Source organism: Rhinolophus sinicus, linkage group LG13 (assembly GCF_036562045.2).
Source record: "Rhinolophus sinicus isolate RSC01 linkage group LG13, ASM3656204v1, whole genome shotgun sequence".
Taxonomy (NCBI): domain Eukaryota; kingdom Metazoa; phylum Chordata; class Mammalia; order Chiroptera; family Rhinolophidae; genus Rhinolophus; species Rhinolophus sinicus.
In genome coordinates this window covers 44,144,584-44,288,762 of record NC_133762.1, presented here as the reverse complement: position 1 = coordinate 44,288,762, position 144,179 = coordinate 44,144,584, and positions in this window count along the sequence as shown.

The following is a 144,179-nucleotide window of genomic DNA, read 5'->3' as shown; positions in this document are numbered from 1 at the left end:
GAGTAGTTACAACTACTAAACATCTCAAGAGAGTTTCCGGAAATATTTACGTCAAACTAGGGCTTCAATCTTTAAAACAAATAAGATTTGCAATGCAAACATGGCCAGCAAGGACCATTCTTAAAAGTAAGTTTCACAAAGAGCATTATTAGAGGAATGTTACTTGAGTCTCAATTACGGGAAGGTATGTGTAGATGTTACTATGCTGAGCATACATTTTCCTGCATCTTCATAGGTGGTAGAATTCTGTCAGTCTCTCACACTGATGGAGATTTTCAGCTTAGAAAAAAAAAAGAATCCTAATCCAATTAAAATTACTTTCAACAAAGTAATCAGCAGACATTTCAAAAGCTACTATGCTGCTTTTCAAAATGTTATTCAGTGTAGTATATCCCTCATGCTGTTATACCACAAGCTGGGTGACTTAAATAACAGAAATGTATTCTCTCACCGTTATAGAGCTAGAAGTCCAAAATCAAGAGGTTGGCATGGTTGTGCTCACTCTGAACACTGTTCCTCCCTAACATCCGGTAGCTGCCATCAGTCCTTGGCTTGTAGCGACAGCACTTTAATCTCTGCCTCTGTCATCACATGGTATTCTGTCTTTGTGTGTCTCTTCTCTTCTTGCAAGGACACAAGTCATATTGGAGTAAGGGCTAATGTCACTTTAGTATGACTTCATCTTAACCTAACTACATCGGCAAAGACACTATTTCTAAATAAGGTCACATGCTGAGGTGTTGGGGATTAGGATTTCAACATAACTTTTTAGGGCACACAATTCAAATGATAGCATTCAGATACTTGAAAATACCTATTCATCAGGTAAAATAATGCTGAGCACAGTTGCAAGGAATTGGAGAAGCAAGACAAGTAAATGGTGGATATACTAGCTCACATTTCATATGATGATCATAAAACTATACAATTTATACTTTAAAGGGAAAGTAAGGATCTATTGGCTTGACTTTTTATCCAGTGCATCTACTTTTCCCCAGCATATTTGCTGTGTGGTCATTTAGATTCTGCTTGAAACTTCAATGGTTGTTTCATGAAGGCCACCATTCCATTGTCGAACTTTCTAGGCTGTAGAAGATTATTTTATTAATTGAGCAAAAATCTGCTGCCTAGAATCATCTAGCTACCATCAGGAATCTTGCTCTCTAGACTAACCCACAGTATAGAGGTGTCCCCCCACCACCCTGTGACAACCTCCCTAATATTTGATGGGAGTAAGGAGTGCTGTGTAATGTGCTCTCAGTTTCTTGTCTTCTGGTCCATGCAACTTAGCTGCTGTGGGACTTAGTGTCCAAAACCATTCTAAGCAATTTCCTATGAGTGTCACCCTAAACCTAGATTAGCCAAGAATAACCTGACCAGAAATCTGTACAGAAATGGGCTCAGCATAGGTAATACATCCTTCTCTCAAATGCCTCCACTTTCCTCCTCATAGTCACATGGTGTTTCCATTTTCATTGGCATCTTCAGTATTAGACAATGTATCCACCTCCCTTGGGATGGTGTTTTCCTCTGATTTGTATTCTAACTGATTATTCTCATTCTCCTCTTTACCTCTCCGACTGCCTTTAAGCTACTTTCCTTCTTCTTTGGTTTCCCTTTCCCCTCCAACTAAAAATTGAAGGCATGATCTGATCTACAGACATCATCCCAAATATTCCCACTGTGTGCTAGAGTGCATTGCTTATATATTATTCTCTCCTATGCCCTTGCCATGCTTCGCCACACCACTGACTTCAGGCTTCGCCATGTGACTTGCTTTGGCAATGGAATTATATGAGGTCTGACAATTACATTTGCGAACTTGTTGCAATAATGTTGGTAAATTTTCTTGATATCAGAGGGATTATTCATTATGAATAATCCAGTAATAGTACAAACTTGACAAACAGTTAACCATGTTGACTATTTGGAAGTGCTGAAAAGGCTGTGTGAAAAAGTTAGACGACCTGAACTTTTTGCCAACAATTCATGGCTCTTGCATCGCGACAATGCACAAGCTCACAGGGCACTGTCTGTGAGGGAGTTTTTAGCTGGTCAACAAATAACTGTATTGGAACACCCTCCCTACTCACCTGATCTGGCCCCCAATGACTTCTTTCTGAACCCAAAGATAAAGGAAATATTGAAAGGAAGACATTTTGATGACATTGAGGACATCAGGGGTAATATGATGACAGCTCTAATGGCCATTACAGAAAAAGTTCCAAAATTGCTTTGAAGGGTGGACTAGGCACTGGCATCGGTGCATAGATTCCCAAGGAGAGTACTTCGAAGGTGACCGTAGTGATATTCAGCAATGAGGTATATAGCACTTTTTCTAGGATGAGTTTGCGAACTTAATGGTCAGACCTTGTGCGTGCGCGTGTTATATCTGAGTATCAGCTTTAAATGTGCTTGTGTGGTTGGCTCTCTGTCCCCTCTTGCTCTGACCTTTCACTTGAGACAGTGTGTAGCAAATCCACACGTGACCTGGACCAAAGTAGCATAACCATAGAGCTGCAGCTGGCTTATAGGTGACATATTAGGGGATTATCAATAGGATTTTGTTGTTATAAGCCACTGAGACTCGGGGGATATTTATTATGCAGCACAATCTAGTAAAATATGACAAACACAACAATTCTCAACTCTACCATAGTGTCTTTCTAATACCACACAGGCCATACTTGTAACTGTATGTTTTGTTGGCATCTCAAACCTAGTTTGTTTAAAAATTAACTCATCAAGATTTTGCTTTTATTTTCTTTTCCCTCAAAGAAGGGCCTCCTTCTGACTTCCCTCTTTCTATAAATATGACCTTGATCCTTGCAGTAACTTGGACTTTACACCTTGAAACTAGCTTTCAACTTCTCTGTTTCTCATTACTTCCACATTTAGTTAACTTCCAATCCTGTTCATTTTTTTTTCCTTTCTTTCAATAAATATCGATGAAAACCTACAGTGGATCTAGCAGGGTCTTTGTCTCTGTGGGATTTAAAGATGAACAAGACCCAGACTCTGCTTTCAAGAGGTCTTTCGTCTGGTATGGGAGTAGGATCATAAAGATGACTTCAGCCCTATACAATTCATGCTGTGATAAAATTATCTGGTAGGTGGAGAGGAGAGGGCTGGACATTTCCAGAAGGCTGCCTGGGGGAAATGATGCCTGAGTTGGCCTTTCAGGAATGAGTAAGCAATATGGAGGAAAGGGGGGTGGGGGCATGGCAAGCAGACAGACTATTGTGAGAAGAACCAGGAAGACATGACTGAATGTGCAGGATTGGGTAGCATCATGTGATTCAGCATTATCTGGGCTAAAAGTGTGAGGTTAGGGGTGGTAGGAGATGAGATGGGAGAATTAAGCAGGGTCGAGCTTATGGAACAGTTTGTACACTATGTCACAGAGCTTAGTGTTCAGCCTGCAGAGTTTGGAAAGAGTCATGGTCACATATTGCCTCCCTAGTAGGAGTGCGGACTATGTTTTATTTTAATTAAAACAGAAAACATTCTATAGCACTTATCACATGTCAAATGCCATTCTAAGTGCTATGCAAACATTAGCTCATTTAATTCTCCTAACAGCCTTAGTAGATATGAACTACTATGATTTACCATATAACACATGAAGCAAAGGAAGCAGAAAGAAATAAAGAAATGTGTTCCTGGCCATATAAGAAGCGTGAGAGCCCAGGCAATTTGGCATCGAAGTTAAATGGTGAACTACTACACTATTTATAATGGCTGGATGTAGAGACATCAGTTAGAAAGGGATAGCAAAAAAATTAGATGTGCTAGGTAAGGGTGCTATGGATGTCACAAGGATTAGATTGAAGAGATTTTAAGTGGTTAGATAAGGAGAACTTGAGGTTGATTGGATGAAGGAAGGCTCAGCAGACAAAGAAGTCAGGCTTAACTTGGAAGTTTCTGGTTTGGCTGGTACTGTAAGTGGTGTCATAAGTGAGATGTAGATTATAAGGGGAGGAGCAGGTTTGTGAGGAAGACAATAAATTCTGTTTTGAATCTGTTGAATAGAATAAGCCAGATGACAGGAAGTTGAGAATTGACTTAGAGGCAGGAAGGTGGAGATGGAAAGCTCCCATCATCACCATATTAGTTCAGGTATTTTTATCTTGGACTTGAAGTGCATGACTATAGCCTCCTAACAGGCTCACCTAATTACTGTCCCTCCCAATTCCAACAAATTCTACACTGCACATTAGAGTAACCTTTTGAATGTGCATTTTGATTACATCTTTATCCACTTCACACATTTCCAAGGCTCCTCACTACGCACACGATACATTTCACCTCCCTAGTCTGGCTACAAAGTTCCAGAGAATCAAGCTCCACTGACATTTTCAGTCTGTTTCCCCTTCCATTGCTTTATGCAAAGCCCATCTTCTAGTTTCATGTTTCCAGATGTTCCTTGTCTCTCCAAGGTTTTGTGTCTTTGTGCGTGTCATCTGCCTCTCCTAATGTCTAACTAATAAAACTTTATCTTATTTTAAGACTCATACAAAGCATCCTTCCTTCTTCCATAAACCTCTAAGTACTCCAGGGAGAAGTAGTCTTTCCTGTCTCTCAACCCGTAGCGTTGCATGTGGTTGACAACTCACCTTGCACAGGCTCATGCACAATGACTAGCGGAGGGATTCATCCCTCCTATAAGACTGAAGCACTTTGTGCACATTTTATAGTCTCTCTATCTATAAATATACATTAAATGAATACATTAATTAAGATCAAGGTAAAAAATCATGTCTTTGGGAGCACTAAACTTAAAAACAGCTTACCTCAGTTCTTTACAGACCAATGGCCATCTTCTCTCTATTCAATCTTATTAAAATTATATCAGTTGATCTTGCTTATATCTTTATTCTCTCAAAAGAAAAAATCCCTCTGTGATATGGGTGGGATTAGAGAGTGGAGGAAATCGTGCCTCTTGATTATATTCTCCATAAGTCCCACAAAGTTTTAAAAGTAGTATGGATTTAAAATATGATTTTTTTTTTCAGTCTATAAAGAAAAAAAATGGTAGAAGAAACAGTATGATAGCCGATGTAAGGAGTGAGAACGGACATTAACTTCCAACCAAGGTTTCTAGCTCAGATGTTTGTAGCCACGTCAGCCCCAAGGTCCTTCCTTCCTGCAAAATCATAGGATACATTTTGGCAGCACCAGTCACTGGAAGCCAAGATGCATGTTGCTTGAAATGTTGCATGTACGGTTGTTTTGCACAGTCATTTCAATTTTCAAATGCGCATGCATAGTCTTCCAGATCTAGATCACAAGTGACAGGGAAACAGAGATTTATCTCTAGGCTCTGGGTTCCCTGTAGGACCTAGATAATTAGGACTTAGAGGAGGGGCTTTATGGATATTTACTGTATGAATCACAGACATCCCTAAAGTCCCAGGCATGTTTCTCAGTATAAAGTCTTCCGTGAGAAGAAAATAGTATTCCAAGTGAGATAATCATCTTTCAGTTATGTATCTTAAAGACATCAGGCAGAAGGGTGAACAAAAGCTGTGTTTTTAAAAGTGGCAATATTAATATTTATCTTGCGCTATTCCTGGGGAAGGTGTGTGTGTGTGTGTGTGTGTCTGTGTGTGTGTGTGCACGCGCGTGTGTGTGATTCAGTTCCTGTTTGCTACACAGCCGTGCATGCTTTGTCTATACTAGAGCTAAAGAAATTCCCTCTTCCACATCTGTATTTAAATGAGGCACTAGCTAAAATTGGATATCATTAGCCTAAGCTTCAGCTCACACTTAATGAAAGAGCCATATGAATTATTTACTGAATGTCATACTTCAGGTTTTAAATTCAATATATTGTGATACATACACTACATAATTTAAGAGGCGGACAAATTACAATATGGCACCTGCCCATGCTTCTCCATTCAGTCATTTCTGCTGCCTGGGTTAAAGTCTCCCTCACATCAATAATTTAGCAGAGACCCTCCAATTCCCTCCTTAAAAATAAGCCAGTATCCAAAAACCTACATGGGAAAGCGATCCATTTAACTTGGGACAAATCTCATATGCTGAATGATTTAACAGTCCAATTCTAAGCTTCAATAAGTCACTGAAATGTTGTGAGCAGAGGGATCAAATGTGAGAACAGAAAGTTTCCCTGACGAGCTTTACTGTCTGTCTTTTGCTGTCTTTGGGTCACTATTCTCGGTGTGTTAAATTTTTTTGATTGCACTTCACCTCCAGTCTGTTCCTCTCTTGTGGGCCAGAATCCATTCTGCTTGTCTTGACTGCTACTTTGCTTTTTCTCTTTCCTCTGTTTTCTTTCCCATTAGTAATTATTTATTAGTCTCTGAGGTGCAGCCCAGGATTTTTCATGGTATTTCTCTCACTTCCTCCAACCCATTTGGTCACTGCTGAATGTTCAGAGGGGAGAGTAGGCTTTGACATGTCCGTTATGTGGATCTGGAGCAGTACATTGGAAAAGCTATACAATTACCGGTTCCCTGGCATCGTTTCTTCTTGGCTGTTTGGCCAGGAGGGACTGGCTGAGGAGGAAGTGTGGTTCGATACTTAGAACACACAGTGGCGGAGAACTCTGAGCCCTGGCTCTGTCTCCTGGCTCCTCCACCAGCTCCATGTCTGAAAGCAATGTGCCCCTTAGGCAATTTCTCTCTCTCTCTCTCTCTCTCTCTCTCTCTCTCTCTCTCTCTGAAGTTAAGGCAAGAAACCTATTGGTTGTGGACACTCTTTCAACTTGCATAAATAACTGTAAGACAAGAACTGGTTCATTGACCCTACAAGGAATTGACATTGATATTTTTACAGTGCTTTGACATCCTGAGTTGAGAGGACCATTTAACTGTTCCTCAGAAAAGCTTATTTCTCATGTGAGCATGAACAGAGGGCTGGAATCATCAGAAACAATTTATATTACACTTCCCTTTCCCATCTGTAATCATGATGCCTATTTTTAGGGTAGTAATTCTAGAATTTTAATTAACACACAAATTACCTTGTCAATATGCTGACTTTTATTCGATAGGTCTGGGATGGGGCCTGAGATCCTGCATTTCTAACAAGCTCCCAGGAGATGCCGATCTGCTGGTCTTCAATCATACTTAGGTGTTGAAGAACTCTCTAGCCCCCCAGAAGTTTCCTTCCCCACCACATCTACACGGTCTCCTCCAGCCAGTATCCCTCTTCTCTCCACTCTGCATTAAACTTACCAATCGTGCGTCCCCCTGTCCAGATCCCCTGTGCTATGTCATCATAATAGGTAGCCTTTTCATGGCTCTCAAACTACTTTTTCACCCTTGCCCCCAAAAAGCGCATCCCTCTGACGTCCAAATCCATAACTATATCTACATCTCCCTGCCCTTATCATTGTCATTTTTGATCAAGTCCATCCCATCATTGAGTGGAGACCGGCATTTGAAGTCTAACCATCATCTCCAATCTACCTCTTGTAAGCAGCCTACAATATCCACATAGCCGGTCCATCCAATACCTGCCCTCCCAATTTTCTTACCGATTTTTAAAAAATAAAAATAAGCTTGACTTCCACTCCACTGTAGCTACCCACTCCGAAAGCCACACTCTAAATTTGGCCACTACCCAGAACTGCTACGTATCAGAGAACTTAAGCCCTGATAGCCTGCTCCCCGACCTCCTGTCCTTCCAAGTCTCTCCTGTGCTCCCTGTGGTGATCCTTGATCTTTTAATGCCTCCATCCTTGATGTCTCACTGCCTCCTGCCCTCTTGTCCTGTATATGTCGCCTGAGTCTTCTACGTGATCATCCCAACTCTTGTTTCACAAGCACGTTCAAGTTCCTCATGTTCCTTTTTTTTCCATGCTGTGTCTAGAGTCATACCATCATTTGCACTTATTTTTCCTAAACATGGGAAACTGCACATGGCTAAAGAGAATCACCCAGTCGTGCCAACTGGTGCCATGAAAAAGGCATTGTCTTGACCTCTACTGGGCCCTTGCCCAACTCAACAATTCACTTATTCACAATTGCTCAGTTCCTGCTCCATTCTTCCAGACTCTTGCCCCCTCCTCAACTCTCCAGTTCAGTCCATGTCCACACTCCTAGTCTCAATGGATAACCTGCTTCTATTACATTAAAATTCGAGAAGCTCTCCTAGGTGAACTCCTCCTATCTTCCATTATCTATAAGCTTATCTTCACCCACACCCATCTTTACTTCCTTCTTCTACATTCTTAAGTGATGAGCTATGTCTCCTTCTGTGAAGGCCAGACTTAATCACCTTTGCACTGTTCAGTTTTCCTCTACTCATCCCATTTCTTCCAGGCTCACAGCAGTTATTCCCACCAGATTCTTCATCTTTAAACTCTGCCTTCCTCCTCCCTCTTTTTCCCAAGTCTTCAACTGTTAGATGTAATTTTCCAGCCTCATATCCCGCAGTTCCCAGCCCGGCACATTCAGGAAATATTAGGCAGTCTCATGCCTTGGTAATTTTGTTGAAGCTGTCCCTTTAACTGAAATGTTCTTTCTCTGCTTTGCAGCATGAAAAGCTCCTAGTCATCTTACAAGACTCAAATTGGGTGCTGCCTCCGTGCAGGCTGTCGTGACTCCCACAATCTGCGTTAGTTGTCTTGTTTTCAGGTTGCCATCACACCTTGCAGTTGCCATAGCAACCTTATTTTCCTTCCTATATTTTACTGTAATTACTTATGTGTCTGTCTCCCTTACAGACTGGGTGTTCCTTGATAGGTAGAGCTCTTGCTTTAATCATTTTTGTATTCCAAATGGCTAAAATAATGGAATAATGTGGTTGAGAAATAGACACTGGTTAAATGAGTGAATAAACAGGAATTGTTCACAAAACAAACATATTATCACACATGTCACCTTAGTTCAAAATGGCTGCATTCCATAGACCTCTTTTGGGGCGTACTCATATATGCGTTTTTATCACAGGACCAGCTTTTGAAGCTCACTCTAATAATAATAATACAATTTTTGACATAACACCTACTGTTTATTGCGTTTGTCCTAGGTGCTGTGTTACATGATTCACACACATTATGCCATTAAATCCTTATGACAGCACTCTGAAGGCAATATTATTATCATGATTTTAGAGGTGAGGAGCTAAGAATCAGAAAGGTTAAGTAACATACCTAAAGTCACATAACCAGTTGTAGAACTAGTTTTTGAACCTTAGCCAGGCTGGCTGAAAGATTCATGCCCTGAGCACCACCTGCACTTCCCTTCCAGCCCCTGGCTGCTCCTTCCCGCTCTCCGGTGTCTCTTTCCTGGCTCATGTGCATTGCTTTTCCTTGCCTCTGCAGCTTGAGCACCCTCCTCCCTCCACCCATCTCAGAGCACAGTTAAGATTGTGATGTCTGTGGTGTTCTGTTCTGTAGCTATCTATCTAATCTACAACAGGAGTGGTTGTTTCCAAGAAGCCCAAGGGTTGAGAGAATCCATTTCTTAATAATCATTAAGTAGTGAACTGCTACTTAGCACTATTTGCCTTAGATAATTAGGACTCTACAGAAGCGAGGCATTCTGTGTGTTGTTTTCACCATAATGTGGTTTGGGATAGCTGGAAATGTTGAACTTTAATTGGCCATTTCTTTTCTTCCTTTGTCACTAGCAAAACTGCAGTGTAGAATAAATTCTTCATATTCACCTTTTAAATGAATGAAGAGCCTGGACCAATAGTAATTCTTATATGTGGCTAGAACCCCCAAATATGTAACTGTTAGAAAGTCCTCTGTTCATGTGTAAGGCGAGGGGAATGAAAGTCTCCTTTACCTGGTGACAAGTGGATGGTGTACTCAATCCCTATACCTTCAGAGGCTGCCTTATATAGAGAGAGACTGCTTCTAGACTCTGGAACTAGAAAGAAACTAGGTTCAAAGGACAATCAAGGGATTACCTGATAATTCTCATTTTTTCTCATTGTCAGATAAATTGAACATATTTGCTTAAAGGACAGAAGTACAATACAATTCTGAATGGAATCTATACAACTTCATGCGAAATATTTATCATGCCCTTTTCATGGACCACCACTATTTCCATACTGTGTCCAGCTTCTCCCTGGTCTTCAATGTTATGGCATTGCTGAGCCTGGTTTGTAATGTTAATGACATAATGCTTTTGGTGATAATACTTAAATCTGAATTTTACTTCCCACTCAACCAACATGCGAATCCTGTATTCACTTGTCACACATATCTCACTTATTTAAATTGAAACCACAAACAAACAAGCAAACAAACAAAAACCTGTGTACCTAGTAAATAAGTAAAAGCATGCAGGTACATGTGTGTTTTAATAGTAATAAAATCTGAGCAGAAAAGATGACGTGTAGATCACTTTGAATTGTCTAAACATTTATTGAGCGTCTAGGTTAAATTACGCCTGAATGTATATCTCCTGTATATACTATTACATATGTTACATTTATATCTTATTGTTGGTATATATGAGTATTTTTAAATTTCTCTAATATGAGAGTGAATCATGTTGTAGAATTTTATGTCCTCTCAAAGGGCTATTTTCTCATTTAGAAACATCCTTTGGTTTATTAAATGCCAAGTAGTCGAGGATGCAATTGAGATCATCTCAATTTATAATTAATTCACTTTTAAATCTTTTGACTAACCCTCTCATTTCCTGAAATAAAGGTGTATAAAGCAATAACTCCTTCAATGGCTCATGTCAGAGAGTTATCACCTTCTCAAGAATACATATAAAACAGGCTTCCCAGATGAGGCTAAGCAGGGAATTCCTAAACCTCTGCAGGTAAAAGGAAGGACCAGTTGCTCTTTTGAGGATACTTCTAGATCTGGGGTTGTAGGATTCAATGGAGGAGATGGCTATAAGGAAAAAGTCGCGAGGGAAAAGCAATCTTTAGATCACAGGATCCCTGGATATTTGTCTCTCTAATAACACTGTGACAACAGCTGATATTTGAATTGAATCTAGAATGCCTTACTCTTTAGCCCTATTGCTAAACCCTATTTCTCAGTGTAAACAGGATCTATCTGCCAGTGTTCTTTTCCTATCGGAGGTAAAACTATTCCAATTGTGACATCACCATTGGTTGTTGAGGAAAGGATAAGGTTATCACAAATAAAGGCTTATCATCGTGGAATGAAATGATGGAGCCAATGAAAACACAAGGGACACAATGATTATTCCCTTCAAAAGTTCTTAGCCTTCCATGTGGAGTGCAATAAAGATGACTATGGAGAAGGAGGCTTCAGTTCAAGTTCTCCGGACGAGGTTAGAAAAGTAGCAAATTAACCTGTCTGATACCTTATCAGTCAGTTTTGAGTAATCAACTAAGTTAACATTCTCGTCTTTCACAAATCATTAAATCATATATCACAGACCCGGAAATCTCCTAGTTCCTCCAGCATAAAACATGGGTGGAATGTGAGGAAATGTCAGATTAGAAGGACTTTTCCTATCAAAAGAGAGTTAGTGATTTCCTTGGAACATTAACCGTTTTTAATCTAAGTAAAGTCCATCCCAGTTAGACCATGAAGGCAAATTGTTTCCAATATGTTTGATGGGTTAAATTGGAATTGCACTAGGAGTTTTCAAAGGAACAATGGTGAACACAATGCCAGTACCTTTATAACCCCAGAATGTCACGCACGCAAACACAAGATACAGGACATGAAAGGGTGTTAAGCTTGGGTTCATTCTTCATGGTTTCAGTTAAAGAGTAGCGGGAGGGATTGACTTGTAGATAACCTATTCCTCCTACCACCTTTCGTATCCTCTCTTACCAAGATCCTGCTTTTTAGGGATTGAAGATGTAAATTTTAACTCTTGCCTCAACTTCTCCAAACCTCTGAGAAATGCAACACAAAGCATGGAGAGACAAAACTCTACCAAAAATAGCACATACAACAACAGCAAATTAAGAACTACCATGTGCAGAAACCTATGTAATTATACTAATAATTGTCACCCCCAATAAATTCAATTAAAAAAAAAGAAGACTACCATACTGTGCTCAGGCAAATACGTCAAGAAGACTTCTCTATCTTTCCACAATTGGCTCAGTTTGGGGCTCATATGATATAGATTCAACACATTCTTGCTGAGTATTTAAGTATTTCCATATTGACTGAGTCACTGTGGATAAATTTGTTTATAAAAATATGTGTAGGTATCAGAATTACATATAAAACCATGCAGCTTTGTGCCCTCTTATGCTGGGAAGCAGGGCTGTAGAGTCTGCACTCAGGTTTGAGTTCCTGTCCCAGAGGTCAGCAGAACCTGGAATGACTGGCCCAGGAAATGTCCATCACTCTGACATGCTTTGGTTAGACAGATCTGATTAACATTAATACCAAGGGCAGCTTTTGAAAGGAAGACAAATAATAAAAGTACAACCCAAGATGGTGGACTTTTTGCAAATGAACTACGTCTTATTTATCTTTCTGTCTCTTGTAAGGTAATGTCTAGCCCCAAATCTCCTTTGCTGTCTGGTTGATAAGGATGGGCTTCTCTTCTTCTTTCCAGTGGGCACTGGACACATGAGCTGAACGACACCAGCTAGTTGAGATAACCCCACGAGCCACTCTAGCATCCAGTCTATAGACCCACCCACACCAGGTCTGACAAAGATAGGTGGCGTGTTAGAAGTCTCATCAACAACAAAGAGTGGGGGAATGAATGGACTGGCCTCCTGAGCATTACACAGTCTATACTGAAGGCTTCTGTCTTTACATTCTTAATTTTCCAGTCTTCTCCCCAAAGAGCTGTACTTTGGGAACTCTGAGATTTCATTCTAAACCAGAAAGGCCACAATACTGGCACTTTCTTGCCTAACTCTCCCACCTTCAAGCCTCAGTTAGCTTACCTGAGAGGTTACAAACCTTAACTCCTGCCTGAATTTCACAGGGCCATTCTGACTCTGTTGCAGTAATCTACAGCTCTGTGTTATATATCATCTCGGTACATAGTGGCTTAAAACCACCATAATTTTATTGCTTATGATTCTGTGGGTCAGGAGTTCAGGCAGGGCTTAGTGAGAGAGTTTGTCCCTGCTTCACGCAGGGTTGTCTGGACCCATTCATGCAGCTGCACTCAGGTGTTGGCTGAGCTGGACTGGAGGATCCAAGATGGCCCAGGTGCTTGCCGTTGGCTGGACCACATTTGTTCTCTTTCTGGCCTCTCCTCAAGAGACCTCCCTATGGTTTTCCATCTCCGGGGTCTCTCTCTCTACCTGGTCTCTCTCCAGCAGGATAGCCTTGGATTTTTCACGTGGTGTTTCTGATTTGCAAGAGTTAAAGTAGAAATTACAAGGTCTCTTAAGGTCTGAGTTTGGAAGTCCAGAACATTCCCTCTCCAGCATTCAGCTGATCACAGGAAATCCACAGATCATCCTAGATTCAAGGTGTGAGGAAATAGACTCCCCTTTTGACGGGAAAAGTAGCAAGCATGTGCAGACTTGGAAGAGTCGTGGGCTATCATCTCAGTAGGCAATCCACCACAGACTCTATGGCTTGGACCGCTGGAAACTGCTGACCTCTGTAATGCTGTCACGTAACGTGGCCCCTAAATTCTTGCCTTGCCCAAACTCCTTTTCTCTCTTCACCAGACCGGGTACCTAATATGCCTTTGCTAACCTGAGTCCACTCAAGACATGGCCTGGGGCATTCCCTGGGTGTACATGCTCATGGCACATTCACTGTTCATGTGGTGGAAGGGGAGCTTGAAGCTTTTGTTTTCCAAAGACATCAAGACCATTTCCTATGAGAACTATGTTGGGAAGCGATCCCCACTCTCCTTCCCTATCTTCAGCCCTGATCTTCAGTCTAGGTCACCCTGAAGACATTTGTATGAACATGGGCCATTAGATCTTCCCCAAACTTACTCTCACAACTAAGTGTTTAAGTATTCTTTTTATCTGCTCTGTATGTCCCTACCCTGTTCCAGTATCTACAGTATTAACCTATGCTACCTGTCCTTTTCCTCAAGTCTATCTCTTGGTTAAAGTAACATTGATCAACTTAGAGTAACATGCCTGTGTGGCATGTTGCATGGGGTGGAGAATGGGAAATGCAAACTGAGGAGAATGTATGGGTTCAGCCCCACCTTGACACTAAGGATTTGTCCCCTCCGCCCTTCAACCTTAGGCCAAATTCCAAGAAATAATCTTTGCTCTCTATGGAGAAGGGCTGTGATTGACACACCTCTTAGGATTCATTTTTGTATATTCACGTGAGTAAAAGATCATATATTTTGTATGCAACTTCAGACTTTGGTTGAGCAGTTGTGATGGGATAAGGATTATAGGACAATAAAAAAATCAGGATGTGGTATCAAGGAAAACACAAATATTATCTTAAAATACTATGCCTAATCTGCATGTAGAGACAAGTCTATACTGCACATACATTTCACTCACATTTTCTCAAATACGCATGATTCCTCTATACTAATTCACATGGCACAATGGTTCCTAAGGGTCACAGACTATGTTTGAAATGTAGCAAAGGAAGGATAAACTATATCCCCAGGAAAAAATGTTCAAGTGGATAACATTTTGCATTCATTTCAAGATATTTGCTGATCCCCTGAGTTTTAGCATCCATGAACTTCTCATAAAGATTTCTAGATGAAATGTGATGTGGCCTTTTGGAAAATCTCAAGGAACATGAAGATCAACTTAGAGTAATTTTATCAGGAATTATGTGGTCAGGACACATGTATCCTCCTTCAGCATTCCATTTTAATTAATGTCTCACGTGGATCTTATTACGTAGGTGACCTCCTGCCCTTTGGTCATCTCCACCTTTGTTTCGAAAGATCTGATGGAAGTATCCTGTAATAATCATGGAAGCTTTCAGGCCAGTGCCCCTTCCTTGGGGAGAAAAAAAAGCCCTCTTAATCTACGCCTCACATGCATCATAGTTCTGAGTTTTGTAAGAGGAGGATCCTATCCTGAAGGGTTTTGGTGACTATCCAATTTTCACATGAGCATAATAAACTGAAATTACCAGTTGCTATACATCCTGTCTATTGTCCCAAAAGATACACAATCTTCTAGGGGAACAGAAACAAATCTGTACAAGCTTGTGTGTAGTTTGGGCATTTCTGAAGCCAGGTACTAAGTCCATTTTGATGGATGTGTCCAAATGGTCTGCTCTTAATGATTTACCATTTCTAAGGAGTTCTAAGTAGAGTCATGAAATGTAACCTGATAGTCAAATCTGAAAGCCATTGAGATTCCCCAAGCATAGCTCAGCATTTCTTCTTAGGTATATAGTTCAAGTGCAATATCCGGTCCAATAGAAATCTACCTGTTAGAGTGGCCTTCACACTATACATTTTACAAATTTGCCTCATTTCTAGATTACCACTGGCTTAATCCTGATGATGAAGAGGAAAATAAAATAATGTAATAACACTCTGGGCAGGTAAAGTGCCTTTTATCAGTGATCTCAAAACACCTCATAAGCATTAATTACTTCTGCAAACATGTTGGGAGGGAGATGTAGTTATGACCATCGTGCTGATGCGGAAGCACATGCTGGGTCAAGGATCGGTGACTTACGGTGAACCACCTGATCTTGACCAGGTCTGGATTGAGAAAGAAGAACAGTGACTATCTCAGAGACAGAGCGTTGAAGCTATGTGCTCAGCTTTGATCATCAATTGTCTGTCAACCCTGCCCTGGCCCCATCCATCATTGCCATTTCCTGTTTCTTCCTTGTCTGATTATCTTTAGTCTCATAACCAGGTAATACAAGCACATCATGGAAGCAGATATTGTCTGAGTCGAACTTTATAAACTGGGCTTCTGCAAACCAAATAAAAAGAAGTCAGGGAAGTGCTGAGTATAACACATTTCTCAAGCCTTCCAGAGGATTCAATTTGAAGAACAGTGGGGGCTGAAATATCAAACCCACTCCAGCCCTTAAAGACTCACTTTTGAATGAGTTGCTCTTCCTGTGGCCGCTAATGATAAGACACTATCTGGCCCCACGACGTTCCAATATATTGGATGAAGTGCAGCTAATTTTAGCCTTTCTTCTTGCACATCATACACCATAAAATGGGCAAAGCACTGTGTTAAGAAAGTAACGTCTGTTCACAGGGTACGCTTGCTATGCCTAACTTGCATATGTGTGAGATACACTCTTTTTCTCCTTCATCCTCATTAATCCTTGAATTTTCCAAACTTTTTCAGTAACGCATATTCAAGTCTCAGTCTAGAATTAACATCAGAGCCAGAACAAAGCCACATTAATGCTCACAAAGACCATCTTCTCAAAGAAAATTCCACAAGCTCCTCAGCCTGTCAGAGCTCCTTTTGGGTGGTAATAAATCAAACTTTTGATAAAACAAAAAATACATATCATTCTATAAATATATACATAATCTCTCATAACACACACACACACACACACACACACACACATTTTTGTTTCCTGTATCTCTTATTCGCCTTCTCCAAAATAGGCTACCGGCAAGAGATTAGGATTTAAACAATGACAGCCACTGTGGAATGAAGCGTGGACTACAAAATAAAATTATGATAAGTTAGTTCCATGTCACGTCACTAGAGAGAAAGGTTACACACAGCTGGGGAAAAATAATCTTTTTTCCATTGATCCACTCATAACAAGCCATGACTTCACCAGGGCTGGCTATCGGGTAAATTCCACTAGAATATCATGCTCTGGAATTTAGGAATTAGGGGAAGGGGCCAGAGGAAATTTTAAAATAGCCCTAGAGGGTGGTCAAGCGTGGTTCAGAGATCTGCTGCCCTGTGTAACCCACAGCCCTCTGGGAGCTGCTGCAGTGATGTGTTTTACTTTTCTATTTTGAGCCTGTGACTCACATTACAAATATTGACTTCTATTTCTCTATTAGCATCAGATTTTTTCTTGAATCCTCCAAATTGACTTTGACTATAACTTTGGTTAATATTAAACCTCTTGGGTCAACACATTTTTATAGCTGTGAGCTGCTCCAACCACATGGAGTGGGGATTGGCAAAGACGCATTACAACCAGGAGCAGGACTCGGAGAAGGCTCCTTCCAGGTCCCCCATCCACCAATTACTCTGAACACCCCTGCCAGATTCATCTTCCCCAAAGCACCAGTGGGATCATGGTTTCCTGGCATAAAAGCCTTCTATGACACCCCATTGCCTAGAGAGGAGGCTTGAATTCCATGCTCAAGGATATGGAAAATCTTTACCTTGTCAAATCCCAAAGACTTCCACAAACACATCACCTCCACACACATACATAATCTCTTCATTGCTTGAATCCTCCAAGCACTTTGGGCCTTTCGCATGTAAACTTGGCCATAAGTAAATTCTCACCCAGCTTCTCCCGCCTCCTCCACCAGAGACTCTGACATACACATCTTTGTACTGTCTATATACCTAGCCCCACAGCCAAGCGCATGCGAGATGACGAGTAAACATTTGTTGAGCTGAATTCTGTTTCAAGGTTTATCTGTTTCCTTTAGACACATGATGAATAGTCACATGGAGCAGTTAAAATAGCCACACTGCAAGATGCCTGGAGCAAGACATTTCAGGAAAAGCTGGGTGGTTTTTGGTAATGCCCAGAAAAAAAAGATCATGTATTAATATTATTCTTCACCTTATCTGAGATAGTAAAAGAAATTATAGCCGAACCAATAAACATGAAAGTATAGTCAGAGAGAGCAATAAAAATAGAAACCCACAGGGAACACAGCATTTGAACAGCCTTTCTAAAATGAGGTGTTTTGGGGGATACACTAAAGAAGAGAATTAGGTCAGGAAGTGTAGTGTTCCCTTGCCTTTATACATTTTCTGGTGGGTGACTGTAAGTAGAAAACGATGGGAAAGCAGGAGGAATAGGAGAGAAATTGAACAGGAAAGGAACCTGAAAACGAGGCATCTCACACAGAAGGAAGGAATCCCTTGACAACATACGAGTAAAGTGAATTTGACCTCTCTCCCTCATTGAACTGGAAACAACCAGATAAAGTCCGATCCCTTTGTTTGCAGAAGAGGCAATGGAGGGCCAGGGAGGCCAAATTATTTCACTTTCTCAGGGTGCAAGTACTTTAACTGAAGGCAGGTATCTTGGTCATGATGATTGAGCATCCCCAACAGGTTCATTAAAAACGTACTGGGCACCTGTGCTGCTGAGCAGCCCACAATGTTTATAATATTCCTACTCAACATTAGGCAACGGGATAGGGGCTAAGGATGTAGAATGCAATTTTTGACATTGTCGAAATATTTGTAAAGATCTAGAGATGCCCTTTCTAGGCTAAGCAGTTGAAGAAAAGGCTGAATAATTCTAAAAGTTGGTTCGCATGTAGCATTCTCAGCAATGCTGGGCAAGGCATCTAATTTTCCAAAATCTTGATACATATCTTTAACCCGTATGTTATGGACGATGCCCAATTGTGAATTTGCATTTGCACAAATGTGGTCATGGTTGAAGAAAGGCGAGGAGGGATTTCCAATCAATTGCCAGGATGTTGGCCTCTTTGGCGATGCAGGGCAAGGAGCATGTGCAGGTGTACTTCCGTGCACACTGGTTCATCTCTCATCCACTCTCTAGTGTTTCTGCAATAAAAACAATTGACCCATATGCAATGTGGGCCTTCCATCAGCTGCTTTTTATCAACCTTGCTTTTTTGAAACACTAGTACCCATTTGGGTTCAGAAAAATAAAGGGAGCAGGAGGCTATTTGACAATTGACCTTTCTAGAAAGTCTATGAGTGATTTGTGAGTTTTTTCATGGTTTGTAGTAATGGGTAAACAGGGGACGTATGTTTCCATTTTATCATATCCCTGTGGATGCTGAACGTCCATATTTTCCTGTTGCTAAAACTTAATGGAAAAGAAAAAAAAAAACACTAAAAAATCCCTCAAAAGGAAAGCAGCAACCCTTCTTTTATGACTCATGTTCAATGTCAATAGAAAGATGTGTTTCCTCTGAAGGTGCACTTTAAAAAGGAAAAACAACTGAAAATTATAAAATGAAATAAAAATCTTGCCACACATTATAAGACCAAGAGAAAAATGTTGCTCACCAAAATAAATCCATCTGTTCATTTGTACATTCTCCCTCTTTCCTTCTTTTCTTCAAAGCAAAATACTGTACCGTCTTCATCTTCCACCATAGGCATGTGTAGTAGATTTGTGATAAAACTAAACACTGAATATTCACTGAAGTTTATCAGCAGCCTAGTCTGAAGTGTGAATAGACCCATCTACCAGGACTAAGCAAATCTTCCTAGAAGGAGGTTTACCTTTCTTTAGACATTTGGCAATATACATTTCAATTTGGTACCTGGTTATGTTAATACACGTCGCTCCTGGGCCAATACCCAATACATATTTTGATCAGTTTTAAATAATATCGACAACAACAATAACAATCATAGCTAACATTTACTGAGTGCTGACTGTTAGGCACTATTTAAGTACTTTCCATGCATTATTTCATTGATGCCTCACGTGACCTTGCTGGGCATGAGCCATGAGCTTTCATCATTTCACAATGAGAAAATAATATGTCCTTGTTGTTGATTTAAAGTGGAGTGGGTAGCAGGCCAAATTCAGAGGCAAAAAATAAACTTTGAATTCTTAGAAAAGAAACTTCTATACCCTGCACCTTGGATTTGAATTGACTTTGCTTTCCAGAGTGCAAGGGAGAAAAACAGAAGGAGGTGAGTTCAGGGAGTCATGATGACCCGCTCTGAGGTCTATTGAAAAAGCCAGACAAAAGGTGATACATATAGGAGGGCCCCCCTCTCAGCCTCACCTCTCACCGTTGCATCCCCAGTGCGAGGTATATGCCTGACATTTAGTGTGTTCAATATATATTTATTTGGTGGAGGAAAGATTGCCTCTCTCCTGCATGCTAAAGTGATTTCTGAAAGACTCAAAACCTCTGCTCCCATGGCATATATGCCCTACAGGAGAGGCAGGGAGAGATTGAGAGAATATAGGCTAAATTAGAGCACTATTCTGAGTACTTCTGATTAACCTGATACTTCTTTGGAGCATTAGAGTTGGGAGCACGAGAAAGGCAGACTAGATGATGAATGCACCTTCCTGTGAGCTCAGGCTATCTATCTACTAATGCCTGCGGTTTCTAGGCTGTCAAAAAGCCTTTACAACTTCTCACTTAGTACTAGCACTAAAATGGGTTTGATTAGCCCGTGATCTATGTAGGATTAAAACGCTCAGCTTCCCTTTCCTGATTTCTCTCTGCTCACGAGATCCACAGGCCAAAAATACACTCTCCCTTCTGCCAACAAGGCCCCACAGCCCCATCGTGGTTACTGCCCTCTAAGCGCCCTTCCCGTTTTTGACCCCGTTTGCTATCAGAAGTTTCTTTCCTGTTGAGCCTTCTAGCTCATCAGTTAGGTCGGGGGAGGGGAAACGTCCAGCAAGCAGCTGTGTCCCTCGTGCTTCCTGCGGGCCCCATCTCTGGCCTTACACTCTCATCATGCATATTGGCCAGGCTCCTGCCTCGTTTTGCCCTCCCTGCATCCAGTACCTTATTCTCCCAGAGAAGACACACCCTCTGGCTTTCCAGGATCCCTACTTTGGCTGCCCATTGCACCAAAAGCATCCTTTAAATCAAGTCTTTTTCCACTTTTCATCACACGCCCATCTCACCTACAGAGAGTTACAAGCATCCAGTATGCAGTTTCTAGATCCCGCTTCCACATATGGGACCACAGATGGTAACTGATCAGATAGGAGCATCTGTACTGATGTGATACTTGTCTTTTAGGCAACTTTGCCAACTCGGTGAGAAAGCTCACGTTTCCAAAAGTTCTTAAAAAGCTAATGTAATAGCAAGAATTTTGGCACAGTGAAAAAGCAAGGGCCAAGGGTCTTTTGAATGCCTCCCAATCGCATCAGCAGGTAATGGTTACTGCTCTAAACTCTGAATTTATTTCCCGCTGCCTCAGCCTTCACTGCTGGCTTTCTGCACTTAGAAGCCTGGCCTCCCCGTGGCCCTCAGTGACGACGTGATAAACCATTGACCTCAATTATTAAGTGTGGAGCAGAAACAATATTAAACCTGACTCTCCATTCCCAGTTGAGCTATCATGTGTCTCTCAGTAACTTGGCAGGAACCTTTTTCTCACCCCATGTCCTTCCTATTACCCTTCAGCATGTCCTGAACCCTCCCAACCTCAGGAACCCCAGAAACTCAACTCCAGCTTCTCAAGACTGAAATTGTTGGACACCTGTGCTCATAGTTTTCGCTGGTCAGCATTTAATCAACAAGCTCCTTCCTTCCCCAGCAGTCGGATGACCAGCCGGGGTCAAGAGGGTTATTCCTTCTTTTACTAATCACTGTTGATGCCTGGGAAGCAGAATAGTGCCTCCCTGAAAGGAAGCTGAGTCACTCCCAAGCAAAGAGTTACTTTTTCGTTTTGTTTTGTTTCAGAAAAAGCTGTGTCTTAGAGGATTGTAGATAGGGACTTGGAAGGAACTTCATCCCTCTTGGCCACGGAAGCCTGCAATTTCTAGAATTCCTGGTTGCCACATCATTATCCAAAGGACTCACAAGGAGAAACTCCATTGACTATTACAATCGTCACGATGACAGTTCATATCTATTTAGCCAACATCATGTGACACGTATGTCTTCAATATCATTTCATCCTCACGGCAACCCAGTGAAGTAGGTTTAGTTCTAGTCTAAAGGCAAAGAAATAGACGGAAAGAGGCAGTAGTGTGCTGGTACATGTGAACAACTGACTCTCCAGACAAAAAAGCCCCAATGTGTAACATTTGCCAATTACTATGGAATAAATCTTCACTGTGTCATGGAAGATTTGAAATTACCAACTTGATATCAGTGAATGCAGAGTTGGGAAGAGCTATGCACAATCGGTTTTCTTGAGTATCTGCCAGCACACACTGGACAGAGAGGTTAAATGACCTCTTCAAAGTCACAGAGCGTGTATGTGGTAGAGCTGACTTTTGAACACAGGGCAGACTGGCTCCAAAATCCACACTCTTAACCACTAACAAAGCATAGCTAGAACCAATGAGAAGGGCCCTCTCTGATTAGCAGATTGTTTGGAATGTTTATCTTAATTAATCAGGTAATTTCGCAGATAATCACAATGGTATTTATTGCCACAGAGGAAGTAATATGTCTCGATCGTTTTTGTCTTTCCTGCACCGAAGACAGCGCCTGCATGTTGTAGGTAACCACAGATGTTAGTGGAATTTTACTGAGTTTAATAGACGGCCATTAAAGGGGCGTGGGATGAAGTCTCATATTTGGAAGCAGGAGACACATCGGTGAACTCCTTGAAAGATTGAGGGTCAATATTCTAGAGATGGGGTGGTGGGAGTGGAAACTGGGGAGAGGCACGTGTCACAGGGTGAAGACTGGCCGAGTGGAGTAAGAATGTGGATCAGGGCCCTTGGCGGGGGCATCCTCCATTTTTCTTTTCCTTCAAGGCTGGTCCTGGTTCCTGGGCTCAGAACTCTAAGCGGAGTACAGTTGGTGACACCCCACTTGTTGAGAACTTGTTTCCCTTCTTTACTGCATTAGGCCACCCATGAGTCACTCTGGTTTGGCTTTCAAGTAAAAGGTGGAGGCAGGAGAGGCAGGGCATCCTCTGCCGAGCAATGTGAGCAGCTGCCTGAGGTATAAAACCAGAAGGGCTCTCACTGTAGTGCGTCTAGATCCAGGCACTGGTTTGCGATTCACTTCCCTCATAATGAAAACTGGAAGACTCAGCCATGAGGTATCAATTTAGCTGACCTGAGAGATGGAGAGGATGGCTGAGGTGCTACTGTCATACATCAATAGGAAAACTAGTTCAGTCATAAGCTGTAGTTGGGCCCAAACCCTGGCACGATTGCTGGTTAAAACAAACTGTTATCTGGGCCAGACATAGTAGGTTTACATACCTGACCTTACTAGACCCTCGTCCAAACCCCAAGTAGACAGTTTTTATCCCCATTTCTCAAAGGAAAATATTCTGCCATAAGTGTATCCTTCTGGCCTGGCAGGAAGCCTCTGGCCCACTCAGATGGTTTAACGGAAAAGGCTTTGATGAAGAGACTGCATACAGAAGTGTGGACAGAATGAAGAAAAATAGCTAGCTGAGCCATCCAGGGACTAACAACAGTGGGGGGCTTTGCTACCCCCAGACTTACAGAGGAGGGGAGGCTGCAGTATGCTTGGAACCCACTAAGAACTACAGCCATGAGAGGGAGGCCATGTGGCTGGAGCCATGGCCATTCTTGAGGAGTATAGCTACTGAGAAAACCATAACCTGACCTGAAGGAATGTGGAGAAAAAATACCCCAACCTTTCCCTGACATCAGCTGGAAGCTGGAGGGCAAAGAAAGAGGGGCCCACCTTCTTGGACACAGAGCAAGGCCAAGAATGGCAGATGTTGCATCTTAGGGGACATGCAGAGAACAACCAACACATTGTGTGACTTCCCCAAAGTCTCAGAGGGAATGTGTGCTGGCAGGGCCTGAGAGAGAACACAAACCTTCCCATACAGAAGAAAGACCCCAGGAGACAGATCAGAGTCTTTGAGGCTTTGAACAAGCCACTTTCGGTTGCCTGGGCCCCCATTTTTTCACCTCTAAAATGGGACATTGGACTTAACCATAAGACACTGCCACTCAAATAGGTACAAGTCTTAGCCTTCCCCAAATGCTACCAGTCACACCATACCTTGCTGCAATTGGAATGTATTTCTCTCCTGTCTTCTTTTCTTTCCTTGAATATAAAATGCCTAGGATATATAAACATGAAACAACAAAACAGTATCACGAGGTGAAAGCTTCTAAGTCACCATTTGGCAGCCCAAAGAACAGACCTGGTGAGACATGGAGAATTCCTGATCACGCAGAGGGGCTGCAGGAGCTATACATGACTGGGGGGATCGTGCCATGCACAGTACAGCCCTGGCCTTAATGCTTCATGCAGGGCACGGGGCTCCCAAGGGGTTGATATGGCTGGCAATTCCTGCAGTTCTGGTGAGTGAATGGTGGAAGGAGCCAGATACACATTCTCTCTTCCTCTCTCTCTCTATAAATCTGTGCCACATTTCTGGATATACTTTTAGGGTGATCAGTGTGTGTGCCAAGTTGTGATTCGTTAATATTACAAAACAACCACCATTGCACACAGGTGCTCTGGTAACATAGACCTCGCAGGGTTACTATAAAAATGACGTGAATGCATGTGGAAAAGCATGGCGCAATGCTCTACAGGTCGTAGTTTCCTTCCTTCACTTCTGGAATGTTCACACTGGTTTTCTCAATATTCTTTTACTACTGTTTAGCTTTCTCTTCATCCCTGCCCTTTAGATGTGATAGCAAATGTCCCTCAACCTTTTTGGTTTTAAAAGAGCACATGTCACAAATAAGGAAAGAAACCAGAGAGAGCTCAGTCTTTCAAGCATGACAAGGTGAAAACTGCCTGTGGCTGGGTTGAAGGTGGCCTGAAAAACTGTTCAGATGTCCACTGAAAATGGTGAGCGAGCTGCTGGGGAAAAAGCGGTGCCTTGAGCCCAGAGCAGCAATTTCAGGATCACCCTGAGAGCCCAGCCCTCCCTGTAATGAAAGAGAAGAGATCATCCCAGGACACACAGCTTTGCCTCCTCTGGCCTACTGGCTCGTCTACTTTACCTGAACTGATTCGTTAATTCAGTGAAACAAATGGTTTGACTAATATTTTTCCCCTGAATCAACCACTTATTTGGGCATCTTGCAAACACAGGCTTTCTGTGCAATAGGATCGGGGAATGTCAGCTCAGCCTTGGCAGACACATGCCGACGGCGCAAAGCGCATTTTGAGAGTAAAGGGAAGAAGGTAATTTAAAGTTTATTACTGTTTTTTGCGGAAAAAAAAGATAATTAAGCATTTATATTTGAGCTTGGGAAGGGAAAGCTCTACTTGCCCTGGGCGTCGGTATCACCCAGCAGAAATGTATGGCTATTTATGGATCTGTTTGAAACTTAGAAAGATCTGAAAGCCTAGCAGTAGGACAACCAAGCAAATGTTCACTTTTTATCTAGTTGTTTCAAAGGTGTGTGGTTAAGAGGCGTATCTGTCTGGGTTCTGTCTCTACCAGCAGGTCCTGACATGGATTGTAAAAAGCAAAAGGGCAGTCGCTGAAAATTATCATTAGCTGGATACCAGACTGTGCAGAGGGGACAACCTGAAAGTGGCCACCCTCTGCAGGGCAACCTTCGGGGGTGGCATCGCTGAGCTCCAGCAGCCCCTGAGCCTGTGACAACACCAACCAGCATGTTCTTCTGAGGATGGGTGATTGATGTGTGAGAGCTCAGAGGCCCAGGAGTAAATGAGTCAGCAGTGAGGAGCAGGAGCAGTGCTACAGGGGTTTTCTCTTGAATTCTTGCTTATTTTGGGATAGTATGATGCTCTTCTCAGAGGAAGCAAATAAAGTGTTAGTGGAGGCCGTCAGGCTTATGCAACTCATTTCTAAAACAAGTGGGCGACGTCACTGAAGGAATCAACACCTTCATTAAAGAAGTGAAATAGAATTGATGTAAACACAGCTGGCCTTCTTTCAATGTAGACTGATACTATCCTTAGCTCTGCCACTAATTAGCTGTGTGAATTTGGGCAAGCGTCTAAGCCTCAGTTTCCTCAAATATAAAATGATGGGGTTGTTCTTGGCAACGCCCCAGGTACTTTCCAGATCTGACATCCCTCAATTCTATTGAATATTAATAATGATAACAATTTTAGTAATAGGTGCAATGACAATAGTAGTTAATCTTTATTGCGGACCTTCTGTGTGTCAGGCACCAGACCAGAGGCTTTAAAGATATTATATCAAAACATATGACCTCATCGTTTCCTCCAAACAACGTTATGAGGCAGAGAACATTATTATCATAATTTTGCATACGGGCAATCTGAGACTCCAAGAGGTTAAGGTCCATGGACAAAGTCGTGTACAACTAGTACATAGTCGATTTGGTCAGGGTCTCAGCAGAAAAGAGTGCTATGTTCAGAAGGGTTTAACTGATAATAATGTAACGAATGGGGTTCTTTATGGGGGTGTGAACAGACAACGGGGCATGACCAGGCACAGGGACTGGCAATAGCAGGGAGCTGACGGGGGCACAGGGTGGAAACGGATGTCACTGGAGCCTGTGAGGGCATGAGCAAAGCGGGGGCTCCCCAGCAGGAGCTGCAGCCACGCAGGAGCACAGCCACCACCAGAACCAGAGAGAAGCTGGGAGGAAGGGAGAGGGACAACAACTGTCCCATCCTCTCTATCTCTTCTTGCCTTCCTCCATCCTGCTAAACACTCCCATTGCCTGAACCCAACCAAAGCCAGAGGGTGAAGAAGACTGGAGTACAGTCCACAGAGGTCAGCCCCCTGATGCAAGAGTAAAGCAGAAAAGAAGAGAAAATGGGTTTGTGGATCAAACGTCAAATAAGCAGCAAAGCCGAGCCAGGATGCCAGCACAGTTCTCTCTGAGTCCAGAGACCTTGAATCTTATTACTAGGTCCAGCTTGAGTGATACATGCATAAGAAGCAGCACGGCATATTCTCAACTATAATAGGATCATTAGAGCGTGCGGAGCCCTAAATTCATGGCCAATGCCCAGGTAGCCCTGGTGTCAATGGCATCACAGCTCATATCACAGCAGCCTGACTACATTTGAGGGTCTTTCCCTTGGAGGCATATCATTAGTTCCAGGAATGAGCATGTGGGGGGTGGAGGGACATTACTTATAAGTCTTTTCTATAAATGATGTTCAACTTTGGAATGTAAGTTCCAGAAGGAAGCAGGCTCAGACATCCACAAACACATGGAGATGTACACTCTTTGGTCTACTGTTCTTTTCATGGAACCATATATGCCCCCAACTCACCCATCACCCACAATTCTTTTCCTTCCATTCATCACACATCAGACCCTGTGGGCACATAACCATTAGCCTGTTTCTAAGCAGTTATCTTTTGCATAGGCTACTTCCTCCACCTGCAGTGACTTCTCCTTTCCTCACTAGTTGTAACCAGATTTCTTCTCCAGGAAACGGATCAAAGTTCATCTCCCCTCAGTGAAGCCTTCTTCACCTCCCTGTTCACTCCCTTATCTACATTTCTTTGCACTAACTTCTATTGCAGCACTTATCATTATGTTGTAAAGATTTCTGTTTGCTTCTGCACTGGACTGTGAACCCGTGAGGAAGTGTGTTAGTTAAAAACAAAAAAAGGAATAACATTAGCTAACATTTATTTAGTACTTACTATACATGAGGCACATACATTAGCTCAGTTAAGCCCCACAACAACCCTGTGAGATAGGTGCAATTTTTATTCCCATTTTACAGATGAGGAAACTGAGGCCTAGAAATATTAACTTGCCTAAAAAGTTACAAGCTATACATGAACTTATAGATATTTTGGAAGTCATGTATGTCTTGAATCCTTCTCTGAATAAACTGAAATTGTGAGCCATCCTCAATAACAACATAGGAAGTGAAAAGATTTAACTCTACCAGCAATTTTTTCTTTTAATTTTGACACATACATTCTTTGTCTCGAAAAAAACATGATAAAATGTTAACATTTGTTAATTCTGGCTATGGGGGTTTGTTTATTATTAGTTTCTGTGTTTTTTGAATTAAAAAGTTTTCCAAATAGAACACATGCACAGAATACTTACGTGGTGTTTTATATATAGTAGATGTTAAATAAGTATTTATCAGTAATGATAAAACGAGAAGCACACTATTAATACTCACCAAAAATTAACATGAGATAAATGAAAGTTCAGACAATAAAAGCTACATGAATTTCAAAGAGAGTTGTCATAGAATATGAAAGGGTGTCTGGTATCTGAAGTAAGTCTTGGATCAAGTTCTGAGAGTACCAAAAAATGCTCCTGGCTCTTGAAAAATATCCACTGATTAACTCATAACTCCATAAAAAAAAATCCAAGGTTGTTCAATTGCAAGTCATTAAACATGACACGACAGCACTTTACATTGTTCCATAGCAAAAAGGAATAATAACAACCATCACACCAAATCATACACAGTAAGTTGCTGGTAGCTTCTACCTAGTCCTGAAATCTCCAGGTGGCCATGCTCCCTTGAATCTGATTTCACTCTTGTGTGTGTGTGTGTGTGTGTGTGTGTGTGTGTGTGTGTGACTTAGTAAACAAACATGGGGTGAAAAACAAAGTAGAAATCCTAGATATCAAAAACAAGCAGAGATTTGGCTCCAAATTAAGGTGAGATTGCAACATTCTTACCGAGTACCTGTGAGACAGGAAGCCGGTTCCAAGGTCCCACACCACGAAGAGGACATAAAGAGTGGGAAGGCTCCCACCCTCACCTGGTTATTGTATCTCTGTGATGTCCCAATTCTGGACTTCAAAAGGAATAAAAAGGAGGTTAGCTCCTGAATTTAGACTGGGTTAATGTAAGTGTAAAATAGCCATTTGGAATATTTGTACACATTCTGCAATTTATCATGTGTGTGTGTGTGTGTGTGTGTGTGTGTGTGTGTGTATGTGTGTATACATATATATATATATATATATATACACACATAAATATATAATTAAACCTGACAGAAACATGAGTAGAGGGAAATAAGGAGGTTAATGAGGTAATATTTCAATAGCCTCCTAACGATTTCTGTCTCAGGATTCTTCTCATTTCATTTCCTCATTGGATCTCCCAACCCTGTCCCCCTAAGAACCAAGGGTTATTTTGTATTTATAAAAGCCTTCTCAGGAAGTTTGATATCCCACCAATGCCTCACCCCCCATTCTGAATGGGAAACGCTGCTGAAATTCATTCCCACAAGGCCACCAGAGTTACTTTTCCATGTCACTCTACCAGCATTCAATTTTTCACCAAATTTTCCCTGCCTCACTCCTTCAAAGACTCCAAAGACCAACCCTTCACAATTTGGCCTCTGCCCACATTGCAATCTTCAACTTCCAAAACCCCCAGTTCCTCCATCCATAGCTGACTATAAGGTCCCTGGATGACCCTCTAGGAAGATCCAGTATTCTTAGCAACAACAACAAAAGCAACAATCTGTTGAAAAAATTTGAGATTCAACAATTCAAAATAAAACATCCAATCCAGTTACAGGTCAATCAGGAAAGTGGCTCATACTTTATGGTTTAACATTGACTGATACCACATTACATTGGGGAGGAGTTTTGTACCATGGCCTTATCACTCTTTAGGTCCCCAAAGGTCTTACTCAGGTCTTAGCCTGAACACATTAGGCTTTTTCCCTCCTACAACCCTTTCCATATCTCTCCTTGCCTCAATTATCTTCCCAGGACCACAAGCAGATACTCTTTGTCTATGGGCCCTGTGCTTACTTTTCCTTGAAAACTCAGCTTAAACATCCTTGCTACTTTGAGGCTTCTGCCCATCCCCTCCCTTCCCATGTAAAGACTATCTCGGCTAATACCACCTATGACCACTTACTATGTGCAGCACTGTTTACTGTGCTTTGCATAAATTTCTCATTTAATCCTCAAACACATTTTGGGGTGGTTGTTATTATCTCCATTTGACAGATGAAAAGTGTGAGGCTCAGAGAGGTTAAGTAGCTTGCCCGAAGCCACATAGCTAGCAAGCAATAGAGTCAAAGACAAACAGGTATGGTCTGTCTCCACTACAGTCAACTTTCTGACCTCTTTGCCGCTCTGCAGCACTTCTTGTCTCACTTTGTTTTGACCATTGGTCATTGGTTTACCTGTGTATTGCCTGTCTACTGTCTACCGTTTAGCTGGTCTCCCTGTCTACTGTATCTGTCTCACTAGACTGTAAGCTTCTTGGATGAAGGACCCACTGATAATTCATTATTAGCATCACAGCTCAGGGATTCTGATAGGTCCTTGAAGGAAAGAAGGGGAAAGAAAAAGAGCTCCTTCAATAACCCTGGAACCATTGTCAGACTCTGGCCTGACATTTTCAGGCCTCTTCATATTTTCCATGGTAGCCTAACCCAGTTTCCCACTTTTCCTCATTAGTGTTCAATTCCACTGCAAGGAAATATCCTGATCCCATGCCTGAGAAGGCTGCATGCGTTATGGTACATAAAAAAAGAAGGCTTACAAATAGCAAGTGTTTTGAAAACCCTTTACTATATTCCCATTTCCCCTACCTGTCTCCACCCAAAAAAAAGCTGGAGTTATGAAACGCATGCTAAATATTGAGCCATTAAACTTAAGAATATTGAGAGAACTGTTTTCTTAAAAGCTTATTTTTTTTTCAGCTCTCCTTGTTTTGCCCTGAGTGTTTTTAGCAGTTCAAACAGGTTGGGTTGCCCACAGGGAGCAGGGCACAGGTTTTTTCCACCCGTAGGTTGAGGTATTCATTCCCACTTTAAACCTCTCTAAATTTATGTGCCAGTATTTTCCAAGTAGATGTATTTGTAGGTATGTTCGGGATAGAAGTGGACATTCACAGCACTGACTGAGACGGGGGATGACAGCTGGACAAATTCGAGGTTTCGAGCTTCAGCCTCAGCCTGACCTTTGGCAGCAATGGAAATGTTTGCACTTTGCAAAGCTTGTTATTCTCTGTGTGTGTGAGTGTGAGTGTGAGTGTGAGAGTGTATGTGTGTGTGAGTGTGTATGTGTATGTGTGTGAGAGAGAGAGACAGAGACAGAGAGAGAGAGAGACAGAGAGAGAGAGAGAAAGAGAGAGAGAGGCTTTGCTTTTGAGAAAAATATAATAATATAATAATTAGCAGAATGGGTCAAGCCTAAGGTTTCTGGGCTCCTGGACCCCAGCTGTCCACAGTTGGGGCTCTGAAAGAGATACCATGACATATTATTATGTTATTGTCAGAGCTCTGTATGGCTTCGATGACACTTCTCTCTTTCCAATTCCCTCCCTTATGTCACCACCACTTTTGTGACCCACCACAGTTTTACCTTTTTTTTTTTTCTTATTTGAGGGGAAGGGCAGTCAGGTTTACTGAGGTATAATTTACTTACCATTTTTAGTATATAACTCTATTAATTTTGGCAAATGTATGTAACCATCACTATAATCAAGATATTGAACAGTAGTATCCTATTGATTAGATGTACCATAGTATATTACCAGTCTATCAATTATCTATTCACCAGTTGATTGTTTCTAGATTTTAGCAAGTATGAATAAAGCTTCTGTAAACAGTTGCATAATTTTTTTGTGTGAACCTGTTCTCATTACTCCTGGATAAATACCCAAGAGTGGGATTTCTGGGTTGCACATTAAGTATACAAATATATAAGGTATTGTGAGAAACTGTCAAATGTTTCCAAAGTTAACCTGCCATTTCTTTACTTATCTAAACATTTTAAGACACCTCAGCAGGGTTCCCCATCCTGTCCATTAACATTTTAAGAAGCAACATGCCATGATTATGATTATAAAATCAGACAACTCACGATCCCAGTGCAGTGAACAAAGAAATAGTGTGTTCACTGTTGCCATTTCTCAGGGCTTTTAGGCCGCCTTTGTCATAGAATGACAGCCTGAAAGAGTTAACTTATGTCATCTGGATGACTCTGTCCCCAGTCGTGGATAAGTCATTCTGGCTCATAGCGCGACCAGACCTATTATTATCAGCCATTTCCAAGAGGACTTCAGGAGGCCTGGGGAGCTGAAGAGTGCCCTGGAATTGAGATGTTCTAGCACCTAATTCCTACTGTGACAGTGACTCATTAGGTGATTCTGGTGCATCAACTTGATGATCCAGACTCAGTTTCCTAAAGTCTGAAATAGGATTGCCCTGTTGACTCAACTCATTGCTGGCGGTAAAGGAGATTACAAACAGGAAGAGTGTCATACAGCAGCATCGAAGCTACTAGTCTGACAGCATCATGCACCTGAGCACCCTTCTTCCCCAGAACGATAAAGCCCTTTGTTAAACCATTCCCTAGATGGAGACTCTCTCATAAAGAGAGGTCACATGATTGGCCCTATGAGAAACAGAGAGTCAGAGGAGTTTAAAGAGTCCCCAGCATGAATCCTGCAGCAATGAACATAGAGGCACCTATACATTTACAGATAAATGTTTTCAGATTTTTGGGGTAGATACCCAAAGAGGGATTGCTGGGAGATATGGTAATTCTATTCTTAATTTTTTGAGGAATCTGCATGCTGTTTTCCATTGGGCTGCACCAATTTACATTCCCACCAAGAGTGTATGAGGATGCCTTTTTCTCCACAGCCTCTCCAATATTTATTATTTGTCTTGTTGATGATAGCCATTCTAACAGGTGTGAGGTGCTATCTCATTGTGGATGTGATTTGCATTTCCCTAATAGCTAGTGAAATTGAGTATCTTGTCATATATCTGTTGGCCGTTTGTATGTCTTCTTGGGAGAAGTCTCTCTTCAGGTCCTCTGCCCATTTTTTAACTGGATTGTTTCTTACTGTTGAGTTGTATAAGTTCTTTATACATGTTGGATATTAGCCCTTTATCAGAGGTGTTGTTTGCAAATATCTTCTCCCATTAGGTTGGTTGCCTCTTTGTTTTGTTGATGGTTTATTTTGCTGTGCACCTTTTTAGTTTGATATAGTCACTTTGTAATATAATTTAAAGTCAGGGAATGTGATACCTCTGGCCTTGTTCTTTTTTCTCAGATTGCTCTGGCTATTCAGGGTCTTTTGTGATTCCATATAAATCTGATGATTTTTTGTTCTATTTCTTTAAAAAGTGGGATTTTGATAGGGATTGCATTAAACATGTATATTGCTTTGGGTATTACGGCCATTTTAACTATGTTGATTTTTCCAACCCATGAACATGGAATATCTTTCCATTTCTTTGTGTCTTCTTCAATTTCTTTTAATAATATCTTGTAGTTTTCAGTGTATAAATCTTTCACATCTTTTGTTAAGTTTACTCCTAAGTATTTTATTCTTTTTGTTGCAATTCAATTGCAAAAGGAATTGATTTTTTTCATTCCTTTTTCTGAAATTTCATTGTTAGTATATGGGAACACAATGGATTTTGTACATTGATTTTGTATCCTCCAACTTTACTGTATTTGTTTATTATTTCTTATAGTTTATTTGGTGGAATTGTTAGGGTTTTCTATATAAAGAATCATGTCATCTGCAAAATGTGACAATTTGACTTCTTCATTCCCAGTTTATATGCCTTTTATTTCTTTCTCTTGCCAGATCGCTCTGGCTTGGACTTCCAATACTGTGCACTATTCACGGTGGCTAAGACATGGAAACAAACAAAGTGCCCTTTGATAGATGACTGGATAAAGAAGATGTGATATATATATATATATATGTATCATATATATACATATATATATATATACATATATGTATATATATGATACATATATATGTATATATACAATGGAATATTACACATCCATAAGAAAAGATGAAACACTGCCATTTGCGACAACATGATTGGACCTTGAGATTATCACGTTCAGCGAAATAAATCAGAAAGAAAAAGTCGAGAACCATATGACTTCACTCATATGTGGGATATAAAACTGAAAGCAACAAATGAACAAGATAAACAAGCAAAAACTCATAGACACAGACAACAGTTTAGTGGTTACCAGAGGGAAACAGGGAAGCGGGGGTGGTAGAAGAGGGTCAAGGGGTCAAATATATGGTGATGGAAGGAGAACTGACTTTGGGTTGTGAACACACAATGCAATACATAGATTGTGTTATAGAATTGTACACTTGAAACCTATATAATGTTACTAACCAATGTCACCCCAATAAATTTAACAAAATAAATAAATTTAAGAAAAAAAGTCCCTAGGATTCTTCACAATCTTTCTGGAGTTGTTTACTAACTCAATGAATCTCTTCCTTCTAGAATAATTTTATAAGTTGAAAATACTGTTAGGCATATAACTTGGCCCTTCTCAAAGATGATAGTTAGGTGAAGTTATCTCCAAATTAGCCATCTTACCTTTAGTTGTCCATTTACATACAATCAAAATTCTTTAAGAAACTGGTCCAGGATGGCCTTTAGGAGATTAAATGACTAGGGGACCGTGAGATATATCTATAGCAAACTCTACCTACCAATTCTCTCCTGATTGTTTTTTTATTGCTGTGTATACCAGACTGACTACCCATGGCCAACACCTGCATCTCTGTCATGGGACTGCGCTTGGGCTGCCAGAACCCACTTTGCCCTGCACACTACTGATAGATACACCTGTGAAATTACGTCCTACCAGGGGCAGTCATAACCAATAACTGGTATCTTTGGCTGGGATAATATTGAAGTGTGTGTTTTACACTGTTTTTCAGAGTTTCTCCATGGGCTTAAGTCACCTTTGTGGAAAGTGCTTTCCATCTTGTATTGCCTTCCTGCTCTCCCCGGTGTCAACCTCAATACACTCTCTCGTTCTCTCCACGTCCACTACTTGCCCTCAAAGCCTTGCCCTTGCTGCCGGTTCTGGGCGAATCCAAACTAAGATGATCGTCAACATTTGATATCTACCTGCATGCATCTGCAATTTTGTTCTGAGGAATGAATCCATAGTCTTTCTCAGATTTTAAAAGGAGTTTGTGAGTCTTCTCAAAAGATTAAGAACACTGTTAACCTATGTGTTTTCACTCCTTTGGAAATCTTCTTCTCCCTTTCTCGTTGAAATTCACTCCTCTCACAAACCTCTCAGTATTACCCCCTTGCTATTAAACCAATCTACATGAAAAAAACAACCTTAAATTTAAGCACATTAATATTTAACTGATAATAAGTAATGGCAAACAATTCCAAGGGATATTTTGACTTGAAGTGTTATTGAAGCGCAAAATAGAAGAGATAGCTTTTGCATCTATAAGGAATCCAAATAATTCTAAATACCTTATTAGAAATTTTTTGTTAAAGCAGTAAGGGAAAAGAGTTGGGTCAATTGTTGAGCATTCTGCTAATAAAACATTGCTTAATATGTTTTCATCACATTGATGAGACTATGAAAATTGAATTTACATATGAACACATAGTCTCATGTGCACAACAAAGACAATTATAAATCTTATAAGTATATAGGACAGGCAAAATTGCTTTTTACCATCTATAAAAGTAAAGGTGTGTACCTTTCTAGAAAAGGTTAGCAGCTAAGGAATGTCATTCAAATATTTTTACTTGCTGACTTATGACCTGTGATTCTTTCAGTGGTTCTTTGTCCTCAAGTTATTTCTAATGTACTAAATACACACACACACACACACACACACACACACACACACACACACCTTTCAAATAAAATGTACAATGTTCTTCCATATCCAGTATCAACATCAAGGAATATCAAACACAATGGCTGACCGTCCAAGGCTTATTTTCTGCTTGCAAGCAGCTGCCAAAACATACAAAATGAAACACTCTGATTCACAGCAGGGCTCTTTTGTCAGTTTACCTGATCTGAAATTCAGCACTATCATAACTCCTAAAATTCTCACTTACTTGCCTTAGGAAAAGGAAAAAAAAGGGTCATTTTCCTCAGCAGAGGATTACCATCTGTTTGACAAAGCTTGCGTTTGATCTTGTGTCTACCCTAGCCAACAAACACAGATCAAATCCTGCGTCTGTGACACAGGGAAGAAATACAAACCTGTGACTTATTAAAGAGACGGCATGAGTGTGGCCATTGCAATGTGAATATTGTTTCACTGTACTTGTAACAGAATAGAATTCAGCCCCTGCAAATTAGCAGGAGGTGTGTGTAGTAACCATTTCCACCATCTGCAAAGGGAGAAATGTCTATACCCACTCACACCCACCTCCTTTAAGTATAACTGACAATCAGGAACCTCCAGGCAAACTAAATAAAACTATGTTTTAAGCTGAATGAGTTAAAATTGCTCATTGGCTCCCTAGTAGCAGTGTGGGTGCTTAGAAGGACACATTCATTCTCAGAGGTACTGCCTTGGGCTTTACAAAGATGGGGAATTAACTCGGATATAACTTTAGCTAGAAAACAAGCCTTGGTAAAACTCGTAAGCTAACTAAGTAGGATTTTGTACCAACTCAGACGCAGTTCTTGCGGTTCTGAATAAAGAGTTGAAACAAATTGTGGGACTTAGGATTTCATACAAATGTAGAATTCTTTTATTAACTTCACTTAGTCATAAAATATCTCCCTCTTTCTCCTTACCTCATTCTTCCCTTCTCCTCTGATACTCTCTATCTCTACTTTTTACTGAAGTACAAAATGGACACAGAAAAGTATGACAGCTAGATTAACTGTCACAAAGTGAACACAGTTGTATACCCAGCTCCCAGGTTCAGAACAAAAGATTACCAGCACCCCAGAAATCCTCCTGTACCCCTTCCAGTCACCACTTCTTCCCCAATGGTAACTACCAGCCAGAGTTCTAACTCCATACATTTGTTGTGCCAGTTTTTAAACTCTCTATAAATGGAGTCCTACAGATGTACTCTTTTGTGTTTGGCTTGTTGTTGTTTAAAGTTATGTTTGTCTTGTTCATCCATGTCATTCATCCATGTCATCCGAGTTCTAGTTTGTTCATTCTCATTGCTGTATAGTATTCCTTTGTACACGTTTAATACAATGCATTAATGCATTCTACTATTAATGGCTATTTGAGTGATTTCCAGTCTTTGGCTGTAATAAATAGTGCTACTACAACCTTTCTTGAACAAGTCTTTTGATGATCTTAATACCCATTTCTTTAGTGTATATGCTCAGGAGTAGAATTGCTGACTCATGGTATGTTCAGCTTCAGTAGACGTGGCCAAGCGGTCTTCTAAAGAGCTTGTACACTTGGTGTTTTTCATCTTTACATATTAGCTGTTCTGCTGTGTGCATTCTTTATTTTCAGCTAGTTTTTTGTTTGTCTTTGAGAATACAGCATGTTCAAAAGCATGCCCTAAGCTCTGGGACAGGCACAAACAACCAGACCCAGATACTAGAAATTTGTCTGACAAGAGAGACAGAGAAAGAAAACAACACATACAACTCATGGTAGTGAGACATATACTAAAGGTAAATATCAAATGCAGTGGATGCCTCATGCGGAACTCAACTTAGCTCCTCAGAGGAGGTGATAAAGAATACATGTGCTGGTGCTGGAGGTATGAATAGATTCCTGAGAAGCTGAATAAGCAAAGAGAGAAAGAATCAGGTGTGTGTAGCAACCAGCAAAAGGCTGTGACCAGCTACAGTACTGTGCCCATGTTGAGGAACTATGGGAGAAGTGTGCTGGAGGAAGGGCTTGATTGCTACAACAGGGAGCTGAGAATTTATCCATTAGGTCTTCATGAAGTCAGAGAGGTTTTTACAAAGGGGAGTGACCTAGTCAGATTTTTTAAATAAAATATTGGCAACAATCCTGAGTTTGCAAGAGCAGAAAAAATTCTGGTGGCATTTATATCAAACTCACTGTAAGATAAACAGTGAAGGCTTTGCCATCCGGGACTGTCTGGCTTCAAATCCTGCTCCCAGCTTTTGCTGACCGAGTGATGCTGGGCGATTCAGCTTCAGTGTTGTCAAGTGGATGGTAATGGCTCCAACATCTCCTACCTTTTAGAACAGTTCACAGGGAGATTAACCAAGCAAAGGCCTGAAGTACATCCTGGCAAAACATAAGCACTCTAAGAGTGTTAATTACCGGGTTAAACAGGGAGATAAAAAAGGAAACAGGCTGATGACTTATGCCTTTCCTGTGGAACATCATGGGCGTTTAATGTGCAACATGGAAGAGTAATAAAGTTGATATGTTTGAAAACATTCTGATTACACATTCATATGTCTAACAAATAGGCATTAAGTCTCTCAAGGTGGTAAGTCTTGTGCTGGATGCTCTAGCTACTCAGAGAAGTAGTATTGCTTCTGCCTGTAGGAGACATGACCACTCAGTGTTACTAGTGCTCTAACTTGAACAGTAGAGGAAGCACTTGCTCCTTTCTGGGATGGCCAAAAGGGATGATGAAGATGATAAGAAAATGGAGTTTTGAAGGGTAAGCTGGACAAAGGGCACACAAGTGTGGGCATAGCAGGGGCTGGGGGACAACATGACACGCCCAGAGAATAGAATTTATTAGACATAGAGCTAAAATGAGGCTAGTGGAGGCCACACATTCTGGCTACAGTGTGCTAATAATATGACAGTAATAATTTATCTGCTATTTCGTTCAACAAATCTTTATTGAGTGATAACTCAACTTATTCCAGAAAGTGTTTCAAGTACTGAGGAAATAGCTACTTATATCAGATGTTGGTGTCATCTTAGAGTTTATATGTTGCTTGGTGAGAGAGACAACAAATAAGTAAATGAGTAAGTAAATAAGGAAATAACCGATAGGAATAGATACTGGAAAGGAAACAGAGCAGGTGATGTGATGATATGGATGGTGTAGACAAGAGGGTAAAGACGAGAATGTATCTTCAAAGAGGTGACAGAGAAGCTGTGGTTTTAAAGGATGGGGGGGGGAATATTCCAAGGAAAAGAAACTGGAAGTTCAAGGACTTGAGGTGGCACTGACCTGGAACAACTGGGTATAATGTGAGTTTGGAGATATAGGCAAGGATCAGGTCACACAGAATCTTGGAAAGCAACATCAGGTGTGAATTTTATGTAACTGCAGTGGGAAGACACTGGATGGAATGGATGTGGGAAGGTTAAGCAGAGCAGTGGTATGGTCAAAAAGTGTACTGTGTGGCCATCAATTGCAGCAGGGCGTCAGAGGAAAAGAGAAGTCCATCCAGTAACCTGGAGTCTTTCAAGGTGAAGTCCATGGTCTCTCTTCTACATCGAAGAGTCTAGACGTGAGTAATATCTACATAGCTTCCAATTCACTTAGTCACAGGAAAGGGAGACCCATTTTTATCTTGGAAGTTACCAAACCAACCTGAAAACCTGCTAGGAATGTGTTGGTTTGCCAATTCCTGAACAAAGAAGTATCCAATAAAAAATTCCCATTGCTACTTCCCTGTCAGCCTCCAGGATAGGATCGAAGGCTCTTTTTCTTTTTTTTTAATTCAAAATAAATACAAGAAAGTACAATGTTAATCAAAAGTAAACAAAGGGATAGAATAAAAGGAGCCAGGCACCACGAGCGACTTCTATTGCTTTTGCTGTCATGCCGGCAGGGAATTTTAGATGAAATTCCCCTTTTGCCTCCAGGAAGTGGTAACTTTGTTCAAGTACAGCAGCTTCCCTTCCCTGGACTCTGTGTGGTCCGTTGTGACTTGGGGCTGGCTTGTGTTCATCCTGCTAGAAAAGTGTCAGAATATGTGACCGTCTCCCTACCTCCCTGATTTCTCAGTAGAAAAGAGACATTCACATTAACTCTCCATATTACAGGCCTCAGGTAACGGGCATAAAAGGCATTACTTGGGAACAAGGGTTAGTTTGGAACACAGAGGTGTTTCATCCTGGTTCTCGCTAGCATTTACCCCACAGGTGGTTCAAATTATTTCTGCTAGCAGAATCTCCAACAGTCCAGGAGAGTAAACTTCAGCAAGATTGCCAGGGGGTGGGCATCACTGCAATGTGGTGATATCATCTGATTTCCGTGGATTTTTGATTACGGACCTTTGGTCATACAAAGAGCGAAATAATTCCCAATGTGAACATCTTTTAGAAAGGTAGCATCCCTGAAGGTCAAATGAGGACCAATCAGAATTTTGTATCTTAAAATACATACGTATCCTCTTGCCGTGGGTGTTTCCGCTACTCAATAGTTGAAATCCGGCACACTGAATTAGTTATCACCTGTGAACACACTATCTAGCTGCCTGTCCTCTGGCCCTCAGCAGAATTCTGAAAACCGCTTATGGCTGGCTGTATACTGACGCTTGCAAACAAGTTTATGTATTAGATTACATAAAAGCCAATTTTACTGGGGGAAAAAAAAGAAACAAAAGATTGCAAAGTCAAAGATGACTAAAGTTGTAGAATATCTTTACTGTTCATCTCCCCACTGACACGGTTTAATAGTGTTTTCCTTTATTCCTAGGAACCAAAGCTATGGAAACATCTATAAAAAATTCTAAAGCACAATCGCTTTCAACAGGAATATTGATGCAGTTTAGGTTATGTTTCTGCTCTATGATGTTCCTTTTGTAACAGATGATTCTTTTTCCTGATCTATCAAAACCTTACATCAAAGCTTCTAAGCACAGTAATCAGAATCTTTTATTTCTCAAACATTTTTTATCACATTTTTGTTCCACAGAACTGATGTATTTGGAGCTATAAAATATTTGTCAACAAAATAACACTTGATGTTTTTATCTGTAATGATCAAAATTAGCTAATTTCTAGGGGAATAAATTCCATACACATTGCTCAGCAGCAAGCTTCCTTAATTGATTTAGACATTTCAATTGTGATTGCAGTAACTGTAAATTTAATTTTGTGCTAAGATCATGATTATATAAGTCATTTATAAATAATACCGAGATAGAGTTAGATGTAAAAGCAATACCTCTATTTTCTTCTCTGCCTTCAAATTACCTTTAATTTATGCCTCCCTATGTTTTAGCACTTTTACTCCAATATTATTTCATATTTTTTAGTCTTTTATTCAGAAATAATGGATTATCAGCCTAAATGTAACTCAAATTAATTTAATAAAGGACTAGAAATGTGTTCATCCAGAATCTAGAGTGGGAACAGCTCAGAAACTTACTAGCTCTGCAGCCCCAGTAATTGCTTAATAATATCCATTATCATTGCTACTAAACTATTAGGTTATGTTTCTCCTCTCCAGAGTCTTCACCTCCTATTTCTCTCCCCATCCCTGCCCTCCCCTTTCCTACCCCAAATACTACCAAGAACACCAAATCCTTCCTGAGGCTTCCTCCTTTGGCTGATGAATGATAATGCATAAGGGTATAAGACTGGAAGACCCTTTAGGGTTTTGTTGGTTATGTTTTTAGTTAAGTAAAAAACACACATTCTTTATTTTTTTCTCTAAAAATATGTGCTTGATATGGTCAATAAAATCTTTAAAAAGGCCAGTTATTTAAAAATTATCTCATATTGAAATGTATTATTAATTTGATGTACCATGTGCCATATGTATGCCATGCAAGGGCATTAATTTATTTATGCATTTATAAGTTTAATTATCCTTAGAACAAATATCTTGTTTCGAGAATTTATAGCATGGAGAAAGTGTTTACACTGAGAACCTCTACTATATTGATTCTGCTCATGGTTTTAAATCAAGTTACTTATGCGCTTGCATAGAAGATCGCCATGTCTACCTTTAAGTATTGACTGAATTAATCTATTCTTCATTCTTGGACAATCCTGCCTTCATTCATGTAATCTTAAAGCATTAGCATCCAGAAAAAAACTAAGCTCAGTTTAACTTAATCCAAACCTTTCATTTTATAATTGAAAAAACTAAGAGGTGGGAAAGATAAATGATTTTCTTACAGTCTTCATTAATTAATTATTCATTCTACATCTTGTAAATAAAGATTTAAAGTAATTTATGGATATGAGACAAGAGAATAGAAAATAAATACAATAGGATCGAAACACTGGCTGAATTTTGCCACAAATATGGTTCTGGGTGTCTAATGGGCAAAAGCGGAATGTAGTCTTCACAAAATCCAAGACGACTCTAAACTTCCATCAGATTAATTTCCTTAGGTGAAGCATAGAATTCCTACAGAGGGCTAAGAACCATGCTTCAATCCACTATAGTCTTAATTAGAAAGCAAGCAATTAACTCTCAACCTCGGTTCTTTCCATCATTCTTGTCACGTTAGTTTTTAATTGCATGTGATAAAGATGATTTAAAATAATACACCCCTCCCACTTCTTACAATTTCTCTTTCTTTGGAATTGATTGCTCTATTACCCGTTTGTCCTTCATGACATTTTTGACTGTCTGGTTAGCACACAGCTGCATGTCATTGCCTCAGAGTCTGAGCTATAAGAAGGCAGAACACAACTTCACCTCTCCTTGTCTTCCATAGTCATGGCACAACATCCCACAAAGAGTAAGTGACAAAACACTAAACATGGAGAAGGGGAAGAATGAAGAGAAAGAGTAGAAAATATCATTGTGTCCTCATCATCGGTCCATACCACTTGGCTAAAAAGGTGGTAGATACACATTTGTGTTTAACCTATAATGTTCCATGCCCTTTAAGGCATGTGCATATAAGAAAGGCTTATTTCAAGTGTCAAAGTAAAGGAGAAAATATTTATTTTCAAGGATAACTTCTAGGGGGATTAATTTTTATTTTGTTTTGTTTCAAATATTTGACACAAAAATTTCAATATCTTTTGAGCAATTACTCTCTTCCAGGCACTATTCTAAGTGATTTGCTGGTACAGACTCATTTAATGGCTCAATACTTATAAGGCTTTATTCAATGCCTCCATCTGATCTGCTACAGAAGTGCCCAGAGTTTAACAAAGCCCTTTCTTTGTCCTTTGACACCTTTCCCTCTGATGGTTCAAACTGTACTCCCTATTTTTTTCTTTACCTCACTACTTCCTGTACTATTTTACATGACATTGCCAATTTTTATGTACCTTTGAGAAAATTTTGATGAGAAAATTGGGCAACCATATTGATGATTGTGGAGCTATATTTGCAATAATAGTTGATAACTAGAATCCCCTCTATAAATGGCAATTAAAATGATATACCATTGAAATGTATACCAACATTTCTGGTCTACTGGAATTTAGAAAGAAACTAAAGGTTCACAATAGGAAATGTGTTGCAATGATAATTTGCTACTGCATAGCTTGATCCACACCATATAGTCACTGAAATATACCGAATACAATACAATGGCCTAGATACAGTAGAGGACTATGTAAATGATACCCCAGCTTCCTAAGGCAAACAAATGCCTGTTCAAAAATCATTGGGGTATAAATGTTTACCACCTACCAGGAAGGATCCTCTAAACACATAGCACTCTTGGGAAAATATTAAAAAATATTTTTAAGATTCATGATACTGTATAGCAATTACCTATAGCAGGAAATGAATTATTATAATTAAACTTTTCCATGCTTACACATCTACATGCCTATATAGTATATAGGATGTGTACACATATACATATATATTTCATATTGTATCAATTACCTATTGTCACAATAATGCGATATAATAAGTCATACTCAGACTCAGTGGATTAAAATATGTCTGCAGGTTGATGGCGTATTGGCTGAAATAGACAGCAATTGGCTGGGTAGTTCTTCTGGTCTCCACTGGGTTATTGGGGTCCTCTAAACTAAAACCTTGAGCCTTTTTGGTAACTGTTCCAGGTAACTCATTGTCCTCTTTGGGTCTGTGGGTTGCCCTGGCATATTCTTCTCATGAAGATGGCCGAGGGGAAAGAGCAAACAAACCTAATCACACAAGCAGATTTCAAGATTGTGCTTGTGTCATAACTGCCACCAATCCCACTGGCCATAGCATATCTCAAGGGTGGGGAATTATAGGCATCCCCCAGTAGGAGGGCACTGCATACATACTGAAGAGATGGTTGTGGAAAAGGGAAGAGAATTAGGCCTAACAATGCAATTTATATATATATATATATATATATATGTTTATGTATATAGGTATCACCTCATTTCCTTCTGAAAACAGTATCTATATATTATCTAAAGATGACTCGGAAGCCCATTCTTTTTTTCTCAATAAATGTTCTATCTTCCAGAGTGATGATCATATTAATAAGAGCCATTATGTTTTAGAACTTTTACCAAGTACCAGACACTATGCAAAGGATTTTTCATTCATCATCTAATTTAATTTTATAGCTTGCTAATGTTTGTTCTCATAATAGTGGAATGTAGGTGATATTAATCTTATCTTAAGATCAGAAACTAAGACTCAATCAGGTAACCTAGCCAGTACATGGAGAAGCCTGCATTCAAATTTAGTTCTATATAATTCCAAAACATGTGCTGCTATTTCTATGTACCAGTATAATTGCTATCACCTCTTATTATACTTAAAGCCCTCTGCCACTGGCCCCAACCACCTTTTCCAATACCATTTATCACTTCTTCTTGTCCATTAATTTCTAAATAGTTCCCATATTACATTGTATCCTTTGTCTAAAAGATACTTCAAATTCTATCTCTTGATATTCCAGTGGGAAAAGTATTTCTCACTTCTGGCCTACCATAGCTGTGATCTGTACCTGTCCTTAAGACATCTCATCATATTCTCATTTGGGTTTAATGAATTCTGCCAGCTGATAAGCTCTTTGAGAAAAGGTGATCAATCTTTATATTTCTTCCTAGCACCTACAATACATTCAGTAACTTTTTTAAAAATGAATTCATAGACATTAATTTTCTCCTCCCAAATTTGGGCTGGACACCAAATATCTGATGAAGAAGATACCTGTACTCAGAAGGTAATTTTCTCTTCTGCATAAGATTCTTTCAGAATGGGAAGACAATTGCTAGAAAGTTCCTTAGAAGAAGAAATGTCTTGCATATAAAGTGTGGTTTACAACCAAGGCTATAAGAAAAAGGTAAACAACTCGAGGCAAAAGGAGTAAATAAAAAGGAGGATAGAGTCTACAATGGGAGAAGAAAGTGAAGAGAGAAAGGAGTGGAAAGTTTAGGAAAAGAAGGAGGAGGAAGAGGAGAAGGAATAAAAAGCAAGGAAGGAGGGAGCAGGAAATTAGAAGAGAGGTAACATCCAGACCAACCAGTATGGAATTAGGATGTTGAAAATAACTCATTTAGAGCTGATCCACAGAGGGCAAAAGTGAGCAATCTTAATATTTCGCTGTTTGGATAAGTTTTCTAATTAACGCTAGAAATATTACAGGTGTTATTAAGATCCTGATTGGAGTGAAGATTTACCCAAAACCGAAACTTTTGCCAAAGTGTAAATAGCTTTTAATACATTGTGTTCTTTAAACATTTTTTTTTTTTTTCTTATCCAACTGAAAGTAGGAAGAATACTGCTTAACAATCATTTTGCTATTAAGTAACACATGGTATCTCATCTTTTCCAAGCTTCCTTGCCAGTGTCAGGAAGGATTCATGGTTTTTGAAAGATTATCCAACGCTCTAGTCCTGAAGTTAATCTGAAGTGTCTAGAGGCAGGATCTGTCCAACCAGTCCACAAGAGGCCTCGTATAAAACTTAATGCATCTTGAGGAAGGAGTGTCTTCTCTGGTCTCTGGTTGAAATTCCATACTCTCCAGGAGCAATAATCATATTCTTCCTTCTTTGGCTGTTTAATCTTCATATACTTGTGGGAACGAGTATTTCCCTTGGAATCTTCCGGGGTTTTCATAGTCTTCCTGAATGTGGTCATTGGGAGTTAAGATGCCCCAAAAGCCAAAAGGATGATGTATTTAATCAATGTACCCAGGACCAAAGGCTTTCCTCTGAGTCTTGTTGAAATTTTAATTGGGTTACCTACTTCCCTACTGTAACAAGTCACCAAATACAGAGATGGTATTCCAGGTGAGGCCTCGCCAGGTCCACAAAGAGTGAAAATGTTCCTTTTGCGGTGTGTGAAATGGGAATTTTCCTCCTGCTGCTGAAAGCAAACCAAGCTCCTTTCCACTCAAATATCATGTTGCAAATTCCTATGAAATTTGCCCTCTGTCGTGTCCCCCTAGATCTTTTCTTGGCCTAGCTAATTTCCAGGTTCTGAACTCCCATGAAATATCTGTGTTTCTCATTAATTTCCACAGATGTGTTTCCCTTTTCTCTAAGTGGAATCTTGGCATCCTGAGGTTGGTCTAGATTTCTAACCTACAGTCCTTATGTATGTTTCCGCGGTCTTGGAGGACATTCTCTTTCGCCTCATTTCATCACCCTCAGGTAATGAACTTGGTCAAATGAGGCGGCATGAAGTTGGGCTCATGCAGCAGCGTATGTTGGTTCCTTACTCACTGGTTTCCTACCACTGATCACATCCTGAATCATTTGTAGACGAACCAGCCTTTTCCCTGAAAAGGTTACATCAGTGATAATCCCTCGAAGCACCCATGCTAATGGGCTCTGGTTTTGAATTTGAGTATATTAGAAACAATGTACTTATTGAACACACTCAGCTCAGCTATTTCACTCGGGCACCATGGGGTATAACATTCTGCCAACCAGAGTTGAAAAGCAGACATTGCATTCCTTTCACAGCTTCAGCCTGGAAGAGAAGAATTTTTCCATCCCCTCATAAACCCAGGAAACGTCCCACTCTGTGGGTCTACTATAACCTCTCTTAGGACAGATTGGCTAAATGGAATTTCCTAAATGGTTCCACGAGCTGTTAAAGGATTGCATGCAAAAAGGGTTCCATTGGGCAAACAAGATGGGGAAACATTTCAAACTATGTCTCCCTCTTGGAGAATATATACAAACATATATATATATATATATATATATATATATATATATATATATATATATGATTTTCTAAGAAGATGGCAAATATGGAAAACTGTTTTACTTTCCTTAAACCAACATTTTCTAAACTTATTTGACAAAGATTCATTTTAGATTGTGTACCTATCACAAACACACTGGACAAAGATTACTAATAAGTGAGTCTCCAGGCTTTCCCATCTGCATGCTAATCAATGAGGATCTGGGGTTTTGCCACTCAGTTTCTTCCATTTCTCTACTCTCTGTGCTTATCCAAAAGGCTCCTTGGGGCTTCTGTTATGAAGAAACAAGAACAGTAGAAGAACAGAAGGACAAGAAGCTGAAAGGATAGAGCTAAATGGAACATTATATTTTCAAAGAGCGTTGCACTAAAACATTCCACCCATATGCTCTTCTTACGCTGTGACTTCCAATGATAGATAGGATTTATGTCCCCTTCCCTTGAATCTAGTATTACTGCTGTGACTGACAGAGTATGTCTGAAGTGATGTGATATGTCCTTTGAAGTTAGGTCATCAAAAGTAACATTGCTTTCACCTGGCGCTCTCTCTTAGCATGTTTGCCAGCCTCCCTGTTGTGAGGAAACCCGGGCCCCATAGACAGGCTGCAAGTAGGTGTCCTGACCACAGCATTAGCTAAGGTCTCAGCTAAGAACTAGTATCTACTAATTGCCAGACATTTAATGAGAAAGCCTTTGAATGACTCCAGGTGCCCTCTTTGAGGTTCCCCAGTTAATGCCGCGGTCAGCAGAGACGAGCTATTCCCACTGTGCCCTACCCGGTTAAAGAACCATGAGCAAAGTAAGTGTGCATTATTTTAAGCAATTAAGTTTTGGGGTAATTTTTTATGCAGCCATTGGGACTGGAATAAGCTGGGGCAACCCTGGAGTGGAGGAAGATGGATCAACATGATTTAGCTTAGTTTTATAGATGTGTTTATGATGGTGACAATTACCAATCAATAATAAATGACTGCTAACAAGAGAGCAATTCTTCCCTAGAACTTAGGTTCTCACAAATATTACCTGGACTGTTGAGTTCTTTTTCCCTTATCAAGAAAAACTATTTAATAACTTATCATTTGTCCACTTAGGACACTATTTATTCAGTGGTTTCACTAATTCCAGAGGTGCTATTGGCTGAACCTCCAAGTTTTCACATGGCTCGCTTTCTTTCCTCTTTGGAATGAGCTGAGCTACTGTTTAACCACCATCTCTTGAGGGAATCCCTTCCTCTCTTCTGTCCAGGGATTTTCTATCTATACCATTCAGAACATTCACCATAATATGAATTATTTCACGGATTCAATTACTTATTTATTCAAAGGAATTTTCTTTCTTGCTTTATTCTCCACAGCATTGTTAAAACAATGCCTAGCTAGAATAAATATTTGTTAAATGAATGTATAATAATGAAGGTTAATTGGATCTCTCCCTGGCCTGGAAGTCAGAAAACTGGCTTTTGGGGCTGCTTTGTAGCTAATAAAGGTATAGAAGGGAGGCCTGTGTGCTCCATGCCTTGTGCACAGAGAAGGCCGTGCACAGATGACCTCTAAAAGTCCCCCTTTCTCCACTCTTCTATGGTCCAAGTTCTTGCGGATCTCATGTGGCCTCAGGTTCAACTTTAGCAAATCCTTGTACTATTGAAGCTGATTTTTTTCTCCACAGAAACTGCATTCAATCATTTTAAGATCTAGGTTATAGTTTCATCTGATAAAGCCATTTGTTTTTGGAACATTTTGTCTTTGCAGACACACCTTTGTTCTCAGTCTAGTCTATCTGTTCCAGACATTGTCCAAACAGACAACCTGGGGTAAATATAACTAGACTCTGTCCGCGATACTTTGTAACTCCTATTATCTCCCAAGAAAAGAATTAAAGGTACAACAATATCATTTATTGTCCAAACCAGGATGCTTTTGAGAAAAAAGTGGAATCTATTAATGACAACATCCAGGACAACAGGTCTAAATCAAGATTGTCCCAGGCAAACCTGGACGCTTGATCATTCTTTATTTCTAAAGCCGAGATATTGTCAGCAAAACAAAGATATTAATATATATGCCTGTTAACTAATTTTTAGCATTGGTAAAATGAAGATCCACCAGTATCTTGGCTTCTAAAACACATTTCATCAACAGCAAAGGTTTTGATACTGTCATCATTTCACCTGTTTTATTTTCATGATGCCCTTTTGCTACAAGTGACAATACACAAGGACTGGGCAGGAAACAATATTTCCCTGGAAATTTTTTACCTGAAGAGAAATTAACATGGGGCTATACAAAGAGATGTGGTAGGATTTTTTTCACTTTCTTTTAAATCTCTGTATAGATATCTATATCTATCTCACTATATACATATATATGTAATATATACATTCTCTATATATTCATTTTATTTTTATATGCATATATATATATATATATATGTGTGTGTGTGTGTGTGTGTGTGTGTGTGTGTGTATATAATAGATTTCACTTTCTAGAGCAGTTTACAGAAATATTGAACAGAAAGGATATCAGTTCCCATATACCTATCTATACTGAATAGTTTTCCCTATTATTAACATCTTGCATTAGTGTGGTCCATTTGTTACAATAGATGCACCAATACTGATACATCATTATTAGCTAACATTCATAGCTGACATTAGGGTTTACCTGTTGTGTTGTACATTCTATGGGTTTTGTCAAATGCATAATGGCATGTATCTACTATTGCAGTATAATAAAGAATAGTTTCACTGCTCTAAAAACCCCCTGCACTTCACCTATTTATCCCTCCCTCCCCACCCCTAGCAATTACAGATCATTTTCCTGTCTGTGTAGTTGAGCCTTTTCCAGAATGTCACGTAATTGGAATCATAGCACACGTACCCTTTTCAGATTGGCTTCTTGCACTTAGCAAATATGAATTTAAGTGTCCCCATGTCTTTTCATGATTTGATAGCTCATTTCTTTGCATCACTGAATAATATTCCATTGACTGGATGCACCACAGTTTGTTTCTCCATTTACCTATTGAAGGACATCTTGGTTGCTTCCAATTTGGGGCAGTTATGAAGACAGCTGCTATAAACATCCATGTGCACGTTTTTGTGAGGACATAAGTTTTCAACTCCTTTGGGTAAATCCCAAGGGGACTGATTGCTGGATCACACAGGAAGAGCATGTTTAGTGTAGTAAGAAACCAACACATTGTCTTCCAAAGTGGCTGTATGATTTCGTATTCTCACCGGCAATGAATTGAACACTCCTGCTCCTCTATGAAATGTGGGTATTTTAATGGAAGCAACAAAAAATGCTGAGGAACTCTGAGACTAGCAACAGCTAGGAGCTGTCCCCACTCTTAGACCTGAACGCTGAAAGGACAAAATCCGGGTTGGCAGAGACCAAGGAGAACTGGAACCATGAAGGAGTCATAATCATGGAGGCCTGGAGCCAGTCCCAGGAAAGAAATGCCAAGGCTAGGTGGGGCAGGGGGATAAGTATCCGGATCTCTTTCTCTGTTACCTTCTGTACTCCTGCCAGTAACTCCCATTAGCTAAGCCAGATAAAAGCAAGAGAACAGGAGAACCCATATGATTTGCAGTAAGGGTCAGCCCCCAGCGACACAGAGCAGGGCAGAGGAGGCTGGCCGATGGATCTGCGAGGGAGCAGGGTGCACACAAGCATTACACACTTATGGTCAGAATCATACAGTAGGCAATAATGTGTGCAACTTTAAGAGCACTGTTGCTTTGGAGGGAGTTTTTCAATGGTGAATCACTATTTTTCTGTAGTGTGCTATTGAGTTATTTAAAAATGTTCTGAAATATAAACTCTGGAGCTGAAGTCACCAGTGGAGTAGAGGGCAGTACATCTCTCCAGGACTTCCTATCCTGCTCGCTCACGCTGGTGGACATCCCTCTAATTACTCCAGGAATGTGGGTCTTCAGGGATAAGGGAGAGTTGCTGCTATCTGTTGCAGTGCTTAATAATACTGCCCGTGCATGATTGTTTCCATTAAAACCCAATGTCTCCTTTTTTAATCTAAAGAGCAGTGCTATGGCCAACAGCACTAATGGCTGTCTCTTGTCAGCTTCTCATCTTGAAACTCCCTTTTGTTCAATCAGGTAAAGAACTTTCTTATCAATGCGAGAAAAGCTAAACCAAAACAAACTTTCATTGTCCTTGTCTTTTAATTAATCTTTGATATGCAGGGTCCTCCAGAGCACAGGCATGAGGGGTGGGGGACAGGTAGGGACACCTCTTGCCCTAATTCAGAGTTCCTCAACTTTAGCACTATTGACATTTTGAGCTGGATTTTTTGTCGGGAGTTGTCCTTTGCCTTGTAGGATGTTTAGCAGCATCGTGGCCTCTACTCACTAGATACCAGTGCACCTCCCTAGTTGTGACAATCAAAAGTGTCTCCAAACATTTCCAAGTGTCACCCACTGGCAAAATCTCTTCCACTTGAAATTACTTTCCCAGTCTAAGGGAGGCACCAGCTTCTGCCTGCCTTTTCATCATAGTAATTTAAGAATAAACTTACTCCACACAGACATGGTTTGTTATTTGTAACCAAAAGGTTTTACAAACTGGATAGCAACTTCTCACAAAAAAACTGCCTTCCCAAAAAGTCTCCAGTAGGGAGAAGATGCTTTTTCTGACCCAAATCGTTTTCCTAACTGTACTCTACTTTTACCCACATTCATAGGATTCCTGGTTTGATCCTAGTTCTTCTTAGGAGATCTCAGTATCTATTGTGGCCAGATGGGTTGTGCCATTCATTGATAACACATACAACTGTTGTAGAATTTCAAATTGCAATTAGAAGAAAAGACTTGGTGTTCTGGGGTTACTATGCTGCACACACTTAGCAGCAAAAAAAAAAAAAAAAAAAAAAAAAGTACCTATTTGTGTTTCATCCATTCACAAGTCATTAAATACTGACCTCTCATAATTTACCATGTTTACCCAATGGTCGTTTATTCAAAGTTCTTGTTTATATCTAGAATAAGGCAATTTTTCTCTTTTTAGTCTTTACTTTCCTTCAAGTGTTTGAGAGGGAAGAAATTCTTAAACTACCCAACCTCCTTTTACACTGGAGGCAGTTTTATTTATTTATTTTTTGAAGTATTCTGCCTCATTCCAAAAAAGGTTTTGAGGAGAATGAAGTCATTAGATGGCATGGGTCAGTGACAGAGAAACTGAAAATGACATTCCCCAATTTAACATTATTTTCTGAAACAATGTCAAGCCCTTACAAGGATGGGAAAATAACGAAGTCACATACCGTGAAAGTCAAAGATTCTCTCTTAGGGAATAAGTGTCCTCGAGCTACTGTCCTCTCAGGACATTTGTGAGCTTAGCAGTTTGGAATGTCAACAAGAAGAGTGACTGGGGGCAGAGGGCTGCAAGTGGCTTCATGACCCACTCATTGATCAATGAGAGGAAGGGAGTCAAAGCTAGAAGTTCTTTGGAAAGAGTATGCAGACTAACCACTTTGAATCAACATGCAAGAAAGATTTATCTTCCCCAGACATGAGACAAATTACAACCAAGAATCCTGAGCAAGCAGATCTCCTGAATGCAATACTCTACAGTGAATGGGGCTGAAAATCTGTTCAGTAAATGGTGAGACCCTGTGCTGTTTGTCTGTCAACATCCCTCACTAATCAACCTTCCAAATGTTCAGTCCAACCAGGGAGATGCAATTGGTCATTTTATTTACAATAGTCTTCAAGACCAAATCTGGGTTTGAATTTTTTTATGCTGACTCATATTAAAAAGGAGAAGGAGAAGGAGAAGAAGAAGGAAAAGAAGAAAAGAGAAAGAAAGGAGTGAAGAAATAGTATGTAATGGGTCCAACTGGGGTTACTTAGTCTGCATAGTCTTTCCAAAAAGGAAGCGGAATTTTAGAAGCCAGCTTTTGGGTGGAAGTTAAATCCTCAGAAAAGGTTTCAAGCTTATCAGCCCATAGATGTCATCACAAACCCTTGTCATAAGTTGCCCAGAATACCGTAGGTTGTTAGCATGCTTCAGAAGGGTCTAAAAGAGTAGACTTACGAAATCACAAGCACCTACTCTGCAAAATCAGCAGTTTCTCCAGCTGGGAGAGCAGAGGCCTTGGAACAGCCTATGTTGCTATGATCCAAGTACCTTGGTCAGAAACAGGGCCAGACGTCTACTCACAAGGCTGACAGAACAAATACATGGAGAATGAGGATGACAGTTTGGCCAGTCTAGAGCAGCACTGTCCTATAGCAATACAATGCAAGCCATATACGTCTTTCAAATTTTGTAGTAGCCACATTAAAAAGTAAAAAGAAACAGGGAAAATAAATTTTAATAATATATTTTACTTAACCCAAAATATCTAAAACATTATCATTTCAACATGTACTCAATATAGAAATAATTAATGAGATAGTTTACATTATTTTATTCATAGTAAGTGTTGAAAATCTGATGGATATTTTATACCATATGTCACAGCACATGTGGCTATTGGCAGGATGGTCAGTGCAAATTGAAAGAAACCACATACAAGTTCTAACCTCTCAATACCCTAATACATCAAGACAAGCCACTGTATATCGATGAAGTGACTCGATCAACATGACTTGGAAACAAGGTACAGTTCACATAGCAACAGTAGGAGAGTTGGATCCCATCTCTGTGGCCAGTTAGCTGTGTCACCTTGGACAAATAACTGGATTCCTCTTCCTTTATCTGTCCACGGAGGCAGCAGTGCCAGGTGATCTCTCAAGCACACTTAAACTCAAGTTCCCAAGATCTCTGGGACTGCAAAAGGCACTGGTGGTGGTTTTAAAGCTATGTTCACAATTTTTTTTATACTTGTCCCCACAAGACGTGGAGCCTAATTCCCCACTCCTTCAGTATGAGTTGGACTTAGTGACATGCTTCTAATGAATAAAATATGGCAGAAGTTATAGGATGCTGCTTCCGATATTAGGTTATTAAAAGATTGCAGCTTTTCTCTCTCTCTCTCTCTCTCTCTCTCTCTCTCTCTCTCTCTCATTGCTTGTTCTAGAGCAAACCAGCTGACATGCCATGAGGACATTCAGGGAGACCATGGAGACACCCACATTGTGAGGCACTGAAACCTGCCAACATCCATGTGCATGAGCTTGGCAGCAGATCGTCCTCCCGTCAAGCCTTGAGGTGACTGTAACCAAGAGAACAGCTTGACTACAACCTTATGAGAGACCCAGAACCATAACCACCCAGGTAAGCTCCTCTTGGATTCCTGACCTACAAAAACTGTGAGCTGAAACATACACGTTTTAGGCTGCTATCTGAGGGGAAATTTGTTATGCAGCAAAATCTAGCTAAGCTAATACAATATTTCTGAAATATGAAAGAGAAGCTGAATGTACTAAAACACAGGTAGACTGCAAGCAGGATACTACAAAGACATTGTTCCCACCATGTACTGGCCCTCTCAGGATGCAGGATTGGCAAGCAGGCCCACCAATTGGAAGAAGTAACATTAATTAAGCATTTCTGTGTGCTAGGCACTGTTCCAAGCACTTCATATATTATTTGATTCTTACAATGACTTATGAGGTGGGTAGTACTTCCGTTTCACAGATAAGAAAACATAAGCACAGAGAGGTTAAGTAATTTGCCCAGAATTATACAGATTGTAAAAGACAAAACTGTGATTGGAACACGGATTTTTCTCTACCTCTATGCTATAATGCCTCATCCACAAAATTAGGGGGATCTTCTCCCCGAAGAGAACATCTCTAGTTGACATCTGTGCATCTCTAGTTGACAGAAGAGATGCACAGACACACAGTGAAAAACCCTGAGGTAATGACTTCCCCTGGGAACCGTGTGTGGGTTGCAGGGCGAAGCCACCTACAGTGTGATTATTGACATGTAGGGATATGGCAGCAGCTACAATCACACTTCTGGTTGCTCAAAAACAGGAATACTGACTCAGGCATTAGCCCAAATTTTCGTAAAGATAAGACTTCCTATTATTATAAATAATGATGCAGCAATTAATTAAGGAGGACCCATGCCATTTGAATTTAGAGGACTTGTTATTTTGGGGAATCAGCGTTTCAGGTAGCAATAATGGGGAGTTGAGATGTTTTAAAAGCATGACATAGTCAGCAGAGCTGCTTTTTTAACTGGAAATGGAAAAGTGATGTTAAACCACAGCAGATGACCCAGAAGTTCAAGGTTAGTGAGCACTTCCTGTCAGGGAAGGCTGTGAAATTTGAGCCTCTGGAGTTTCCTTCCCCAGCATTTCCCCTCCAAGGTTTTTAGGCTACAGCACTAAAAGAGGGCAGAGGTGAATTCTATCACAGTTTAGAAGCATGACTTTGGGGTCAGAACTGATTTGGAGCCCTTTAACTTTGTCATGTGTGAACAACAGAAACTCCATTAAATAACCACCATACCTACACTCCAAATTTCTCAACTGTACTAGGAGGATTTTTAGCAATATCTATATTTTACGGATGCTATTTTATATTGCTATTAGCAATATCTATATTTTACGGATGCTATTAACGATTGATACCTCAAACTGACCTAAGTCAATTTGATCTGTTACAATTACTGGTTCCTTTTTTTTTTTTTTAATTAATCTAGGTAGCTTTCAATAATTAGAGGTAAGTGAGGCCATTACCTTCTAATCTCCCCACCAGGTACTATGTAAAAGTAATTATCAGAGAAAAATTTGCCACAGGTACAAATATTTATTTGCACGTAGGTACCAAGGGCTAGGAATTATTGACTTAGTTCTTTGTTCTGCGAGATGCTTCTATAGAGCCTTGCCCAGAAGTTTCATTTGTAACACATGAAATTCAGTGGCAGAATTTAGACTAAGAATTCAGTAACAAAACTTAGCCCAATTCAGGTCACAGAATCCTTCTATAAATAGCTAGAGTCAGGACCATTTCATATTCCTAAACTGAAGATGCCATTCAGAAGTTTGCAGACTCTTGGACTCACCCGCCCTGTTCATGCAAGTGGGGAGTCCTGCATAGCATCTCCCCACAATCCACATGGCTTAAACAACTGCAACTCCACCAATGAAAAACTACTTCTGACACCCATTGTGCTAATTTACCAGGCATCTGATGTTCGCCAAAAATAAAGACAGCTTCAGGGCTTATAGTAGGGCTTTTGAAGGCAGTGGTATGCTGGTAGACTAGATTTCAGAGTTGGAGTGTGTGCTGATTTCCACTGAATAAAGACCCCCACCATACTGACTTCAAGCTAGTAACATGACGGCCCTAAATGCAGAGTTAGAAAGCAGTGTATACACCTGGCTCTCATGAGCCAGTTGAAGCCAACTGCAGGACACCACTGAGTACAGTCTTATAATTTGAGTTTTTGAAATGCTGACTACCCAAAGAAATCATGAATGTTAACAAACAGAGTGTTTAGAAACATAACTTTGGGGCAGAGCTGATCTGGAGCCCTTTCACTTTGTCATGTATAAGCTACATAAACTCAGTTAGATGATCACCATAGCTACACTCCAAATTCCTCATGTTGCATAAAAGTTACCGCCAAACTTAGCAGTTTAAAACAACACACATGTATTATCTCGGTCTCTGTGGCTCGGGAATTGTGGTATGACTCAGCTGGTATTCCTTTGTTTCAGGGTCTCTTAAAAGGCTGTGCTCAAGGCATTGACCTCATTCATGGTCTCATTGGAAGGTGGGGAACCATCCACTTCCAAGCTCAGTCTTGAGGGTGTGGGCCTCAGTTCCTGACGGCAGTTAACTAGAGGCTACTCACAGTTCCTTGCCATGTGGGTCTCTCCTTCATCATCATCACAGCCAGCATGGGAAAAAAAGTCAGAGAGAGAGACCGCAAGAGAGAGGATGAAAGCAAGATGGAATTCACAGTGTTTTATAATCTACTCTCAAAAGTCACATCCCATTACTGTTGCCATAATCCATTTGTTGGAAGCAAGTCACTTGTTTCAAGCCCATATCGAAAGGGAGGGTCTGACATGGGTTATGAATACCAGGAGGTGAGAATCATTGGCAAATACTTTAAACACCGCATACCACAAGCTCCTAGAGGACAGATAAAAATTAACTCCTACGTATATGTCACACTGCCCATGCTAAAAAGTATTTCAAATTAGATTATAAGCAATATAAACTAAGGCAATGCAAATTGAATCCTAAGCCCAGTAAATGTTCAGGAACTCTTCCTTCTTATTGTCTCTATGGTAGGGGAGCACAGGAAAGGCAGTTAGAGACTGAAACCTGGTATATCAAGAGCTCCAATTTGGCCAGTACAACAGTTCTTTAAGCATGCCTGACCTCTTCTCTTTACCACAGACTTCACCGTTCCCTTTTGCCTTACATACAGCAGATTCATACTGTTCCTTTGCCAGTCTGGTCCCTGCAAGATTTGCATCGGGGCCTCTTGACATTGAGCACTATTTTTAATTCCCTCCCTTCCACTGAGCCTATCTGTCATTCAACAAGCACTTCTTCAGTGTTGTGTTTCAGAAACAGTAGTGGGCAAGACATAAGAGATAGAGCTGGGTAAACTATAGCCCCTTGGCCTGACCAAATGAGCTCCGTCTCCTTTTGTTTTCTCACTTCAAACTCTGGTGTTCCAAAGATGGTCAATCGGGTGGTAAAAGCCACAGCAAAGGGCTGGGGAAATTCAGGAAACGAAACCTCATTCATGCCTTGAGCAGCGTGTGAAGCTATGTAAGGGGGCCCAGGAAGATCCCCAAAGCCTAGCCAGCCATTATAGACCAGAACAGTGGTTCTCAAAGTGCGGTCCCCAAACCAGCAGCTTAGCAACACTTAGGAACTTATAAGAAACGCAAGTTTTCTGGCTGAATCAGACCTGGATCAGTAACGCTGGGGGTGGGGCCCAGCCATTTGTTTTATCAAGCTTGCCAAGTGATCCTGAGAGTTCCTCTAGTTTGAGAATCACTGGACTAGAGCATGTCAGAGCTGAAAGTTATCTTAGGGATCATATGCTCAAATCCCTCGTTATACAGATGAGGAAACTGAAGGGCCAGAAAGTGACATGACTGGTTAATTTCACCTAGCTAATGAGCAGATGCCTTCCTCAAGCACAGGCACTTGAGCCCTGAGATTTCAAGCAGGCCACGGGCTGGGCTCCCTGTCAGCCCTGGGCTCCCGCCTAAATCCATTCCTTGGCTTCGAGTGTACCAAGCACCTCCGTCCAGTCATGCACAGCACGTCCTGCCAGGTCTGCAGGTGTGGTCCATGTACTCAGAGGTGTGCCACTGGAAGAGTTAAACAATTACCAACCCTTGCCGGCCTTCCTGCTCTTTAATGCTACATACTTGCCCCATTACCTGCAAAGGTGAGCTCAGACAGAGGCTGTGATCTCACATCTCTCTGGATACCTGCCAATGCAGAGGGGGCTGGTATGGGGCTTCCACTTTGTTCACACAATTAACATTTGGACAATAAACTGGAACCTCCCCAACATACTGGGCCCTGAAACACAGGATCGTCATGAAGGGCATAGAATTCCTGGTATATTTCAGGTATAACCTTCTGAATCACCCCACGGAATGAGCAGACTTCTCAAAGGCACATTACGTGAGTCAGTGAACAGGTTATAAATAAAATAACAAGAAGCAGTATTTATCAGAGCAAAAGATCCCTTACTAAGTAAGAAAGGGAGAGAGATTTTTAGCCCTTACTTTCCATCCTTGGGGGCTGGGGAGAGACAGATGAGAAGGAGGCCCTCTAGAATTGTTTCCAAGGTCACTATTTCTATGAATGGGACTAGAAAACAGTAATATAACTACAAAGTACCTGTATTTATCTGGGCTATTGGATATCTTTTAAGCTTTTCTTTTTTTTTTTTGAATTTTCGTGTCAATTTTCAAATATATCTAGAAAGCCTTGATCACGAGAGATAGAGGGAGGTGGGCAATGGGTTATTCTGAGTCTAGAACTACATGTTATTTACGAACAAATGAAGAATCTAAGTGACATTAAGAATGATCTCTGAATTTGTAAGTTCCAGTTACAATGTGTAGGTTTGTTTTGAACAGTGCTTCTCAGCAGGGAGCAGGTAAGAGCTCATGTTTCTGAAGCTTCTCAAAAGCATTTTAAAAATGCAACTGTCCTTCCACTGGGGATTGGGAATGGGGCGTTCATTTTCCAGGTTATTCCGATATATAGTGCCATCTAGTGTCAGCCCACCCCCACCAATTCCCCTCTAACTTCAACAAGGGTACAAAAATAGTGAATATATAATTTATTGAAACCCTAAAAATCCACAATACTAGATTGTGTTCCTAAGAGGAGGAGACAAATCTTAATCATCTCAGAATTCTTCTGCTCTAACAAAGAGGTAGGCCTAAAACTAGTGGCCTATGTCTAGCCTACAGACATACTTTATGCACAGTGTTATATATACAGTGTTTACTGATTTTTAAAATAAAAATTTGATTTCGTTACTGCAGCAGGTTATATTTTTCAGAAGACGATTGCTACACTATTTCCTGGCCCATATGCTCTTCTAGAATATAAGTTTCTCACTACCCCATGAAGAGGTAGGGTCTTAAATCTGGTGGGCAAATATAGTATGGCTGACATGATACTGCATGACTCCTAAGACTGAGTCATCAAAGGCCATGCAGTGTTCTTGTTCATGGGAACACTGGTGCTTAGAACAGTGAGCCCCCATGGAAGAAGTTCCATTACCCTGAGGCTGCGGCGATATGAGGAAGTCAGGCCACGGGGGGAAGGCAGATGTAGTTGTTACAACTGGCAGTCCTGGTCATTGGGTCTTCCAGCCCAAGCATTAGACATGTATGTAAATGAGCCTTTAGATGACTCCAGCCTTTGCGTCTTCCCAGCTGAGGCTTTAGACATGGTGGAACAGACACAAGACATCCCTACTTTGCCTGTGATTTCCCACCCAAAGGAATCCATGAAAATGATCAAATGGTTGTTTTTAAGTAGATAAGTTTAAAGTTAACTTGTTATGCAGAAATTATAACTGGAACAGTTTCCAACATTTATTCATAAAGAGATTTCCCATAACACTTCAGAGTTTCTTGAAAAATTGGAGGATATGGCAGATGGAGCCCATGAGTCCCCAAAGCAAGAAGCTAGGTAGCAGATCTAGTGGCTAGTAGATGGGAAACATACTCAGTGGACATGTACTCTCTAGTTTTGCACAGCTGCCATCAGTGGCACTATGAACTAAGGTTCAATGGCATGAAATGTTACACTCAGCCTGTTGTTTTTCTTACCCAGCAGAATTTTGTCCTTCAAAGTAGGTAAATGGAAGATAGAAAAGGCCCTGAATCTTGGATATCATTACCTTCTTGCCTGGCTCCTCTATGTGTTTTGAGTTTGCAACACATGCCCTGGATATAGTAAGCATATAATAAATTCTTGTTGAATTTTGAAATCATCCATCCTTCTTGTTGATTTTATATTTATCTCTAGATACTGCTGATAAAAATTTCTTTTCCCATAGGTTGAATGGCACTTAAGATATCTTTCCCCTCCTTCCCTCCTTTCTTTCCTTCCTTCCTTCCTTCCTTCCTTCCTTCCTTCCTTCCTTCCTTCTTTCTTTTCCTCCTTCCTTCCATAGTTTTGTAACTGCATCCCTGTTTGTATATCATACCACTGTACACTGGCTATCCATTAATTTATTGCTCAGAATATAGAATAATAAAATAGTTTTCAAGCTGGAAGAGACTTGGTCCTTGGCAGAAGTATCATTTTGCTCAAGGAGCACCCACTTCAGAAGCATTTAGGAAGTTCTTTAAAACACAGAAACCAAGGCCCCTCCCCAGACCCAGCAACTCAGATTGACGTTCCCGTATAGCAATCTGGACCTCAGCAAATGTTCCATATGATTTTGGTGCATGCTGTGGCTTTAAAAATCAGTCCAGCATTTTACCAGCAGCCACCTAAGGAAAGTAGGTTCTGCCATCAAACCCTGGGATTGCGAAGACAGGTCCAATGTGACCGGGGTGATGGGTCTAGGCATACTACATGGAGGTCAGAGAGCACGCGGAGGTTGCCCTGGGGGCCATGGCAAATATGAGGTATCAGGACCATGAGAAGTTAGGGCCAAGACCTCCAGTAGAACAGAAACTAGGAGATGAGCTAAGCAAAGCATGCGTAAGCAGGACTCCTTGTCGTGTGGTCCCTGATCTGGACAGGGAGAAAATTTCACTTTGTTTGTACCAGTCTCTGAACGAAATATAGCACTTCATTTAATTTTGAATGTAGGCAACAAACCACAGTCATACTAGCAGGACCCATGATTTTATTCTACGAGAAATCACAGATATCTTTATATATCATAGTTACCTTATAATGCCAGTTTTACTAATTGTAACTTCCAAATGAGAGTTGGTAAGCCCCTGTTAGAGCATGCTATTTAATAAATGATTACAGAAACACATCTATTATTATATTACAGTTAAACATTTTTTGATATATAATTGGTTTCCTTTGTCATTTTAAATATTGTGTTTTACTGATTTAAGACATTCCTCAGGAAGGAGTCCACAGGCTTCACCAGACTATCAAAGACCCAGAAGCCCTGGATTAAAGGGACAGGTAAACTGTGGAGAAGCCAGCCTGGTCTTTACAAGTCTACTAGAAAGATCCAGGCCATCACCTTCCACCTGAGGCTCTCCCCGAGGCAGCAGGGAACTAAGGAAAGTAGCAGGGTTGACGAGGGCCTCCCAGGTACACTCAGCAGCCAGCCTATGCCTCCTGGGTGCTGGCTGGTAAAGACTGCAGCTTGTACACTGTGATCATTGGTCTGCCAGGCGGAATCCACAGTGACAGGCATGGGTTAGGACATGAGACTGAGGCTGAGGGACTATCTTCTCCTGGATATTGGGCAGAATGTCGAGCCTCACACCTGCGTGTCACCAGGCTTACGACCTCCCTCTGAAGTCACCTAGCCAGCTATCCTACTTAGGCAGTATTGCAAGTGCCACTTTCTCACAGGCTAGAAAGAGACAGCCACACATGATAAGCAAAGGATGTGTTCCTCCAAGCTGGTAGGCCAGCACTGGGCAAGGCCATCTATTCATCTTCACCAAAAACCCCTACAAAATCAGGTTTTTTTCAATATCCGTGTTAATATCTCCATTTTACTGATGAAGAAAAAGAGGCTCTGCAAGATCATCACTGTATAATATTAATATCTGTTATTATTACCAATACTATGTAGAGCGCCCCTGAAAAGTGTGTTTTTATAGGAACAAGAGTGACTCCATTTTGTATGAGGAAGAGTAACTCCATCTTGGACACTGAGTGCTATGGCAATTCCCCATGAAGATAAACAACAATTAAACAAACCCCCAGATGGATGGTGTGGCAGCTGCACGGACTAACAAGTCTGTGAGGACCGATAAGGTGACGTCATACCGCTCTACTGAAGTCCTTAAGAACCCAGGACTTGGACGGCTCAGAGGGTTGGTCTTGACTGACAGGTGACCACGTTGCTCCTCTGCTCCAAAAACTTGCCTGCTCCGTCAGACTCAGACCGAACTTCTGCCAGACCGACCTCCAGGACCAGCCGCCCTGCACACTGGATTCTGATTGATTCTGGGATTGGTTCGTTATCAAAATACTTTACTAAATTGTTATTGCTATATTATATTGTGGCATTACCGTTAAGGAGGCTATTCTTCCCGCTGCATTTTCTGTGTGAATAAAAGAGTATATTGAAAGGCACTAGACCTGTGTGTTTGCCTTAATTCTCGCTCGAAGCCACTGCTACTGCAGAGGCCTCAGTCAGTGCCAGGTAGATCCTGGGGGTCTGAGAGTCTCTCTAGGGTTAGTCCCTCTGGCTTGCAGGAAGAGACTGAAGGACACTAGGTCCCCTAGGCCTCTGAGCCTAGCAGACATTTGTGACAAATACTATTAATTGTAATTAATTATGGATTATAAGTATTAATATAGATTCTGATTTTAACATTGATATTATTTCATGTATTAATTATAATTAATTATAAATCATATCAATGATGGCTAATCGTATTTTTATTTCACTTTTATTGAGCTATAACTGGCATATCGTGCTGTATAAATTTAAGGTGTACAGCATAATGATGACTTACATATATTAGGAAATGATTACCACAATAAATTCAGTTAATACCTGTCACCTGATATAGTTACAAAAAAGAAAGAAAGAAAAATGTTTCTTTTTTTTTCTTTGCGAAGAGAACTTTTAGGATCTACTCTCTTAGCAATTTTCAAGCATACCCTACAGTAGTGTTAACTATAGTCCTCATGTATATTACATCCCAGTACTTACTTAACTTACTTATGCTGGAAGTTTATACCTTTTGCCCACCTTCATGCAATTCTCCCACCCCACCTCTGGCAAGTACACATCTGATCTCTTTTTTCATGAGTTGGGTTTTTGTTTTTTCAGATTTAGATGAGTGAAATCATATAGTATGTTTTTCTCTGCCTGACTTATTTCACTTAGCATAATGCCCCCAAGTTCCATCCATGCTTTTGCAAAGGGCGGGATTAATAATAATATTGCATCTTGCCATGTACCAGACCTTATGTATGTACATCATACTTTCACTTTCTCATATAATCTTTAACCTGGCCCTCTAAGGTGGGGACTATCATTATTGCTGTTTTGTAGATGAAGAAATCGGGGGCTAATGAACTTGCTTGAGGTCCTACAGCAAGGAATTAGTAGCTATTTCTTTAGAGGACTGGAATTTGAAGCCAGGCTTCTATAATAGAAAGTCCATGTTGTCTCCCTTTATATTAAGGGCTCCTGGTCCTCACTTTATCACTTATGTCAATGCCCCTCTAGCCCTACATATTCTAGGCTAGGTGGTATTATGGAACCTTCCAGGGAAAGGGAGGGGTGGGTGGTTTCAAGTCTCAGAAATGCAGAGCCGTTGGAGCCATTTCTCAGGCCTGACTCTTGCAGACCTCCTCCCACTATCCTCCATGTCTTCTGCAACTTGAGTCAGCAACTGAGCAAAAGCCACAAAGACAGTCCCAGGAGGTGTGGTGTGACCAGGAATAAACACAGGCAGGGAACATTTGAACCAAAACGCACTGAAACTTGACAACCAGGACATGCCAGGACACGTCAGCTCATGGCTCAAAAAGGTTGCAACTTTTATTGTGAACTTTCAGTCACTTGGTAATAATAATAATAATAATAATAATACCTGCTGACACTATTGGGGTTCCCTGGTATTTGAGGGTACAGCACTTTCCAAGCTCTACTGTAGGGAAAGGGTTGTGAAACCACAGGCAATTGAACATTTTCTTGCCTTTGAAGGGAGGAGATGCAGGGTAGGGTTAAGGGGTGGAATTTCCCTGGCTCATTCCATGACGCCAAGACCAAGGTTAGAAGTAAACTGAAGCACCTTGTAAAAAGCATTATATATAAAGTCATCTGTTTACCTCGGCCGCTGCTGTCACAAGCCCCATGTTCCTATCAAGGGTTTAAAGCAAACACTGTAAGCGGCTAAAAGAACAACATCGTTTCTGATTCTCTCCTAAGACCTGATTCACTCACAAAATGGGCTTATGAACTTAAAGTTATGGGAAGGGAGGAGGGAGAGGAAAGACAAGAACCCTTTTATTTAGCATCTTATTCACAATGAAAATTGGCACAGAAGCCAACCACATACATTAACATAGCTTGGGCAAGTTTAAAGCTTATGAATACATTTCTGTGGAAAAATGTGAATATGGAAAATCCCCTCTCTTATTTTGCCCCTTCCAAAAAAGCAATGAGTTCTGGGCTCAATGTGTATCCGTAACCTCACTTAGAAACCGGGAAATGCCAAGTGGGACTCAAATGGGGGAGTCCAGGTCTAAAGAAACTAGAGGGTCTGCTACCTTGGAAACCAGAGGAGAAGAAGGGAGGAGGCTGGGGCTCACTCACATGTAAGATTTCATCATAAAGTGCAGAGGGGAAGTCCACGTAGAATAGCCTGGGGTTCTCAGCGGCTCTCAGACAGAGGTGTCTGTTGAGAAGATTAATTATAATTAGAAGAAGAGAGGGAGAGAGATGTTTCCATTCTTGCTCAAAATACACCAATTAAAAGGGGGAGTTATAGTTAAAGAGTTATACACAGTAGTAACCAGGAGGGTGCTATGCTATGGTGACCTTGTCGTTGAGTTTTATTCAAGAGTTTTTCCTTGAAGATCCTTTAAGTATTTAGAAACACAAAGTAATATATATTACTGGGGGGGAAATGCCTTGAGAATAGAGGCGTCTGCTGATAATTCTTCTTGTTTTAGTTATTTTGCAGGCACTAATGGATGCATTGCCTGACAGTTTACCTAGAGAATAAGGAATTTTCAATATTCATTCACAGGCAGAGGAAGATAGAGATAAACAGGCTCAGAACATTGTTTCCAACTATAGAGCACCATTCATCCGTGTGGTGCCATCCATGTGCCAGCCAGCCAGCCAGCCATCCATCCATCCATCCATCCATCCATCCATCAACATTTATTTATTGAGAGTCCTAAGGGCACTAGCCTATTTCATGCAAAGGTCTACAGAAGTCGCGGGGAAATACAATTCATGAAACTTATCTTCACTGCTTAGTCTGGAGAGCAGTGTGGGTGCTGGTGGAGGAGACAAAGCATGCAAAGGCTATGAAGTGGGAAAGAGACAATTAAGAACCAAGTGAAATTCTAAGTAAATATATAAGCAACCACTTTGCTAGGAATGATCAAATAAGAAAATCTAACCATCAGAAATCAACAAATGACATATTTCTAGGAAGCACTTGGCAAGTAATTATTGGGCATCTACTCATGGCAAACGGTGCACTAGCCCCTGGGAATACAGACAGTTCTTTCTATGCTCACAGGGGTCCCAGTGCAGCTGTGAAAGCAAACGTGAAATGATGTACCCACCTTGTGGTAAATGCTGCAGGCTCTGTGAGAGCTGACGGAAGAGCGCATGGCTGGTCTCCAGGCTCAGGTGGGAGTGGCTTGCTTGGACAAAGGCCCTGTGGTGGGTACTGGCTTCTGAGGAAATGTCCGAAGGCCAGTGTGGCTGGAGAGGCTGGTCATCTTAGGCCTTATAGGTTATGCTGAAGGCAATGTAAAGTCCTTATAGTTTAAATCCAGGAGGACACTATCATATTTGCCTTTTAAACCATGCTTCTGGCTTCTGAGAGTAGAACGGCCCATGGTGGCAAATGGTGGAAGTAGAAAGAGACACGACTGTGGCAGTCATTCGGGCAAGATGGTGGTGGCCTATGAATTAGAGCCTTTCAGGTGAAGGCTGAAAGAATGAGAGGTAGACTTAAAAGCTATAGAGAGGTATAAGCACTGCAGGGGAGAAGGAAATCAGAACCTCACCTCAGGGAACAGAGGAATGGTAAAGGAAGAACACGCCTCCCCCTGAGCGGTTAATGGAGGCACGGTGGGTGTTGCAGGGGTCAGAATGGGAACGGGGAGCAGGGCAGCCTCCAAGGTCCAGACCAGGTGGTTGTGGGTGAGCTGTTCTTGAAGCCAGCTCCCCATTCAACTTAGCTATGGAGAGAGAAGATTTTATTTGAAATAGCTTCTAGAATGTCAAATATGTCTTCACTCATTCTCCTCTTTCCCATAGGCTAGATTTTTCCTTTTTTTTCCTGCATTGTGAAGTTTCTAGGCTTGAAATATAAAAATGAAAGAAGAAAATGGCAAGTCTTTGATATTTGTAATTATAGTTTCCCAGATACATTTAGCAGTCATAGAAATGAATTGATATTAAAATATTAAATTTCAAAAATAATATTAAAATTATTTTCAACTTAATTTTTAGAGATCACAAACAAGAGTCTGGCAGCCTGAAATCATAGTCCTGTTTCCTTTGGCCTAAACCACATATGCCTTACCTTTACAGAGACTGCAAGCTTTCCACTTCATGCGCTTGAGAATCTGATGAGATAGCCACCACTGCCCAAACGTGAGGTGTCGCTCTGCCTGTGCGTCATCCATCACACTGCATTTACAGCAGTAATTCAGCAATTACCTTGGACTTTTTATTAATGAATGTCATAAATTACTAATCAGCATCATTTAAATGATTAGGAATTTGGGCCTGGATATCACATCATATGAATTTGTCATAAGTTTGGCAAACACTTTTTTTTTTAAGTAGAGCAAGTGTCATTTTGTGAATCTGTTATTGAAAGGATAACTCCAACCACCACTTCCAGTAGCAAATGGACCAAGATCTCTAAAAGTAAATAATGATAAGTTTATATGTCTCGTAAACACTTGCAAATATCCTAGGTTGCCTGTGTGCGTGTGTGTGTGTCTGTGCAGGGGGGTGTGTTATGGAAAGAAGGTATATGTAAAGAATAGAAGGTGGTTCTTGTTATTTTTCAAAACCAGTTCATCTTTTCTAATGAGTCATATTTCAGTGTATAAGCCAAGTTCTTCCATGTCCCCACTGGCCTCAGCTTTGGGATTCCTGGGTGTGACTCATGGGTCATCATCCTGAAGACAGAGCCCTATATTTCTCCAGAAACAGTTTAGGCCCCTTCACCTGTGAGGCAATGATAGAACTCCATATAAATCACTAGGAGCATTGATGGATTGACTAATATGTTATCACCCTATGATCCAGAAGTGGAGTTGGCTATGCTTTTTTTTAGGCTGGGTCATATAACTGTGTCTCAGGCACTGTTCTAGAGTTTTCAGTATCTTCTAAGATGATGGGCCAGAATGGGACAACAAATAGATGATTAATATGCATGACTTTGTGTAAGTCAATCACATTTTTGTTGTTGGGTAGAAATCAATTCCTATGCATTTATGTTGGCTCTTAACTTTAGGTCATCATTCTTGGAACTGTAAGAACTGCTCCCTGGCTCCCAGGATAGGACCTAAAAATCCTAATATTTGAGCTTCATAACTTGTGAACACAACGCCATTTAGCCTCATTTGAAGAACTGGAAGGAATTCCTATTATACTTTTTTCCCTAACACTTGAATTCAGCTTTGCAAAATTTGTTGCCCAGAGACCCTACAGGCTATAAGAAGCACATTTTACCACCTGAGTAAGTTCCCCCAGAGGCCAACCAGTACCATTCAGTGTTACAAGGACAGATAAGAAAATACCATTTGTAAGAAAAATAGGAACAAACAAAATCTTTTTAAAATATCAACCTCTTTTCAATTCAATGTGTCTGTTATTAAACAGATAAGGTTTTGAAATTAACCCCAGAATGTAAATGTGTGTGTTCTATAATCAATTAGTTGTTGCAGGGGGCACTAGGTTGAAAAAGATACTGGTTCTGAGGAGAAATGACCTGGTTGATCAGTAACAGCTGTCATAGGCTCAGAATTAGGGATTAGTAGTTTTAGTGCCATCTATTTGCCAGCCACACCCTAATCCCTAAGCCAAAATTTTAAAAATTATTTTAAAAATACAAGGTCTGACAATTAAGTTCAAGAACTTGTTGCAACAATGTTGCTAACCTTTTTGATATCAGAGGGATTATTCATTACAAATTTGTACCAACTGGACAAACAGTTAACCAAGTTTACTATTTGGAAGTGCTGAAAAGACTGCGTGAAAAAGTTACACGACCGGAACTTTTCACCAACAATTCATGGCTCTGGCATCACGACAATGCACCAGCTCACAGGGCACTGTCTGTGAGGGAGTTTTTAGCCAGTCAGTGAAGAACTGTATTGGAACACTCTCCCTACTCACCTGATCTGGCCCCCAGTGACTTCTTTCTTTACCCAAAGACAAAGGAAATATTAAAAGAAAGACATTTTGATGACATTCAGGACATCATGGGTAATACAACGACAGCTCTGATGGCCATTCCAGAAAGAGTTCCAAAATTGCTTTGAAGGGTGGACTGGGCACTGGCATCAGTGCATAGCTTCCCAAGGGGAGTCCTTCGAAGGGGACCGTAGTGATATTCAGCAATAAGGTATGTAGCACTTTTTCTAGGATGGGTTCACAAACTTAATTGTCAGACCTCATATAATGGAACACAATATTAAGATAACACATCATCTAATATATTCCCATGCCGTAAGTATTCTGTATGTTTTCTCACTCAAGAAAGACTTACTACCAAAAATCTGAGAGGCTGACCAGTGTAAAACAGCTTGACACCAGGTACCTAAGCTCTCTCACCCTCCCCCATGTCTTTGACATTCAACATACGCCAGTGACTTCCAATGTTTACTCTTCACACACAGACTCTTCCCTGAGCTTGGATTCTATTTGCAATTATTCATTAGACAGGTTCATCTCTAATATGGCAAGCTCAAGCAAAACCTTCTTCCTCGAAAAATATTCTTCTTTGTACATTTTCTATTCCATTAACAGCATCATTGTGAACCCAGACTGAAAACTTAGTCATTTCTCTTTTTCTTTCAACCAACCACTCCACACAATCAGTCACCAAATCCTATCAATTTTTAACACTTGACTGGTATCTACATTTTTAATTGAACATCTTTTCTTTGGGTATTAGTTTTTTGTTTTTTGTTTTTTTTATAGTTGCATAACAAATTACAAAACAAAAAAAAAAATAGCAGCTTAAAAGAACATAATTTATTATCTCATGATTTCCTTGGTAAGAAGTCTGGGACTGGATTAGCTGAGTCTTCTGGTCAGAGTCTCACTGGCCGCATTCTCATCTTTAGGCTCTGGGGAAGTATCTGCTTCCAAGCTCTTTCAGGTTGTTGACAGAATCCAGTTCTAGAACTGAGATCCCATTTCCTCTGATGGTAGTCATCTGGGGTCTGCTCTCAGCTCTTAGAGGCTTACATTCCATGTCATGTGGCCTCTCCATCTTCAAAGTTAGTTAGTAACGACGAATCTCCCTCATGTCAAATTGCTCTTACACTGAATCTCTCTCAACAGGGAGACCCGAGTCCCTTTTTAGGACTCATCTGATTAGATCAAGATCACTCCAGATATTCTCCCTTTCTTAATATCAACTGATTTGATCCTTAATTATTTCTGCAAAATCCCTTCATAACAGCATCAAAGTAAATGTTTGAGTAACCAGGAGGTGTGTATATACCAGGTCATGGGTCGGAGGAGTTATGGGGGGAGGTTGCAGGGGAGGTGGGGTGGGCAGAATTCTACCTACCACATTTTCCATGGTCACTGCTTTACTTGAGGCCCTAACAATCTCTGTATAGACCATTACAGTGACAATCTTTCTGTCTTTAATTGGATTCTTCCAAAAGCAGAACTTAAGATAACGATGCGAGTATGGCCAGTCTATTTGTAAGGTAAGCCCAGGAAACACTCGTAGGGAAGTAAGGAAGTGAAACAGAAAAGGAAGAAAACTGATACAGGGTATTTGAGTGAATATGCTACCACTGTGAGCAACTGGGGCTCATTTCTGCTGAGGGGGATGAGGAAGTTAAGGTATTTATACTCCAACTCCCACCATTATTTCTTGACAATTGTTCCTACGTGTTACATAAATGCTCTCTGAAATTTTCTCCTCTTGTTTAATGAAATAAAACACAGATCTGATCCTGCCATCTCTCTTTCTAAAAAACACCTATCTGTTTATACAGTCAACAAACATTTATTGAGTACCTATGACATGCAATGGCCCATGCTAGATCGTGTGGAAAAGACAGCCACGCGTGAAGTTTATCATTGGAATGGCCCAAAAATTAAAACCCAGATTCCTTAGCATAGTGCACAGGTCCTTCAAAATCTGACATGAACCTATTTTGGCATCCTCTTCTCTCACTTTCTCCATTAAAAGTATCCTCTATTCAGGTCACCCTAATTTCTCAGTGTTCTTTAAAAATGTTGACCTTTGTATGTCTTCTTTTGGAGAATAACTACTCAGTTCTTTCCCATTTTTGAATCAGGTTACTTTGTTTGTTTTTTTGTTTTGTTTTATCTTGTTTTTGCTATTAAATTGTTTGGGCTCCTTATATATTTTGGATATTAGCCCCTTATCAGCTATATGGTTTGCAAATATTTTCTTCCATTCCTTGTCACTTTGTTGATTGTTTCCTGTGCTGTGCAGAAGCTTTCTAGTTTTATGCAATCCCACTTGTTTTTCAGTTAGTTAGTTTGTTTTTTGCTATTGTTGCCTGTGCTTTTGGTTTCATATGCATGCCCAGTTCAATGTCTAAAAGTTATTTCCTTGTTTTCTTCTAAGAGTCTGTTTGTTTGTTTCAGGTCTTACATTTAAGTATTTAATCCATTTTGAGTTGATTTGTATATATACTGTGAGATAAAGGTCCAATTTCATTCTTCTGGATGTGAATTTCCAGTTTTTTCTAGCAGTATTCCCTATTGTGTATTCTTGGCACCCCTGTTGAAGATCAGTGATCATACACTCATGGGTATTTCTGGACTCTGTATTCTGTTCCTTTGATCTGTATGTCTGCCATTACGCAAGTACCATCCTGTTTTGATTACTGCAACTTTGTAATATAATTTGTAATCAGGAAGTGTGATGCCTCCAGGTTTGTTCTTGCTCAAGATCGCTTTGGCTACTTGGGATATTTGTGCTTCCATATGAATTTTAGGATTGATTTTTCTAGTTTTGTAAAGAATGTCATTGGATTTTGATAGGGTTGCACTGAATCTGTAGATCACTTTGGGTTGTATGGACAATTTAACAATATTAATTCTGATCCATGAATATAATGTCTGTCCATTTATCCCTGTTTTCTTTAATTTCCTTCATCAACATTTTATAATTTTCCATATAAATGGGATTGTAAATGGAATTGTTTTTCTAAACACCATTAATTTTTGAATGTTGATTTTGTATTCTGTAACTTGGAATGGTTTTAAAACTGAAGGTCTTATAGACATCAGGGATGGATAAGCTCTCCCAAATCTACAAATTTATATAAACAATATCCCATTTCTTTTGAGAAATAAACTTTTTCAACATATCTTCATGATTTTTCTGTTTTTCCTTCTCTTCCTAGGCCAAGTATTTTGAAGTATATTGATGAATGTATGACTTATTTAAAAGGCTACTTTATTTTTAAAATTCAGCTTTATTCCTATGAAGCCCAATGCACATTGTAAAGTAGATATAAGCAATTTTTGTTAAGCAACATAAATACATTTACAATCACAGTGGGCATATATAGTGAAAGATGTGTTTTAAAAAAAAATCTCCCACACTCATGCTGCTACTAAAAATGAACTCGTGGACTCAGAAATTTGAGGTACATAGTTGGGATTCCTTTTGTATCCCCTGAGTCCTTCTTGGTTCAAGAAAACTGCCAGTTCTAGAATACATTTCTCTTACTTGAAGCTTTGTTTTTAATAACTGTTATTGAGCTCCTATTGTGCTATGTGTTGAGGTTTCAACAATAAGACTGAAAGAAATGCATCCAAGAGGAAATGTTAATTACTTTGTATCAATAAATATTATACCAGACAGGCCCAGATTTTTCAAAATTCAAATAGCAAAGGATTGACTTAATGAGGTTTTATTCTTACCTGCTAGTAGGAACTTTTTAGATTTCAGATAATCAGAAAGCCTATGTTCACAATACCAAAGGCATACTTTCCTGGGTGAAATAATCAAGGTCAAGGTCTCCTAGAGGTCAAGAAAAAGGATCAAATATATGGTGATGGAAGGGGAACTGACTCTGGGTGGTGAACACACAATGTGACGTAAAGATGATATATCATAGAATTGTACAGCTGAAATCTATGTAACTTTACTAATAATTGTCACCCCAATAAACTGTAATAAAAAAAAAGAAAAGCTTGATATAACATCCTCTTTTTTTAAAGTTCCTATTATGAAGAAATGTTATAGTCTGATTTTTAAAAATTGCAAAATATATTAGATATTTACCTTGAACATTATAACATTTTAAACTAAAAAATACAATGCAATGTAATTATGATAGTCATAAAATTAGTGTACGTATTCATACAAAATATTACTTCAGGGTTCATTAAAGGTTATCTTGTTCTGATAAAAGGACACATATTTAAAATTGTAGAATGGCTATCCATAGATTCATTTTTGACTTCTGTAACAGTATGCTTGTGTGTACACCCTCATTTTAAGAAATGTCAAAAGCCTTATTTATAAAATCATTTGAGCCTGGAGAGTGTAAATGTGAAGTCACACTGAAGGGCCCAGTGACATGCCCTGGTCAAAAAGGGGCTGATATTCTGGAGTTGTCATCACCCAGGACCCTGGCATGCATAAGAAGTATTTTACTTCAGAAATATTCCCCATCTTTGAGAGTTAAGACAAACTTTCCTCTCTGTGTTCCTTTTTCTCACCCACAAACCAAAATCCTTCCTGCCATTAATCATGACAACCCCTTTTGATGTAAATAGAAAGTATTCTCTTACCACCTAAAAAAATGATATGCTTGGCCTATTACCCATAAGGGTAATTCCCAATCAGAGGAGAATGTAATACCAGGGCTAGTGGAAAATAGACAGATATCTGGAAATGAAATAAAGAAGGAAGGGAGGAAGGGAAAAAAATAGAGAAAGAGAGGAAAGAAGAAAAAAGGAAGGAAGGAAAGAGGGAGGAAGGGAAGCAAGAACAGAGGGAGAGAGGGAGGGTGAGAGAGAGCGAGGGAGGGAATAAGGAAGGAAACAGGAAAGGGATGAAGAGGAATAAAACAATCATATTTTTCAAGGAAGAAATGACAGGAGACCTTGTCTAACAGGGTAGAGGCAGAAAGGTGCAAAATCTCCAGGGCCTTGCCAACACAGACATTGAATATCTGGCTCTAGACCTTCCCAACAATAAAACGATAGGAGAATTCAGGGCCTGGGCACTGCTCCGGCATAACTGCGGACAGATTTTCCCCCATATGTTTACAGAATTCCAAAAGTACAGAAATAGCTGTTGAGCTCTAAGCAGTTTTTGTAAAATTACCCTAGCTCAGAGATGTTTTCATTCCACCCTGGGGACTCTTTGGTGAAATCTAAATAAGTGGAAAGGTTCAGCTATTTTGGAGTTTCCCTTGTGCTAAATAATATTCTGTAGATTGGATTCAAAGTAGAAAGAAAAAAGTGTAGATATTTTCACATTCACATAAATCAAAATGGCTGAATGTTGAAAAACAAACAAAAAAGTGCCCTCAGGCTGAAACCAATTATGGAAATTCTTAGCCGAAAGGGATAATTTATTAGATCATTTATAATGAGCACAATGTGCAAATGAAAACTGGTGTCCCTGACCTCAGCTACCACAAACGCTGCGATGTTTTCTATTTGTGCAAATGATCACAATAAGGTCGATGGAGGTTCCCATGGTAGGAGGATCAAGCGAAGGGCCCACAAGACCCTGTCGACCGATGCCGTGTGTCAGCCTGATTCCGGAGTCATCCATCGCCTGCACAGTGTGACAACTGTGGGGGACATTTTTTTTTTTTCTCCTGTGACTCTATTCATTGACTTCGTTGGCTCCTAGGGGATTATTTTTTAAATTAATTCACAAAAGCAAAATGAGAACAATCTTCTCCACCTTGTTAGTTCCCAATCTCTTTTCAGATAGCAGCTCAAACATCACTTCCTCAGAGAAGCCTTTTCTGCCCATAAACCTTCATAGCCCCAAACAGATTAGGGACTATAATACACGTGTAATTTATATATGTATTATAGCCCCTAATAGTTTCTGTCTCTCCCTTAGACTGGAATCCCCAGAAGTGCAGAATCAATGTCTAGTATGCTCACCATGACAGCCCAATGCCTAATTTTTAGTAGATACTCAGCAAACATTTGTTGAATGAATAAGTGAAGGAAAGAAAATTATCCCTAATTCTTAGATAATATAACTGCACAGTTAGAACAATGTTGACCGCAAGTAACAGACTACCCAGCTGAACTTGACATGTCCAGAGACAGATGTGTCCAGAGTGGGTTAATTGAGCAGTTCAACCATGTCAGGGCACTGAGTCTAATTCACCATCAGTCTCTTGGTTTTCCCCTCATCATCACAAGATGGCTGGAACAACCTTGAACTCATATTCTCACACAACTGATTTAAAGCTAGTAAACAGAGAGAAGAGGTCACTTCTCAAACCTTAGTCTCTTATTTAAAAAGAAAATCCTCAGAGATTTTTCTGAGCAGACTACTCCCTCAATTCCCAGGGGCCGGGATACAACATATGCCCTTAACCTACCTGAAAGGAAGTCTGGGAAAACAAACATCTAGCATTTTCCATGTCTATAATAAGGAGAGGACTCTGTGAGCAAGAAGAAAGGGTGGGCAAAAGGCTACTGGATAGCAATCAAGAGACTTCCGGGGGGAGGGGCCTATGATTGTATTCTTTACTCATCATTATTTTTTAAAATATGTAATTAAAATATGAGCCCTGCTATGCCCTAAGAACACGGGAGGAAGATATCTTGCACATAGCTTTCCCTGGTCCAAAGAGGCAGATAAACCGGTGAATCCAAAAATGTTTCATGAATAATTACATCCAATATCTGATAGGAAAAGAATGCTGTCAACATGATGACCTTGAAGATTATTTTGAACTCCTGTTTGATTAAAGTACAAGCAATGTATCCTGTTTCATCTTGCCAACCATGGCTGATGTTTAACTGATGGCTGCTGTCCATTACTAGCTGTCATTATAGCAAAATGGTTATGTTGAATCTGGAGAAGCAATATACCAGGTTCTTGTTAATTTTTTTTTTTTTTTCATTTCTAATAAATGTGAAAGCTGCTTTCAAGTACCTACCAGATGAACAAAACAGTCAGTGAGCACTGTTAAGCAGACATTGTTTGAGGAACCAAAGGGATCGTGGACTGCTCAATGTTAGGTATAGCATCTGACCTGTCTTTGCAAGTGTACTGAAACTCAAGAATATTGAGAAGTGAAAAGAGACTCAACTCATTTTAGGACTGGAATATGGGCTCTCATTGAAGTGTAGATGCTGGAGACAGATCTTACATCTTTTACTTCCTCTGTCCTGATTAGCTCTCCTTCTAAACTTAGTTTAAAAATTCCTCAATTAGCAGTAAAGTGCTGAAATGTTGCATTTCAGCTTTGCTGGCAGGAATTTGACATACCTGGGAATAGAAGCCAGCCTGTACCATTGACTTGGAGATGAAGGATGAGTTCCTTTTTCAACTCAGAAAGATTGGAACACGAAGGCTCTACTCAAGGTTTTCCCAGACCCAGAAGATTAGTGACTCCACTGTTCCTTGGACGCATTAATCAGATCTGGCAAATTCATTCGTTGGTTGAAGCTCAAACTAGTACTGACAGAGCGCTGCAATCATGAGCTCTCCTCAGCATGGGACATCTTGACACACCATGTCCCTTGGGATCACTTGAAATTTTGAGCAGGTATGAGGAGCAACCCCCTGGAAAATCTGCGTGATGGTTTGGTATTACGGGAAAGTCCTGGTCTCTTTTGCGGCTGTTTCACAGGAAAAAATTGTCAACTGTATTATTTACGCTTTTTTCCTGGCTTTATCATTACTTACTACTATACTTTATCTTCTCTTAAACTCATTTCCTATATTTAAAAACTTTGCTATTTTCAAAAGTTTAAAACCATACTTTCAAAGAACAGTTTCCTTTTCCCTCCATCCTGCAAGACTCCATATGCAGGTCTCCTTCCCCATTTGCAGTGATTTTCATGTTGTCTATGACAAAGATGAGCCTCTCAGAATAATTAAATGAATGCCAATGGAGGTAGGTTTGTTCACATGTGTAAATATTAGAGATGGCAGAATTCCTTTTGGGAAATTTGGAAAAGGTTTGATTTTGAACACTTGACATTTTCTGAAGTTACTGAAAACATTTGATAGAATAGACACCTATTTAAGACACATTAAAAAAAAAAAAGCCAGGGATAGGTATGAAATATGTTTCCTCATGTTCCACCTGCAACAAAATTCACTGAGGAGCTTGTTTTTAACATGCAGATTTCTGGTCTTCTTATTAAATGTCCAAAATCAGGCTCACATGGCACGGGATTTCAAAATGTGGGCTTTTGAAATCTGTCTTTTTGTCTCTTTCTCAAGGTGGTTCTTACACATCACTGGAGAGCTGCTAGCCTAAGGCGTTCCACGTCTATCAATTTCCCCGATTCATCGGTCAGTCTGAAACAGAGAATGTGAATGGGTGATCAAAAGAAAGAAAAAAAAGGCAAGTTTCTAGATACAATGCTGGTCATAGCTATTGTTTAAAGTATCTTTGTGCCATGGACTTCTTTGGCAAACTGGGGAAGCCAGTAATACATCCCTTCAGAGAGTATTGTTTTCAAAAAGAAAAACACAATACATGTGATTATAAAGAAAATGAGTTATATATTGAGTTATAATTCAATCTATGGATGACGTGGGAATCTGTGAACACTGGATTAAGAATCCTTGAACCAAGGGACAAAGTAACCCAATTATCAGAACCTGCTAAGTGGGAATGACAGATCAGAGTTGGTCAGGTGTTATCTGATGCTTGCAGTCTAGTTTAGGATTGGTTTCAGCAGGAGAATCTGAAAATGCTTCAGAGGGAAGAGTCATTGAAGATGATAACAAAAGTGTTTAAAGATGGGACCCATAACAAAAGGGCAAGACCCATACCCCATCTCCTCTGTCTTACATCTCTCCCTTTGCACTATATACTCCCTCTAGCCTAGAGAAACGGAAAATTCTCTTCTATTTTGAAAGTTATAACTTGGCCTGACATTTTCCTCTAGCTACCTTGGTACCTCTCTCCTTTTTATCTCAGCAAAGAAAGACATAGGGTAAGTCATCTGCACTTTTCTCTGGCCTATAATCTGCCTTCTGTCCCCATTTCACCATTGCCGTTGTTTCTGCCAAAGTCACTGATGTCTGATACTACTGACTACTCCCTCCGTTTACAATCTACTAATTTAACTTCCTAGCTCCTCTTTTCCTGCATTTCTCACTACTACAGATGCTCCTTTTTAGTCTCTCTTCCACAGGCTCCTAGTTCTCCATCATGCCTAAAGTGTACCTCATTACCAGTCTCTGTCCTCAATCCGCTTTGCTTTCCTTCAAATTTTATCTCTCTCTCCCCACAATTCCCACATGCTGCCTTCTTTAGGCCTCCATCTTTATCACCTGTTTTATTTATTTATTTATTTGTTTGTTTGTTTATTTATTTATTTATTTATTTATTATTTATCTTTTTTAAAAAATAGTTTATTTTTCACTTACAGTTGACATACAATATTATATTGTTTTCAGGTGTACAACAGAGTGATTAGACATTTATATAACATAGGAACTGATCGCTCCGATAAATCCTGTACTCATCTGACACCACATAGAGTTATTACAATACTACTGACTATATTCCCCATGCTGTACTCTCCGTCCCCATGACTATTTTGTAACTACCAATTTGCACTTCTTAAATCCCTCAGCTTTTACTCATCCTCCCCAACCCCACCCCCCAATCTGGCAGCCATCATCATGCTCTCTCTCTGTATCTATGAGCTTGTTTCTGTTTTGATTGTTCATTTATCCTGTTCTCCAGATTCCACATATTGTGTTTCCCCAAAAATAAGACCTAGCCGGACACTCAGCTCTAATGCGTCTTTTGGAGTAAAAATTAATATAAGACCTGGTGTTACATTTTATTGTATTATATAAGACCCGGTCTTATATTTTATTATATAAGATTGGGTCTTATATTAGAGTAAAATAAGAGCAGGCCTTATATTAATTTTTGCTCCAAAAGACACAATAGAGCTGATTGTCCAGCGAGGTCTTATTTTCAGGGAAACACAGTATAAGTGAAATCACATGACATTTGTCTCTGTCTGACTTACACCACTGAGCACAATACCTTCTAGCCACGCAGGTTGTTGCAGATGGCAAGATTTCATTATCGCCTGATTTATTGCAGAGGTTGCCTGACCACCTCCCTGTCTTCACCTTCTTTTCCACTCATTCTCTACCCATTCTCTAGGTGGAAGCATTTCTCCCCCTGGGAGTTGACCCTTTCCATGGTTTTCAAAGCATTATTTGCCCTGGTTTTCCTAACGATTATCCTCTGGGAAGCTGCTGCTGTCTAGGTGAGTTTTCTCTCTGTGTGTCCCCAGAGTACCCTGAAACCTGAGCAAAGCTCTCAAAATTGCCCCATATATGATCTGCCCTTCTAGACTGTAAGCTCATGGAGGGTTCCTAAGACTTAGCCAGGCCTTTTATATCTCTCCTCCCACCACACACATAGAAAGTCTCAAAAATTCCTCATCAAATTAGGAAAATTGCCTTAAGGAAGAATATCCCAAGAACTGATTTTAAAAATGAAAAACTAACAAACTAGGATAACCATACACAATTAGCACCCACTGTTTTCCTCTTTGAACAATAAATGCTGTGAGAACATTTATGCAATGACATAAGACAGTAAAGGAAATGGTGACGAGAAGGAGATAATTAATCATGTCTCCCATTTAAACATGACCAAATAAAAAAAAAAATCCCTGAATCCCCTACCAGCTGCCAACCACCACATTAGATTCATCTCATTCATTCACCTTTTCATTTATTCGACACATAATTTTGAAACTCTACCACAGGTCAGTATGCAAGCACTGGGGAATCAGTGTGAACAAATATTTATAGTTTATCTTCATGGAACCAAGAGTGTAATGGGAGAGGTAGACAATAAATAATACATGCTTATAAAGCTGTGATAAGTGCGTGAAGGAAAATTTTTTTGAAGGATCTATCAGACAGAGGACATATGCATATTCTATTTCTAGGAAGTCTCTGGGTCCCTGCAGAATTGAACTGACCCTTGTGTGAGTCTTAAAGACTTATTTTATCCTCTTAACTGCTAGAAGTAAGCTGAGAAGTTTATTCTTTCTCTTTCCTCCAAATACATCCAAGATAGAACACTCTCAGGGCATGAGAAATGCCGCCTCCCCTGGTCTGGGGAGGCTTCTTCGCAGGCTATATTTCTTTTATCTGAGTCCAACGTGGCTTTCCATGATCAAGCTCACTTACTGACAACATGGTGGAGGAACAGAAGAGGGGTCTTTGTAGAAAACGTTATTTTTTCATGGTCCAATTTTATTTCCATTCCCTTTACTCATCACTCTGAAAATGTTACCACCTGGTCAGGCCAAGTGACCCCCTTGGTCGTCTCCCAGTTGTCTGGAGATCCACAGTAGAGCTCCTTCTCTTTGGGGTTGGCATGTAGTGGAGGAGAAATACTTGTGCTCCCCTAGTCATCCCCTGAGACAAATAGTCAAGAAAACTATAATAGCGTTCTTACTCTTCTCTTTCCTTCCAGGCATTTTACTTTTAACTCAACTTCCTGGAATGAGCATTTATCATACCAAGGAAAGGAGAGAAGGACAGAAAGGAGAAGAAAGAAAAAGAGAGAGGGGGAGAAAATTTCAAATAGCAGAAAGGAAGATTTTTCGTTGGCCTTCTCATGGAAAAGAATAAATTGAAACAGTGACACTGAGTTGGAAGATGTTATAAGCCCACCTTACCCCCAGCTATCACTGGATTAAATGTTGGTTGAGCGCTTGCTAGGCACAAGGCATTGTGCAGAAGTCCTGATATTGTGCAAAGCATTTTGTAATTGTTAAACACATTCTGTGAGCTTGGGAGGCGGGTATTGGCATATACGCCCCACATTTGCCAATATTGGTCTAGGCTAGTGGTTCTCAATCTTAGCAGCATATTAAAGTCACCATGAGAGATATTTTAAAAATAAAAACACCCAGGCCTCATCCTCAGATATTCTGATTTATTGAGATTGGATGGGTCCAAGGCATCAGTAATTTTTTAAAAGGTAATTTAATGTGTAGCCAGGGCTCAGAGCCATTAGCTTAGGCAATAGGTCAGATCATTATGAAAGGTAACCAGTCTAGATCTTCTAAAGTCTAAGGAAAGAACTCCTTTCCTGTATTCAACCCACATGCTGGACAACATTCTGGTTTTGATAATTTGGAGGAATTGCTCTCTCTCCCAGCTCCTTTCTTCGAGCACTAATATTGACTCCTATCACCCCATAAGCTAAGTCTAAGCTCTTCCCTGGATGCAATGCGTGGACAGTGTCCTTTGTTTAATAATGGAGTTCATGTGATCAATATTCCTGCCCTTCTTCCCCAGGCCCCTTTCTTCACAAATAATGTAAATCTAGGACAGGTTGAAATCTCAGTTTCTGTTGGTAATCTACATAATTACATTACTCAGCTACCAAACCTACTCCTGCAAAAAGACTTGAGATATTTTTTTCCTGGGCCAGAAAGGTGGGACTGTGACACTCCCTCACAGTTACAGCCCGGTTTTAGAAGCTTTTATTTGCATGACAATGCCTCTGAAAAGAATATTCCCACCTCCTTGCTGGGCCTTCCTTCTGGGCCAGCAGGTGCTCATCAGGAAACTAAATCTCATCCTTGCTGATGGAACTGGCAGTGCCGTCTAAGTAGGCCAAAGAATTTGGAGCTTGTCTAACCAGAAATTCTTACCCACTCCCAAAAAATGCATATCCTGTTCGTCCAAAGGATAATAATTAGCACCTGCTCCAACACTGAACTCCTATGGGATCTGGTATGTGCTCTCATGGTTCCTCTGGTACTTCTTGGCCACTGGTCTCTAATGAAACACTTCAGTCACATGAGGTGCCACCTAATCTAGAGGGTGTTACAGGACTGCTTGGACTTAGGTGTGGCTGCTCCAACAAAACCATTAGAGAGTGCGTAAGAAAGGACGTTGCTGGAACTTGGCCAGGGAATTAACCCAACTAACTTGACAGCCATATATTCCTTCCTAAAAAAACATAGCATCGTAGAATACTGAAGTTAGAGGCGACCTTAGAAATTATCTCATCCAGATGTTTACATTTTTGGACTCACTGCCTCTGACTAGAATCTGTTGAAAGCAACGGAACTTCTTCCCAGGAATGTGCACACGTAGTTTTTCACACAACTTCAGAAGGTGGGATCACAAACTCTATCGACAGGGCCCAGGACCCCTTATTGAAGAACGCTGATATAGTCTAAATCTTCCCCGTCCCCTACCCCCAACACACACACACACACACACACACACACACACACACACACACACACACACTTTGTAGATGAGGACACTGTGATCCAGAGAAGCATTCAATTCTCCAAATAAGTCACAATTTAGTAGCAGAGACACAAGCTCCCAACTTCTGATTTCAGTCCCACAGGAGTTACCCAAGACCACTGTTCTAACACCTCCTTAGAAATGTTTCAGGACTGACTTTTTCTGAGACCACTGTCCTTTGTCTGAGGATTTCTGTTCCTAAACTTTCCTCTGTCTGTAGGCTGTGTCCTATTGGCAAAATGGGCAACTGTATGCCCCTGACCAGGCGGCCTCTTTCTCAGGTGTAATCACTTAACTTACTCAAAACACTTCCAAGCATAATGATTGAGGCTGGAGAGATTTAGAGAGCCACGTCTTCACTACAGCACCACCTGGTGGAGCGTTACAATAAATCCTACCTACGCAAAGGGAAATGCCTATGAAGCAGGGAGCAGCATTTACCATTTCTTCAATATTTGATGCCAGAAGAACAGTTTTATCCACTTTTTTTTTTTTTTTTTTTTTTGCGTAAGAGTTCTCTTAAATATCACCAAATAAAACCAGGTTCAAAGATTAAGTGATTACTCCAAAAAATCAAATTGTTATTTCCCAGTTCTTTATATAAAGTTGATCATCTTTTCCTCCGCTTTAACAACAGATAAATCCGAACGCAAGGGTAAAACGATTTTCTCCCGGAGCAACAATTGCCAGCCCCACTGGATAATAGAAATGTCCTCAATTTAGTGGGTTTTCTTACATTGCCCCATATTGAGAGGCAACAGGGATTCTGTTTCTATTTCTGCCGTCTAGGGGCTGCATTATCTTCAGTAAGTCACTTAATTGCTCACAATTGTGACATACAGATAATCTGAGGCAATGACCGTGACACTTACTATCCGTATGACTTTGACACATCATCACTTAAACTTCTTGTGCCTCAGTTTCCTCTTCTCTAAAATAAGGAAGACAATAATATCACTCATCTCTTAATGTTGTTGTAAGGACTTAATTATATGCTTTGTTCAGCTTTATGACATTTTATACCCAGTGGGATGATATGGGATTTGTAGGAATTGCTTACGACTATAACAGACATCTGAAGTGATCAATATATTTTCCCAAAGATTGGTTGTTGGGGAATTTATGAGATTATAAACGTCAAGCAGTCAGTGTAGTTCCAGGTTCATAGTACATACTTAATAGCTTCTGCTTATTAAGATTCAATAGAAATAGTGTAGTGGTTAGAATGTAACCTCACAGATTGCACTATCACATGTGAAATTGGCACAATATTTAAGACTAAGAAAAATCAGATATTAGTGAGGGAAGGGAACCGAGAGACTATCAAATTCACTCACTTTCTTTATAGATGGTGAAACTGACGCTTAGAAGTGTTGAGGAATAACTCCAGGACACACAGTTAAGATAGGTAGTTCAGAACCACTATCCAGGATCCACGCTTTTAGTTCTGTCTCCTAGCCGACAATCAAATAAGAAAGGAAGGAAAGAAAGAGAAAGAAAGAAGGGAGGGAGGGAGGGAGGGAGGGAAGGAGGGAGGGAGGGAAGGAAGGAAGGAAGGAAGGAAGGAAGGAAGGAAGGAAGGAAGGAAGGAAGGAAGGAAAAAGGGAAAAAAGGAGAGAAAAAGAAAGAACACTTTGAAGAATTAAGAGCATAGCACAAAGCTTCTTGTTAGTCCATTTAAATGGGTCTCTCAGCTTTGAACACTGGATACAATTTCTCAGGCTTCATACATGAGTGGAAAGGGCCAAATTCCCAAAACCCCAACCTCAGTGGCCATTAGTCACACCTCTCCTATCTGGAAAGCCCAGGACCATTACCCATCTCTGCGTGTGATCAGACCCCTATGTTGTCAGACTCATCTGCCCTGGCAGCGTCCAGGCTCCAGGACACATGGTACTACCCCACCTGAGCGCTGGGACCTCCTCAGTGACTAGAAGCTTCCCACTCCAGGATGGAAAGAGCAGCAGACAGGGCACCAAGCATGGCACTGACGGCCTGAATAGAGGAAGACTTGCCAGGATGTTTAAGTGTTGGGGCGTTTGTTCCCCCAGGCCCCTCCAAGCCCTGGGGCAGATCTCAGAAAGGGTTCCTATCATGTCTTTTGATTTTGCTAATTGTTCAAAAGAAAAATATATTAATTATAATCAGTTAAGTCGGCTGTCTCTTTCCATTCTGACTTCTGCTACATCACCCTTTGCTTTGTATTAGGTGATACTGACTAGGTGTGAATGCTTTGAGGATCTACATAAGGAGAAGTTGAGTGGGGATATATTCAGTTTTCATCTAGTGGAAAATAGCTAAGCAGTTCACAGTCACTGTATAGTGTCCAATATGTGATTGTTTTCCACCCAGTGTAGGAATGGCCCGCTGAAATACTCTCACTGCCCACGGTGTATACTCATCTAGGGTCATGACAAGAAGGTATAGGATCCACAGCCTCCTATGGTCCTATGGTGAATGGTACCTGACACAGGCTGTACATGGGCAGTGAAGCAGAAACGAGACTTGAATGTAGGGAGGCAGAAGCTAGTCTGTGGACTTGTGAAATTGTACGTGGAGGATTCATCCTCATTGAGAATCTGTCAACAACTCAAGAATGCAAGTTCTTTTTTATCAGAATATACTCAGTTTTCCAGTATATATAATCATAAATGCATATATATATATATATATATATATATATATATATATATATATATATTTTTTTTTTTCCTTCTTCTTCTTCTTCTTCTTCTCCTTTCATGGAAAACAAAGGAAATAGAATTTATCCCTACACTTGTAGGCACAAACTTGTTGCAGTACTAAAAAGAATGGGTATACTTAGGTGTGAGGTGGTAATTCTATGCATTTCATGAGTAACAAAAAACAAGTTTTGATCAGCCATACTACTCTAAAGACTAAATTATCCTTCTATTCTCTATGTAAAGAAAAGTTACCAAATCCATTTGCTGTATGAAGAGGTAATAAATGGAATGCAGCCAAATGTGTGGTGAAAAGTAAAAAGTTGTTATTCAAAAAACATTGTTTCACTTTTTGTGATCATATGATGTGTGAGGCATTTTCAGCTTTTTAGAATCTGTAATTTCTGGTCATTAGTTTTTAATTATAAATAAATGTTTATCTCTCAGCTATATTTGTCATCATTTCTTCCTGTACCCTGGCCCCTGAAGAAAATATTATATAAACTGCAGTTTCACAAAACCTGTATCTCCACGCTGGGTAGGAAAAAAAGAGAAAGAGAGGGGGTAGGAGGGAAAGGATGGAGGGACAAAGAAAAAAGAGAAATAGAAGGGAAGAAGAAAAATCCCAGAAACACAAGAACAGTGGTGACATTATCATGTCAGTTTTGATGGGATCAACCAGTTTGAATATGTTTCTCCTCTGAGTAGGTCTCTCTTGTTCCCCAGTAGACATATTTGCTGTTTTCCTTTGTCTTTCCTTTGGACTGCTTTCCCCTAAAATGGAAGGCAGGGAATTCTAGCTGAGAGTTTGTTTTGCCAGTTCATGCCTGGATGTTTGTAGACATAAAATAACATCCATTTTGTTTGGCCCAAGAAATGGACACTCCAATAGTTACACTACTGCAGGCATTTTCTTTGATTGAATTTTTCAAGGTGAACACCCTCAAATGCTACATTAGCTAAGTTAGAAAATGTCCCCGTTGCCAGGCAAGAGTCAGTAGGATTGTAAGGCATCCCATGAGGAGAGCTACAGCAGCACAAAGAAGATTAAGCTGGCAAATTAATAAGCAGGCCTTCAAAACTATGGTTCTATAGAATATTAAGAACAACATGTAGTGGCATCATCATGCCCCAGTTCTTACTCGCTTTGGAAATGTCAACATATCTCTCGTATTTGTTCTGAAGGATAATTTACTTAGTGTCATTTTTTTTTTTTTTTTAAATTATGAAATGTTCCCTCCTGAATTCCCTGGTGCTCTTTAAGATATTATTACTGATGGCGAAAACAGGATGTAGTTACATAACAAAAGTGTGCACCACCCACACTATTCTATTCTTACCAAGTAGAACTGTATATCTGAAAGTACGTGTATAAGGGGAGGACTCTTGCCCAAATCATACTGGCTTCATCTGGTTTCTCATCTCAACTCACATTTCTCAACTAATTTTGAAAAAAGAGAAAACACATTTTGAGTCTACAAAGTGGCCACAAGCCTGAAAATACTGGGAAAAATGCAGTGAATGGTTTGTTGGTATTACATGAAAACATAATGTGTCCCCCCTCCCCCCAACCTTATGGCTCTAGTAATTCAGGGTGCTGTAAGAAAATGGTGATTTTGCAGCTCAACACTGCAGCATGCAAAGTGTTAACACCACATGGCATTGGTCTGATGGAGGATTGCAGAATGTAAGTTTTTCAGATATGAGAAATCACAAGGCAAAGAAATCTGAAAGGAGAAAAGAACTGTCATTCTTTGGCCTGGTGCCAGGATTCAAGACAGTTGCCATATGGAGCCCTGAACCCACTCAGCAAAATTCAGTGTTGCTCTGAAGTTCACTGCCTATGAAAGGAATGTCCCAGCTTGATGAGGGAAGGACAGGGAAGGCCTCCTCCGGGAATTCTTATTCCATGCCTGTGGTTTCTCTGGGAAGGACAGTTTAATGCTTCATTATCTTCCTTAGTCATGGCTCGCTTCACTGCAAGAAATAGATATCCATTCAAACAAGCCAAAGTAATGGAGTAATATTCGGTAAGAGAATGAATGAACTACGGCTGTACACAACTACTTGGTGAATTCCAGAAACATAGTGTCAAGCAAAAGATTCCAGAGACAATGTTGCTTGTACTTCAGGGTTCCGTTTATATAGAAATGTCAAACGAATCTATGGTGTGATCATTGTGAAGAAGCCATTGTCATTGTCTGAGTGTCTTGGACAAGAGTGGAGGAAATAGAGATGGAAACAAGTTGATGGTTTGCGCAGTTCTCAAAGAAGAGGTCATAGCCATAGAGGCAATGAAAGAGCTGCCCCCTGTGCCTTCAGGTTTCCTTCTAGAGCAAAAGTAGCGGGTGGTGCCAGGTATGCCTGCTGGCTTGGGGAGGAGAGACTTCTCCTGCACTAACTCCTGACACTTTCCTCTCTTTTGTCAATCAAGTCACGAAGGACTTCTTTTGTATTATAGGCCACAAATTCAGTACTCTGCAATGAGGGAGTGGGACCCTCAGAGAAACTCACACTCCAGTTAGAGGAAACAGAACACTAAGACGACCACAAACAAGCATAATCAAGCATAATTTAATAACCCCTCTTGAGTAAGAAACAACTGATCTTGGAAAATTATACCATAAGAAAAGAAGTAAAAGGTACATACTCAGAGAAAGAGCTTTGGGTAAGTTCCTATCAAGAAACTAGCAAGAATGTTAATAATTCATAAACATTTAATAAGCTTTCACAGTAAACACAAATCACTTACATAGGCCATGTCTGCTCTTTGCATATGGCTTAGAACCAGCAAGGAAGCAAAAAGGATGTCATGAAGGAACAAAGGAAAAGACAAAGGGATCATGGAGGAATAGGATGGGAAGCAAGAAGGATCTACCAGCTATGAAGAACCTCAGTGGACCAGCCAGTCAGTGACTGAAAGTGAAAGGTATACCAAGAATTTACACAAATCTTTGCTATCACTTTCCTGTATGCTCTGTTAACCGTCAACATATGCACCAATGTGCCCTCCCACATATTACGGCCATAAATACATAGTTATATTGGGGTGAACAGTGTCAGGCCAGAGGTCGCGGTTGGAGGGTAAAGTTTACAACAGATTGTTAAATTATGACTTAACATTGAATGAAAACCCAGATCAACTCTGTAGACACAGTCCCATGACATTCCGTATTTGCATGTCTTTTAAACAACTAGCAGAAAGCCTGGCGTGTTAAGAATGGACTCCTCAGCATCCATAAAGGTTTTGTGGTAGTTGAAGGAATCTCAGAGCTATCAGAAAGTGTGAAGCCTAAGAATGAATACTACAAGTAGAATGCTAGGTCATTTGCTTGTTTGCTCTTAAGTCCTTTCCCTGTCCTTCCTCTGTAAACTTCATTTCCCGGATTCTCTTGCCAACTGGCTTCTGGCTTAGTTTAGTCAATGAAAGGCACTGGGGAGATTGGAGAGCAGGAGAAAGGGGAAGCCAGGGTGTTTCTTCTTTTCTCTCAGCTTCAGCCAGAACTTCTGGCAGTAACTGTGTCTCCTTCTCGGTTCCTGCTCCTACTGTGAGGCCTCTGCTATTCATTAGCTCCTGATTCTTGGCCTCTGATCACTCTTATTCTTCCTTCTGGTCCTACTAGGAGGAGTAACAGCTTCAAGCTGTTGTCTCACTGGCCTTCGGTTTTTCAGTTCTTCCAACACCACTGTTACCAGTTCCCTGTACTAAATTCCTACTACTTACGTGCCTTGCATGGCTCTGTGCTCATGACTGAACAATGATTGATACAACCAGAAAGCCGTTCTTCTGCTGTATAACATGTGATTATCTGGCTAGTCCCCCACAGAAATTTCCATCAGAAGTTATTGGAAGAAGGGGGGACATAGGGAATGATTTAGAATTCTACAATAACTGTTTTCATATTTTTAAAGTAAGTTAGTACCAGGAGAAGCTTCATAGATGATGGGGGAAAATGGGAGAAGAGCTAGAGAGAGGACCGATGGACTCTGGATCCTGCTGCCCACACTGAGAAGAAGGACAGACACCCTCCAACAAGCAAGCTGTACTGAACACCACTCAGTGCCAAAAGTACATGGTTTTGAAAGTAGTGCAAAAGCAAGTGGGACAGGGGAGGAATAAACTGGCCTGTGACTTGCAACATAGTAGGTAGGTGTTGTGAGACTAGGATGTCTCACCTGGGGGAACACAGGAGAATTACAGCTAGTTTTGATGGCCTGTTTTTTTAAAGTGGCCTACCGGAAGAAGGCTGAGAATCTGAAGGCACTGTTACGAAGCTCTCCCAGCTGTGTGGGTCCCTCTCATGGCTGCCATTGTAGCCACTGCAGGTAACAGAGAACTTCACAACCTGATTACAAATCCTTCATTACAGGACTAAGAGTCCAAAACTAGGGCCCAATCGCTCCTTTATTTGTGGCTAGTCTCAGGCTGACTGGGCAGGTCCTAGGACTGTTTTCCCACAGATTCATTCTTCACCTTTCCTTGAGTTGCTCTTTATCTTGGGAGAGGGTTGATCCCATCAAGCTGAATTTCCAGTATCCCACATCAGCTGGCTTCTGGATGTGTTTTAGAGGCAGAGAGGAAGAGAAAAACTAGAGTATACCTCCCCCTTCTTCTCTACCTTGGGCGGCATCCCTGCCAAGGGCTGCATCTTCCTGTTGGGCCCAGCTCTTTCTGTACACTTCGCTGTGGTCTATCTTCCACCATATGATCCCAGTCCTTGGGTGGCACTATAACCATCTCTTCCCTTTGTCCTTCCATCCTAGGGTTGGTAGAGAATTCCAACTCTTGCTAATTTTTGGATTGCCTCATTGTACCTTGTTTGGCTTTTCTAGCTTCCATCACTTGTGCATTGTGTTCCTCCTGTTTTAGATACTCAAGTGGTCTCTGATCCCTAAGCTAGACCCTGACTCATACACTAAACCTATTTAGATGCTACAAAGGTCAGAGAGAATTAACACAAACAAAGTGGTACCAGGCAACTACAGCTCTTGATTCCAGATCCAAAAAAGCCAAGTAAGTTTTCTTGAGGTAAGCTGCCTGCCTCCTCCTCCTCTTCAGTTCTCCAAACCAGATGCTGAGAACAAATTGTCAAAAAATTTCATGTTTTAGTGATTTTTCTTCCTATATATCTGAGAACCCCAAATAGTTGCCTTAAAATAAATCTTTTATTACTTCTCCTCCTCTATTTTATGAGTAAAGGCATGGTGGAATTTCAAGGCTCAGAACACTTAGGCAGCTGTGCGTCTATATGACCGAGCAGTTCAAATTTAAAATTATAATGCATTCACTTTTAATTTAATTGTAATTAATTTAAACTTAAAATTTAATTTTTAAAATTAATATGCAATAAAATTGACTTTTTTTTCTTTTAGTATACAGTTCCATGAATTGTAACATATATACAGAGGGTGCCAAAAAAACCTATACACATTTTAAGAAAGAAAAAAAAACTGTATTAAAATTGTAATACTCAATATATACCAATAACAAAAGATGAATACAAGTCATGTACATATATTTTTTTGGTACCTCCAGTATAGATTATTGCAACCACCACAGCCACAAGCAGGATACACAAAAGTTCCATCATCCCCAAAATCTGTCATGCTACCCCTTTATAGTCATGCTCTCCACCTACCCCTAATTTCCAGCAGCTACTAATCTGTTCTTCCATCTCCATAGTTTTCTCTTTTTGATAATTTCATGTAAATAGAATCATACAGTGTATCATCTTCTGAGACAGGTTTCTTTCACTCAGCTGAATGCCTTTGAGATCTATCCACGTTGTTGCACATATACTAGTTTTTTTCCTTTTTATTATTGAGTAGTATCCCATTGTAAGGGTGTACCACTCTTTGTTTATCCATTCACCTACTGAGGGATATTTGGGTTACTTACAGTTTGGAGCAATTATGAATAAAGCCACTATAAATACTCACATACAGATTTTTGTGTGAATATGAGTTTTCATTTCTCTAGGGCAAATGCTGAAGAGTAAAAAGCATACATAAGTGTATATTTGATTAGATAAGAAACTACCAAACTATTTTTTTAGAGTTGTACCATTTTGCATTCCCACCAGCAACATGTGAGAGTTTCAATTGCTCTACATCATTGTCAGCAATTGATATTGCCGGTATCTTTTTTAAATTTTGGCCATTCTAATATATGGGTAGTGGTATCTCATCATAGCTTTAATTTTTATTTTCCTAATGGCTAATAGTGTTGAATATCTTTTCATGTGCTTATTTTTCATCCCTATGTCCTCTTTAGTAAAAAGTCTGTTCAAGTTCTTTGTCTGTTTATAATGCAGTATTTGTTTTACTACCAGAATTTATATCCAGAATATAGAAAGTTTTAAGAGTACTTTCTATATTCTGGATATAAATTCTTTGTCTACTATATGATTGGCATATTATTTTCCCAATCTATGGCATAATGGAGTCTCAAAAGTTTTTTATTTTGATAAAGTCCAATTTATTTATTTTTTTTCTTTTATGAATTGTGCTTTTGGTCTCATGTCTAAAAATTCTTTGCCTACGTGCCCACTTTGCTCCAGGTCACAAAGATTTTTCTCCTGTTTTCTTCCAAAAGTTTATAGTTGACTAAGATATAAGAGTTTGGCAAAAATTATCAAAAGTATTCTGGGATGGTCAATTGGCTATATGGAGTTTATAATAAAGATTATTCTATATTTTAATTGTTTTAACCTATGTGTTACATAGCCTTTATATAAAAAAAAATTATAATAAACATATGAGTGTGCGTATACTTTCTTTTTTTTTCTGAAGAGCTGGTTGTCATTCCCTTCCTAGCACAGCAGTGCCCTGAGAGCACTGCTATAAGGTACACACTGGTGGTTTGAATCATGAATTTTGCATTTTGGTACACCTAGATTCTAATTCTATGGGCACCATTTACTGATCAACTTCATGTGAGTGACTTAAACTTTCTAGACCTCAGTTTAAATATATGTAAAATGGGAAAAAGGGCATGACATTGACTTTGCAAGATTAGTTTGCAGACTAAATCATCTAAGTTTTACCTAATGCTTAACAAAGCTTCTAGAAGACAATAAACTTTCAACAAATGTTCATTATTGTGTATTGGACTATATTTCAAAAATTAATGCTCATCATGGTCACACTGGACTATTTAAGAAAGAGTCTGTTTTGCTCAATATATTTTAAAAGACAAGAAACTAAGCAATACGTTTTAGATTGATTTTCATTCCAAAGGGGTTAAAATCAAAACTTAACTGCGGAGACACTTTAAAAAGAACACAGTATATGGAAGTGGCCTAGGAATTCCTTTGGCTGGCCAGCACGGGTTATTTCTATAGAGCTTTCTGGCTCCCAAAATGCATTCTAATGCGTCAACCTCATCAGGTCTCCACAACCAGAAGGTCCCTGTTGACCATCAGCATTTCTACAGCTGTTGCCTGATCCAGCAAGGAGATCTTTTTGTTTTTATGATACACTAGAAATATTTTCCTTGTCTTTAGAAACCAATCAAAGCTGTCTTAGGACTTTTTGACCTCAAGGGAAGCGGACCAGCCCAAGAACAGTCTAAGGAACTCCTCTGCTATCCTTATTAACCTGTAACCAGCAAGCTGGCTGTTTTTCCTGTTTGCCCATTGCCTTTGTACCAAAATGTTCCCTACCATCAGTCCCCTTCGGAGCCTCACTCGAAGTGGGAGCAAGATAACAGGAAGTGAGGGAAACTGGTTTGTGCTATGGTCAACAGTACAGAGGTTAATGTGTCACTAAAGAAAGGTTCAGAAAGAGAACATCTAAGATAACACAATCCTTCCCCATGGGTTACAACAGTCCATGTGCTTTTGTGCTAGATATTCTTATGCAGAAATATTTTTCTAATAGTCCCGCTAAACAAATGCACAAATATAGGCATTTGTTTGTATTTGTATTTGTATATATTTGCATATGTATTCACAGCCACACTCATCCACATACATATAATATGTGAGTCTGTTAAAAAGACATTTAATGACTAGTTTCTTTTGAATCAAGATTAAAAGGATTCTCTACTTGATGAGTGTGCTTAATACATTATATATTTAAAGAATTACTTTGCCTCTGGGCAATACTTAGCCAAGGCATACTTAGCTTTTTTATTAATACCAAGTGTCTGAGAAGAAACTGGATAAATCACTGGATAACTCTTTAGATGTGACATAGTCAACTTACTAGTATGTGTATAAATAGGATGTGAATTATGGAGAAAATGTTGTTTCTATTTGACTTTGGAACATATTATGTGAATAACTGCCTTGGCAATAAATTGTCCTTCTTATGGGCGTCTTCCTCTGGTTGTCTAGTTTGTCACCGTCAATACCCAAAATTGAACATAGATACCCAGAAATGACCCAAGCAAAACATGATACAGTGGGATCAAAATCAATGTGGCAGTTTGGTTTTTATGAAGCAGCCTAGAATTTAATTAGTTTTTTAGATAATTAAGAAATAATTGAATGTGTAGACAACTAAAACTTTCATGGTTTACCACTAAAGCAAAATATTCCATTATTACTGTGTAAGTGAAATTATAGTACTAACATTGGATTTTCTATCTATTTTAATTAAGTTAAATTTTGTTAGTTTAAGCCTATTCCACTAGCCTACTGAAATCTTTTAAAACTCCACCCTATCAATATTAGCCATTTCTCTCAATTTTGTTTTAAAAGACATTTGTGTTTTAAAAGATGTTCATTTTTGTCTGTTCAGAATCTCCCTCTTTTATTTTTTATAACAATATCTCAAAAAACAAGTTTTTTCTTTTTTTTGAAAACCATTCTCTATTCTCTATCCAGGTAGTTTGGGTGGATCTGACCTAATGCCCTGGCTCCATGGGTGGGTATGTGATTTTGGCCTTGCTAATCAGAATACTCCTTCACCCTGGCCACCGTTATTGATTCAGGATTAGATACATGACTAAGTCAGGCCATGAGACTCATCTCAGGGCTTCTGCTGGGAATTCCTCTCCTTTGAAGTTGCTCACCTGATAGAATGCAAGAATGGAGTCACAGGGGTCATCTTTAACATCACATAGAGAAGGTTACATAACATGAAGAAACAGAGAGGAAGCAGAGTCAAGAGATGGTGAGAAAAAGACAATATCTGTATCACATCAGTCAAGTTTCCTAATCCAAGCTGTGCTTGTAGCCTCATTCCTGAAATTTTCTGATTGAAATCCTATCACTTGCAACTAAAATTTGAGCCTTAACTCTTTTTCCCCTCACTGAAATGCCGCATTACCATGTTGAACTAGAAAAGAGTACAGCACTCTCTGTTAAAAGTTCAATATTTGTGGAGGTTCAGTTCAATGTTGGTTTTCATATTATTCTACCAACTATGAACATATATGCCAGCATCCATGTTTCTACCTTCTTGCAAGGATATCATGAGACTCTCATGAGGACCTTGATGAATGAATCACCTACATGATATCTACTCTTCCAAAAACACTTTTAAAAAATGAAAGAGGCAGCATGTTTTTCAATTGTAGAGGACAATTGCCAGTATTTTGTAGTTTGGAATCCTGTTTTCTTTCCAAAAAGCACACTGATTTCCTTTTAGAGAATGAACTATAACCTTCTGTCTCTGTAGGCTTGGCAGACAGGCAAACCTAGCTTCCTGCCTCAGACCATGATCACCCAAGGGTCCAGATTCTCTCTTTATCTGCCTTTTTAGGGCAAAGGGGGAGGCATGTAACTAGGCTCAGCCAATCAGAGCTTCTCTCCTGAGACTTTGAATTTTGAGTAGTTTACACCAGGATAAAGGTATGGCTATTTGCTCTTTTTAATTATGGCGCACAGACCAGACTTCTCTTTCTATAAGATGGTCTCCAACTTTTTGTTGCCTACAAACTAACTGATACATGAAAGGTCATTGTAAGAGCTCACCAACCTTCTGTTTAATGATCAAACTTATAAATGTTTCCAGGAATTTCTTTAGTTCACTGATTGCTCTAACCCAGGGGTGTCCAAACTGCAGCCTGCGGGCCAACTGTGGCCCGCAATCCATTTTTAATTGGCCCTCAGCAAATTCCAAAAATATATTTAGTTTACTTAAATAAACCAGGTGAGGCAATACATACTTCACCTCGAGTGAGTGGCTTGGCTGTTAGTGTATTTTACCGCATATGGCCCTTGGTGAAAAACGTTGAAAAAAGTTTGGACACCCCTGCTCTAACCCATCTTTTTCTATCCTTGAAAATATGTAGATATTTGATCTTTCCTGTAGGAAATCTCTTTCTTGTAGGAACCTCTTTCATTACCCATGATTTCCCTAAGGTGGGTGAGAGAGATTCTGCACACCACATGTTATCTTAATATCCTTGGGTGGATTTCACACTCAATTTAAGATTTCAGTTTGTGTAAAGAAATTTAATAATTTCTTCCTCGGTTTTTCTTTAACTTGGCTTCAACTGACTTAGCATAGTTTTCTAAATCCTTTACATTTTAGAGGTTATTACTTTTGTCAAAAACAAAAAAGGAGGAGAAGAAGAAGGAGAAGAAGGAGAAGGAGAAGAAGAAGAAGAAGAAGAAGAAGAAGAAGAAGAAAAAGAAGAAGAAGAAGAAGAAGAAGAAGGAGAAGAAAGCATAGCAATATTAGTTGTTTCTCCAATCTGAAATAAAAACTTTTGCCTCAGTCATACTGAGTTTACCACTTAAACTTGTTTAATCTTGAGCATGTTGGCTTAATCATGGTAACGTTTAAGTTATTAATCCATGAATTGCAGACAGTGAACTCTCCTTTTTACAGTTTGCTTAAGAAACTGCATATGGCAGAAATTCACTGATGGCAAGTTTCTACCCTCCTGTCCTGCAAGCAGGACATTTGTAATTTCTGTCTTCTTGTCCTTGCGGCACACAGAGTTCTAAAGTTCTTTCTCTTATATGATCGTTTCCTTCAAGACACAGGACATTCCAGGATTCAGCTTTTCCTTGTTTAAGCCAAAAAATGGCATTATCTCCTTGGTATTTGCCCTTAGTTATGAGTTCTGATTTCAGGAGAAGTTCCCTAAAAACTTGGACATATGAGGAGTAAGCTTGCCGTTGTGAGTTTACACAATATAAATTTACTGATGCTGGATCAAAGCAGGAATCAGCAAAAGTCATCTTACAATGCTATAATGTCACTTGGGTGAGTGGTTCCCATATGTTGAGATTTCACAGACAAGTAAAATTTTAAACTGAAATAAAATCCAGGGTTGCCAGATTATAAATTTGCCAAGGAATGCCATTAGAACCACAAATAATAAAATATCATGAAGGATGAAATCCTTCCCTCCAGTGACCAGGATGTAAAACGGCCCAGGCTAAGCATTTAATCAAATCCTAACAAGCAAGATGTTATGTCATAGTTCTGCCCAGTCTTTGTGTTTCGGGAAGAGCAATAATGGGATATGACTGAGCGTGGCCGTTTTTTTTTATTTAAGGAAGTCTAAGCAGTCACAATTTGAAGATGGGTGTGGGCAAGAGGCTGAGGTGCTAGTGACAGAAAGGAAGTGACCTTGTTCCACATAATAAAGGGAAGGTCTAGTGACAAAGCTTGTTTGTAGAGAGGCAGCCTTGCTCATTATGGGGCGGAAAAGGAATGCTTTTCTTTGTCTTCATGGACTTAGTTCATAAGTTGTAAACTGGTTGATGATTGATCTAATCTAGTGTGAAAATGTGTTTTGTTGTCCCACATAGTATTTAAAAAATGATTTCAGACACATATGCGTGTACTTTTCAAGTCAACAAAAATTATATTGCTTTGTATATTATAGCTGTTTCATTTTAATCATCAACATTGCCTGTTTGCCCTCTTAGGCATATGATTCTTTCATCCTTAATTTACACCAGGGATCAATAAGTTACGTCTGTAAGGGGACAGATAATATATCAAATATGTTAATTTATTAATAATATATTAAACTTGTGGACTATATGGTCTTTGTTGCAAATCCTCAAATTGCCATTGTAGCATGAAAGCAGCCATAGCAATAGGTGAATAAATGGGTGTGGTTGTATTCTAATAAAACATTATGTACAAAAACAGGCTGTAAGCGAGGGTGGCCCCAGGGCCATATTTTACCAAATCTCCTGTTTAGATTATAGTGTTATTGATAATTAATATTTGAGCTTAGAAGATGTTATGTGTCTCTGAAGAAATAATAGGAACATATATGCAACCAGTCTGATTGGTTATCAGGAAGAATAAATGGATGTGTCTCTAAGTGAGCTTACTGACCTTCCCTCAGGACATGGAAGGTCAAAGTCCACCTTGAACACTTTACTGTAGCCCTAACCTCAGGATGGTATTCTAAACTGAATAAATGATACTTAGGAGAGTGCAAGTTCTATTGGTGGAGATCATAATGGAGAAGAATCCATAAAAAATAGGATTTAGAAAAAGCAATATTTTGAAGAAAAGCCTCAATTGGAAATCAGGAGGGTAATGTTAGGTAATTCATATGTCCATAACAAGAGACCACACAAAGAATTTAATTTATTAATAGTTTTTCCCTAGAGTCCTGCAGATAATCTTATTTAGCGGAAAATTTTTTTATGTTATTATTTTTAGAAATCTCAAATCCTTAGAAAAGCTCAACTGGAGTTCACCCATATCCATTTTTTCTCCTCTTCTTGGCACACAGCTAAATTATAAACCCCTTATTGTAAAGACCCCCTTGTAGTCAGGTGAAGGCCCCATGATTGAACTCGTATCGATGGAATGTGGGTAAAGGGAGGTATGCCCTTTATAGGAAAGGCTAATAAAACATCTGCCTTTTATGAGCCTCCCTCATTTTTCCCTTCTGTAATAATCTCAGAGCCCATGAGTTGAAAATGACAGAGAACAAGATGGAAGAAGCCTGAGTCCCTGAGCTACCTCATAAAAGAGACCCAATCAATAGAGTTGCCCAGGACTTTACATGAACGAGAAATAAATTCATGTAAAGTTGCTGAGATCTGAGATGGGTTGTTGGCAGCTCATCTACCCAAACTAATTATGGATACACAACTACAGCCTAGTGTTTTGATGGGATGGAGCATAAGGGAACAGATCAAGGAGAAGAGGGAACGATAGTCTGTACAAAGAGAGAGGCAGCCCAAGAAAGGGCTCTATCCGCGAACCACCTGCATCATGGTCCACATGGACATGAGAACTGGACAAGGCACAATGGAGCAACTGACAGGTGGATATCGCAGAACAGAAACTCAAGAAAGGTGACTCTTGAACAGAAGAAGCTGATGTATGATATGCTTATATATAAATAATCGAAGTGAGATATGTGTGTTAGACTTTGTGTGTATATATGCTTATTTTACTAATTGCACCACAGATCATTAAAATTTTTATCAAGGACCAATTTCTGTTCAGAAAACCATTTGAAAACCATCACCCCAGAATAAATGAATGGGCTTTTCAAAAGTGCATGGTCAGTAATGGAAACATAGACAAAAAGAGAAAATGAGGCCATCGTTGGTTATGTCTATCCCAACACCAACCAGGGAAATGAGGGTCATAATCAATCAATTTTGACTATATTCCATCCCACCAGCAAGAACATCCTTAACATGAAAATGGATGCAGGGAGTGGCCGGTCATTGGACTTTTGATGTCTTGGTCCTGTTGACAAAAGCATTCTCACTGTAAAGCAGATTAATCAGGCTATCTTAGCTGTCATTAAATTTTTAATTCATCTCGTTCCTCTTGTTCTGATTCCAGAATGTGCAGGTCTCAAAGTTCTCACTCATCAATATTTATAGGACCCATTACAAGTTGTAACCGTCATTTTAGTTTTATGTCGTCTTATGAATTTGGATAACTCAGGGGTGGCATAAAAATTTTATGCATTCATCTTATGAGGTTGGATAAGATGAGTTTTGCTCTGAAAGATGGAACTGTTCTTGATGAGTTAACAAGTTCAGGTTTCCTAGAGAGTATTCAACTCTAGACTGTGGTAATTTAAGTAAGAAAGCAAATGTCACCCAAGGAGTATTTGTAGCAAATAGCCTTTTCTCCCATTTCTTATGGAAAGCATACATCACATATAGCTGATACGAGCCACTCTTCTTATTTGTATATCTAATGTTCTATCTTTCCACCTGGTTTTCATTATTAAATATGCTCATCTGAAGGTAACAGAAAACACAACTTTAAAAATTAAGGAACTCCAGAATTAGATGCCTATCAGATACAGATAATCAATGTAGGTCTTTGTTTCTGTTCTTTCCTCTGTGCTCTAGTCTCATGGTTGCAACATGGAGGTAACTAGACAGATGATCAAACAGACTCAGCAATATTCAGAGACAGAAAAGACTAAGTCCTCCTTATATCTTTTATGAAGAGCTATAAAACCTTTCCCAGAAACTTGTTAGCATGCCTTCGCTCAAATTTCACTGGTCAGAATTTTATCGTTTGTCTATGCCTAAATTTGAATTAAAAATGAGACCACTTTATGTTCCTTAGAACAATCAGGGTTCACCTTCCCAAGGTTAGAAATAGAGGTGGCCTCACCTGAAACCATTGAACACAAGGAAAAGGGTAGACACCTAAGAAAATCAGAGTTCTGCTATTAAGGAGAAAAAACTTGAAAATGAATGGTAAGTAATATGGTAAATGTCTACAAATAAGGCCACAAACAATACTTTGTATGTGATCACAAATACTTTGTACGTTTTCTCTCATCAAAAACTGACTCTATTTCCCCTCCTGCTGAATCTGGCATGGCTTTGTGATGTGCTTTGACAAATTGAAGGTGAGGAACTAACAGTCTGTGACTTAAGAATTCTAACAGCTTCCTTTTTCACCCTTTCGGCATCTTTACATTACAGCTACTATGCAAATAAGATTGACGAGAACTGACAGAGATAGAAAGGTCCAGCCAGTTCCCAGTTGTTCTGGCCACCCATGTTGAGTGAAGCCATCTTGGACATGTGAGTGAAGCCATCTTGGATATTCTAGTCTCTGCCAGGTTATGCTGGAATTTATTTGTATGTGTGATCCCAGTTGACACCATGTGTAGCACAGGAACCTCAGCAAGATGAGCCCAGTCAATGCCCAGAATTGTGAGAAATAATAAATTATTGATTTCTAAGCTACTAAATATTGGAGTGGTTTTTTCACATAGTGATAAGTAACTGTCTTAGTCTATTCAAGATGCTGTAACAAAATATCACAGACTTGGTGGCTCATAAACAACAGAAAATTTATTTCTCATAGTTCTGGCGGCTGGAAATCCGAGATCAAAGCATCAGTATGGATGTGTGAAGACCCTCATCTGGACTGCAGACTTCTCATTGTATTCTCAAATAGAGAAGGGGCAAGGAAGGTGTCATTAATCTCATTCATGAGAACTCTGCCTTCATAACCTAATAACCTTCCAAAGGCCCCCACTTCCTAAAACCATCACTTTGGGGGTTAGGTTTCAACATATGGATTTGGGGGAGACACATTCAGATCACAGCAGTGACCTTATAAATTCCCCCTTGTATTTCTGTATTCATAGGGTATTTACCTGTGTTATCACTTTTTAATATATCTAGGTTTTCTGTCTTTTTTTTAAGGTAATAGATCACTAAGAACCTTTAGTCATAGATTTAAAATCTTTTGTTAAGGTCTTTCATTTCATTTCACTCAGCCATGTTCTTTCAGATTTGCGCATATTTTCAGCCTCAGACAAGGAAGCAAAATCATGTCTTTTGGGGCTTACATATCTCTGGGGACTCTTTGCATTTGAGAAGAGTTCAGCTATGTTCTTTGGAAAAGAATCTGAGTCCACCACAGCCCTGACCAGAAGCAACCAGGAAAATGTCTGTATCCCAGAAGCATTCACTCACCGCAAAAATGCCAGTTGAATTGAAATCATCATGATGCACTGCCACCTCCCTGCCTATGCCTCTATTTTACCTCTGCTGAGCATGAGATCATAGATATGTTGACATTTTTCTGGGGCGGTGTTATGGATATATAAACCTATATTAAAAGAGCATTTTGATGTTCGGGATAGATTTCCTGGTGATAAACAGCAATGGCTTGTAAATTTAGGATAAGCCTTGCTAAGAAAGATAAATTTATGCAAATTTAGAGTCTATTGAGAGAAGCAGATACCACGTAACACTAAGAATTGTTAAAGGAGACCCTATTGTACTCCACTCCCATTTATCCAAATTCCTAATGCAAATTCAGACACACACAAAGCAACACACATACACAGGCAAGTTTAACCCAAATCCTTAAAGCCAAAATTTCAATCTATTCCATGTTTCTTTGTACTTCATAAACAAAAGGGCAATCCTCCCTACTTTCTTGCACTATCTACAAAGAGATCAGAGACAATGGAATTCTATTGCTGTGAAAATGGTTGTAACCAAACATCGGGTATTTATTATACAAACTTTTATAAAATGCAAAATGTAAAATGCAAAAAATTGCCCACAAACTCAGCTCCTTTTAAAATCACTAAGTTATTATGTGACTTTTCTTCTCTGAGGCTCATCTTCTATAAGGAAGTGATAAGGCTGAATTTAGCAATGAGTGTCTTAAAGCTACAAATGTATGAGAAACAGAATGATAGTGGGAAGTAAGGGAAATTCTAGAGTGGTTTATTTCTTTTGCCATCCTGGGTCCCAAGTCACACACAAAAAAAATAGGAATAAACAAAACTCTTCCAAATTTCATTGCACCTATAGTACTAGCAAGGGGTTCCCTTTTGGTAACAGAAATTAATATGTTTTGTTAAAAATCCTAATTATTAAACCACTTTTTACTATTTCTGGGTGGACTGAGAACAGACCCTCTAAATTATAACGTTGGATTATGACTGTCAAAGGGCATATGGAATTTTGATTAAGTCAATCCATATAATTCAAGAAGGCAATTTCATTTGTCTTGCTTCGGGCATGAGTATGAAGCTCTGAAGAAGAGTGTGTACCCCTATCTTCATAGGTACGTCAGCCCTGAAACTGATGGTTCTCCAACTGTGAATGCCAGCTATAAAAGATGATTCTATTTGATGATAATGTCCAAGCAATATGAACTAAACTCATGCTTCTCAATCTTTAATGTTCATACAAATCTCCTGGGGTTCCTTTTAGAAAGCAGATTCAGATTCAGTAGGTCAAAGATAGGGCCCCAGAAGAATCTTGCTAACAAGCTCCTATTGAAATGTGCTATCTCTAAAAAACATCAAATATTCTATTGAAAAGTGAAATCTTTAGTGAAACTACTTATGGGTGGGCCATATATTTCATGACTTCAAGTTTCACTGTTCCATTCATCTGGACCTATAGAAGTAACATTCATCTCTTCATTAATCTTTCATATTTAATCATGTAGCTGAAAGTGACATTGCTAAAGAATTTGGAGTAGCAAGAAGTAACTGTAATGATGTAATGGTTTACATGAAAAAGAAATGCCCAGAAACAAATACTATCTAAGGTATATATAGGCAGTATTTTAAAGCAATGCAGAAATAAAACTGGAGGGAAATTCAGCTAAATGTAACAAGAATTGTATATGGATGGGAGTATAATATGCACGTGTGCTTATGTGTGTTCCTATCTTTAGTTTTTCATTTTCTTCTAACTTTATTGTATTTAAAAAAAAAAAAAAAAATTAAGCTAGGCCATTTTCCATAATGCAAAAAGCCTCTCTTCCTAGAAAGATAGCTCAAACTAGGTTTATGGCAGAGGAGCAGTGGTTGTTCTAATAATTTTGCAGTAATGGATAAAGTTGTTGAATTCTTGTGAACAAAGAAGCTATCGATCCAGGAGCCAAGAAACAGAAAAAGGAAAAAGAAACTTCACAGAATTTAAAATACGATTGGAGTCTTTATTCTCTTAAATCTGAAAGGCTTATTTGAATTATCTGGGAATAAAATACAGAGAAAAAGACAAATTAACTGAACCTGTTTGATATTTATCATTCTCTTTGTATATAATCATCATCATGACCTTCAACATCAAGGCCAGAGCCCTTGAGAGGGGCATTGGAGTGTGCTAACTTTGGGGTCTGATGGCCTTAGTTTACTCCCAGCTCTGCTACTTTCAAGGTTTGGATTGTATTCAAGACACTTAATCTTCTCTGAGGCTCAGTTTTATCATGTTAAATAGGGGCAAAAATAGTGTTTGCCTCAGAAGTGGTTGTGAGAATTGTCAATGTATGTAAAGAATTTCTGCTTTATAACTGTTACTATAAAAACCAACCTTTATGCAAGCATGATAAATGGAATGATATTTGCAGTGGGTAAATTACAGGAGAAAAAAGGAAATGTGTTTGAGTAGCATATTTCATAGAGTTCTAGGGCATGTTCAACTTTAACCTTTTAAGAATAAAGATATTAAACGTTTAAGGCCTATATCTAATCTATGAATTTCAGGGCAAATTTATAATATAACAGAGTCATCTTTTTTATGGTCACTGTGAGTACTTCACAGTGTTTTGAGGTCCCCCTAGTAATAAACATAATTTTATGTTTCTTTTGTTATCCAAACAGATTTTAAAGATCTTACTGATATTCTGGTAAATATTTTACAACTGTCCCTTCAAGGGGAAATAAAGCCCTGATTTGAAGTGTTTGCCAAATTCCATGGGATAAATATTCTGACCATGGCCAATTTCAACATACCGACATGATGTCACTGAACCAGGAGTTGGGAAGAAATGTGCAATAACACACTATTCTATAGTATTTCTAACATACAGATAAAATAGACTTCATTTACCTCAATAGTATAGATTATGGTACACTTTTTTTAAAATGGAAAAAGAGGCTTTTAATAATGTTACCTTTGTTTTTAATATAATTAATTTAATTATACGTTTATATGATTTAGTTTTTTAATAATAGCTGTGTTTAATAATCAGCTCTCAAAATTCCTGAAAATTTAGCAATTAGCTGTCTTAAACCACAACGGGCTACCTACAGCACAGCATCTGGTGCTAATTATTGTACAGGAGATGAAGATGAGTGACTAAAGAAAGAAAGAGTCAAGCATTTACTGAGTGCCCATTCTGTGGATGTCACATCCACAAACATTGTTTCACTTGTACCTACATGTGAGGTCAAGGAAGGTCATTATCCCATTTTACTGAAGAGAAAACTGAGGCCCAGAGATGTAACCAAACCAACCAAAGTCAGGGTTCTGAAGGAATAGAGCAGGAATCACAAACTGAATTTCCAACAGGGAGCAAGCAGGTAACTTCACAAACAGAAGTGAGCCAGGTTGGAGGTAAGAAAAATCTGAGCCTGAACACCTGGAGATTGGGTAGGAGTTATGACAAACAAAACTGCTGGAAGAGCTGGCAATTTTAAGCACCTACTAAGTGCCAAGAACTATGCTGAGTCTTTGCAGAGATTAACTCATTTACTCTTCAAAACAACTATGAGGTGGGGGATCTTATTATCCCCACTGTCTAGATGAGGTAACCGAGATTCCGAAGGTTGCTCACCTACACAGTAAGTGGCAGAGCTGTAATAGAATCCCAGCCAGTCTGTGACCTGAGCCAACACTCTCATCCTATATAAAGCTGTTTCCTTTAAAGGGAACAGCTGCTACATAGCTTGGGTACAGTATACAGCAGTAGGCCAGTGTTGCTAGGCCTTCCAAATTATTAAGAAAATATGTGAAACAGACTGAACTTCACTTAATTCTGGAAAAATTCTTGGTTGACAGGTCTTTGACTATTTGTTTGATTCTATTATTTTCTTCCTCTCCTTTGGGTATCCTGTTCTATGGATGCTGACAACTTCTATTTCTAGCCACAGTGACTGTTAACATTTACATACATATTTACATCTCCTTATCCATTCCTAATACTTTGCGAGAAAGTGTTTAGACTTCATCTTCTGGCTCACTTAATCATTCTTTGGCGCTGACCCTTCTGTAGTTCATCAATCAATCAATTTGCATCTCTACAGCTGTGGTTCTCAAACTTGAATGCATCAGAATCAACTAGGACTGAGTCTTAAAACACAGATATGTAGGCCCACTCCCAGAGTTTCTGATTCAGTAGATCATGGATGGATACAAGAATATGTATTTCTAACAAGTTTCCAGGTTGGTCTGGGGATCACCCTTTACAAACTACTGCTTTACTATGACTTCTATCCTTCATACCACCAATTTTCTTTATAACTGCCTTGTTTCTCTTCCATGTTACTAAACCCTGCCATGTTGCTTTGCATATATTCATTTTACTTATTTTAAATTCTTGTTCTAGTACATTAATTTTATTTTGTTTACTATAAGCTGTTAGGGATTTTTGCCTTTGTTTTTTCATACATAGAGTCACCCTATGTTACATACACAGATATGTAAATATTTATATTTCAATATAAATACACATTGATAAATATGTAAATATACACATGTAAACCTCCTCTTCTGTGATCTATTTCCCTGGGGAGTATCAACAATGTGTACCTAGGAGAAGGAAAAAAGGCAGGCCCTACCTAGCTTGTTCCCCTCCTACCGATTTTAGAGAATGGATTAGGGGATGCATCTCAGAAAAGAGCCTGAAGCTCTGGATGGACGACTCTTCATTTGCCACCTCATCACCAGGTGATGCTGCCACCGAGATCCACGATCTTTTCCAACTCCTTGTGAACACCTGTCACCCAGCTATGTGGGGGGGACAGGGAGAGGGGGAGGAGGAGGGAATGCTCAGGGTCTCTAGGTCTGACTGAGCCCTAGTATTAGACACCTCTCACTTTAATCAAGTTTAAACATCAAGATTATGATGAAGAGTTGTCTGTCAGTTTTCAAATTTTGTTTTTTTGGTGAGTCAAGGTTTAGGATTTTTTTGGTGCATTGGTAATATTTTAGTAGGTAATTTAGTTTGCTTTAGGTGCTACAGTCAGAAATCAGAAGTACAGATACTTAAGATTTTCAGCCACTTTTTATACTTCGCAATCTGTACAACAGTTTTGCATTCTAGGCTATTTCAATCAGATCTTTAGAATCTAGGAAAACATTGACTATTGAATCATTAGAAAAAAAATCGTATTGGGGTTCAAACATTTTCAAAACCCATAAATCATTACTCATAAATATAAATTTCTGATACATGTCCAGAACAAGGAAATTAGTGAGTGGGGAATTCCTGTTCACGAAGGTGACAGGATGGAGTGGTGGTTATCAGAGAAACCAAGGAATAGAGATAAGTTGGCATTTTTCCCAGCCCTAGTCCCTGAGTATATGGCTAATCAGTTAACACCACTTCCCTAACAGTGAAGCACCACAAATGTAATTTGCCACCTACAGGCTCATGTTGCTGTAGTAGTTTTGATGACTCCTGGGAAGGCACTGGAAGTCGCTTGCCATTGTTAGTAAAGAGCTTATGCACATTTGATTCCCACATGTGCCTTAGAACTTATAAATCACTGAAATCCAAGTAGCACAATTTTCTAATGGAGAACTGTGAAATGTTGCCAGACACACCAACCATGATGCTAACACAAGGGTGAATTCTTTGGGGCAAGTGCTCATGGCACCACATGCTCTCTGTTTAGCGTTTCCTGATATGATGTTTTTTGTTTTTTTTCCTATATGAAGGGTTGTGAGTGTCATGTTCATAGTAGATTGCAAAAATCTTCTTCCACTTTGTGGTAGATTGCAAAAAACAGCCACAAATTCCTCCCTGCTCTGCATCCACTTCTTTGGCAACGCAACATTGCAGCTCCTACCATCAAGAGTTGCAGCCTTTCTTCAGCCCTAAAACTGAGCTGGCCTTGTGACTTGCTTGGCCAATGAAGCAGTAGCAAACATGGTGAAGGCAGGGGCTTGAAAAGCACTCATGCATTGAAGGTTGCTCTCCAGATTGTCTTGGGAATCCTGCCATTAGGGGAACAAGGCTTGGCTAGCCTGCTGGAGAATGACTGGCCACATGGAGGAGAATTGAGGCACCCAGCCAACAATCAACAAGGCCACTGATGCATAAATGAGCCCTGCCAGGATCAGTCAAACCTCATCCAGATCAACAGAACCACCCATCGCAAACTGGTGACCTACAGAATAATGAGCTGAAAAATATTGTTGTTTGAAGCCTCTGCCTTTGGAGTTATTTACAATATTATGCAGCAAAAACTAACTGAGGAGAAAAAGCTAATGTGGAGACAGTAATGTGCCTGGGAGAAATACTTGAGATTTTTATCATTAGGTGACTCCTGAGAGTTCTTAGGTCTTCTGAGCACATTGTATGTAACATTCAGCAAATGCATGTCAACTAGAATGACATCTCTTCAAGGGTAAGGACTGACTTCTTTAATGTACAGTGCTAGGCATATGAAGGTCCTCTATAAGTATTATTGAATGTATATTTATGTGTGAATCGGTGTGGATATTGTCTCTTTCTCGATATTGTGTAGAAGTTTCTGTCAGTCAATCCCTGCCCTTATATTGCCTTATATTGCTGGTCTCACCAGCCTAACTTCCAGCAATTCTGTCTTAAGCTCTCGCTTGCCTCCAAAACCTGTTCTGGCCATGTTTAGGGAAGGCTAGAACTACTGGGTAATCAGTGTCCCCAGAAGCACCCCCCTATAAATGATTAATGTGTGTTGGCAGGTAACTATCCCATCTCCCTCATAGGATAACTGAGGTGCATGTTCTATACTGTTTCCCAGAAGTTCCCAGGATTTTACTCTCCAGTTGCACACAGTATAACCTGCTTGATAACGTTTCCTTTGTCTTTTTTTTCCCTCTACCAGTGTTTCCTGGCATCATCTTCCAAATAAATTATTTGCACTCCAAATTTTGCTTCTGGGGGAAACGCAACTAGAAACATAGATATTCCTAGAGCTCCAGATTTGTTTCTCTCTCCATACTGAGAAGAGACGAGGGTGAAGAAGCCTCCTTTACCTGTTGGAGACACATCGCACCTTACATAATTGCTATACATGGAAAAGATACCTGCCCCAAGTATAATGAGGACATGTATACATGCCCCTTGGTGACCCCAGAACACCAACACTGTCAAGACTATTTTATAATTCCAAAATGTTTTTAAGTACCTTCGGGTGCAAAACAAACAAACAAAAAAGCAATAATAATAAATTGATGTTACTTAATGTTTTCTTAAAAATAGAGATCTCATTATGAGAAAATAAGGAGAAAGAATATAAGAATATAACTGTGTTGTGTGCTAAGGACAACGCAAGAAGAGGCAACTGATTTTCTTTTCTCAAGATAATTGTTTAGAAGGTTGCTTATTTAGTAATACATAGAACTTCAACACTTCGGTTTGGTGTTTTTGTTTACATTGTGGTAGAAATTCCATAATAGAGCTCTGGAAATACACAGAGAGATGCTGTGATACACTCACCATACATAATAAGAACAAAAGCTGATTATAAGATTTGATTAACTATGAACAGATTTGATGTAAGATCTACTTTTTCCTTATCTCCTTATAAACTGTAATCATCTGCCTTTAAACTTCTTTAGTTTGTCCTGCAGAACTGAAGTCCTCCTATTTTTTAAATTGACAAATTTCTGAGCTGATTCATTGCTTAGTTAAAGCTTCAGTTACTAAAGAAAAAAAAAACAAAAACAAATTGATTATCTTCATTGCAATTGTCAAATCTGATGCTCCCTAAACTTCATGCAGATATGGGAAAGCCGTTAGATTTCAACTAAGTACTGAGCTTTGTGGATCTACCTATATTGGTTTGGACGTCTGGGGTTGGAGTCAGTAGATGAGCTTTGAATGACATTAACTCCAAAGTCTCAACTCTCAATTGGCATTAATTTTCACCAAATTGGCTATAATAAGTTATTAGCAACATTTAGAATGAATACACTTTTCTTCCAAGGTTTAATTCCTTTATAAAATATTACTTATCTCTGTTCTTTCTAACATCCCCATCCACAAGATCCAACAGAATTAATTTTCTACACACTCATTTAAGGACATAATCACTCATTACTTTATATTGTTATCCAACTCTTGCATGTCTAGCCTTACCCAGTGACATTAAAGGTAGTTAATGGAAAGACTATATTATACATATTTTTAAAAGTATCTCGTAATTGCACTATTAACAGTGCTGAATGTACTGTGGGAATTCAAATATTTTCAACTGAATTAAATAATGTTTTCCATAATTCCCTGGCCAGGCATGAAATATACATTAGGAGAAAAATTACACTGTTTTAAAATACCGACAGCAATTTAAAGTATTAGCCTCATCATAATTTTTATCCTAGTGGCATTTGTTCCCATTAATTACAACACCTTTCTGGGTAATGGAAATGTCATTCCCTACTTCTAAAGTAATGCCAACATAGCTGCATTAACTACTGCTCCTTTATAGCATGCCAACGCTTGTGTTGATCAAATAAAGAATGGCCCACGTGGACATGACCAAGCAGCACGAAAATTCTCCTGAGAAACACAAGTCAGTTACCAAATGCTACAAACCTTCAGTGAAGGTGAACAAGTGTTATGAAGCTATATGTATGGATACACTTTGATTTGCCATTCAGTCTCCTTTTCAAACTCCCCTGCGAAGTGTTCCAGATAGAGTATAAATGCTGTTTTTATGTGTGTGTCTCAACGGAACTTGGGAGGCGCAATGGAAAGAATAGGTGGCAACCTACTTCTGAAATCTTCTGAAATTCCAAACTGAAAATTTTTTAAATAAATTGGCCTTATTATACATCAGCATTCTCTTATTAAAAATACATAAATTTACCACTTAATAAGAATAGTGACACTTGGGCCAGCCAGGTGGCTCAGGCAGTTAGAGCTCCATGCTCCTAACTCCAAAGGCTGCTGGTTCGATTCCCACATGGGCCAGTGGGCTCGCAACCACAAGGTTGCCAGTTTGATTCCGTGAGTCCTGTAAGGGATGGTGGGCAGCGCCCCCTGCAACTAAGATTGAACACGGCACCTTGAGCCGAGCTGCCGCTGAGCTCCCGGATGGCTCAGTTGGTTGGAGTGTGTCCTCTAAACCACAAGGTTGTCGGTTCGACTCCCACAAGGGATGGTGGGCTGCGCCCCCTGCAACTAGCAATGGCAACTGGACCTGTTGCTGAGCTGCACCTTCCACAACTAAGACTGAAAGGACAACAACTTGAAGCTGAACGGCACCCTCCACAACTAAGATTGAAAGGACAACTTGACTTGGAAAAAAAGGCCTGGAAGTATACACTGTTCCCCAATAAAGCCCTGTTCCCCTTCCCCAATAAAATCTTTAAAAAAAAGAATAGTGACACTCAGAAGCAGAAGATAACATTTCTCTCTTAAACAAAGAGCAAAATTATTATCTAAACATTCAAGAAATAACATAATACATAACACGTACATTCTTATGCAAAAGATTATACAAGTAATTATAAAGCAATGTTATCTTTCCCGATTAAGAACTGGAACTATTTAAGAACTAAACCCAACATATTCCCTTTATTCCCAGTATTAGTATTCTCTTTATTCAAACCATTAAGTGTTAGTTTTATATATTATAACAGTATAAATCAACATTGATTGCATGCTTATTAGGCACTGAGCTTTATTCTAAGTATCCTATAATGTATTTTATGTGAACACCCTGGTGAGGAAGATACTATTAATATTATTCTTCTCATTTTATATATGAAGAAACTGAGGCATAAAGAGGTTGAGTAATTGGCCCAAAGTCACCTAGCTAGTTGGAGCCATGGGGACATAACAGTTGAGAGTCTGATTCATGCATCTTGTCTGTAAGCACTGCATCATTCAGAAACCAAGATCTGAGATGCAGTATGAAAACACTAAGGATACCGAAGTGTAAACTAGGGCAAGTCAGCAGTCTACCTGAAAGTCAGTCATCCCTGCATCTACATATTGAGTGGGAACTCCAGGGCCGTGTGGCACTAACATAAGACAAACCTCGATGTACACTGTCTGTGCACAATAACAGTGTGAGAATCTACACTGGCAATCGCCACTGTACAGACTGGCATCCTTGACAATATAGACCTGCACTGTCCAATATGGTAGCCACTAGTCACACGGGCTATTGAGCCCTTGAAACGTGGCGAGTCTGATTGTGATATGCTGTAAGTGCAAACTACACACCAGATTTCAAAGACATGTTACCAAAAAGATGCAAAATACCTCATTAATATTTTTATATTCATTATATGTTGAAATCATTTGAGGGAAAATCAGGTTAAATAAAATATAGTACTAAAGCTAATTTGTTCTGTTTCTTTGACTTTATTTCAATTTAGTTACTAGAACATTTAAAATTGCATGTATGGCCCACATTATATTTCTATTAGGTGGCACTGGCTTAGATGGTGAGTGGTGAAGAGGCTGATGCGTTAGTGTTACCACCAAGTCCAGATATTACTTGTGCTAATTGAGTTCAAGTGTATTACAGTGTAATAAAGTGTATTTCTAGACCCAAGCAATTCTGAGCATTTCCTTTTTCAAAAATGGCTTTATTTGTAATACACTTACATTTAAAAAGACTTCAGACACTGTTGAGAAGGTATAAAATATTGAGAAAGCATAAAAGTCACCAGGGCGATATTGTTCTTATATTCTTTTCTTTCTTCCTTTCTTTCTCTCCTTCCTTTCCTCCCTCCCTTCCTTCCTCTTTTCCTTTCCTCCTCCCTTCCTCTTTCTCTTTCTCTCTCTCTCTAGCTCTCTCTCTCTCTTTTTTTTTTCTTCCATTTATGTGTACTCATAAATGTTTAACACTTGGCTCTGGGAAGAAACTGATCTATAGAGAATACCAATTTTAATGGTGTAAATACTCTCACTGTGACAGATCTCAAACTACCAATGCAATGTCACTGAATGTGGAGTGGGAAGAGATATACAGTACTGTACCACTATATACTATTTCCGCCTTACAGATACAATAGATTAAATAACCTTGAAAGTACAGGTAACCCCTGTATAACACGGCACCTCTGTAACACGGTTTCGCTCTAACACGGTTCGAGAATTAGAGAAATCCCCGAACAACACGGAGCATAATAATAAGAGCTTTTAAGAGCAAAAGTATCTCATTTGAAATGAGGGAAATCCCCTAACAACACGGAATGCAGTAAGAGCTTTTAAGAGCAAAAGCATCTCCTGCGAAATTAGGGAAATCCCCAAACAACATGGAACATAATAAAAGCTTAGTAGTGATGATGAAGAAAACATTATTTAACACATATTAATATGCTACACTTTTGGTGAAAATTGCTTTAATAAAGATATGTCTCTTAATTATAAAAATATAATAGTTGTGTGTGTTTTTTTTAATTTTTGGAAACTAACTGCCTTTTTTGTACTAGTTCTTTGTTTCACATAACATGGATTTGCACAACATAGCATTTTTAGGAAACTAACAATCATGTTATAAGGGGGTTACCTGTATAAATAAAGGTAAAATGCCGTAAAATAATTAGGAAGTAGTAGTATATGTATTTCATACCTTTTTTTAATACAATTTACTTAATTGCATGTTTGTACAATTAAATTTTTAATAACAGCTGTGTTTAACAATTGACTTGCCAAAAAAAGTCCTCAACATTCAACGGTTGAGTCTCTTGGGAGCCACTGCCCGCTGACTCCAGCCCATCACAGTTATGGTATTTACTCGAAAATCAGATGTAAAGGAACAAAACTTCTTCCAAGACTCAAAAAAAAAAAAAAAAAAATCTTACTCATCACTCAACTGTCCACAAAGGTACAGACAGTCTTGGTTAATGGTTATCATTTATGGACATACAGTCCTAGAAGGAACAGAGACAAGCAGTTCAGTGAATCTAACGCCCTTAATCTTGGTCTCATATAATGCATCACAGAGAAACAACGGAATATTAAGAGCCCTCCAGAGAAGAGTCCCAGCCTCCCTTGGTAACTCTCTCAGGAAGTTCCTTCTTACAACTAACCTAAATCCCTTTTGCTGCAGGAGAGGCTCATTCCTGTTTGCTCCCATTTTAGGGAAGGTGGAAACAGCTGGTTACCATCCCTTGCATTGTAACTCTTCATGTAAGGAAATGAAACACCCCAAACCAGCTTCCAAATCTGGTCAGCTGTAAAAACAACCTCTTTTTGAGCAAAAACAAACAATAAATTAAATGGAATTGGGAGTTGAGAAGTGCTGCATATTTCACTCCAGGGAAACACCTCGGGCCAGGTTATACCCTCATCAGCACCTAGTGATCAAAGGAACATTTTCCCTGGAAACAAATTCAAGGAGTGAAACAGATGGGATTATTAATCAAGTTGCTGTTAGCATTCTGGGCCATCTTACAGAACATCCTTAAGCAGGAGGAGTCTTGGGCTTTATCTTGTAAAAAGATTGTAAGATCTTGGCAGAACACGCGTGTTGTCCTGTATGCTCAGGCCTTTCTTGCCATGTCCAAGACATTTTTTACAAAAGAGAATGTAATACATCAGAGTAGCTGTCGAAGCTACATCTTAGGTGGTACAAGTAGGCCAGTAGAAGCTAAAATGCCAACAAATATTCGCAGCTATGATGCCCACATTTTAATGCTAGGATTCTTATCTCTCTGGAAGGAATTAAAAGGCAGAGGCTGAAGAATTGATTCCACAGTGTAGGGCTGGCCTAGCAGGAAGAAAAGGGGGACATTTGGAAAAGAAACAACAATGCACATTCTTGTTAATTCACAAGAGTGGTATAGCATTAAGGAGAGAACAGAACTGTGAAGCTGCAAAACCAAGGACATTCAGGAGACATAACGAACAACATTCTCTCTCTGATGGCTGCCGTTGAGTTAACTGCAATTTAAGGCTACAGTTATGATATCCGTGACACATTTACTTGCATATTCTCAAGCAGACAGGTGTCTCTTTATTTTGTGTGGCTCAAAGGGCTCATTCCTTTTCCATATCCACCTCTTACCATACCTCACCATTATTTCTTTTCCACCATGAGTCTTAAAGCCCAGATTTCAAAACCAAATTTAGCCTAGACTGCTACTTTTGCCCTTCTGTCAAATCCCAGAAAAGAAAAATGGACTGAGGTTCTTTTGGTTGAACCCCCAAGCTAGACATTGTTAGGAGTTGTTTCCTGCGATTGAAGCTCAGCCCTGCTTCCATCCAAGACCCTCAGAAATTCTATGATCCTGGCCCATAGGTGACTATAGATGTCACCTCCGTGGACACTGATTTGCCCTCTATTTCTTGTGGACAGGTTTCCAGTGTGCTAGGAGGAAGAAACAGGGGGAACTATCCTTCTCTAGGGCCACATAATTTAATGCCTACCTAGCCACAACTACTCGTATCTGTGATGAGCTGGAGTACCCTGCAAAAATTCCCACTGAAGCTCAAGTGTGCACCATTCATAAGGTGCAGCAGAAGAGGAAAGAAAGAAAGAAAGAAAGAAAGAAAGAAAGAAAGAAAGAAAGAAAGAAAGAAAGAAAGAAAGAAAGAAAGAAAGAAAGAAAGAAAGAAAATAGCAGCTTGTGGTCCAAATCCAGCCTGCATGGACGTGTGGAGTGGTCTTCATGGGATCTTTTTTTTATTTTTTTTAATTAGTTGAACAACATTTTAAAACTGGATAATTCCACTTATAGATAGTCTTCCTATGCTAGTCCAAAAATGGGCGTTAGCATATTTTTTCTCTCTTTCTTTTATTATTTCTTTTCCATCATTATTACAATATACAGATGTTACAGAAAGTTGGAAAAAAGTAAGAAGTCTCCCTCTCATTATAGTCCTACTGCCCCACCCCCTCTTCTTAAGAAACCAGTTATCTGTTAACTGTGACTCCTTCCAGAAAATGTCTAGTCATCTATATTCATTTATAGCAATTGTTTTATAAAAATGGGGTTATACTGTGCTCGCTTTTACTTAACAATATTAGCACATATATTGTTTCATCATTCTCTTTTGAAAGTTATCTTCATTGTTTTTGTAAAAATGATACACATCCGTAGTAAACCATTCAAATAATAAAAAGGATAACAAAATTAAAATTGCTTAAAATGATTTTACCCCAAAAAAATGGTTACTAACATTTGAAGATCTTCAACACAGATATACACACACACACACACACACACACACACAAGAATGGATGAATGAGTGGATGGATGGATGGATGGATAGATGGATGGATGGATGGATGGAGAGACAGGAAGGAAGGAAGGAAGGAAGGAAGGAAGGAAGGAAGGAAGGAAGGAAGGAAGGAAGGAAGGAAGGAAGGAAGGAAGGAAGGAAGGAAGGGAGGGGAGAAGGGAAGGCAACAGATTGATAAATCAATAGGAAAATGGTATCATGTTATAAAAGCATTTTGAAATTAAAGCTTTAATTGTAATTTTTCTTGAATTTAAAATGAAGAAAAAGAAAGCTAAGTATCTATTTAACTTCAGAAAAGAATGTTTCTTCTCAAAATGGATCTGTTCCTAAATTATCTCTCTAAAAGAAACAATGTGAAAAACGTGGTATTAGATAGTATCTATTGACTCTTCCATGAAAAATGTGGAAACTAGCATTCCTAATTTTATTATGTATATTCTTTTTTTATATTTGGATTTTATGACACTGACATACTGTTCTGTAACAATAATTTCAATAGTCGTTTAGTTTTATTTCTATATTTAAAAAAGCACCAGTCTTATTTATCATGGCTGCTCTATTTCAATTTTTTTTTTACTATGGGTTATTTATCAACTGGATTAAATAATCCAATAGTTGGTTTGGTCTTTTTTTTCAAGAAGGTCTCTTGAGTGTTCTATTACATAAGTTATTGCGTATTTGAAAACGTTCATGTGTTGACTTTATTCTTAAAAGACAATTTAGCCTATCATTCTCAGCTCACATTTTTTTCTCAGAATCCTGCGGACTTTGCTATACTGTCTTCTGGCATTGAGTATTTTCTGTGTAGATTTTTGAGAACAATCTGACATCGCCCCAATTTTTTATTGCTGTTTCTGTCTAGACGCCCATGAAAGTCTTCCTTACATTTGTGTTTTAATAACTTCACTAGAATTTATCTTGGTGTTGATTATTATATCATGTTTGTTTTGGACAACATGTACTCATTACATCTGAAGATTCAAGTCTTATGGGAAACATTCAAGAAACTGAAGACACACGGAGGTTAAGTAACTTGCTTAAGGTCACATAACTAATAAATGGCAGGATCTGGATTTAAATCTGGCTGTCTGGTTCCAGAACCCACACCTCAACCCCAGTCACAACAGTACAGTTTGTCCTAATGAAGAAATGTGCTGGATACCTCCTCTCTAAGCCAGTTAGTCAGCTGACTAATACAATTTACTCCAAGAGTCTGCATTCAGGAGATGTTGGGTTCTTCAGACAGTCTCCCACCATTTGGAAGTCACTGTCTAGAAAAAGGATGACGTAGTGGGTTTCAACCATTGTGATACTGCATTCTTTTGGAAGTAGAGAAAGGAGGTAAGGGAAGAAATGGAAAGATTAGGATAAGAGATCAAAAATAAGCAGAAAAAATAAGCAGAGGGGGCTCGATGCAGACTGACGGGAACAGATATGATTTTTGCTGCTACACATGCCAAGGGCAGCAGAACAGAATTGGCTTCATCCCCAGACATTCCCTCACCTGATAACAACTTTACCTGATGGTACCAGGCTTCCTTCATTCCTGGGTTCAGTATAGCACCAAGAAGAGAGCAGATGGTTCACACGTGCCTGACAAGGTCAACGCTCTAGAAAATCAGCCTCGGTGGGACTTCACGAAGTATGACTGAGCAGCATGAACCAGTTTGCATACCCCACCTCTCTCCTAACCTAACTGGTTAGATGCCTTGAAAACTCCACCTTGAGAATCACTACTGTGGGTTGACATTCTCTCTACAAAAGGCCATTTGTTATCAGGAAAGGATAAACTTTCACCAGCTTTTGACCTATTAGGATAACACAGTAGACTCACAAAGTTGGAAGGGGCTTTAGAGAACAGCGTGTCTACCCTCTCATTTTAGAGGCAAGGCAGCTGGTGCTTGATTTTTAGATTAGTGAACTGTGAAATTAGAAAGCAAAGGACACAGGGGCCTGGGCTACAGGGACCTGAACAAATATGAACATGAGTAAAGGCATGGAGCAAGGCATTGGGTGTTATGGGTGAACTTTCCCAGGTCCCTTTTACTGGGCAGGTGCATGCATCTCCCAGTTGCTGTGTTAGCTGCTAATGGCTCATGCTCTACCCCTCACCCCACCTTCTCCGGAGATCTGCCATGAACCACAAGGAGCCACCTTTCCAAGAAGATTAAGCCCTCTTCTTAAGGCAGCCACAGCTAATGACTGAAATAGGAATACAAAAGAACAGCTCCTTCCATTAAGGTGGGACCATTTTTGCTGTGTAATTCATGATCCCATGCTCCCCATGGATCAGGATAAAGCTGGATCACAGCTGGATCACATCTTTGCTTATCTCCTAACATTGTCCCATCATGCTTCCCATACTTTCTCTCCAGAGTACTCCCTCAATACATCATGTGAAGCTGAATTTCTGTCTTGGACACTGCTTCTAAGGAACACAACCTAAAATGAGAAGGAAGACCGTGATTGGAGGAGGGAGCAACTAAATTCTTGGCCTACTTAACAATCGTCCTGAAGGAGACGGTTCCCAGAATAACCAAGGATCTCCCTATTCTCTCTTTCCCTCTCTCTAATGTTTCAGCCAGGAAAAGAACTAGAATCTGAAATTCATCCCTTAACACACAGTCATACGAGGTATGACTAGGTAAGCATACTAGGTATGCTTAGATCCAAAGAAGGGTTTGCACTTCTGTTTGCTGACACATCGCCAGACATTCCCTCATCTAATAACAACTTTCTATAATGGTAACAACTTTTCTTAATTCCTGGGTTCAGTACAGCACAACCAAGAAGACCATGCACTCAATCTCCAGGACCATAAGATTTAGACGATGCCTCTGCTATAAGGCATCCCAGTATGTTCCAGGGATAAACATATAGCCCATCAGCCACACTCTTCCATCCAGTTTAGAGTAAAGTGATTCTTTCATCTCTGCTTTATTAATTAGCACCCTGAATGGAAACGCTTGTACGTGTTGAGATGAGACACAGAAATTGAAATACTTAGAGGCAATAAGTATTTTTATTTAGAAGTAAAATAGGGCCACGTTTGGGAACTACAAACTGGATTTTCTCTAAGCACATCATGCTTCCATGACAAAGAATCCCTTAAAGAGAGTTTCTCTCTCTCTAAGTAAAACAACAGGGCCATGTTTGGGAACTACAAACTGGAGTTTCTCTCTCTAAGTAAGAAGTGTCATCGCAAAGCTCAGGACTTGTCTTGTCCTGCCAAGTGATTAGATCAGCTTAAAGCTTTTCACTTTTTGCCTGGGGATATCCACTGGGATTATCACCTTCCTGCTGCACTTCTGCCCTCCTCAGGAATTCCTGTCATACTTCTTCACCTAGGACACCCCCATGGTGGTGCTTCATCCTTATTAAATCGGTTTGGTAGGGTAAAGCATGAAGGACAATCAGTTCTTGAAAACAGCGCTGAAGGGAATCAAATGATCCAACAAACATCAATTGGTGCCAGTCAGAGAATTACACAGTGTCCTTTAAAATGTGTTGCTTCATTTTCAGTTGTCACCTTTGCTCAAAGGGGAAGCTACCTGGAGCAGTTTGATTGGCATTCTTAACTCATTACTATTATTAAAGAATCAATTCATGTTCTGATGGCAGACACTCTGACTCCAGATGTAACCAAAGATCATCATTGATTCAAGAGATGAGTATAATACTGATCCTATTTTATTTTATTTTTGGTACGAAGAACAAACATTAATAAAATGCAAGGTTTACAAAGCTAGAGCAACATCCTGAAAACCAACCTATAATCAAATAGCCATGCTCTCTCAGTCAAGGCAAGCATGCATGGCAAGTCGGCAGCACATCATGCTGCCATGACAAAGAATCCTGAACTTCAGGGCTGAAAACAACAACAGATTATTTGCTGCTCAGGCTACGTGTCGATTGCAGGTCAGTTGGAGACCCAAGCTAACAGGAGCCGTTTCTATAGAGAAGGTAATTAATACTGGGGCAGAGAATAAAGGATCCCTGTGGAAATTGCTCAACTCAGAAGTGACACGTGTTAACTTTTGCTCACAATTCATTGGCCAGAACTGGTCTCAAAGATAACTGGACATATTCAGTCAGGAGATTCAGTGGCCCTACAATGTCTGTGTGCTGATCCTTAGACTAGCCCAGAAGGAAATCTATCCATCTAGAAATTTCCCTCCCATTTTGTGGTACTCCACTGAGAAGCACTGATTGAATCCCTACCACTGTGCCCAGCATTGTGCTACGTATAATATGGGTTACAGAATAATTTAAAACATTCTGTTTGCCTTCTGAAAGGTCCCAATATAACTAGAAGATGAATCAAGAAACAATAGAAAATATATACTAATCCAAGGTAGGATAAATTACATATCAAATTATGTGAAATCCAGATCAATGTGAACCACATTTATAATTCTAAATTCTCAAACAGCCACTTTATAAACTGCAAAAGAATAAGTGAAATAGAACTTAATTGTACCTTTTATTTATGAGGTCTGACAATTACATTTGCAAATTCATCCTAGAAAGAGTGCTACATACCTCATTGCTGAATATCACTACAGTTTCCTTCGAAGTACTCCCCTTGGGAAACTATGCACTAACACCAGTGCCTAGCCCACCCTTCAAAGCAATTTTGGAACTCTTTTTCTGGAATGGCCATCAGAGTTCTTGTCGTATTACCCTTGATGTCCTGAATGTCATCAAAATGTCTTCCTTTCAACATTTCCTTTATTTCTGGGTAAAGAAAGAAGTCATCGAGGGCCAGATCAGGTGAGAAACGAGGGTGTTCCAATACAGTTATTTGTTTACTAGCTACAAACTCCCTCACAGACAATGCCATGTGATCTGGTGCGTTGTCGTGATACAAGAGCCATGAATTGTTGGCAAAAAGTTCAGGTCGTCTAACATTTTCACACAGCCTTCTCAGAACTTCCAAATAGTAAACTTGGTTAACTGTTTGTCCAGTCGGTACAAATTCATAATGGATAATCCCTCTGATATGAAAAAAAGACTAGTAACATCGCTGCAACAAGTTAGCGAACTTAATTGTATATGTATATATAGATGATATTATTTCAACAGGTATTAAACATAAAAATTACTGAGCTACTTTACATTATTTTCGTGTTAAATCGTCAAAATCTACTGTGTACTCACACTTACAGCAAAGGTCAGTTCAGACTATCCCCCGAGTGCTCACATAACTAATGGCCATTGGACAGAGCAGGTTTATACAATAATAAAAATTAATGTACTTATTGATAACCTGCTTGGCAAGATGTTTTTTAAAGTGCTGGTACATGCCTAAAGATTTTTCTGGATGTTTAAAATGATGCTTCTTTTTACAATCTGTATTTCACTTACTTTTACTCTGCTAAATGATACAGTTCCATGAACTAAAAGTCGTGAAGGTTGCATAGAGTGTAGTGGGAAGAAAACATGAACCCACCCAAAGTTAAGGAATTCAAGCAACAAACCCAAAACATGTTCTACCAGGGCTGCAGGTGGGGGAAGGGGTTAAGAAGAGAGGCAGGAGTGGTGAGGATGTGCCTCATAAAAGGCTGCTTGTTGAGACTTGTGGGAGTGGAGCCCTTTTCTTAAAAGGTTAAACAAAAAGCAGAGCCACTGTATTTCAGCAGGCTAATTACCAAGAGTGACTTTGACCTTTTCCGTTTCTGGAGATTTATGATAGAACATTCTCCTTTGACATGGCACAGGGCTCTTTGAATCCAGGTTGAGTGTGATCAGGTGTGCTCCTGGGGGGACCCTTTCTTTGCATAAAGGCATGTCTGTGTTCCCAAGCATACTCAGGAAGAGTCGCATGGAAGACCCTCCACCTGGGTGCTGTCTGTCAATTCTTTTGCAACAGCCTCACCCTTCTGAGAACCACATTTACCTTTGGGGTTGAGGAAACTCAAAAATAGACCATTTTCACAACGGAAACTTTTGTTGACAGTGAGGGCCTTGAAATGAAACCTGAGCCTTGAAAATTCTACCAGAGGCCAGTTAATCTAATAAAGCTCTTGACATTAATGGGTTTAGCTAGTCGGAAAGTTTGAAATTCCTTCTTAGAGCCAATAGGTTCCCTTGGTGAGCTAGTCTTTCAGGTGGGTTTTGCTTTGGGCCCCAACATGCCAATTTCACACTACATGTCCCATTGTTTCAGGACAGTCATTTTCACTTCAGTTTTGGTTAATTCTGATCGGCTCACCCTTCCAAACCAGGTGAACAAACTCACTGACCTTAGCTGTTGACTGGCTTGGTTTCTTAGTACTAATGACATAAAAGTATCTTTGTAATCCCTAAGTGGGTTTGCTAACTGACAGACTCCAGTTACCTTGTCATGCTTGCCAACCTAACAAAGGAGGGGAACCTGGTAGAGACAGGTCAATTGACCCATATACTTTTCCACTCCCTGAAATACAACTTGAAAGGTAAATCCTCTTTTGTGAATGGGCCATGGGTGCATCTTTATAACCAAAAGGTAGCACTATTAAAGTCTGGCCTACATCTGCCACTACAGATGCCAGACCTTCTTTTCTCTCAAAATTGCCCTTTTCAGAGGGAGCCAGCCAATCATATTTTATCCTAATATACAACCATTGGTCAGTCTTGCCCCTTACAGCCATGTTCTGAAACCTGGACTCAGGTTAATTAGTTCGTATTAATCACCTTGCTTGGCCATAATGAGAAAGATGAAAAACGTTTATTTGGAAAATCACCTGGTGTTAGAGGTGCTTGCACTGATGAAGGCACCAGTTATTTGGGATTCTTCTGATCCACCTCACTTTCATTCTACTGAAATTCTGAGGCGAACACATAGAGCATTAAATAGATCTGATCTCTTTGTTAATTTGCCATTGATGAAGGGCAATCAAACCTGGTGATAGGAAAGAAGCAGGAGCTTCCTTCTCTGATTTTAACTTTCAACATATCCAAGCTTTTGGAAAGACAAATGGAAGCAACGTTACTTTGCTACTAGTTCCATCTTCCAGATCCACCTTTAAAAGGCCACTGAAAAGAAACTCTTACTCCAAACAAGAACTGAGCAAGGATGCCTACATCCTCCCAGGGAACAGCGGAGCATATGGCTATTCATAATAAAGACAACTGACAGCAAGGGCTTTAAAAATGCTTTGCCTCCGGTTGTCAGTTTTGAAATGGAGTTGGAGGCAAGCAAAGTCCTGATAACATTGGTGTATTGTTCCTGTAGGTCTCAACCTCAGCAGGCTACATCAGTATCTTCTGTCTGAAGAAGTCGTTCTCTTTTCATCAAACACATTCCAGAAGTCAGCGGTAAAAGCACTGACGGGAGGCAGGGGGGAGCAGATTGATCCATTAACTCTCACCCAGTTCCTTGGCTGAACCCTGGCTTTGCATTGCAGTTATAAAGATCTGGTGAGTTATCAAACAGGAAACAAGCTCTGAAAGGGAACTGCGTCTTTGGAGGTTCTCGCCAAGGCTCCTTGTTGCCTGTGCATCCTGGATAGCATGAGAGACGCAACTCCTTTGAGAAGTTCTCTGGACTTCTCAAATCTTGGGAGCATAAATTATGCAGGGACCTTGTTAAAATGCATATTCTAACTACACAGTGGCGAAGCCTGAGAATCTCTCAAAATTGTATTTCTGTGCTTCTAAAAAACTCCCAGGTGATGCGAATGCTTCTGGTCCTTGTGCCATATTTTGAGTAGCAAGGAGCTAAAAACACTTTGGGAATCTGACAGAAGTCAAGATAGGTGCATTTTCACTTAGTTGATTTTTGGCTTCAAAAGTTATCCAACACCGCATCTTATGTGCTTGCCCAGGGACACCCCAGTGGCAATAAATACATAAGAAACCACAAAGTGGGAGGTTACTCAAACACCTACCACTCAGTGTTGTGATAAACAACACGCTATAGCTCTAATCCCCATAGGCCTAATGAGAAGGAGGAATCCAGGAAAGAAAGGTGTGTGTCTCCAAGGTGAGAAGAGAGGGAAAGATAACTTTCGTACTAGCTGTACTCAAATTCAAAGCTTAAAGAGGAATCATGATTACTTCCTCTTTGCTAAGCTCTGCTTCAGGGTGACTTTAAAGCTCAGGTGGCATTCCAGGTCCATTTCAGGGGATACCCCCTACTGGGGTGTAGTCTTTTAAGGCATCATTCCATGTGACTAAAAGGAAGATCAAGGGTGCGATTCAAAGCACAAGAAAGTCTTGCCTTAACAGATCCAAACTTGTGGCAAGTTGTAGCTTCTCACCATAGTCCAGGTTTCATTTCTCTGGCAATTGAAGAACCTGGGGTGACTGCTGAATTTAGTTTTAATTCTCTCCAAATAGAGTGACCTCTTTACCTTCAACCAAACCTTATAAGAAGGTGTGATGTCAGACTGACCTGACCCCAGGGCTCTGGCTTACGATCCATGTCATCTTGGACATCATGCTTAGCTTCTACCAATGTCCTTTTCTCTTCTATAAGATTGGAATGATGGAAACCTATCCCATAGCACTTGCAGTGCATCCTACATGAGCTAATGTATAGATCAAGTATGTCCTATATAGATTCATATTCCAATAAACACACCTGTCCTTTCCACTGTTGAAAAGTGTAGAACATCTGTATCTCCAGAGAAGCTGAAAATTCTATCTGTCGTCCACTGCTACTAGGAGTAGAGCAAGCATTAGAAATGCTGAAGGATTTCCTTCAGTGGCTAATTTGATGGCTGGGACATATTTTAGGAGAGAGAAAACCATAATTTAAAGTATCCTGACATCAATAAATATTTCCTTAGCATTTAGCTGTAATAGCTCTGAATCCTCCATCTGTTCAGAAATTTCTAATTTCAAAATAATGTGGTGCTTTGGGAGTTTGTGAATCCACACGAACGTCAGAAAGTCCAGGTACCGTCGTAGTTTTCCACACTTAGGGAGCAGGGTACACTACTCTTATTTCTTTGTGAAATGAAGAAGGCAGACCAGTTGATCACCATTACCTCAGCTCTGTGTCCCTTTGATCATACTTGGAAGAGTCTCAGAAAGGACTTTCGTTGTGGCCACGGGATGAGCCTGGCGCTAGGATGGGCAACTGCCCAGCTTCCCAGATGGCACCTTCCATATTCACTCCTCTACATTCCCAAGTAACTACAACGCACGTCCACCTCAATCACTCATTTCCAAGCTCAGGTGATCTTGAGATTACAGAATCGGAGTAAGAGTTTATTCATAAATATTGATTGAAGTGGTTAATAATTTCTCAATATAAGTGCTAGATCAGTATTGAATTGAAAATGAATTTTCTGTTTTCTATTCACTTCTGACTCTGGCCTAAGCACAAACCCTCGTGTAGATGCTCCACCCCTCCCCTTTTCATCCAGCATTACAGAGGGCTCCATTCTTCTCACTACACTTTCCTATGCCCATCCCAGACTTCATATGCTGAGATGAGCAGGTCAGGGTGACATCTGGTTTCTTGGAAAAAGGCCACTAAGATTGTTTGCAAGTTAACATCTTAAATATACAACAGCATTGCTTTTCTTCCACCTAACCAATCTCTTACCTCCACTCCACTCCATCCTCCACCCTGCAACCAGAATGGTATTTTCAAGAACCAATGCTGATTTTTCACTCTCCTACTTAAAACCCTTCATTGGCAACCTGATAACCCTGGAATAAAGTTTGAATGGCACACATAGTTCTTCATGATCCAGCTTTTGCTTATCTCCCCACCCTTCCCCCTTTCCCCCTTCCCTTCCCAGTACCAGATTCTTCACTGATAAGCCCAGATGCACTCAGGCCTGCCCTCCACGCACACCGGCTCTGCTGCCTGACAGTCTTTGCTATCTGGCCCTTCTCCCCCAATAGGGACTTATCTTGTGGTTAATTCTCACTCAGTATTAAGGTGATCACTTGACATCATCTCTTGGGATCAGTGCCTCCCCTGCGTATTTCTGAATGTGTCCAGTGCTACCTGCTTACCAGCCGTATATTCCCTTTCTACGCTACTAAGGACCATATCTTATTGAGTATTATATTCTAAAATGGTGTATACCCCACGGTCAGAGCTTTGTAAATATTTGCTGAATAAATAAATGAATGCATGAATGAGTGAAGTACTTTCCATGTGCTACAACGGAGGTTCTCAAAGGAGGGTCCACAGACCAGAAGCATGCATTTCACCTGGGTAGTTAGAAATGCAAGCCCCAGAATTTGGGGGTCAGGCCTATCAGTCTTTATTTTAACAAACCTCCAGATAATTTGGAAGCATGCTAAAGTTGGAGAATCGCTGTCTTAGAGTAGTGGTACTCATCTCTGGCAGCACATTATAATCATCTGGGGGCGCTTTTTAAAAATGCTTCAGCTATCCCCTCAGCAGTTTATATGCAGTCAGGTTAGCGTATATTCTAGAGAACGTTTTTAAAGCTCACCAAATGACCTGAGATGCATTTGGGGTTGAGAATCGCTGTCCTGCCTTTTCCATTTCCTCTCCACAGCCCTATCACACCTGCACAAGATTATCTACAAAATGGGCATTGGTCTATTATTGTCCACCAATACCTCTGGCTCCTGCCGGACAATGCGATAGGGGTCTGCATCAGATACCACCCAGCAGCCCAAATCTCACTATTCCAAGTGTGGCCCTTGAACGACGTCCGTGTCTCCCAGTAGCTTGCTAGAAATACAGAACTCAAGCACCAATCAGAACTGTTAAATCAGAATCTGCATTTTGACAATATCTCCCAGGTGACCTGTGTCCACATTAAAGTTTAAGAGGCACTAGACCAGGGGAGAGAGCACCACGCGTGGTCTTACAGAGCACAGAAGTAAAATCAGTGTTTTGCAATTCCTTATAGCTCAGGAACACAGCAGCATGAGGTCCAAGGTATTTTGCCATGGCCTTTCAATAAAACTTCTGGTCAGAGCCAGAAATGTAACAGCTCTCAAAGCCAAATAGCTTCATTAATTAGTAGGCAAAGAGTAGACTTCATGAGTCTCTGCCTCTGTTGACGGTAGGTCATATCTACATAAGAGAAGGTCATTTCTACATAAGAGTGTTTATAAAACAGAACCCTCCAGGAAGATCATCTACATAGATACAACTTCAAATAATGAACAAAGGGTGCTTCTAGCCCAGTCACATTTACCGAGTGCTTACTATGTAGCCAGGCATCATGCTAAGCACGCAACCGGTATTAACTTATTTAATCTTCCCTACAGCCCATGAAGCAGGTGCTTTTAATTATCCCCATTATGGAAATGAAGGAAGCAGAGGCATGAATAAGTCAAGCTCAGCTCAGGAGCATGACACAGAACTGAAATCCAAACTCATCTTTCTCTGGAACCTGAATGATTAACCACAAACGATGTTCCCCAATTACTCTAAAGGAGAAGGGACAATGGCCCCCAAACAACTGTTTTTTTAAACATTATTTTCAAAGCCCCTGACTGTTCCTCCTACAATTAGAAGAGCCAGAATTAAATAGAATGGTTGCTGTGCCAACCCACAGAAGTCAAATATAACCAGGCAGCAAATTAGAGTAAACATTGAGGAATCCCTTGCATGTGGCACACGACCCCACCCACCCTTCTTGGCACAAGTCAGGACGTTGATTATATGGATCCCACTGCTGTTTCATGTCCTCCTGAGAATCATACAGAGTATCCTCCTTGCTGCTGAATGTGAACATGACCAGACTTATCTGAGTAATTTGGCACGTTACGGTGATGACTCAATAGTGCAGACAAGGGCAAGAGCTCCAGCTTATGCGTTCCTCCATCCCTCTTAGCCTTTTTGTTTAATCACCTGGTGTAAATGGACAGAGACAAGATGTTTGGAGTGGTGGTCAGAGCTGCAAATCATTTTCTAAGAACTGGGATTTCTTGAGGATAAAAGTAACCAATTGGCCTGGAGCCATGAACTGTAACTGTTGAATAAGCTCTGGGAAACGTAGCTTATCTAAAGAGTTTTTGCCATGGTTAAGATAAGGCCGAGAAGGGAGGAGAAGGCACCTTGGTGCCTATATTTGGAGCAGAATTTATGCCCCATATATGCCAGTCAATCAGTTTGGCTCATCTCTCCTAGCATTCCAGTCTACTGACTGTCTGCCATGAATACAGTGGGGTTTTCACACGTTAACCCTATTTGTAGACATGGGAGTTTTCCATGTAAATTCCCTGAGCACAGTCTGAGGTGGGATCCCTGAACACTTACATGGTCTTTGTTTGTACTGGGTCAGAAACACTAAAGTTACCAGGCAGCCTCTGACCAGAGAACTGCTGCTGTGATCACAAACCTTCCGCTGATGTACTCGTATATGGATGAAGTAACTCAGATATTTCATGTCAGAGTTTGTGTCCCTGGGAGCCCACTCTTAATTAAGAACATATTATTATCAATGTCTCTAATTCATGTCACAACTTTCTTTGGAATAACCAAAAGGATCACTAATAAATGTATACACATTATTACTGAAAGAAATTTAGAGTGTGTTTTGTCTAAATCCTTTGTTTTCCAGATGGAGAAATTGACACCCAAATTACTCAACAATTTCCCAAAATTATGTAATAAATGGCACAGCCAAGGGTAGAACCTGGGATTTCTTATTTCCATGCCAAGTAGAGTTCCACCACTGGGTTAGACAAAATCTGGCTGTTCACAATCATCTAGAGATTACTTAAAGATACAGATCTCCTGGCCACACTTTCAGATTTGTTGATTTAGTAGAAATCTAGACTAGGACCCAGGAATCTGTATTGTAAGTAGCTTCCTGAATATTTTGATGCACACTCAGGAATGGGCTACGGACTGTGCAAAATCAGTTTTAGAATCAGAATTTTCCTAAATATATGAATAAAAATTATGAAATATTCTTAGATCTTTAAGTTATCAGCTTGATTGGGTCTCCACGCAAAGCTTCATCAATGATGACTTTCCCAAAAATGATTGTTTCTTTTTATTAGAACATTCATATGATCAAAATAGGGCCATTTGTGTGCTCATAAACTCAGGAAAGCAAAATATGACCTAAAATCCCATAGTTAACCAATGATAAACCTAGATTTGAATCCAAATCTTCTGTGTGTACTTTTTTCCTCTCCTCAGCTAATTTACAGGCGTGATCCTGGAGATTATGATGCAAACATGAAACCGATGAGAGAAGAAATGTCGCAAAGCCCCACTGAATGAAGACTCTTCAGCTCTGGGGAATTTCCTCTTGCGCCTCTTTCTCTTTCCTCTCCCCTTCCCTCACAGGATGGTGAGGGCTTCAGGAGCTATTCATACTAATTTTATTTCTTTATTGGGAGATCATAGCTCTGCCTTTAAATTTGACCCCTTGGTCAATATAGGTCGGTCAGGTAAAGAAGACCACTACCACCCATTGCCAAAGAAATATAATTTCAGCCTGTTTTCAAAGTCCAGAGACATCATTCCTGGTGTTTTTAATAACTATAAGATTTTTAGTTATTTAATTCTACATTTGTTTTATGTAGATTTGGATTGTTAATAATGGAAGCATCACACTTAAAAACAGAAGATTTCACAATTAGTTCAGTAGTGTTTGTTATAGGAGAATATCTTAGGAAAAATTTTGGGATGTGTAAAAATTGTGGATGTAGACAGGGATCCCTTATGTTTGCAGAGTCCTAGATTCCCATTTCTGTATAGGGACCTTCGTTTGCTCCATCTCCTTGGACTTTAAGAACACTTCCAAGAATGTTCTTGGTGTCAGAAACTCATTAACACCAAGGAGTTAGTGACTGACCACAGATTGAAAGGCAATAGCACATAGAGTAGCTTTGAGTTATAGATGAATATTTCATGCCCATTTCATATCTGACTTTCTTTTTGTGACGTTGGGACCCTATCGTTATTTACTAGCATCTAGCCAGGAGTTAAAACCCAGTCTAGTTTGTTTTTATTCTGTTTCATTTTTTTCCTGGTTTGGAGACCCTGGGGCTTCTGCAGAACCCAACTATTCACACAGACCTCCAGGATTAGAGCACATGACTATAGCTAAGCCAATCAGTTTGTTCCCTTCCCTGCCTAGGACAGGCCAATCAGACTGAATCACAGGACTTTTCTGGAGGGGTGAGGGGAAGTAGAATTCTGGAGTAAAACGTTTTCTCTTTTATGCTGGACATGAAAGATGATGGCCATAGAGCTTTGAGAGCTGCTGGAATCCATATTGGGACCACAGGAGAAGCAGAACACATTTGAATACAGGTTAGTAGGAATTTTAACTTTTAAAAATTCTTTATTTTAACATATTTGCATTATCATATTTATTCTGTCTCTCTCTCTCTCTCTCTGTCTCTCTATCTATCATCTATCTCTCCATCTATCTATTCTATTTAAGAGTATGAAATACACATGATGCATTTTTACCTTAAGATATTTAATCATGCATCTCCTAAGAAAAAGGTCATTCTTTTATTTCCTTACATAACCACAGCACAATTAATAAAATCAGAAGTTTTAACATTAACACAATACTATAATCTACATTCACAGTTCAAAATCAAATATTGCCAATTGTCCAAATAATGTCTTTTATAGATACTTTATTTTTTCTGCTCCAGGACCCAATCCAGAGTCATTGGACTTGATTGTCCTCTGCTTTATAATCCTTTAATCTGAAACAGTTTCTTTTTTGTATGTGTTTATCTTTAATGATATTGACATGTTTTAAAGACTCTAAGTCACTTTTTATCAGACTGTCCCTCAATTGGGGTTTGAAGCAGGAATTATTTCAAACATGCACATGTTTAATGGAATTCAGTGCATTTGTGTACTTTACATAAAAGTTATAGATATAGGTAAATTCTTCATTCATACTTTGATTATTAGCAGAGTATACAGTCCGTAAAAGCAGGCATATATTTGTAAAATATTATGTGAAGAAGAGAGAATAACAAATTTGCAATCTTACAAACAATGCAGTTTGACAGCCTATTCCCCACATTTGCCCCTAAATACCAACAAATTGAGGAAGACCAGGAAGCATGTAACTCCGGTCTTAAGATGCGTGTGACATACATTTACATGCCAATAATCAAATAGCAGCTATACTGCACTGAACTCTCCAATGAAAAGGACAGGATCAAAATATTAGAAACAAACTTTTACAACCAAGAGGCGAGATTGGCAAGAACTATGAAACATCGGCAGCAACATAATATCTAAGTGGTGAAGTGGTAAGTGATAAAGAGTAGGAGTCAAGAAGCCAGGATCCTCCACTCAGCTTGGCTGCTCACTCTGAGTGATCTTTGGCGAGATGCCCTCACTCTCTGGAGTACAGTTTCTTTATCTATAAAACAAGGGGGCTGGACTAGATGCTCTGCAAGGCCCCCCCCTCCAGCTCAGTGTGTCTCTGAAAGTTTCATATCTACATCATTCAAACTCAGATCAAATGCCAGACTTGGCAACAGTTCAGAGAAAGGGACTATCAACATGCAGGGCAATAAAGGGAGCTTCTCTGTGAGAGCTGGACCCGCGAGGAATAAGAAGGAATTTGATAAGTGGAGGGAGAAAGAGGGCATACAAAAATGGAACGCATTCCAAGTGAATGCACCGTCTCAGAAAGGAGCACAGGATGTTCTTATAACAGACCTGCCTGATTAGCCTAAAGGTGTGAGGTGGGAACCTGGGTGAACAGACAGCTCATGTGCCATAGTCAGCCTCTCTAATTTGGCCACGTTTAAGACCATGGAAACTTTCTCTGATGCACTTTGTGATGATAAATATGTATGTAAGAGAGTCTGTGGATACTGCATAACTGTTCACTTGTAATGGCTTCATGAGAAATATTTTTACTCCATATCTGTACATAGCAACATCCCCCCCGCCATCTGAATTATCTGCCTTTTCACAGATAAGGAATACAGCACTGTCCAGCCAATCAGGATTGAGTGTCATTGAGACCGGTGGTTTTCTCATCAGTGGAGATTATGCCCTGCATTGAGAACGGATCATAAGTACAGAAGCTCCTTTCATCTTCCTTCGTTCTTTAGGAGGAACTATTATTTTCCTGATTTTACACATGGTAAACGTGCGCTCAGAAAAGTTTATGAAGTTGCCTAGAGCTGGGCTACGAATCTAAAATTATGCTTTTAGTCGCTGTGTTGATTTAGACACAGTATTTTCCTTGATCCTTGTCAGTAGTGCTTTACTTTGCTGAGATAACTGATGGGACTTGGGAGGTGAGAAAAGAATCAGCTGTTTTCAAAGACCCTGTCCCCAAGCAGACCTGCCTAGCTCTAATTGTTAGTGCCAACTTCAGTCAAACTCCGTGAGGCTGATTTATACAGGCAAAAAAAAAAGGTGTGTGTTGGGGGGGGGAGGGATTAGAAAATGTCAATGAACTGGTTATAAATGTTGGCAGCTAAACAATATTATTGAAATCATTATTGAAAACTATTTGCAGGTAGTTTGAGATGCCTTGGCATGTATTTGGGACTTTCGTTTTTTTGGCACCAGAAAGGTTATTTTTATATTTCTTGGCAAAAAAAAAAAAAAAAAAACAGTCCACTTTATTTTATACATAGATTGTGAACCAACGTTATGTACAGGCATTAGAAAGTATGAAGAAAAAAGAAATTACTTAAGGGGATGGATGATCAATTCCACATGCCTCCTAGCGTAGTTTTGAATGAGTGTTATTTAATGGTAGCAGTGGTGTGGGCATGTGTACACTGGGAGACAGTGCATGTGTGTGCATACACTTTGAGGACTTAAAAAAAATGCTTCATATCCTTTGTAGTGTTTTAAACTTCTATAGACTCGATGGAAGAAGATTCTAAATCTGCATGTATTTTGGGGTAAATTTGTAAATTGTTGGTGATAGTTGCAAAATTTCTTACGGGTAAACAGGGTTTCCTTCCTTCTTTCCTCCCTTCCTTCCTTCTCTTTCTTTCCTCCCCACTCCGTTCCTTTCTTTTCTTCTTTCTTTCCCTGCTATTCCTTTTTTCTTTCTTTCTTTCTGTTTCACTTTCCAAGGTGGTGACAGAAAATATAGCAGTTGTAATAGTTTAGCTGAGGAGTCATTTTTTAAAAATCATCCTTGATCATAAAAGTAAAGTGTAAGAGAAATTTATTTGGATCAGTTGGTGAAATAATAAAAATCTGCGGTATAAAATATTGTATTACTTTCAAATAGAAAAATGAGTGATTAAATGTAGATACGCAATTAAAGCTTAATTATTATTTGCATACAAACTGGTGCTGTTAATGTGCAATAAAATGGTTCCTTTTCTTTAGACAGGTCAGAGTTTCTACTACAATCCTGTTTTCACAATTAATTTGACCATGATTATTTTTCCCCCCAAAGGATGGTAACATCAGACTGTCCTGGTTGAATTATCACATATGCTGAATTCATGAGTTCTAATATTCTCGGTTATACTGAAGCCCTGTTTGTCCACTAGATTGTAAAGGAACTCTTGCAAGGTCATTTACAAACAATAGCAAATTATGTGATCTCTTTGTTACTAAGCTGGTGGACATTCAACATTTTGGTTAACTAGGTATATATACATATATATAGTTTTTTTGTGAGCAACAGTGGCTGTATTTGACTAAGTTCTCTGTAATAAATTTCTAAAACCTTAACTTCTTTGTTTCCAGCATTCTCTTACCTCCTAACAGTATCATTCAACCCCAAATATCCCGTTATTCATTGACTAAACACAGTAAGACCTGCTGTTGGATCAGGCACCATGCTTGATTTGGAGGATGGGTAAGATATGGTCTCTATTCTCAAGCACGTCACAAACAAGGGAAGAAGCTGGTGAGAAGACGAACGCTGTGATATGGACTAAAACCCTATAACAGAATAGCGTACAAAATGCTATGAATGCTCGCCAGGAGTACTGCTTACAGAAAGGTTTGGAGCCACATTTTCCAGAATGAGTAGGAGTGTTGAGGGGCATGGCATCTTCAAGGATATGCCAGGAGCACAGTGTGCCCTCCAGGGTTGGAGGAGTCAAAGGGGGACAGATTATGAAGCTCCTTTATCTATGCGAACAAGTCTGAACTTGATCTTATAGGCAATTAAGAACCCTCAAAGGTTTTTAAATTGGAGTGTGACACCACCCATCCCAATATAACCCACACCCAGACAGCTTCTGCTACCCCAGATAAAATTCCTCCACACCTCCATTATATTCTCCTCCCTGAAAAATCTTCCCAAGGCAATTGAAGAAAATATGGTCTCAGGAATCCCAGAATTCTTCAGTTAACATAGGTCAGAGCACAACACTTGAAAGTTGAAGGCTGTTGCTTCCTCTATCTTGGATTTTTATTTTTACCCTGCTCCTCGCAGTCTTGGGAGTGAAGAGGGCTGAAAACGCTACCCTCCTTGAACCAGAGCAACTTGCTTTGATTTGTTGGTTTTCCTCTATGAGAGTTCTTCAGGAAAGAAAAGAAACTTGAGTGCTGAAACAGACATTCTCATACCATCTTCCGTCAGTGGTGAGGTGACCCACTAGAGATGTGGTTTCTTCCAGTTCTCACTCTACCACCAACTCATGGTGCATCCCTTGTCAAGTGGTTCAAAAGCTACATATAGATCAATTTCTTTTTCATGATTCCACAGAATCCTGGAGCATGGAAGGACTTGAGAGGCCCAGAGAAATTGAGACTCTTGCCTGAGGTTAGTGCATGCCAGTGCTGGAGAAGACTCTGGTTCTCCAGGTAAGAAGCTAGAGCTTATTCTACCCCTCTTCCCACTTCCTCTCTTACTGGCCTATAGCCACCACCATCTCTTTCCTAGACCACTGCAATCGCTTCCTGTTTTCCTGTTTCTAACCCTGACTGTTCTCAACAATGGCAGCCAGAGTCATTCTATTACAACTTCTGGGCTGAAGACCTGCGATAAATGAGAAATGTATTATCTATCTCACAGGATGGAAGGATCAAATACATTGGAATAACTCTTTAAAATATACAAGAGTGGTGTTGTTTTATCTCTAACCCAAAGTTAGATAAAATAAACCTACTTGAGAAGCAAGGTGAGGCTGCGTGGCCTCCCCAAATGTTTCTCAGGGGGCCCTCTTATCACTTATCAATGCCTCCCCTGATTTCCTCTCCCAGGTTCACCTCTAAAGAAAAAAAGACACAAGCTTTGCAGAAAGGGCAGCTGGCCAAATTCCTCTAAGCAGAGAAAGCACCACTGGGAAACAAAACTGAATACTGCCATCTACTGGGAGAAAATGGCACCGGTGGAGAAGGCTCACCAAGCAGGTGAAGATTTAAAAAAAATCAGAAGGGACAAAAGATGCTGCTTATCCTGAGCTGCTAAGGAGGAACGGACTGGAGACATGAAATGAAATAAAAAAGGCATAGGTGGCATAGGAGATGCAGAAAATGCAGTGGATAAACTTAAATGGTTCTCAGGGGGCACCTTTCCCACTTACAGGGGAGAAAAGAGATTTGAGTAACTTTCTTACAATTATTCATCTATTAAGTAACAACACCAAGACTAGATCCCCTGCTCAATTCTGGCTGCACTGTTTCGTATTCCATTCCCAGTTAAGCAAACATAAACAAATGCAGGGAGCAGTGTATCTACACTTTTGGTTACTTGGCAATTAGGCATCTATCTATCTGTCTATCTATCTACCTGGGTTTGTTTAATTACATTCCAATTTGTTGAAGAAGGTATGCACAATGGCTAACTGAGAAGAAGGTGGTGACTAGCTCCAAAATCATTTATGGATGACACATATGGAGAGAAACTGGGCATGTAGAGAGCATGAGTCCTGAGAAGGATTTTTGTGGCACTTGCAAACATATTATATACTTAATTACTATTCTGTTCCTTGTTAATTATCTGTCTCCCCCAGGTATAAGGTCCGACTATTGAGGGGAGGGATTTTTTTATCTTCTGTGCCCAGAATAGTGTCTGGCACATATTAGGCACTCAATAAATTTTTGCTGAATGATATAAATGAAATGTAATAATGATATATGCATCTGGGTAAAGTTGCAAATGCTTATCCTCTACCCCATTATCCTCAGAGCTCAACTACCTAAAAGGTCATTTAATCTAGTCCTTTTTATTTTGCAGAGAAGAAAATCAAGGCTCAGAATGACTAAGTGGCTAGGATTTGGTGACATGCCTTCTGACCAAGCACATGTTCTTCCGTCCATTTTTCTTGCCTCTCCAATGAGGTTGTCAACATATGAGAGCAAAGGTCACCCATTTCACTTTTGGTCTTCTGTGAGCTACACCAAATTCAATAACTTTGTCAATAACAAGCTTTGGTGCGTGGATACTCAGAAAAGTTGACATCATCTGCTTTATATATTATTCCCATAGTCCAAAGGAAATACACCAGCAGAATTCTTAGTATTGCTCCCTCATACACTTGTCTGCACAGAGGAAGTGCTTTCTTTGTCAAACCAAAATAATTTAAACCTCAGCCCAAACTCACAGGGCTGCTCTAGCTCTGGAGTTCATTGCCCTTCCCACATCAGACCATCTGGGGTTTACTGTAATTTTCAACAGGACATTCCTCAAAGTCTGAGTTATTCATTCAGGGACAAAGTAGAGGAAGTGATAAGGCTGGAGACTAACAGTCCAGGGTGGGCACTGGGGTTCCATGTCTGGTTACCTTCGCGATCTCTCTACCAATTAGAGAAGCCAAAAAGGAATTATTCTGGTCACTCAGGGAGAAGACCAAATATCTCCCAAACCAGTATCTCTGAGATACGAAAGTTAGACTACATTAAGAAAAAAATACATTTCCCTAAATATAATGTAATTGGTCTAGCTGCGGCCCACAATGGAAAGAAGCCTCCATCTGAGACAAGTACACTCTATCTGTCTAGCCTCTGGCTTCTAGGCGGAGATCTGCAGCCTAGAATAGTATTAAAAGTGATGTCGCTAGACTCAGACTGCCTGGGTTTAAGTCCTGCCCTTGAACCTTAAAGCTGTGTGACCTTGGGGAAGGTGTTTAATCCCTCTGTGCTCCAATACCCTCATTCTTAAATAAGGATATAATGGCACCACCCCATAGAGTTGTTGGGTAGATTAAACGAATGAATGCATATCAAGTTCTCATGAGAGCGCCTGGTCATTGCTAAGTTCTCTATCATTGTAGCCATTATATCACTTACGTTAAAAAATGGCAACCCATTGCAGCACTGGTTCCCATGCCCTTTGGTTGATTCAGCAGAACCTTCTAAATTGTTGATTTTTGTATTGCTACAATTATATTCTAAGTGAAGACTTCCCCTCATTATTCTCTATAACGAGCAGTGAGCCCATATGAGGATTCATGATTCTCTCTTGGGAAGAGCAGTTTTCTCTTCTAGTAATAATAATTTGAATAAAAGGATAGTCAGACATCTAACATGTATTGAACACTTACTATGTATCTGGCCCTTGGCGGAGGGTAACACATTATTTCAGTGCATCTTCACGGCCTGTGATATATAACTTTAATTACCCCCATTCCACAGAAGGGAAGATTAAGGCATGGAGAGGTTATTCACCTAGATACTGATGGAGGGACTGCCATGTGAATGTGGGCTGTTACTCCTGGAGCCTGCAGGCAACAGCTTCATGGGTATAACTTTAGTGGCAAAGCTTCAGAAACACTCTTCTAGATCTCACCCCTTCTCCTTAGGTCACATAAAGGAGGTTCTATTTTCTAATCATAATGAAAGTTAGCATTTCAATGCATGGCTAGAACTAATAATCAAGAGGCCATTACCAAGGGAGGACTTGGAATTCCGCTAGTGCCCCCGTGGCTCCCATGATAGATGAGGTTGCAGAGGGAAGCCAGGAGCTGGTGTTCCCCAGGAAAGCAAGAGAAGGGAGGGAAGACCTTAGGGCAGAGATCTTTATTATATAATAGAAGGAAACTGAAGTGGGTGCTGCTGAAACCTGGGTGAGAACTAGGGAACTTACACACAGCCAGGTTCTGTGAGGTTCCCTGAGGGCTATTCCTGCCTGTAAGAAACTAGAGCAAAGCAGAACTATTTGGTCCCAGCAGAGTAAGAGGTGAATGTGGCCCAGAAACTGCAGTTCCTCCCTGAAAGCAGCCTAATCATGATGATGGTTGAGACCGTGAAGAGGGAAAACCAACTCAAGGGGTATTCAAGTGACAAAAAGAGATGAAACAAGCTAAGTCTCAACCTCAGGCCTCTTCTCACTGGCCATGGAACCCAGGCTATCAGTGGAGAAACAGATGGGTGACTGGAAGGGAAAAGAGAAGGGGTTTCACCATCCTGGGTCATGTTTTTTGGATGTATAAAATTTCGTGGTGGATGGAGCGTGTGTGAGTCCGCCATTGCCTGGGTGGACTGAAAGTGGTTAAGGAACAGTAATTGATCTGGGAAGAAAACTATGGGCAGAAACAATGCCCCACCTCAGAGGGAATGGAGTGTGGGAGGGGTAGGGGGAGAGACCACTGCAATTACCCAGGACAGTGAGGCAGGGCAGCTGCTTTGACTGTCCTGAGGAACACATCCCTACCTGTGGCCAGAACCTCTGGAGCCAGGGGACCACAGCACTTGCAGCACAAGTATAAGCAAGGAGAGAACAAATCCTTATAGGCTTGGAGGGCTGTACTTCCAGATGGCTAAAGCACCCAGGGGAGGAAGGCAGAAACTGGATAAACATCATGGCTGTCAGGAAAGACAAGGAAATATTATCTCCAGCAAGACAGATAAGGCAGATGGCTTTGATTTTCCATACAAACTCCTTCTGTCCTAATTCCACTCACAATGTAGAGCAAAACCAGGAAAACCAAACACCATGAGATGGTTCATTCCCACGAGACACAGCAGCCATTTAATTCATGTCCCTTTGCTCCCTGGGTCTTCTCTTTTAAAATTCCATTTGCTGGTCATAGGACTTAGGGACATGGGAAGGAAAGGATGTCAGAAGTCAGGTTGGGTTCAGACTGTAGATTGCCTGGCGGAGAAGCTATGTTTATTTCCGAGGATAGTGGGAGCCATAAATAGCTTTGATTGGATCCAGCAGAAACAACTCCAGGGGGAAGAAGGAAGCCACGAGAAGCCAGGAAACCCCTTAGCAAGTTGGTGGCAGTACCAAGCCTAGACAGGGTAGTGGGTGCCCCTCCCCTTTTAGAGAGCTCACCTCTGTTCTCTCCCTAGCTGCACCCCTCCCCACCGGGCAAAGCATGGTGGGTGGGACCTGAGAATTCCTGGACCGAACAGACCTGAGCCAGCATTCAGGACCTTCAGGGGTCTCTTTCCTGGTCCTCTCCCCATGAGAGGTGACTGGTGAGCATAGGTACAGGCCCAAGGGGTGGCAAGAGACTGCAGTTTTGGGGGGTGGAAGAGTGGGATGTGGTGCATATATACATTGTGGGCTTTTGCATGAGGACAGAGCCAGAAAGTGGAAGATAAGGGGCAGGTCACAGGCTGGGGGCTCCATTTTACTCTCGCTCTGGGCCCACAAGTGTGAGGGGCAGGCCTGGCTGGCATACACCCATGGTAGGAAGTAATACTGTGCTTCCCCGAAAATAAGACCTAGCCGGACAATCACCTCTAATGCACCTTTTGGAGCAAAAATTAATATAAGACTCAGCCAGGTCTTATATTAATTTTTGGAGCAAAACTTTTACTGTAGAGCTGATCGTCTGGCTAGGTCTCATTTTTGGGGAAACACGGTAAGCAGCTAATGCAGCATGGCCAGAGTGAAGGGATGTTGTAGAAAGAAAATCTTGCAGCTTGGCTGCTTGCTGGGGGCTGCCCTGCCCCTGTGTGGTATCTCTGAGGCTGCTTTTCAGGTCCAGTAATTACAGGTCTGGCCAAGGGACGGGATGGGGTGGGGCTGAGGTAAAGTGGGTGAGGTCCTTTCGGAAAAGGTGGTTAAGTGTCTGAGGCTACAAAACCCAGGCACTGGCCAGGTACAAGGAACAATGTTTGGCAAAGAACAAGGGGTGGGGCCGCTCCTGGCTGCCAGGCCTGGCCAGGTGCTGGGTCTGCTATAGACATGTGGGCATGTATTCCCGCACTTTCTCCATGATGAGCCATTCTTTGGCTCCCTGTGGGTGAGGGCTGAGGTAAGAACACATCTGGGGATGCAGCTGACCTTCAGGGAGATGACCTCATCTCTGCCTCCTGTGTTCTAAGTGGCTTTGGGAATCGCAGACTTCTGCTCAGTAGCTATTTTAATAATGTGATTCTTAGAAGCATCCTTGGAGGATTGCAACCCACACCAGCACAGGCAAAGTTTCCCCTGACTTTTGAAAGATAAAATGCTCTATACCAAGGGAATGCAGGATGGGCTACTTGTCCTCAAAGTCCCTTCCAAGGCCGAGATGCCAGGATGTTGCTCTCCTGGTCTTCCCTACTCAACTGTTCAATATTTTCATCAGTGTGTCTGTGCTGGTTTAGCATGCTTAGAGAGAGGAAGTGACACTCTAGCGAATCACTCTGTTGCTACTGAAAAGGCACCCTGATAAATTCTGTGATCAGAGGCGGATGTCAATAAAGCAAGATTTGGGGCATTTTTGTGGGTTCCCATTAGGCTAATTAGTATATAGAGAGAGTATTTTTATTCATGAATGTGGATAATTGTAAACCATCTTCATTCTAGTTTGTGTTAAGATGCTGCATAAGGAGAAATGAAGTTAAATCTTGAAAAATGCAGAACACAGAAGATTCTTTCTTTTGGAAAGATGAGTGTAGAGTTGGCATAAAACCATATATTGACATATCCCAATGTCTTCATGGGAGAATGCTTTTGGAACTCTCTGGTTCCACGTGTGGTCTAAGATCCAAAAGCAGAAGGGCTAACGCTGGACCAAGACAGAGACTCTTGGTGAAGAGGGAGCAATAAAAAATATGCAGATCTAATGTGGGAAATTGAATTTCAGGAGAGAGAGGGAAGGAAGCAAAATTTTTCAGAAGAGGTGAGTAGTGACAGGAGCCTTACACTACTACCAAATGGACGGAAGGGAGGGGGATTTGGCCACACAGAGAGATGCAGAGAGAGACCGAAGAAGGCCTTAGTCTCTAGAAGAGAGCAAGATTGTTTCTTTTTGGCTCCACGGAATCTTCATGGTACAAAGAAAAAGAGTAAAGTGATGGGGCCCACAGCATAGGTAATGGAGGAGTAATTGTCCCATTCCTGACACCTGGTACAGGGAAGGGGCAGGGGTTGCACAGTGGGCCTGGGCAGTGGCCAACAGAAGTCTTTTACAAAGCAGTGGGGCACAATGCAGGTTGCTCAGATGCATGGTGGTAATTACAGCGTTCAAAGGAGGAAGCCATGGTGCAATGGCTGACAGGAGTCCCCAGAAGAAAATAACTAAGAGTTCATTATGAGTTACACAAGGGCAAAGATTGTTTAAGTTTAGATGCCCTCAGAAACCAGTACTCTGTTTCCCCGAAAATAAGACATAGCTGGACAATCAGCTCTAATGCATCTTTTGGAGCTAAAATTAACATAAGATCCGGTCTTATTTTACTATAAGACTGAATCATAATAATATAATATAATATAATATAATATAATATAATATAATATAATATAATATAATATAATATAATATAATATAATATAATATAATATAATATAATATAATATACCCGGTCTTATTTTACTATAATATAAGACAGGGTCTTATATAATATAATATAATACAATACAATACCTGGTCTTATGTTAATTTTTGCTCCAAAAGACACATTAGAGCTGACTGTCCAGCTAGGTCTTATTTTTGGGGAAACACAGTAATGAGACAAGGTTTTGAGTGCAAGTAATTTATTTGGAAGGTGATCTCAGAAAACACTGGTAAAGGAGAGGAAAGTGACACAGGTAGGGGAAGGCAGTTGAGCAGATCACCACTGTAGGCAACTGGAATTCAATTCCACTGGTCATTTCTGGGAGACACATGCCTCACTGTTACCTTGCTGAAGGGGCAAGGAGGTAACCACCAACTTCCATCAGTCATTGGTTGAAGGATTCTCCTAGAAAGTTTTCATTTCTGAGCACTTTTGGCCTGTTCTGCACAGGTGATATTTTTTATCAAGGCCATGAATTAGACAGTGTTCCCACTCATGGTGGCATGCCTTCTTCCCCTCTCCTCTCCCCTCCTCTCCCCTCCTCGCTCCTCGCTCCTCGCTCCTCGCTCTCTCCTCCCTAAAACACATCTAGTTTGATTTCTTAGGGATATCCGCTCTGCCAAGTAAGTAACCATGATACTTCTGTGACTCAAAAAAAAAAAAAGGTGCCATCACAGAGACAAGTGTCTTAGCACCACTATTAATATTTTCTTAGATACATAACCTTTATCCTTGGCCATGAGGCCACCTCCACCTCCAGCTCCACCAGGACCCTGTAGTTCTGGGCTAAGTACTTCAGATGGAGTCCCTCATTCAATCCTTGATTCTACAAGTTAGCTGCTACTGTCGTGATCACCCTCACTTCAGAGATGAGGAAAATGTGACTTGGGTTAAAGAGCTTCCCAAAACCACATAGCAACTCACCCTCAGGCCTGTCTACTCCCTGATCTGAGATTCATAATGACCATATTCCCCTGCCGCCAGTTACTTGCAGATAATCTGTAGTACCTCCTTGGGCTGACAGACACATCTGATGGACTTGCACTGAACGAAGATGACAGAGACACAATAAAAGAAGTATTCTTCTTAATACATACAGACGGTGCCAAAAAAATGTATACACATTTTAAGAAAGGAAAAAATTATTAAAATGGTAATACTGAATATACATCGCTAACAAAAGATGAATACAAGTCATGTGTATACATTTTTTTGACACCTCCAGTATTTTCAAGCAAGAGTTTTCCTAAAATTGTAAAATCCATGAGGAAGACTGCTCAAATACAAGCATCCCGCCAGCTGAATTGTCACAAAGCAAACACACAGTGCCGACTTCAGCAGTGAGGGTGTGACAAGAATCTAGCAGGACCCCTCTCCCCGCTCCCATTTTCCACTGCCTTCAAAGCCAACCAGTATCTTGACGTCTAACACCAGATTATCTTTGCATGATTTTGAACTTTAAATAAATAGAATATATCATCCTATATAAAGGGTGCCAAAATATATATATATACATTTTAAGAAAGGAAAAAACTGTATTAAAACGATAATACTCAATGTATGCCTATAACAAAAGATGAATACAGATCATGTGTATACATTTTTTGGCATCCCCGATATTTGTGAGACTCATCCATGTTGTTGCATGCAGCTGTAATTAGTTCATTTGCATCATGGGAATATACAATATATTCATTTGTTTTGTGATTCATGGACATTTGGGTAGTTTTCAGTTTGGGGCTATTGCAAATCATAAATTTATGAAACGTCTTGTCCATGTCTTTTGGTGCACTTATGTCTGCATTTCTGTTGGGTATAGATGTAAGAGTGGCATTGCTGGGTCATGGTAGGTTCACCTGCAGGAGAAATTTGGATGCAAAAATTATTCTTCCCTCCCTGAGCTCCCTTCATTCCAGGATATGACTGCTTAGACACTCTCAGGCCTTCAGACTCATGATTTTTGTATTTTATACAGCTTTTCTAGTTTTTCTCAGCGGGAACATTTGTGTGCCACAAGTTACTCTTTCACAAGGGAAGCAAAAATGTACTTTTAATACATTTTAATAATTTCATATCAAGGTTATAAATGTGAAAATAACTATACAGACTGTCTTATAAGAAAAAAGCGAGCAACGTCTTCCCTAACTCTGGCTTCTTTTGTTTGCCTTGTATTTTCCACTGTCCTTAGAAGCTGTTTATAGTCTACCCTTTAATTTCAGATCTAGAAACAGATGTATTGGAGTATAGGTGTTAAACACCTGATTAGCACCTTTTGTGGTCACTTTTGATCATTAACTCTCCCTCAAATCACTCTGGCCTCTGGCTTTTCAAGGTTCCCTCTCTTGCTACTCTTTCCTCTGGGCTAGGTCTCATATTTAACCCCTTCTTGTGTATTAATCACTCAGGGGGGCTGTCAAAACACAGATTGCCAGGCCCTAGCCCTAGAATTTTTAACTCAGTAGTCAAGTAAGGCCCAAGAATTTGCATTTCAAACAAGTTCCCAGGTGATGCTGTTGGTCCAAAAACCACATTTTCATTTTGAGATACGCTGTTCTAGTGCCATCTCTATTTTTCTCCAGTAATTGTGAACTGTCTTTTCAAAAGAAGTTATTGTGTCTACCCCAGCTGTTTCTAATTTCCTCATGCTGGATTGCGCCCATCAACTGGAGAGTGATAAAACATAGGATTTTAAAGGGGTTGGACCCATGTTCTTTCTGCATCAATTTTAAGAAAACAAAGCAATGGTATAAATAAACAGGTCTTTCCCCAATAACTAGGAATCAAAAGCTCCTTTTCAACTGAGAGAGTTATATTTAGAGGAGCTTTCTTTAAATTTTGGACATATTTGGGAGGAGGGGAGTTAAACGGAAGGTTCCTGTACGACTCAAATCTCCCCACTTCCATCATTTTAAAAAATGTCATTTATGACTACAGGCCTGTGAAGCCAAATTTATTTATAATTCTCAGTAGCCCTCAGGTTCTGGGGCAATCTAAAGATACAAACCTTTCTTTGTTTTTGAGTGAAATGTCTTTTGAATACATATTTTATGCATATTTGTCCAGATTTAGTCAAAACAACACAAACTCTCAGCTATCAGGAAGTGTACTGTGGTATACAGTATGTAAAATAAATATGAGGTTGACTTCACACAATAGCATTCGTGGCATTTTGTCAACTTTTAAACCTTTACAGTATGGAGTGTACAATAGCAGCCTGAAATTTTAATAGGCTGCCCTGTAATCAAAGCCTCATCTACCGCAATGGAAGGGGAGGGTGGAGCAGACTTTCCCCTTAAGTCTGAGATGAAACAGGCAAGACTGTTTCTAGGTCTCACTGTGCACACTCAGGGCATGACGGTTTCCATGTAAGGGAAAACTACTGCTTTTAACAGAAGATAAATTAAGCCCTCGGGTTAGAGTGAAACCTTAAGGTCAGAATTCAGATGATAAAAGAAAATGGAGGTTCCCCCAGTTTTGTTAGAGGACTAAGGAAGAGGTGAGGTTTATCGGCTTTCCTGCAAGGGTGCTAATGAGTGATAAGCAGCTCTAATTTGAAGACACCCTGGAGCTGTTAAAGTGTGTGTGAGATGCAGACAATTCATCAGCAGAGCAACAATCTCCCACACAAATGGAAAAGCCATTTTGGGTGTCTTCAGATTTCTGATTAAAGCCTCAGGGGGAAAAAAAAAAAAAAACGGGAACCGGAAGCTAAATTTTAGAACACCTAGTATGTACCAGGCAATATCCAGTTCTTTCTCAGGACTCATTCATCTAATGTAATCCCCATAATAACTTTCAAAATATGGTGCTATGTTTTGAGGTGAGGAAACCAAGGCACAGAGTAGTCAGATGACACAAAGCCTGTGCCGGTTCCTTCACCTGTAAACAATGCTGATCAGTGAAGAAACAGATGCCGAAACCCATAGCTGCCTCACTCCAAATCCATTATTCCCCCACTAGCATTATTATATACATATATCTCAGTCACCAATTGGTGGTGTTTTTCAGGGAGTGCAGTTCAGAAATTCTAATCTAAGCACATATAGGTTCAAAAAGACCCAAGGTGGTTCTGAACCAACTCCACCCCTCTGATTCAGGGCAAGCCAAGCCCATTGCTTTCTTTTCCCGTGGACCAATTGAAAAATCACTGGATAAATGCTAAAGGTGCTTTAGTCTAGTGAAATGTCACTTAAGTGGGAATTGAGAAATTTGGGCCAGCTCTGCCACTGATAACTTTGTCACTTTGGGCAAATGACTGAACATATATGTATCTTCAATCAATATTCACTTACTGAGCAAAGATTTAGTAATATTTCCAATGTTGCAGTCTCTGTACATATGTAAGTTTATATAAGCCATGCCTTCCACTTGCAAGTTGCCCATGGTCTAGTGAGGAATCTAGACATGTAAACATGTGTGACATTCATAATGAAGTCTGATGGCACAAATTCCTATAAGGGATTATAAGAGTATGGTTCTACATGCTCTTGCTTCTGCCTGGATGGGTACAGGAGACAGAAAAGCTTCAAGAAAGGAGACGATTGAAGGAGTTTGCCAGGTGA